We start from the raw sequence: 142,954 nt of genomic DNA, 5'->3' as shown, positions 1-142,954 counted from the left end.
ATGGATCTTGATCAGTTTATCTATGTGGATGGTGCCTGTGCTGTGGGGGCTGTGTGTGTATTTGTTCCTGATGAAGAGGAGTTTAGCGTAGTGGCCCATATTGTGCCTATCTAAATCTCTTCCCATACATTCCAGGGAAACTGCTGTGTGTTCTAAGCCCTGTATATGTTTCATGTAACCAGGATTGTATCCCAGTTCCTGGTGATCCTGCAGAGTATCTTATTACTGGAGCATTAACTCTGGTACCTGATGTTCCACCAGAGCTGAATGGAAAAAGGCGCTTTTCAAACATGTCCCATGGTAACTGGTCTTGACCTCTCCTGGGGTGTCCCTTGGAGGATGTCAGGGTGACCTGCCTGTGGGTCTTTTCTCCGTTGAATTGTGGAGAAAGTATCTGCCATTCTGGACACTTGAGTGGAAACTTGAGGAATGGCGTTGGAGAATTGTCACTTATCTTGTGATGAAGCCTAAACCCACACTGCAAAACGAACAAAGTTTCACTCTCCAGGTGAAGGAGACCTGTACTGCAGCCTGTCCCTGGAATGGTCTCTGAACCTGTTTGGGTCCAGAAGGTGACCAAGGGAATGGCCAAAACAAGATCTTTAAGTATCCTGGAGACAATCATTAATATTGTTGATAGGGCTAGTGTCTAGATTAGGGAACCCCTAACTGAGACAGATGGGATTTATGTGTTTGCACCATGCAGAACAGGGGGCTGTAATTTTAGTTTGCAAAGTATATTGAGTCCTTTTGATTTACCACTGACAGATGGAGTGACCTTGAGCAAAACAAGCAGTCTCCCTACACTGGGAAAGGAGAGCTAGGCAAGAATTTTTTGACAAGGCATTTTTCACTTGAAAATGCCAGTTCACTGAAACTGGAACTCTTCAGGAAAAAGTATCAGTTTTGATGAATTTCTTGTTCGGAATTTTTTTTGGTCAAATGAAGAGTTCTTGTTTGTTTGTTTGTTTGGTGGTGTTTTTTTTTCCCCAACTGACTTTTATTTCCAAATTAATTTTTGTTTCTAATACCTATAACAAACATTTCAGAAGTCAAAACAAACATTTTGACCCTGTCTGATATTTGTTCAAATCTCAAGATGGCAAAATTTGATTTTCTGTTGCAATCCGTAAATTTCCAAAAATCCGTATCAATTATTGCAAGATGGAAAAAATGTTTCCTCCCAATAACGTTCCATGTTGCCGTCTGCAAACGGAGAGAATGCCTCTTCTGTAACCGATCAGCGCTGGAGCCCTGCTCCCTTTGTATTGGGGAGGTGCTTTGGGATCTTCAGCAGAAGGTGGTGGAGAAAGGCCAGCTGCGGTTGCAGCGTCCATCTGGATGCATCTTTCCCCGCTGCCTCCGAGGTGGAGTGCAATTGCTTTTTCCCCCTTTCCCCTCGGATCTCACCAAATTAAAGCAAGAAAAAGACTCCACCAGCAAGACCTGCTTCTGGATTTGCAGTCAGGAGCCATCTCCAATAACCATCAGGCTGTCAGCTTCCCCCCACCTCCCCCTACCTCCCACCTCCCCCATCACTCACCAAAGGAAAAAAAGAGCCGGAGCCACAGCTTGAAATATATCATGCAATAGTGTATCATGAATTTCTTGTGAATCACATTGGTGAAGCAGGTTTATTTATTTCTGAGACTTTAAATCAATACAAAGTAGGTCTCTTAGTTCTGAAGCTGGGATGGAGTGTGAAAAAATGAGCCCATTGTACTCTTAAAACTTTGGGGAAAGGAGATGACAGCTATATAATTCCATTTACCAGGCACTAGGGGCTTTAATGTGAAGGTGACAGGGAGCTCTTTGTGCATTTAGAGCACCATATCTTCTAAATAAAAGATCTGTAGACTTGATAGTGGAGTATAGCTCTGACTTTAATAATCTCCAAGCATTAGACCGAGCCAATATGTTCCCAAGTCAGAAGGGTCCCCCACCGAACGCTCGTAAATTAAAAGTGCAGGAACTGCACACGTTCATAGATTAGAAATGCAAGAAGTGCAGCCCGTCTCCAGGCAGAGCGGAGGTGTCTGCGCTCGCCGTGCCAACGGGCTAAAGGCTTGGAACAGGGCTGCTGGGGGACACGGCTCTCGCTGCCATCCCGCCCTGGCTGGGGTCTCCTCCCTGGCGTTGCTTCTGGTGCACCCTCTGACGGCATGTTCCGTGCGGGGGAAGAGCCGAGGGATAGAAATGAACGCTGTAAGATCTGTTGAGGCTTGACTGCACATAATAGCAGTCAGGTTTTAAGTTCCCTGCATTGTGTTTTCTGATGAGACATTCATTCTGATCATTTCTGCCTGTTTATGAAAAATAGGCTATTTATAGTATGTGCATGTGCCTTTTCTGCTTCAGGTTTCTGGCAGATAATATAAATGGTGGGATGGGAATTGCAATTATTGAAATTATTCGGATAAAAATCTGGCACTTATATTTGATATAAACACACGATATGCTCTGAATAATAACAGCACTTACGTTACATAATGATTCCCATCCAAGCCCTCCGCTGTCATTTTTTCAGATCTTTCATCTTTGATGAAACATAGGAGCCAATCAAGTTTGCAGCCAGACCAGCTTTGCAGTCAATGTCTCCACTAACGACCAGCTCAGGCTCTGAAAAGGAGCAGAGAGAAAGCAGCTGGTCATCACGGGTTTGAGTGCTAGCAGATGATTAATATGCATATGACATGCCTACAAACCTGTTGAGGACGGTCTTTTAAAGGCTGAAAAGGCGGCTAGAATCCGGGCTCTCCTTTGTGCTTCCCGAAAGATCCTCCAAAGTAAAAAGAAATGCGGTTTCCCATTACGGATGGGAGAGTGGCATTTGGAAGACCAAATGGCAAAGTGTGGACAATACTGACCGTTATTTTGTAAGCACGTGGTATCGAAGGTTGCATTATCTGGAAAATAGAAAAATCTGTGCGTTCTTGCAGTCGTGGGCTGAGCTTTAACTCGTGCAGCTCTAGAGCCAGCGTTGCCTTCTGACCGCTTCACTGATGTCCTCGTCCTTTGGTTGAGATGGGGCACAGCGCAAGCGTTTTGTCCTGTGTACCCTGTTCCATGCGCTGCTCTCTGCACACTGGAAGGGTTTGTCTTCAGGAGCAAAGGAAGGGGAGACTGAGTGCCTCATCCGAATACAGCCTGGGTCCCCAATAACTGGGATTTGGTATCAAATATGCATGGAGTGGTGGCAGTCCTGCTTTGTTGGCTATGGTTAATGCCAGTGCTTGGGGGTGCGCAGGGGAAGGCTGCTGGGAGAAGGGAGAGCAGCCCTGTGTGCTAACACCTTCCAGCGGAGGGAGCAGCACTTGCTGCCCTTCGCTCAGACCCATCACACCTGCTGCTGCTGGCTTGGGAAAAGGAAAAGGTGTCCAACATGCAGAGGCACTGGGATAACGTGCAGGAAAGGAGCAGTAACAGAAGTGAGGGATCCTCACTAGAGGCTTCAGAAAAGGCAAGTTTGGGATCTCCGTGTGGGGCCAGTCACCCCCAGCAGCTTCCTTTGACTGGCAGCAGGTCAAACTCTGGGTGGATAGAAACAAGGTTTCTGGGTTTCAGAGCTTTCATGGAGTGGCAAGAATTTAAGTTAAAGCAGATTTTCTGGTGCCAGAAGCTTACTGTCTGGTGCTCTGCTGTTCACAGCTGCTCTTTTTTGTCTGTGTTTGCCATCACATTAAGCACAAGATCAAATATTGCCAGTATTCAGGTGTATATGTATTGTGTATCTCAGCTTTAAAATCCTGGAACCTGGGCCTTCCCACCGCTCGTGCTGGACCTTGCTTGATCTTGGTCTACTGCAGCTGGCTCTGGTAGCTGCCTCTCTGACTGTTCCCTTGAGTGCCAGTAACCTTCCTGCTAGGAAGGGCCTGCTTTGCAAACTTAACCCTTCCGTGCACGGGTTTGTGCCTTCTACAAGCCTTGGGTAATGCTGCTTTCAGTTCTTAACCTCCTGCTCCGCATGGCTCACTGTACCTCCCCGGCGGACCCAAACTCTCAGGGTTTGAAGTTTACCCTTTTGACAGATCCTGATGATGTCAGATACAGGGTTTAATCCTGTGCCGCCTTTTCTCCCGCGACTTTGTTTCTAGCATTGCCGGTCTGACTGATTTGGCAAGATTTCTAAATCCACTCATGCCTCTGATGACCATGTGTCTTACTGAGGAACATCTAAATCCTTTAATTGCAGAAGCACCGGTTTTGCACTTCTCCAGCACATGTATTCTCTTTCACCCTTGGATATTTTCTTGCAGAAACATTTATACAGCAATATGCATTGCACCATTTAAGATTGTTAATTGGAGATTGAATTACTTGTCAGCCCTTAAAAATGTAGTCCTCTGAGGTCAGAGATGAGGTGGTTAGCAGAGCTGAATGGATGAGCTATTGCGTTCATTTTTTTCTCAAGCCCAATGATCATTGTCTGTAAGCTGGCTAGCCCTTCAGTGCCTTTTAACCTCTGGCACCCAATTCAGTCTGCAGCTCTGTGTGTGAAAGAAGCTGGCAGGATCTCTGACGGCTCCTGAGAAGACCGAAGAAGAGCACCCGTGCAGAAGCAGGTTAGGGGACCAGCGCCCAGCCCAGCAGTGTCCCTGGCAGCCAGCATCTTTAACCCTTTGGCTGCAGGGTTTCTGCACGGGGACTGGAGTACCTTGCTCTGCCTTTGGACTGGGCTTAAATCAGGATTTGTGCCCGTATTACATGTCCCTCCTGCTGCCCTGGGCACACGCGTGGACATACATGTCATACAAATGAAGGCAGCCAGCGCTCAGCGCTGCAACTTCTAAATGCAGCTTGGGATGACGCTGCCTTTGCTGACAAACCCTGACAAGTAAATACGGCGCTCGCTCAGTGTTACAGAGGGATTTCATTTGCACAGCCCCTCACAATGCTCTGCCACTTCACTGAAATGTCTGGAGCACTCGGGAAAAGGAGCTGCATATTTATCTTGATCTCCAAAAAGGGATTTAAGGGTGAGAGCAGGCGGTATATTAGACTGTTTTCATTGCCTGTCAGCGGTGGTAAACCCGAGCTGTCTACAGTGTCTCTAGATAAGCAGCAGCAGAGGCCCATTTTGCATGTACATGCGTTTGCATTAGTTCATAGATGGGGAGTTTAAATCCTCTTTATTTTTATTTTCCTCTGTGGAAAGCATTTAGCTAGGCTTAGGCCTGGCATCTGGAGGCCTGTGCTTTTCTTTTCCTTGAACCTAAATCTGTGCCGCTCTCTTTTCTACCAGGCCTTTTCATGGCACTGATTTTGTTAGAGGAAGATGAAGGTGTTCGCGCTCAGAAGAGAGACCCAGGAACATCTCTGTGCACAACCACAATGCTTACACTGACTTCTAAATTTTGGGGCTAGTTGTGTAATTTCTGTGCCTCAGCTTCTTCTGTACATAAACCTCGACTGACGTCTGTCTCACGGGGAGTTTTGCGAGGATCCTCCAGCGCTTGTAACATGCTGAGTGTTGTGAAATGCCAGACCACCAGGCCTTTTCTCCTCCACAGGAAAATAAATTTGAGTTAGCAAATGATAGTATTGTGCCGTACCAGTTAGGCAGTGCTTTCGGTGGGCACATCGAGTGGCTCCCTGACCCCGGCTGTGATTAACTGCTGTTGTGCAGGAAGAAAGCTAATCGGATCGCTGTAGTTTTATAACCAGATCCAAATTTTCTGTTTCCGTACCCCTTTAGCACCTTCTTACTTTCAGCCCATAGGGTCGAAACCTGAGAAATGTGGAGTGCCCCTCTACTATGAGTGAGGTATGTCCCGAGTGTTCGCTGTAGGATGTCGGGATGAGGATGAAGTCAGACCCGAGCATCCCTTCCGTGAGGACCGGGTTGCCCTGGGCTACTCCTCTCCTGGGGTGGCCCTTGAAGCTGCGCTGGTTGTTTGGTGGGGGAGGGCAGGTTGGCTGTGTGTGTTTGAGGGGGGTTTTTTAAGATCTAAATGAAGCAGGTATGTAATGCCCTCTGTCTCTTAGAAAGACTCAACCCATAAAAATAACAAACGGCATGTATTTGCTAGAATGTCAAAGTTATGAGTTTATTTTGTAATGATGTGCTCCTGCCTTCATGAGGTAAACTGGCCGTGGCAGAGGTGTTATTAGTAATATGGACTCAGTGGAGCAGAAAGCCGAGTGACCGAGAGATCAGTGTATCAGTCAGCGAGAGGGCAAATGGAAAGAGACAGCAGGAGAATGAGAAAAGAGCTGCAGTGCCTGGGCTGAGATTAGAGATGGAGCCGTGCAAGAGAATTGGAAGCCCAGCAGTCAGAGTCTTATTCTTTCCAGTCTCTCTAAGGAGCTGGTGGGGCTTTATCTTTGCTATACCTGTCTTTATGCATGGTGTTGGGTTTTCCCCCAGTTAATGGTTTAAATGGGTCCACCCTACCCATTGTCTTAGAGCAATTTTGACCTAGTGAGCTGAGCTTGGGTCAGCACCCAGGAGACTTGGTCACGTATCGGCTCCGTTGCTGCTTGGGGAAGGGCAAGTCGTATAACTGCCCTCTGCCTCAGTTTCCCCACTTGTATCGTTCCCCTTGGGGATCGCTGTTCATAAGATCTTATCCGCATACAGGGCTTGGGAAGGTCTGTTGTGAGCGGTTTGCTCCATCCTGTGGTGTTGAAGTGATGACGCCTTGCTGCAGGGATGGGCTTGTTTGTATCGCCTTAGTCATCACCTCCTTGTCCCATCCCACTCTCTCATGCTTTTCCTGTTTTTCTTTCAAAAGGTGCTTGGACGGGAAGTTTATACCTCCAACAACCAGCTGGGAGGGATCCAGATCATGCACAACAACGGAGTGACGCACGGCACTGTCTGTGATGATTTTGAAGGAGTCTACACTATTCTGCAGTGGCTTTCCTACATGCCAAAGGTAATTCCTGGCCCTGCAGCAGTGCGAGGTGCTGTTACCTATTGGCTTTGTTCCCAGGGCTTTGGAAGGTGGGGGTTCTCTGTATCTGTGGGCTTTTTCTGTGTTTGTATGGTGCCTAACAAAGTGGGTTAGGCTCACAATCAAGGCTGGTAAGCATCATGGTATTGAAGTACACAAAGTAGTTTTTGTCTTAAAAGTGCTGCAGGAACTGGGGTGCCGGGGCAGGCTGGCACTGCCTTGGGTACTTCCACATCGCTCCCCTGGCGTGCTGCCCTCAGTGCTCTGGGCAGCAGGGTTTTATGTAAGCGATGGATTGTCTCTTACTGAACAGACTCTAAAAGTTGCCCTCTGAGGCAGTAATTTGTAGGGGTTGATGTATACGTGTAAGCTGCTCTGCAGCCAGGAAGGCAGCAACGAGAACACGCAGGTCACCTTCCTTCGGGAAAGAGTGCATAGAATGAGTCAGGTGGCCTGGTCACCTTTCAAAAATTAAATTGCAACCCATCACTGATGCTGGCTATGCCTGAAGTTCAAGAGCAAATGAAGTACGACGCATGCCAGATGTTGCCTGGTCTAGTGGAAGGTGTCCCTGCCCGTGGCAGTGGGGTTAGAACTAAATGATCTTTAAGGTCCCTTCCAACCCAAACCATTCTATGATTCTATGGTAAAGAGAGTGCATGGAGCACCATGGAAGTTCCTTCAGGCTCTTGCCAAGGCTCTGGGATCCCGGCAGTGGAAGAGTTGTGCAGTGTGGGAGAAAGAGGACTCCGACCAGGTCCTTTAGGTGCCTGGTGCAAAGCTGTGCAGGAGAATTACTTCCTTCAATATTCTTCTTTTTCCCGTAGAGTGTATACAGCCCTGTTCCTATCCTCAAAGTCAAGGATCCTATAGACAGAACCATAGAGTTTGTTCCCACCAAGACTCCCTATGATCCTCGCTGGATGCTGGCTGGACGCCCAAATCCAAGTACGTAGCTCTTTGGTGGCCAGGGTGTGCAGTAACGCCTCTTGTTTCAAGACTGTTGGTCAAGGCTTTGTGTCTGCAATCAAAATACGTTTCAGAGCTTTATAAAGTAATTAGTTCTAAACAATTTAAATATAATATAAAAATAGCATGTAAATTCTGAGTGCTTGAGGAGACTTATTAGTTACTTTTATAGATTTTCTTTTTTTATGGTTCAGAGGAAAGTCGATATACAAAGGCCTTTTCGCTAAAAGAATCACAGTATTTCTGCAGATCTGGGAGAACAATTATATTGGAAATGCTGCAAACCATTGAACCCCCATGCATGCTTTTGGGGTTGTGCAGCTTGCGTACGTACAAGCTGCAAACTGGGTGACCATTTATGCCTGCTGTTATTAATGAGTTTGGGGGGCTAAAATGAGATTTGTGATAAACTAAGTTTTCTGGTTTTGGATAATATTTTTTCATCATCTCTCAAGTAATTCATCCAGCTGTCTTGAGTGCAGCTAACGCTGGCTTCCAAATCGAGTGACTTCAGATTTTAATTTAGTGGAAGCGTTAAGGAAAGCAGATGATTCCCTGTGATAAGTTAAAGCAGATATCTCCTAGGTGAAAAGTTAAAGCCATTTATTAGAGGAGATATTGCCGTGATATTCTTCAAACTGACGCCCGACACGAGGCCAGAATCTAAACGATCAGCTTTGGGCTCACGATAAAGAGATAATTTTGAAATGGATGGTCACATTTTACAGTGGGGCCACAGAGGCAAGGAATGTAGAACACAGTAATTACAAGTTTGGTCTTGATAAAACACTCTCCATCCTGTTTAAGTCAGCAGAGGTTAGCTTGCTTGGATCTCCACTTTTAATTGGTTTTGGACTTGGGTTTGCAGAAGCAGAGGTGCTTGTTCAGATTAAAGCATTCCTGAGGAGCTGTGTGCCAAGGGGTGAAGCTGGGAGGGCTTTGGGGGGGCTTGGGGGCTTTTTTTGGTGGAGCTTCATGAAGCCCCAGTGGAAAGCAGGTGCCCCTGGAGAGCTGTGATTTCTGTGATTGTCTGGGTGGGTAGGGTCTCTCGACGCCTTGGCTTTGGGATATACAGCTTATAGAGGCTCGAGGACTGCAGAAGGAGCTGTCTGCAAATGGTGCTTGTCGCTCCCCGATCCGGCATCAGCAGTCAGCCCAGATGAACGCTCTTTGGCATGGTCGCTGGAGTAGGGTCCAGGCTAAAAATATTGGAAAACCTTCCTGCCGCAGGCTTCCTGTCTGGAGAATGGAAACAGGGAAACAATACCATGGTGCTGCACGGACTGACATAGTGAGGCTTAACTCGTTCATAGTGTCTTTTGCGCCCATTTAACAAACACCCGTGGAAAGTAGAGAAATGCACCGTAAACTGCCACCCTGGTTCCTGTAGTAGGGGTATCTGTCATCCTGAGAATTTTATTTGAAGGAATGTATGTGGATTGTTAGTGCACAGATCTGCTGTTCCACGTGCAGGTGAAAAGGTGCTGTCAATATATTGGAGTTTGTGATGCAGGAGGAACCCCCCAAGTCTGATCCTGCACTGGCTTTATAAAGGCCAAATACTAGTTCATAGTTAGTGTGACCGAGGTAGTCAAAGCCTCATACTTCAGGGTAGAAGCTGGTTGTCTGCAAGGGTCAGGAAAAGTTTGTTTCTCTTGGAACTGCACAGTCATCTTGGTAACGTGCTCTTCAGGAACAGTTTGATTTGTCTCAAGCATTAGGAAGTCGCTGCGTTCTTTGGGCAGGAGAACAGGTCTGACCGCGTAGGAGTATCCAGGATGGTGACTTTTAAAGCACGTTTTGGTTTAGGAAGAGGTGCATCACCTGGGATCCTCCACAGAGCTAGTAGGTTTTCAGTATCAGAGCACTTCATTTCACTTTTTCTAAAAAAATGTGTGAAACATGCTCAGGGGTGTGCTCTGGTTTTAAAATATCATAGCATTTTACATTTAGTTCCTGAGTTTCTTCAGCATTCTTTCTTTAAAGGAAAGATTAGGCGGAATCAAGAGAAAAATGTGAGATAAGTTTTAAAATGGAAAGAGGCATTTTGGAAAACATCTTTAATGACTTTACTGCCTTTTGACAAATGTTTGTAGTGTCTTGAAAAAAACAGAGTTATTTATTTAAAAGCATGCGAAGTCCCTCTGCTATCCGAACCCCATCGTTTAACAATAAATGATGCTTTTGCTGATAAATGACTGTCTTTATGCAGACTAGCAAATGAAATAAGACATGATGGCTGAAGGCAGACAAATGCTCAGCTGTCTAATGTTCCCTTGTATTATAATCTATTTAAAAATAAATAAGTAAAAAGACAGTGCCAAGTTCTCCAGTTGGCATTTTAAAGCAAGTTTCAGTTGCTCCTTTTTATATTGTCTCTTCTTTCTTTCCTTCCTCCTCCCTCCTCTGATATTTCCATTTTTTTCCCTTCCCTTTAGGTCAAAAAGGACAGTGGCTAAGTGGTTTCTTTGACAATGGCTCATTCCTGGAGATCATGCAGCCCTGGGCGCAGACAGTTGTGGTTGGTAGAGCAAGGTAAATTCTAAGAGGCATTTTAGACATTTGTAGAAATCAAGTTTTCGTTATGCTTTGTGTTTTTCTAGAACCTCCTTTGGAAGTTGATGGCTATAAGTAAAAATAAGTCATTACTTGAATAGGATATTTCTTTACCACGCGAATGAAGTGTGGTCTGATCATTTCCCCTGGTTTGCTTGGAGGTGACAGCTTTAACATCCACAAAAGCCAAAAAGAGAGATATTGTTAAAAATGCTGGCAGACAATATATGTTTCCCTAGGTGCTGGCTGCACAGGGAGGCCTTTTGCAGCTCTCACTGAGTTGAAGGTGCATTACTCAGTTTCTTAGTTTGCAATCTTATTTGACTTGCAAGAAAAGTTCAGCTAAGACTAGAGCAAATTGCAAGAAACCCTGCATAGAGAAGAGCTTAACGTTGAGGTTTGTGTGGAACAACTTGCAGCATTTCCAAACCAGCACCCACCACACCTGATCTTAGTTGGTTTTCGTGATGCAGAGATGTGTAGCTCCACAGACCTGCGGCACTCACCACCTCCCAAGGGGAGTCACTTCCCCTTACCTTGCTGCCATGTGGCACCCGTGCAGGATTCTAAAACGTTCCCTGTTGCCTTCAGATTCAGATCACTGCCTTAAAACATTTGCAGCCCGGGTCATCCTCAGTGTTGCAGGTCCATGAACTCTCAGAGTTTCAGGCAGGAAGCTGAAGCCTGGAGATGGGATCTGGATTTTGGCAGAATGCAAATCACAGCTGGGCTCAAAACCCCCTTTAGTTTCTTTAGTTTTTGCCCCCTCCAAAATGGCATTGTGAGTTTCCTGTTCTGATTGTCTGCGTCCTCTCAGAATAAAGCCATTTTGCAAGAGTACATTTATCTCCCTTGAGTTTCCACTGCAAGTGCGCGAGCTGTCCAAATGCAGTGGGCTTATCCTCTGTCACTCCTCATTCCTCAGACACTGCCAGCGCTCCTCTCCAGACAGAACTTCATACTCTTGCCTCCAGGAGACTCCCAGCTCCTAATTGATGTCAGTGTTTTTGGTTAATTGTCAGCCTTTTCTTTTTTTTTGTTAACGAGTGAGAGCGTAGAAAAACCCTGAAGTGCCTGAACGGGATCCTGGAGGCTTCAGGTGTTGCCTTAATGAGATACGGTCGTGCCTGTGCATGACGGGGGCTCAGAGTGCCTTAGCTCCTAGCAGAAGTTTGCATCAAAGAAAAATCTTTTCTTTACGGATCTTTCACCTCCCGTACAGTCAGTGTCACAGTGCCAACATCCTAGAGCCAACCTACCTGATAATGCTTATGATCTTCTGGAAATCCTGTGGCTGCCCCTGGGGTCTGACTCCATCAGCCTCTAGTTGCACCAAACTGGGGACACAAGGACTGACTGTAGTAGCAGGATATTCCCGGTGATGCTGTATTGATTACTAAAGAATTCAGTGGGAGACAGGGAAAAAGACCGCTGTTCCCAAAGCGCACAGCACAACTGGGAGAGCCAGCTAGGCTCCTAGCCAGTATAGCCGTCAATCACTGCTGTTTCGTATCTCCATTATGTTGATAGCACACCTGGGCCCAGAATATTTGGCACTGGGAGCTCCCATGTCTCTTTTGGACTTTTCAAAGCCACAGCTCTAGAGAGTCCTCCTAACGAGGGACAGAGAGACAGAGGTCATGCTGTGAGGTAGCAAAGCTTATGGCATTCACTAGAGCTCATGTGCAGCATCTCGGAGGATTGTGTCCACTCTGGACAGCTCTAAAACGGCCATCGGGAGCTATATGTTAACGAAATGCTGCGTAATAACTGAAGGAGGCTTCAAGATACGAGGGTGTGCTCAGCAAAGTGTTCCTCTGTTGCTCTTTTCTTAAGACTTCTGAGGGTCTTTAATGGTCTTGGAACTGCCTTTATCCTAGCGCAGGCTGTGATACAGAGGAACACCCGTTTCCTTGGGCACCGTATCAGCCTGTGCCAGAGCCGGAGCCAGGTGGTAGTGCCTGGGCTGCCCCAGCCCAGCTGGAGACTGGTGCTGAGCCGCAGGGACGTTCATCTGCTGGTGCAGCCCAGCTCTGCCGCCTTGGGCTTTCGTGTCTCTGACCACGGCTGGTCCCAGGGGTCTGAGTGCTGCTACCCCTGAAGATCCTTCCCACTCAGAATACTGTCTGATCTTTATACATCGTTGAGGGGAGCCGAAAATAGCTGCTGACTCCACTCCTGATTGTAGCACGTAACCTTGGGATGTCCTGTGACCTTTTGATACACTTTGGTATTTTTATCTGCCATCTGTGACACTCTAAAGTTTTATCTCACAACGTCCTATACTTATTTAAAGGCTTTTAGGTTAAGCAGTACACTGAGGGGCAGGGGAAATCAATGATTTGGCAAAGCTAGAAGGTCTCTGCCCAGGCCCGTGCTCAGCTTCACTTGCAGTTCCTTTCTTCTGGCAAATTCCAAGTTGCTTTGGACTCTCACATACAGGTATATATAATACAAATGAAACTGACTTCTTTCAAAAGCAGTGGCATTTTGAAAAAACAAATATGAATGTATTCTTCTGGGATTGTTACTGTAAGTGCTGCCAAAACTCATCTTTTGTATGTATGTTTGGAATATGTGTGCTGTTGGCTGTAAATTGTCTTTTATTATTCTATGGCAACTTGTCCAGGGACACACTATAAAACAAGATGTAGCATCTTCATGTGCTAGCCTGATAAAATTTATATGAAGTATAATGGAAAACAGAAGTTGTTTTGAGCTGTTTTCAAGTTCAATAAATAACCGTAATACTTGGATAAAGATGTTCTTTATTAGGTCACATGGGCCCTAATATAGAAGTTATAAGTTACCGATTTAAGACGGCTTCTGCAATTACGGGTTTCTAGGCAGACTCTTAATCATAGTGAATGGGAATATTTTCAACCCCCTAGTGCACACAGGCCCTGTCGCTTTTTCTGCATGCAGCCCGTGTCATCCAGCTTGAGGTGGTTGAAGAGAGAGCGTAGGCTCTGCTGGGACTCCCGTCCTGGGAGTAGGCGGTTGTCATCGCGAGCGAGATGCCCTTTGTGTAACGGAGCGGTTCAACGCTGTGGACAGCGGAGCTGAGCATCCTCCTTGGTGCTGGCACTCCCTGCGCATCCCTCTGTCCCTGCACCCTCCCCACCCTCGCGGTCATCCCCAGCAGAGGGTCTGGGGAGGAGACAGACGGGCAAACCTGAACCTTTTACCCGTCATTCACCCTAACCTCTTGGGAGAGGGAGCTTTTGTGAGCAGTGGAAGTTCCAGGTGGCTGAGACATCAGCGTTGCTTAGACATGTGGCCTGTGGATGTATTTCATCAGCTGAGAGTGCTTGTGGAAGCAGGGCTTGGGAGGCCTTGGGCTCTGCGTGTTTATTTTTCATGGTCAGGACCATCAGTATCAAAATCTGTACGGTAGCAGGTGAAGGGTGGTGGAGATGTAGCTGTATCGTTCAAGATTTGGGCTTCGGTTTATTCTGTTTAATTTTTAGTGAGGTATGTGCTAGTTTTTAGGACTAGATTTTGCTTTGAGAACTGTAAATTCTACTCTGAAGGTTAGCCACATGCCTAAACTCTTCAAAAAGGCCAGAATGCTCCTTCCACCGTTCGCTTGCATGATTTGTCTCTCATGAGTATTTTGATGCAAATTGGAAAGATGTCTAGTTGTGTAACAGTAGAAATATGAATTTTGATTTGTCTCGCATGTTACCAGGCTGGGAGGAATACCTGTAGGAGTAGTTGCCGTAGAAACGAGAACGGTGGAGCTCAGCATCCCTGCTGATCCTGCAAACCTGGACTCGGAGGCCAAGGTAGGTTGAACGTGTGCTTGGTTGCTTGTTTGTCCTCTGCAAATGTCTCTGGGGAAAGAGCATTTGTTGTGATGGGGTTTTTCCCCCCACAACGTGGGATGAAAAGTATAGCCATTCCTTGGGGCGGTGCTAATGCATGGCAGCTGCTGGGAGGAGCAAAGGGGCAGTTGTGTTGGCCATTCCTACAGGAGGCATGTTCCCCAGCCGTCCTGCTTCTCTTGTGACTTTGGTGAGATGCGGGGACTAGGACTCGGGAGATCTGGCAAGAAAAAACCATTTCCCTGTTCTCTTGCTGTGACCATAGTGTTTCATGCTCTTTCTGCTCTGACATTTTGCTTTTCTCCTGCCTGATTTCACAGCTCTGGCCCTGCATCATCTCTTCAGGGTTTTCTACTTTGGGTGTCCTTTTTTCTCTCTTCTTCTCCTTCACCTTCTCACCGCAGTCGTAGTATCAGGCTTTCCATACCATCACTATTCTTCTTAGCTAAATCAGGGGGGACATTCCTTTTGACGTTGGTGACAGAAGGATTGTCCCGATTTTTCTGTGGGCAAGCAGATTCTAAACATTTCATGTGCTGTGTTCCTCATTCTTAATTCCACATCACAGCTCTTGTTGCATCCATTTCTATATTTTTATGCTAATTCTTCTGTTAATGTGTTTCACGGCTTAACAGTCGTCTTTATTCCCCCCAGATAATCCAGCAGGCTGGCCAGGTGTGGTTCCCTGACTCTGCCTTTAAGACTGCCCAGGCTATCAATGACTTTAACCGAGAAGGGCTGCCTCTGATGGTCTTTGCGAACTGGAGAGGCTTCTCCGGTGGAATGAAAGGTAACCATCAATTTGGATCCCCTTTCAGTGTTGTCCTGTGGAGTCTCTTATTGCTCAGGGCACCGCTGCGTTCCCCGCTGTGGCATACCCACTGGCACCAGCTCTGCTGGGTTAGCGTCCTGAAGGGGTTCTCCAGGGACAGACCAGCAGCTGGGAGTAAGTGGCAAAGGACAGAAGCAGGTCCTTTGGGTGGCAGCCAGCTGTTAAATTGGCTTAACTGTGGTGACAACTTGGACCCATAAACTTGGTAGCGGATCTGCTTCACGTGTCTTTGATTCAGTCTGCATCCAGCCCTGCTCTTTCATGGCCAGTACGTGATCTCCCTTAGAAATGCTAATAAGGGGATACTTCTCTAGGCCTGCCAGAGTGTTTGGACATGTCAGCCCGCTGAAATCGTGGCGACGCTCTGCCCGGCTCTGCTGAAAGTCAGTCGTGGTCGTTGTGCAGCCAGCTAGAGGACAGGGCCGCTCTGCACTGCAGTAGCTGCGGTGATGGAGGGTTTCATTCCACTCCTCCCCGGGTGTGTCTTGTCTTTAATAGGCATGTAGCAGAAATAATATAGAATATGCAAGAAGCAAATTTTATATCAAGTTCTTATCAAAATAAGCAATGCAGTTGTATTTTTATATGTACCCTCATATACAGTTATAGGAACTGGCTGGATCATCCGCAGTGAGAACGGGTAATTGGGTGTTGACGGTGGTCTAGCTGCTAATAAAATTTACAGCTGCCAACCTGTGCTAATTAAACCCTAATCTCAGGAAACCCCTTCTGCTCAGAAAGCTTTATATCCTTCTGTCTCAACTTAAAAGTGGGGCTGGATAAGCCGATATTATTGCATATCAAAAAGGTATAGGCATATTCCATCAAGTGGAAACATTGTCTTGACCATTTTTCCCGCTGTAACACTGTGGTGTGGAGGGCTGTCTCCCAGGTGACTCTTCTGGTGGCAGTGATGTCCATATAAGCAAACAGTTCTAAAACTGCTCAGTTAATGTACCAGCGGTTACATTTTTGCACCACGCATTGCTACTTGAAATTTTTGTGAAGTACCAAGAATGTGAGATTGATACCATAGAATTTAAATAAGTAAAAGATTACGGCCTCTTACCTGCATGTGGCACTTAACAAAACACAGAAGCAAAGTTATAGATGCACTAATACAGTAACAGTTCCTGCTCTGGAAGGACTGGCAGGGTGACAGTGTCTCGTTAGCAGGGCAGAAAGCAATGCCGTTGAGTTTGCAGATGCAAAGGTGGAAGATGGCAAAAGGTGGCAAAATTCTTTCCTCTGGAAAATACCCCTTACCTTTCAGGATGGTCTCTGCTCCGTGTGCTGCTACTGCACTCCCTTCGTGACTTGCTTTCCCTACCGCCCAGTTTATGGGGAAGTGGTTGATTAATGAATGCTTGGTAACATTAAATTATTTTGCCTTAGTATGTTCTGAGATCTGTTGGCTTTGCCAGAGCCCTTTGCCGGGTGCCTCAGGAGCCGAGTTTAGCTTTGGAGGTGAGAGCAGAAGCCCAAGGTGGAGAGGGTCCCTCGAGGATGCTGATGTTCATACTGCGTGTCCCCAGCCGGTAGCGGGAGGAGGAGAGAGCCGTCGCGGAGGGGGGAAGAGCAGAGCCATTGCGCTTTGCACCCTGGTCCCTGCATTTTCCTGCAATTTTGGTCTCTCCTGACACTCCGGGCGCTCCTTGGGGAGTTGTTTGCAGTTTTGGTTCCAGCGCTGGCTGGGGATTATGCAGGGAGGGAAAATAAACAATTATGCCACCCCTCAGTGCACACAAACACACTGCCAGGAGCCGACTGCACTGTGGGTAAAATGACTCCAAAATTGTGTGTAATGAGTAGGAAAAGATTAGAGACAGCTCTCGCTATGCTGAAAATTGACATTAGTGGGGGGGGGGGGAGAGAGGAAAAAAAAAAAAACCTCTTTACTAGTCGGCCTAGGAGGTCTAATTCAAGCCGTAAAATAAATAAATAAATAACATAAATAAAGGCGTATCACAATGGTATTGGTGGTTTCCCCAATGAGCTCTATCTGGCCGGAAGGCTATTCAGCATAATGCAAAATTAAATTATAAAAACTGGCTTGAATATTTAGATGGAGGAGCCATTTGGAAGTGGTTTATTTAGGCGAACCGGCAGTGACCCACAACGGGGAGACATCAAGCGTGAAATTTACTGGAAATTAGCACCAGGGTCTTGGACTCGGCATGAATAGTTTGATAGCATGCAAATCCCCACGACATTAAACTGCAGCGCTGCTTGTGTACAGGGTCACTCGCAGTTGGTTTTTCATGTTTTACTTATTATTTTTTTCCTGGGACAGGTTATAAATAACAATAAAAAAAACTTCAGCAGAATGAAAAGGCTGTTTTAAATCTCTGATTACCTGGATGTTGAATGACGGTATTGCTTGTATGTAATGGGTTTATGAGGGACATTATGTGTCTGCAGCCGATACACGCCTGGTGTTTACCTCCAGGTCCTATCTGATAATCCAGCCAAGCTGATGAGATCCGTTCCAGCTTTGGAGGTTCAGGGCGCACTGCCCGCCACGATGGCAGTGCAAAAAGCTGTCTGCAGCCTTTCTAGCATGCTTGATGCATCCAACTGCCAATATTTACACATACAGGGTAATGATAACAGCTTCCAGCAGATCTTGTGTCTGTGCGTAGCAGAGGCCGATGCACACTGCAGCTGAGCGGGCAGGGCACGGGCAAGTCCGCTGTGAACACTGCCCTACCGAACAACCCACAGCGCTGCTCTTCTAGAGCACTTCTGCAGCGTTTCTGTCTTGCCCATGGCTTGTTACGCTCAGGTTTAAATTAATACAGGAATTAGATTCAGCCCGGAAATATAATATTTAATTTTTCCAGTCTCGACGTGAGCGAGTCCTTCGCAAGAACAGCTGTGCAAACAGCCTGCTTTTTAAATGCGCGTGGTGTGCTTTGCTGCGTGATGACGGTGGAAGTGGCTGGGTTTTGTTTTAAACATAGTAAGGGTGGCAGTTACAGTAATAACGATTTACAAAGTCTGCACCGAGGCACTGGGGCTGGACGGGCAGCTCAGGCACAGAGCGCTGGACACCAGCGGGACCCGGCATCATTCACCACCTGCAGCAGTTACGTTGGGTGCACTATTTTCCATTGTAAGAGTGGAGAACGGAGCAAAACTGAAAATAAGGGGCAATAGTCACAGTATGGCAAGTGTTTCAGAGTTTCACACTCAAGTACAGCATTAACGTAAATCAGGGAGGCTGTGTGTGTGTTGTATTTGTGTGTGTTTGGGTATGGGGACTACAGGCAGGTGTCTTGAGTTGTCTTTGTAGTATTTTTATGATCTTCATCAACTCCACTTAGATGTTACCTCTTAAAAATATACATTCTTTAAGAGCCCCTGCCTTGCTGAACCGGTAAGTGTATGCAAATTGAACAGTTGAGGTGGCGGGAGGAAAAATCCCTGCAGAAGAGCAGGAGCCCTTCATAGCCTGTGGACACCGCAGTTCCCCTTGGCTCCTCTCTGGAGCTCGGCAGCTTCCGTGGCCTGGAGCTGTGCATGGCACATGAGGAGCCTTTGTGGTGGCAGTTGGGTTGATTGTCTCATCCTTAGTTGAGCAAAACTTGGTCTCCATTAGCGGAAACGGTTACTGCAAGAAAAGGGGAAATCCCCTGCAGCAGAGGAGTTTATGCGAGATCTGAAAGTATTAAGGGGCGTCTGTAGCCCAGAAGTGCCACAGCAGGTTTTGAGGTGCAAGAGAAGCCAGCCGTTGGGGTAAATCCATATATAAAATATTAAACTAAGGCTGCTGGGACGTTCCAGGAAAATGAAGTGCTGTATTGCAGGATCCCAGAAGGCGTAACTGTGTACAGAACCCCATGGCAGTGAAGTTCATGCTTCTGGATAGCTTTGGAAGTGGGATGCTGAAAGCGGTGTAGGCACAGAAATGCCACCCTGGCCTTGCTGATGCCACCTGGTGACCCTGGGAGAGAGCTGGAGCTGAGCCCAGAAAGCAGCAAGTTTCTCTCAGTTTCTCTGCTCCTCCTCCCTCTGCCTTGTTCAAACAAGTAGCGCTTCTTTTTTTTCTACACTTAACCTGAGTAAAATATATACCCTTGGCAGGAGTGAAAAATGTATTGCTAATTACACAATTATTTTATTATGTAGCACTAGTAAAAAATGTCTAGTAACGAATTAATTCAGTTAAAATAATTTGAATCAAGCAATTATTTTCTTAACACTAGAATTAGCTGAAAGTACTTCAAGTGGTTTATTACTAGCACTACATAATAAAATAATTGTGTAATTAGTAATAAATTTGTCACCCCTTTTGAGGTCTTTTTCTTTGCTCAGGACAAAGGAAAAGGTTGGAGTTTTGTTTGGTTCTCAGTCCCCACTGTCTCTGCCAGAATTTATGTTTATTTGCAATTAGAGGAAATAAATTGTTCTTCACTTCATCAGCATTTGACATTTCTTAAATAACATGAAACTCCTTTTCTTGGGTACTTGGACAATGACCTTGCAAATGAAGTGGAGGGATCACATCAATGCCTATGGTATTTTTATATATAGATATATATTTTTTTATATATATACAGACACACACATACACTTTATATACACCTCCCTCTCTCGCATGTTCTATATGTGTTAGTGTGTGCATACGTATGTAAGTGTGTGTGTGCGTATTTCCCAAAGGCTCCTTAACTAATGTCATTAACATTAAACTGGGTTTAAATGCCAAGGGAACCTTGGCTGGACTCTGTTCCCCACAAACGATGGCTGTCTCAAACGATGTAAGGATTTTAGATGAATAAAAGTGTCTCAGTCTTCTAAAACTATTACCGAAGGCCAGTGTGTGTGCGTGGCACATAAATGCAGCCCACTTAGGTGTTTTGCTCAATGCACCGGTATTTTAACGGCCAGAAAAAATTAGGCAAACTGTGAGGCGCCAAGCAAAGAACAAAAATGATGGAGGGGATTGGAAATACCGTCCTGGGAGACATGAGAAATGAATACCTATAGTGTGTCTAAGGGAAAAAAAAACCACTGAAAAACCTACTGCTATTTATAACAAGCCCGAAGGAGTGGAGAGATTCGGTAGGGTGGTACGAGGAGTAGTAATACAAAATTAATGGGGATGGGGAAGGCGGGGAAGTTTGTCTGAATACTGAGGAAAATTTCATCTGTTTGGTTGTGGAAATGCCCCTAAAGAAGTGGTAGATTTATTGTTTGGGATTTCTGAATGAAAGCTTTAAAATGCACTGGGCAAGAAAGATAGGATACAGTCCTGTGTGAACAAAGAGATGGAGTGGGTGATCCTAATAAGTATTTTTCATTTCTTGTGTATTTGATTTGATACTTCTATATATAATTATATGTAACAAAATATATGTGTTTGAGGGTGCCTGTTTCCATTACAAACTATATCCATTATAAACTGTATCATCGCACATAAATTCTTTTGCCTCCCTTTTTTCTCTTTTCTTTAAATCACCTTTGGGGCTGATATTTTCCATGTACTGTCTTTACACAGTGGAGTTGTTCTTAGCAATTTTGAGTAAAATGCCTTAAACAAATTTTAATGCAAGAAGAGAAAAATGCTATTTCACATCTGAACCCTTCTGGCACACTAATTTTTATAAAGATATGCAAAAGGTCTGCTGCTGGTAGGTGCCCCATGCATGTTACCTGAATTGTGATACCGGTCTGTGGTATAAAGTGTGAAATTGGGTGGCTACGCTTGTATTAAGTACAGAAATACCTGACCTGGCTTCCAGAACTGCTGAAGTGCTGGTTTGGCTGGGAAGGAAGGGATGGATTATGCCCAGGACACATAGTGTGGGTCTGGCTGGGGTGAGCTGAGGACCCGGCAGTCCATGCGTTGTGACTAGATGTGGTTACGTGGGAATTAACCAGACCTGATCTCTGGAGCGGAGGTCCAGTGGCTGGGAGATGAAGGGCTGCCGTGGGAACATCTCCTTTCTCAGCCCATCTTGCCCAGGCCCAGACAACGCCAGCCAGAGCTTGTGGTATTTGTCACAGGAGGTGGTTATAAGAGCTGAATAACTATTTTTTCCCCAGTTTGACCCAGCGTGGCAGGGCCGAAGCGTTGACGTGCTGTGACCTCAAGCGCTGTGTCCTTTTTCTGCAGACATGTACGACCAAGTGCTCAAGTTCGGTGCCTACATTGTGGACGGCCTGAGAGAGTATCGTCAGCCCGTGCTCATTTACATCCCACCGCAAGCGGAGCTGAGAGGAGGATCCTGGGCTGTGATTGACCCTACCATTAATCCTCGTCACATGGAGATGTACGCAGACCGGGAAAGCAGGTATGGCAGCTTTCTCCTCCCTCCGCAACCACCTGCTTTGAGGCATAATGACCTGGCTGAGCGAGAAGCTCACAGTTAAAAGCGTGGCAGTTTGTTGCTGTAAGGGGCTGAGCACTTTCCAGTTGTAACCCACGTCCCAGAAGAGTTTGCTGTGGGTGTTCACAGCTCGGAAAGTCTCCTGAGCCAGACCTAGATGGGGTAAATTCTGTAGCCGGTGTGAGACAGCCTCTGAGAAGGTTCATGACTGGCATTCACAAAGCACACTGACATGTTGGTGCTTAGGAGGCTTTTTCCCCATTCTGATATTTCCACACACTGCTTTGTGCTTTGAAACAAGTGCCTGTGTATACAATTTTGCAAATTAAGTAAGTGTAAATAAGTGTCTGCTTTAAAATTCCTGAGTGTTGTACTACCTGTCAGACAGGCACTTGGGTCATTGCACTTTTTTAATTAGATACAACTGGTGTAAGTGAAGTTCTGGTTACTGGTGAATCAGGATATAAAACTACAGGCAAACTCTTGGAAGCAGGTTTCTAAAAATATTTTAAAGCATCTCTGAAATAGAGAGATACTGAATCATTTGGAGGAAGAAGCCAGCCCTAGCTGGGCTATCTGTAGTGGATAGAAGGAAGGTGTATAGAAGGACAGCGTGAATATTGTGCTGTCAGGGCGTCCTCTCAACCCCCACCGTCTTGGCAGGGCAGAATTCCTGGGCAGCTGCTCCAGTAGGAGAAGCTCCCCACTTGCAAGACATCGGGAAGGACCGTGGGTGGTTTGCAGAGCTGGAGTTGGACTCTAGGGGTCTTGAGCTCCAGTAGCCAAGAAAGATGCGCAAAGTGTGTCGTCCTCTCTCTAAGAACCGATACGCGTTTGTACTAACTCTCATCGCTGCTGCTGTTCCGTCACCCTTAGCGCTGACCTTCCTCCTCGTCCTCACTCCTGCCCTCACAGTTAAAGACTGAAGTGATTTTATTTCCGAAGCCCAAGTTTCCAATCACGTGCTGCTCTGTCTTCGACCTGGGAAGTGGGCAGGATCTCTAATGAAAATGGCTGCTTAATTGGTTTGTTTCAGAAGGCTTACCTGCCTTTTGAAAGAGCTTTCAGGTCACAGCTGAAAAGAGACTGCCGAAGAGCATTGCTTGTACCAGGCTGTACTATTGCTGTTGGATAGACCTGTTTCTCTGAAGCCTGGTGTGCATTTGTGGCATTGGATAAATAGTAGCTAAGATTCTTTCTTTCTTGTTCTCTCTTTCTCTTTGTTTCGTCTCGTCCCCCCCTTCTCTTCTCTTCTTTTTTTACATACTTTCTAGATAACATTGAACCATTCCATTTTGTGTTTCCCCTTGTCTGATGACCTGAAAGTGCCTTTCTTTTCTCTTTTCCCCGTCACTGATCAGAGGAGGAATCCTGGAGCCAGAGGGGACGGTAGAAATCAAATTCCGCAGGAAGGATCTGGTGAAGACGATGAGGCGAGTGGACCCGGTCTACATCCGCCTGGCAGAGCGGCTGGGTACGTCTGCGCGGGGCTGGCGAGCAGCGATCTGTCCCGCGGGGGGCTAATGAATGTGTTTAGAGACCTTAAAAAGGGGCGCTCAGGCATCTTATCGAATTCATGATAATTTTTATTTACTGTCATCTAACTTGGGAAGGAAACCAAATGAGACAAGCTGCACGTGTGTACGTGAGGGAGAGATGATACCCATGTGCATTTAACATACCTAGGGGGTGTGTAATGTACTGTCTTTTGGAACTGATTTATTTATTTATTTATTTATTTTTAAATGACTGGGTCTTACAACAGACACTTACTAGAGACGCTTGAGTCTAGTTTCCATCTCAGCAATTACTCAGCCCACTAAAAGCTTGTGGGCCAAACCCTCAGCTGGTGTCATTTGCCGTAACTGAGAATTTGGTCAAAGACATTTTGGGCTGCTGGACGATGACTGTGTGTCTGAGCTAGTTTTGAGTAATAATATCTGTCTGTGCTTTGGATTCAAGAAAATAAAAAATATTCTTCAGCTCCTCAGTGAAACAGGGGGTGATCCGCAGTGCTCCGTGGCTAGCGTGGCACTGCCTGCCTTGGATTATTACTGTGTTTTTCGCTCCAAACGATCCCAGCGCTGGGGGTACACCAAACAACCCAAAATACAGAGTGTTTGGCAAAATGCACTTAATATCAGATATGTACTCTCTCAGAGGAATAGACTCTTTAAACAGTTCTTTACTAGCTCTTACTATAAGAGTATAATCTTACAGAGCCTCTTTTTACCTCCAAAATTGACTACATTTCAGTAGTGGAAGAAGCATGCTATGTGGGTATGGTTTGAATTTATAAAGCCTTTTGGGATCCTTCAGGAGGAAAAGTGTTCTGCAAATGACTGATAAATCGTGGCTATTGCTGCAGTTACATTTTATTATTTGGTTTTTTTTAATTTATGGCGGTGCAACAATTTATATACAAAACAACTGTTCTGATGTGCCTTGGGAAGAGAATAATAATTGTAAAGGGTGCGGGGAGTGTTAAGAATCAGACACTTGCTGCAAACCAGGTTCTTACTGATGCCTTTGGTAGCATCAAAGACATTTTCTCTCCTTTTTTAATGATAGTATTTTGACACTTTCTTTGTTTTCTCTCACTGTGCGGGTTGCTTTCTGGGCAGAGCAGGTTAGCAGGCGTTGGAGTTTTGCAGACCAGCAGAAGGCAGCAGCTTTATCCGAGTTCGGATCTTGCTGGTGTACATTTCTGTGTTGCTGCGTGAGAGAGTGGGTGCGGGGACCCAGGCGGATGGATGTGCTGTTCCGTCTGCCTGTGTCTGCTGGAATTCAAACCCAGTTTTAATGGCTGTAGTTGCAGCAAGGAGATTCTTTTCACAAAACCTCACTTTTGACCTACCTTAGACTTGTCAGTGTCCCTTTAGGAGCAAACGGTTAGCGTGACTACAGCAAATTGTGGAGACCCAGCAGAGGGTCCCAAATGGTGCTCTCCTGAGGTGTTTCACACTTCACGGGGTAAAGGCGGCAGTCGGGGTTTCCAGCTGCACCTCCTGGGGGGGTTTCCACCTCCGCGGCCCATGCAGGAGAGCTGCCCCCCTGTGCGAGTCTCCGGGGGAAGGAGAAATCAGATGGGTGGCTGGAGCAGGCGAAGTGCTGCGCAGTCAGCTCAGGTCCGTGCAGATAAATGGCACTACGGCGGGAGCGCTGTTTCCAAGAGTATTTACCTTTGCTCCAGCCCTGGCTCTGCCGACAAACCAACCAACCTACTGCCTCCGCAAAGAAACGGAGTCCTCTGTGCGGGGCTGCCGGGTGAATCCTTTCCCAGGAGCAGAGTCACTGGCTGCGGACAAAGAGGCTCCTGGAGTGTTTAAATCCTGAAGCGGTGGAGGAAGGTGGGGAGCAGAGAACATGAGCTTAGTCCCCGTTGGGTGGCCCTTCCAGAGGGTCTGTCACCTGAGGTGGGTGCGGGACACCTGCAGAGCACCCTTGAATTACACCGGTGGGACCTGCACCAGCATCCCCGGAAAAAAGTACCGGGAGAAAAGAGGGGATACAGTTTTCTGCCAACAGTCTCAAAAATCCAACCGTGAGCTATGTGAGGAGGCAGCAGCCTGTTCAGGGTTTTTTTCCCCCCTCTTCCTCTACAGGGTAATTACTCCCAGCAAACTCCATACACTTTAATTAAAATGACTGCAACACAAGAGCAAGTCACTTACAACTGTACATACAGAGAGCTCTAAAAGCTTCAGTCACTGATAAGCATCTCACTTAGATGGCTCGTAATTGCTCCCAACATCGGGCGATCATTGCTGTTGTTTTGCCACTAATTCCGTACCATAGCAGGAAAGCCAAGATTGCAGGACACAGTGAATTGCATAATTTTTTTTTTTTTTTTTTTTTTTTTTTTTTCTGGTTTTCTTTCTGGCCAATTTAAAATTTGTCAAAGTCGGTCTTCTTCTGGATCACTGCCCTTTGATATTTCGCGCACTCCATTTGCCACAAACAAGCCGCAGGGCCGCAGTTCATGCTGACTCCAGCAGAAGCAGAGAAAGCTCCATTTATCTTACACTGCCTGCTGAATTCTTACTCATTAGCTGGGGGTTCACTGCCTCTCTTTAACCCCTGAATGGCTGTCATCCCTCCCTGGAGCTGCTGAGAGCGGGGAGAAGGGACCTGCTCGCGCCTGTTGCGGAGGGTGGGAAGCGGGTGGCCGCGCTCCCATCCCAGGCGTCTTCACGCACTGGGGTTGGACTTGCGACTGGGGAGCGGGAGAGCAGCGAAGGCTGGCAGATATTGAATAATTTGACATAAATCTGTTCATTATCAATTCTCCAGTGCTATTGCTGAAATGTTGATTAGCCCCCGTGTTTTATTAAAATGTCACTCAGGGTTTGTGCTATCGCAAACCAGTGAATGGTGCGGAGCAGAGGGCGAGGAAGGGAAGGATGGCCCTTCTCCTGCCCAAGAGCAGATGCCACGCTGAGGAGGTGCGCAAGGAGAGCGGTGGCTGCCTAGAAATGTAGGAGCAATTCATATGGTAAGGCTCAGGCTGGAGTTAAAAATATGGAGATTCAATTTTACTTTATTTATTTATTACAATTAGAGTAGAGCATTTAGGAATGGAATAAAAAGTAACTTTGTCCTGTAGATTCTGAGCGTGTAATGTCTCAGATGCATGGTGTAATGTACGCAAAAATTTGGTGGAATATGAATGAAAGGAATGGCAAAATGGCTCCAGCGAGAGCGAGGTTGGATATTACATTTTCACATTTCTCCTATCAGGTATTTATCTCATAGTAAAAGGGAAGCATCTCTTCATCGCCTGGTATATGTTGTAATAGCGTGAATATCTTCGGCTGATCCTATGAAATAGTTGCCCGTGTGCTGACATGCATCTTTGATTTTATTTGGAATTAGATGCCCATTTTGCATTTGCCTGTATACACTGTACAAGGTGCGGGGCCGGGGGGGGAAGCATACAGCATTTTGGGAAGTGGGAGGCACCCAGGTAGTCTGTGCTGCCGGCTTCTGACTTGCTTCGCACTTTAGTTGGGTAAAGAATGTGCCAAACTTTTAATTCCCAAATAATGAGTGAAGACTCAAGCATTGAACCCACAAACTCCCCTTTAGCACAGCAATTCCTCCTGCAAATAAACGTGCTGGGGGCGGGGGGAGCAGAACGGAACCCGCAGGTCCCTCTCGGCCCCAGCTGTGCCACTGCAGACAGCCTGGCTTCTTGAGTGGCTGAAAACTTCCATCCTGTGACCTGTCTCGTTCCAAGCTTTAGCTTGGAAAGGTGGATTGCAGCTCTAAAGTCTAGTAATTCTTTTTTTCTGGGGGGGGAGGTTGTTTGTTCGGTGTTGTAATTAATCAGCGTGCTGGTTGTTTTCTTGAGCAACAACTAAGAAAAATGCTGCTGTTGCGATTCCATCTCTCATGAAGTCTTGGACAAATGCAGTGAGTGGTTTTAACTTTGTCTTTTTAGGCAATTCTGATTCCCAGTAACTGCTTCTATATGCAAGTGCTGCTGCATTTAAATTGTTGTTAATTCACAATCATGAGTCTAAAAGAGCGAGTACTGCTTTCTGTCAGCTCCCTCATGACAATTGGCATCTTGAATATCCTCCCAGGAGGGCTGTAGATGTTTTCCCCAAAACAGGAATTTTTTGGAATTACATACCTGCCTTGCCCGTTTGCTCTGATGCCAGGGTGAGACCTCAGGAGCAAAGAGTTGGAAAGGACAAGGGTGGAACATCACGCGGTGCAGTTGTACAAGGATATTTCAAGCCCGTGTCATGAGCATGTGTGACCTTCGCTGCTATTTCATATTGCACCTTTATAACATAAATCCTACTGAATATTTAGTGAAGCAATTACAAGCAGTCTCATTTAAAGAAACACGCGACAATCCAAAAACGCCTGTCTCTCCAGGGACGTGAGTGGCTCTGGGTGACCTTCCTTCTCCCCTCTGGAGCGGCTCCTTCCAGCTGGGGTGGGAGACGCGTTGCCTGGGCAGCCCGGACACGGTTGGCATTCTTGCTGTCTTTGCTGAATTTTTATCTGGCAAGAGCTTTGTTAAAGGCAGAGGATGAGAAGGTGAGATTCAAGTAGGAGGATTGTTGTTGCAGGTGTGGAAATTAGGCAGAACATTCATAACCAGGGTTAAAATGGACATTTAATGATGTCATTGGATGCAGAGTAACTGCTGTACTTCTCCAGAGTTCATTTTCTAAGGACCCTTCCAACACATGCTGTGGTGGGATTTAACTGCTCTGCTGAAAAGAGTGGCCACAAGCAGATGCCAAGATAAATTTAACTTAATGCGGGCTTTTTGGTGTTACCTGAGTGGAAAAAAAAAAATCCCCCAATTTGCCTGTAGTAATTGTAACATTAAGATAATCGGTCGTTATTAGTGCTCCTTTGTAGTCTGGTAAGATAGGACTATTTATGTTGTAAAAGTCGTCTTTGAGAATCAGAGCTGTGGGGTCATTTGCCAGGGTCAAACGTGTGGGAGCAACTAAGGTCTGGATGGTGGCACCAGAGGAAGGGTGGCCTGGATGGCCTCTGGTCTCTGTGGTGGTGGGTCATGGGCACGTCCTCGACCTCCCGCTCAGAGGAGGTGGCTTGTTGCTGTGGCCGGGGAACAAAGCAACTGTGTCTTTGTCCCCTAGCAGGAGCCACCACTGTCCCTGCTGTGATGGGCTGGAGCCTGGGCTGAAGCTTTGCCCGACTCTCAGTGTGCGGCGTCTGAGAGTGAGCGTGGAGACCATCGCCGCAAATCAGCAGGGTCAGAGGCCTCGATGCTGGGCTTTGCCCAGGTCTTTGAGTGCATGTTTGAGGAAGAGGCAAGAAAATGGACAAGTAAATGCTTGGCTGTGCTGTGGCTGTGTGCTGAGGGTGAGGGAGAAAATCCCACATTTTAGCAGCTTAGAAACCATAAACCATCAAATTGATTCAGAAGCTGCCTGGCTTTCTGCAATCAGAGGGAACCTACAATAACATTTCTTGAAGTCATTTTGTCTAACCTGTTAAACTGGTCATATTTAAAAAAAGCACTTTGCTACTAAATGTTATGGGAAGACGTGATTCATGGTCCTGCTGAGCCATTTCCGTCTGGCAGGAACTTTATTAAAGGCAGCCCTGCCACCACAGCCGGCAGCAGCCACTGCAGGACACTGCGCTGGGGACGCTCCCTCTGCCATGGGAGGGACGCTCGGGGACGCCGCTTCCTTCACAGGAGACGTTTTGTTTAACAGGGCACAAATCAAAACAGTTTAGATGTTGCTTTCCCTGCCATGATGCTTCCCCTTAACTTTTGGAGAGGAGTATAAATTGATATTCGGTATCAGAGCGCTTTACGGGAGAGGCCTCTGCCTGGATTTATGGCGGCAGCTTTTCCATTTGTCTGTGCAGGGAGGGTGACTGCTCTGAAGCCTTCCTCCATGGTGACGGGCTGTACTGCACGCCCGCACGTCCCTGCTGTAGCGGCGCTTCCCCGCGGGGTGGGCAAAGGGCTTGGTTTGGCAAGCGTAGATCTTGGCATTTACTCTTCTGGGTCCTGCTAGCCCCCACTAATCAATAGAGAAACAAAAAAATAGAGAAGCAGGTCTGGGGGCCTGTTCCGGGCTGTAGCACAGGGAAGAAAGCATTTGTCACCCCAAAAGCCAGGCTGTGGCAGCTGGTGTCACCCCACGGCAGAGATGGACACAGGGCAGGGGGTGGACAATGGGGGACAGAGGCAGGCGCAAGCTCCCAGCTTCCTCCAGGAAGCATTTGGGGACATTTTGGGTGAAATACTTTTTACATGTGGTTTTAAATTAGTTTTTGTAGGTTTTGAGTGGAGGGTTTGAGCAAGGACACATCTCTTGTCTGTTGTTGATGAGGAATTTTTGCAGGGCGAAGGGCGTTTTCCAAGACCCTGATCACTGCTCTTTCGACCTCAGAAGAGACGCTCTAATTTGGTACCCCCGATGTTGTTGCTTCCCCAGGGCGTTTTTTCAAGTCGTTTAAGCTGAGGGCGTCTGATCCCCCAGTTTTGCTGGGGATCAAAAAAAGAATAAGGAAAAGACCATAGAATGGAGACGTCGTGGTACATTTACCACTGCGGGTAGGCTTTGAAGGTGTTGAGAGCCGAATTAAGACATTTACCGGCCTCTTCCGATCATGCCAATGGCTGTGATCATACCGGCACTATATATAGATACAAGCATACTTGGAGACCGCAGAGCAAACTGCAATCCAAGATAAATGTGACATTTTATGGCACTTAGAGTGCTGCCTTAGAAAGTGTCCTGTGCTGCCTGCCAAGTTAGGAAGGTCACACATGTTCTTTCTTCCTTTAAATTGTCGTCTTGTCTTACCTGCATGCCCCACCTGCATGCCAAAACCCTCCACGCTTGGTGTTTGCATTGTAATGTGGCCATTTCCGAGTGCTGCTTCTTTTGTTTCTCTATTGATTAGTAGCCGATCCATACCTAGAGGTCTATAATGTTCCTATGATTTAAACTTTAACAGTTTCATTAACTGTCAAGTACCTTTAGAGCAAAGGAATCCCATATTTTATCTCCTCTCTCCTTACCAGTCTAAGATTTGTGGAAGGAGACTTCTTTTTCCGAGAAATAAATAAATAAAGCCCCAGCTTTCTGAAAAACCCTGAGGCCTCAAGATCTGACTAGGAAAGAAAGAAAACCATTCCAAGATATTTAATTGTACAGGGGGCTTACAGGATTGATCGAGAGCTTAGCTTTTTACAATAGTCCAGTGAATAAGAAATGCTCCTGACAAACGATCGATGATGGGATAATCACTCTTTATCCCCCCTCCTCATTGTTACCTTCTTTCTTCCAGGAGAACAGGGTTCAGAAGTCAAAAATCTTTATAGACGCTGCTTTTAAATTAAGCAGAAAATAGACATTGACATATTTGTTAATCTCACCTAAATCATTACTGGGCCTGGCTGGTTTGACTGTACACGGCGAGTGTGGCAGATCGGCCAGAATACATGAGCGTTACTGCCTTAAGTGCATGCGTTGCCATTTAAAACACAGAGGTGTAGGAGCCTGGGAATTTAACATGGATAAATATAGATAATTTTTTATTCTGAAGGTTATAAGAGTAGCTTCTCTTAATTAAAACCTTCTTACTAGCATTGGAAAGGTTAGGTAACATTTATATTGGTAGGCTCATAAAAACATTCCTTCCCTAGACAGAGCCATGGTATGGCTGGCCCGTGGCTTGGGTGCTCAAGGAAAGAGTAGAAGCATCGTGCAAATGCAGTGATGCTTTTCCTGAGACACCCTCAGCTTCCAGCAGTCCTGTGGTTTAGAGGCTTCTCGAGAGCAGGTTTGTATCGTCATCTTTGTGCTTAGAAGCCCGTGATGGACTTTACTTGCGTGAATTTGATGGCTTTCTGTGAGCCGCTTTGTACTTTAGGGACTTGGGGCCTCCTGTGGCAGTGAGTCTACCATTTGATTGTGCACTGTGTGAGTGTTCCCTCTTGTTGGGGTTTTTGTAGAGCTGCTGCCTGCTAATTTCATCTGGTTTTGTTGGAAGGTACTTGGATTGCTCTGGCTTCCTGCTGTTTCCAGACTGGACCGTGGCCATGGAGCTGCTGAGAACCCCCATGGCTCAGCTGTCCTCCTGCCTCTCCCCAGCCATTGCCTTCCATGTCACCCAGCCTGGCAGTGTGGCAGTTTAACAATAGGTGTTGATGTAATGGTAGATGTTGTGTTTAATCCCATTGACGTTCCTTCACAAATGATAAAGATTAGAACCAAGGAAAGCTTGGTGGTGGTCACACACCACAAAATGCAGTCATGACACTCAGGCTACAAGGAAAGGAGCATTGTCCTCCAGCTGGATCACGGTGCCGGCTTTCATTCCGGGTTCTCCAGTTGACTTCTTGTGCTACTGGGCAGGACACCTCTTTGTTGTAGGTCTCAGCTCCCCTCTGCACACTGAAGAGCAATCGTGCTTGCATGTCTCCCGGGCGCATGGGCGGTTATATTAACATTTGAATGGGAGGTGCCCTAGGACAGTTGAATGTTACAGCCCACCAGGGCTTGGAGCAAGACTCCTCCATGACCCGGCTTCAGATTGCCAGCGACCTCGGCTTTAACAGGGGAGGCGGGATGGGAGGCAGCTGTCTCTGAGGCCCTGAACTTGCAACCAGAGCTTCTGGTGTGGGTGGGAGGTTAAAAAACGGCACAATTCAGCAGAGTATCCAGTACCATATAATTTGGCTCAGATTGCAATCTTTGCTTAAATTGAACTAAGATTGGCTCTAAATACTCTGCCTCTGCATAAGGGCCTCTTGCACGTGTGTCGGTGAGGCCATGTAGGAGAAGCATTGACCTGCTTCTGGACCAACTTTGACCTGGTGTAAATTACTACAGGTTCAGGGGAGGGTTGCGCTTACGATTACGCTCCCTGTGGCCTGTTACAGGGGGAAGAGGGGATTTATATTCTCAGTTTGATGAAGGAGCAGCTCGGGGAAGGAGTTCTGCTGCAGGGAGCGGCAGGACCTGCCACGTGCCTCCGCAGCACCATGTATTTCCCCTTGCCTGGCTTAGTCCGGGTCAGGCAATTCCAAAATTAATCAGAAACTGTTTAATGCGTGTTTTTGTTTTAATCAAAGTCAATTTTATCTGAGCCGAATGCTTTAAAATAAATTAAAAATTATGAACTCCACAGGACATTATCTTCCTGACACAGTTTTATTCTTGTCCATCCGTGATTGGGACTCATGTGTGCCGATCGCTGTTAAACTGAATGTGAGCGGTTTTGGCATCTCTAGCATAACTTGTATGTTTTCCTTAATGAGGCAGTGGCTCTAACAGCTGCTGGCAGGAACCAGCCTGCAGGAGAACTTGAAATTGTCTAGGTGGTTTTACATTGTCCATGTTTCTTGCTAAATGAACTGCGTGTTGGGACATTACTCTTTTTTAGGAGTAAGTCCAGTAAATGTCACTTAATTGATGGCTCAGCTCATTGGCATTTAAATGGAATAGAGTTTCCATGGTGAAAACTCCTTTGAAGATCTTGCCTGAATATTGGTGGCAGGAAATCTGGGCTGGAACACTTAGATTTGAGGCAAGGCTCTGCTTGGCGTTGCTGGGAGCTGGTGGTCTGGTGTTTGCCCTGGCCCAAGTCTGGGTTTCACCTGTATGCAGGAACAGAAGAAACCTCCATTCTCCCTCTGGGCTGTCCAGAGCTGCCTTTCCTCTGAGCACCCATCGCTTTGCCCTGCCAAAGGTCTCTGACGCATGGCTGTGCCTGGTTGCAGGTACCCCCGAGCTGAGCCCCGCCGACCGAAAGGAGCTGGAGACCAAGCTAAAGGAGCGGGAGGAATTCCTGATCCCCATTTACCACCAGGTAGCCATGCAGTTTGCGGACTTGCATGACACACCCGGCCGGATGCAGGAGAAGGGTGCCATAACCGTGAGTATCGGCGAGCTTTCCCTGGGGACATCCTTGTGGGGGGTTTGGCACGTGTGGGAAATGACAGTCTGCAGTCGGGGAGGCTGCTGCTGGAGGCCGCCTGCGGGCCTGCAGATAAACCTCTGTCCCAATGACTCTTGCCACAGGAGCAAACCCTCTCCACCCACCAGCTGTTTTCTGGCCCCAGAACACAAGCACATGGTGTTTTCTAGCACCTTTACCTGATCCATGCCCATTTGAGACCCCATGTTTTCTGGGCTTCACTGGTGGACCCTTAGCCACCACATCAAACCCCCCCAAGTGCACGTTGCAGTGTGCCTGGCAGAAGGGGAAGGCAGGGAAGTGGGAAGGCAGGGAAGCCTGTACCCGTGGGGACCCTCAGCGGTGGGGAGGGCTGCCGTCGCATCAGGGTTGGAACCCTGGCCGATGGGATTCTCCTGGTTCCCTCTCCCCTTGGATGTGAGTGTCTCAGGCTGTGCTGCTCCTCTGCAGAGCTTTTTGCAGGAGGGAGCAGACTTCTGGGTGACAAAGGAGGCTGGATGTAGCTTCTGGTGACTTAATGGTACAACAGGGTGGAAGTCTGCAAAGCTCAGATGTGGGAGTCTTTGTATTTCTCTGGTGCAAGTGGTATAACTAGGTATATAATGGGTGCAAGCTTTTTTTTGCCATTGGGAATAAGGCGTATATATTTCTCCAGGTAGATCTTGTCCCTCACTCATTTCTCCTTCTCCACATATGTCTTGCTCAGGACATTCTAGACTGGAAAACTTCCCGTACCTTCTTCTACTGGAGATTAAGACGTCTTCTTCTAGAAGATGTGGTCAAAAAGAAGATCCATGATGCCAATCCTGAGCTGACTGACGGGCAGATCCAGGCTATGCTGAGACGCTGGTTTGTGGAAGTTGAAGGGACAGTGAAGGTAAATGAAAACACAGTTTGACCAAGGCCATAGTTTTTCCTAGGCTTGAGCTCAGTGAAGTTCTCCCGGGTGGAGTTTGGTCTCTGTTTTTTAATCGGAATGTCCAAAAAACATTTTAGATGATGAAAGAGAACTTCTGAGGAATGTTCCGGGCCATGAGTTGTTTTATGGGAATGCTTTTTATAGCAGGCCAGAAAATCAAAATAGTTTTTTTTCCCAAGCCTGTAGCACCATTGATATGAAAATCTGAGCACCTTACAAAGATGAAGAGCGCGCTCAGCAGAGCGAGGCAGGGCAGGGTGTGGGAGGAAGGCTGCGCAGAGGTGCTGCTGTCTGGCAGAACTGGCAGCAGGAGTCCCAGGAGTCGCAACACATGCTCTATCCACCAGCCCTGAGTATCTCCCTCTCCTCGTTTCTGTGCACAGCGTGCCTAAAATAGCGCCGCGGAGCTGCTCATGTTTACAGAGGCTGTTACGGAGGAGCAGTCCTCGCTGGGCACACCGGTCCCTGCCACCCTTGGGATCCTCTGTGATGTGAAAGCAGGATTTTTATTTTATTTTCAATTATGCTTTCTTACTGAATAATACCCTCAATCCTGCTCTATCCCACTGACAGTGAAAAGGGTGTGGGGATGCAGTGCTTGTATCCAGATGTTTCGTGGGGCACATGTACAGCCAACCTACCTCATCCGCCCATCCTGCTGCTTGTGGCGCAGACCATGGCCACGCTGTTCCCCCCCTTCCCCTGGGCTGCCCTCGCCTGCCTTCCCTCTCCCCGGGCCATGAGCTCAGAGGCGGTGGGGACAGCTCGTGTGTGCCTGGCAGTCCGTCACCGTTGCTGTGTCCCAGCCAGGGCAGCCCCTGCCATTCTCCTGCCAGGCGTCCCCCGGGAGGCACCGGGCTTTAACGCTGCCTGAGGCGGGGGCACGCACCGGCTGTAAAAGCCAACTGCCAGGGCCTGAGGCAGGGGGGGGTCGCTTGGCACCGTCCGCAGCCCTCGTCTGATAGCTGCGGTGAGGATTTCTTTTTTTTAATTGCGCGCCAACTCGGAAGCTGGCAATCTCCGAAGAGCAATCTCTGGAGCTGCTCTCAGGTTGTTTTTGTCACAGTCCTCCAATCTGAGTCTTTTATTTATTTATTTCATTTCATTTCATTTTATTTTATTCTGTTCTATTTTTAAAGTCACAAACACTCAGGGGTTCCAGAGAAGCGGGGCGGGGGGAAGCGTTCTCTGGAGGGCAGCAGGCTTTCCAAGGTAGTGTCTGAGCGTCTTTAAAAGCGGGCATCTCGTTAGCTAATACATTACACCAATCAAGGAGAGTTATCTTAAGCCACAATTAATCTGCTCCCTGGCATATGTTGATAGGAAAGCATCATGCTGTTTCTTAATTAAAAGCAAACGGATTAAAAATGATTAATAAGAGTATTAAATATTCTCCTAAACTAAAAGCTTTGGGATTCTTGGGTAAATCTAGCTTTACGCAGGTCTGCAACCGTAAGGCAGCTTCTTGGGGTGGTTTTTTTTTTCCCTTCCCTGAAATCTTCCTAAGTGCCCTACTTTGTATGCAGGGAGCATTTCTGGCATGTCTAGGGGCAGAAGCGGGGAGCAAAACCTAACGAGTTTGAAATAATAATAAGAAAAAACAATGAAATAAGCAAAATCTTGAGGTTGAAATGACATCGCTGTTTTAAGACAATCACACACCTAATGTTAAAGAAAAAAAAAAAATCCTGGTTTCTTATTCAAGCGTGTCAGGCAGGAGGGGGGCTGCGTCCCCACGGTGCCGGCTGTCGCCCGTGGGTGCAGCAGCACCTTCGGCAGCTTGTGAGAGTCTCGGGAAGAGCGAGACAATTCTTTGGACTTTGAAAACTGGTAATGAAATATATAAATAAAGGAGGAGCGGTGAGGAGGCTGATGATGCGAGTGCCACCTTTGCGCTCCTCTCTGCTGCTGGCAAGGACGGCAGGGGGGAAAACCAGCCTTGGGAAAGCTGGGACGGTGCCAGCGGCTGTGGAGCGCAGGGATTGCTCTGCTGGGAGAGGCTGGAGGAGCCCGGGGCGTGCGATGAGTCCTGGTACGGGAGGGATTCTGCTGGCCTCCCTGCTGCTGCTCCAGGGGCTCTGCAAACACGCTCCCCCCTGCTGAGGCTTCAGTTTTGGGTGCAAACATCCATCACAGGCTTCTGCTGGGCTCTGCGCCCACGCCGGGAGGGTGCCCGCTCTGCCAGCCCCACGGCCACCGATGGCCGTACTGCAGCGAGCTCATTGTCATTCTGACTTTGACTTCTCAGTGATAACAGAGAAGGATAGTGCACCTTTAAATGACGAGCTTTGTGTTTAATTACCCAAATAAAATGACATAAATATGAATGAGTGCTAATGGCGGTACTTGCTTTTCCGGAAACCATTAACAAAACGATTCTTAAATGATTTGTAAAGAAAATGAGAGGAGAAGAGAGGAGCGAGAAGGCTATTAGGCGTCTAACACACTCCTGAATTATTATGTAGTCAACTACCTAGCAAATATCAGGTGAAATGATCTTGCAAAAGAAAAAAAGGGGGTTGTTGCCAAGATTTTTCAGGGATGTGGACACCCCGACCTCCTCTGCTGTGCACACGCCGGCTGAAGGTGCTGTTGGGTTTCTGTCTGGATGAGGGATTCCGTGAATCCCATGGTTGCTGGGGGACACTGACACCGGGTCAGTCTTTCGGTGACAAGGACTTCTGGGTTCCATGACAGTTTAGCACTGGGAGAAGCCCCAGATCAGCTGCATCTCTGCGCGCCCTCCCCTCTGGGCGTCCCCCTCATATTTGGGCATCAGATCACAGAAGGAAACTGGGATTCTCCCTGGGGCCAATGCTGCCGGTCTGGTGGCCGCTGCTGGCAGCACTGTTGCCTCCGTGGTTCCCTTTAGTCCCAGTTACAGAAGGAAATGCAAAAGAAATATATCACCTTTTGACTTTTGCCAATCGTTAGTTGTGTTTATAAAAGCTGTACACCCTGGGAAAACCACGAAGGGCTCCAGCCAAATGTTTTACCCATTGCTGCCAAAAACTGCGAGTTAAATTTCGGGGACGGTGTGCGGGGAGCACCGGGACATCAGATAACAGGTGTGGTTTGTTCGCAGGCGTACTTGTGGGACAGTAATAAGGACCTGGTGGAGTGGCTGGAAAAACAGCTGACGGAAGAAGAAGGTGTTCGCTCCGTTGTGGATGAAAACATCAAATACATCTCGAGGGACTACATCCTCAAACAGATACGCAGGTAAGGCAACGATGCACGCTCTGCCCCTGCCGAACGGGGATTTTGCAAAGTTCGGCCTCTGATTGTGGCCATGCGTGCTTCCTCAGCTGAGGGAAGTGGATCCGTCAGCTCCACAGGCATTTCACGTTCATTGGCCTTTTTCTGTGGCAAGCGCAGAAGGAGCATTTGGAAATGCGGTTTCCTTTGGAAATGCAAATACAGGGGCAAATGTGGAGCTACGGTGAGACAGGGATTTGTACAAAGTCTGCATCTCCTGTTCCTCCCGCGCAGGCTGTGGGGCAGGCGCCTTGACCAAAAGCACAACCCAGCAGCATCTGATCCAGCGGTGTCCAAACCTCCCTGCCCGTGCGCGCCCTTCCCTCGGACAGGAGCCGTGAAGGGCCGGGGCAGAGAAGTTTCACCATTAATGTGTCTTTTCTCTGTTTGAGGCAGATAATGCAAAATTATTTTAGAGGGCCGCATACTGCGTGAAGCAGGGAGAGAAAGCAACTCTCTGGGCTCCTGCTATCAAAGCGGTGTGTTGACCACACTGCGCCAGAATATCCTTACGGATGATTTCCCTTTGTTTTCCTCTAGCCCCAGACTGCCCAGGCAAGCCTGTCTAGTTTCTTCTGTGCTCAATGTCATAAAATGCCCAGTTCCCTTCGATTGCTGTTCAGAACTACACCAAATAACCCCCCAGAATACTAAAACACCGGTGGAGTATCTGTTCCTCCTGCTTGTAAGAGTTACTGTGCGCATTTGCACGGACATTCATGCAGCGGAGCCAGTGAAGCCTCATGAGCTTTGCTGGACTTGAACAGATCTAATTTGGATAATTTTTTATGTCTTGAACTGGAGAATCTCTTACAGCAGCTTTGCCTCTGAGGGAGCCGGGGAGGGCACCGAACCGTGGAGTGAAGCTCCTCTGGTTTCCATGTCCCGTGTCTGACTCCGTGGAGTGTCTCGTCCCGTCATTTCCACCACTTTCTCCATCCGTGCTACAGCAGACGGGGCTCTGCCCCATCAGGGAGGGGGAGATGTGGGTGCTGTCAGCAGCCTTTGAAGGTGCTGCTGGTGGGACCAGGGCACGCTCCAGAGCTCCTGGCCTCCCCATGTCCCCCCTGGGCCCCCATGCTCCAGCCTCTCGGGATTTCAGCCTCTGGGCTGGTTGCCACCAGCAAATTGGGTGGCACGAGGGCCTCCAAGCGAGCGCAGCTCTTGCGCTGCTCACAGTCAGCTCCCGCGGGTGCCTGCCTGTCCGATCCTTCCTACAGACCCCAGATTTCCAGTCCCCCCCACCCCGGGTCTGATGGGGAGCTGTCGGACGTGCTCTGGTGCAAATGCTGGGGCTGTTGTCACTTAACTCTCGCCTCTTTCCAGCCTGGTCCAGGCCAATCCGGAGGTTGCCATGGATTCGATAGTGCACATGACCCAGCATATATCACCCACCCAGCGAGCAGAGATCGTGCGGATCCTCTCCACAATGGACTCGCCTTCTTCAACGTAAGAGCATCGATTTCCCACACTCCCCCTTGCCCGGTACAGTGGAGGAAAAAAAAAAAAAACCAACGAAGCTCAGAATTGCCCTTTGTCTGCTCGACTGCGACCACTGTACCGAGACGGGGAGGCTCAGGGAAACGCTGGAAGAGTGACATTTTTATTTTTTCAAATCAGACTGACCAGAGGAAGTGTGTTCTTTGGCCAGAGACATGAGGAAAATGTATAAACACAAGCGCCTGCGGAATTGAGTTACAGCTGTCTAACTGTACCTTATTTATTTAACAAAGCGTGACTGGACCAATGCATCAGTTCGCTGTTCGGCTGCCACCCGAAAAAGCTACGGCCAGGCAATGAAGGGTGCTCCGGTACCGTGAGGTCTTGGCATAGCAAAGCAGGGGCTCGTTTAAATTCATGCCCCTGCGCCCCTGCCTGCTTCTCTTTTCACACCCCGCCGGGTAGCGGCAGCTTTGTGCTGACAAGTGCCAATGTCACCCCCCACGAGAGCGCTGCTGCAGCCGAGGACGGTTCTGCCTCCCCGGAGCGGGTGGGAGCCCACCGTCCTCCCTCCTGGGGGCGAGCGGAGCCCACCGCCCTCTTGTCTCCATCAGCCAGTCGTGATTTGTATTTCAAACGTCTTGTCTTGTTACTCGGTAGTAGAGAAGCAGCGTTGAAGGCTGTTTGTGGGCAGGCCGTGCCCGGGCAGCCTGCGGGGAAGGCTCCTGGGCCTCCCCGGAATGCGAAGGGCAGGATTTTGGAGGTTAAATCCCCACTCGCTTTGCCTTTGTGCCCAATTCCTTTAGAACAGGTTAGTAAATTCTGTGAAAGGCCCTTCTAGGAGAAGGTGAAAGAGGAGACCAAAATGCAGCTGCTCAGCCGTTTCTGTTCTTCCTTCCCTGCTTATTTTGATGGATAACGGGCAGCCCCACTGGCACACGTACTTCATGGGAGCGGGTGGCTGAAGCAGATAGAACCTGCCAGAGGAAGGGAGGGGAAGGGACAGAGTCAAAAACACAGCTGGGGTTAGGACCACGAAGGGAAATCTCAGCTCTACCACATCTGAGCAAAGTTTTTCTCCATCGCTCACCTCTGCCCCGGCGCAGGCTCGAGCGGAGCCGCCTGTTTGTCTGGCCCTGGGAGAAGGGACCGCTGTTATTCACGTGGGAAGACGGAAATAAAAGTTATTTTTGCTTATCCCCTTCCTTAGCGCCAGCTGGCTTTTTCACTTTTTCTCCTGTTCCGGTGGTGGCTCTCGCAGCCGCTGAGGAGGGATTCTCTGGGGCGGGTGTCTGGCCGGTGAGTGCGGCGCCGGCGCGGAGCTGCAGCAGCAGCGCAGGTCACCATGGGCTCACCCCGGCCCCGGCCCTGGGCTTATTTCTATATTTCTTTATTTTCGTGGGCCTCCTGACCGTGTTAAAAGACCAGACAAGCTGGAACTCTAGAGAGAAGCGTGGTCAGCCCCTAGATACTGTTACAGAACTTGGTCTAAATAGTACTGGAGAGCTTACACCAATGAGTGTCTTAAAAGTATTTCAGATTTCACAGTTCCTCTTTCAGTTTAGCATGAATCAGAAGGGATGTTTTTATGAGAGAATTAATGAATGATGATGCCAGTGCCTCACACCTGTACGGTTTCCTTCTGAAGTGCAACGCAGCCCGTCTGCGCCTGCGGTGCCACAGCTCCTGTAAAATCCCGGTGCAGCCCCGGGGGGGGTCACCGCTCGGCTCCCCGGGGACGAGCGGCGGCCATGCCATCCAAAGGACTAGCTTTTTTTCAATCGTTAAGAACCCTAATTTGATTTAAGAGACTTTTTTTTTTCCCACTAGAGCCCCCTGAACAACCCCCAAAGATGCTTTTACTTATGCCAATGTGGGCTGCAGCAGGACAGACGGAGAATGTCGCAGCCAGGCAGGACCTTGGGGGGATCACAGCGCGGGGACTCGCTGGGCTCCTGCCCTGTCACCGGGATTTCCTACGAGGTAGTGCCACAGGTCGGTCCCTTATCCGGGACATCTGCGGGTGTTCTGGGCAGTGTCCCAGCGCGCACGCTTCCGTTCCTTCTGCCTGGGGTGGGAGCTGTCGCTGCCGAAGTCTCTCCTCTGCCGGGCAAGGGCAGAGCCCTCCGTGTCGGTGTTACGGGCACGGGGCCGGGCTCCACTTCATCTGGGGGAGAAGTAGCTCCAAAAAACCCCAGCCATGAGCTAACACCGGAGCTGGTCTGAACTCAAAGTCCAGCACGAGCCCTGGGGAGGTCCAGACCTGCAGAAGCGCCGTGGCAGCGTCACCGGCCCACGTCCCGGCCGTTCTTCCCAGTGCCGCGGTGCCGGTGCCGGGGCGGTCACCCAGCGGGGCGGGGGTGGCGAGGATACCACCCTCGGTACGTACGGTTCTCGCTGGTGCTGAAGTATTTCACTTACCTCAATTTCTTTTAATAAAAAGAATGAATTACATCGCTGTTGCCAGGAGTGGAAATCTGTCATCCCTTGTCCCGCGTCCCTCGGGGAGCTCGGCTTCTCCCCGAGGCAAGAGCAGGAGTTCCGCGCGGCACCGCTCCGGTGGCTGCCGGGAGGATGGAGCCTTGGCTGGGCTGTGCCCTGGGCTGCTGGGCCTCCTCCCAAAGCCAGCCTCTCGCCAGGCCCTGCTGCTGCTCTCGTTCTGCCCCGGGTCGGGCTCTGCAGGTGTTCGAAATAACCCTCCTGAGCGGGGCAAAGCCCGTCCCGACACTGCGGCTGGCGGAGAAAAGCAGCGCTCACAAACCGGGCACAAGTTTTTTACCTTTCTCCACGCTCCGTCATGGCTGCGTCGCGTCCCCGGCAGCGGGAGGAGCAGCGGGTGCAGAAGGAGCAGCTCCTCGTCCCCCCGCGGGCTCCGGTCTCTGCCCAACGCGCCAAGCGCAGCTCCCAGCCTGCAGCCGCCGTCCCAGCGAGGCACGGGGGGGTTTCTTGTCTCCTGTAACACGACAGTGGCCAAACCAAGCAGAAAGGAAACCCCCAGCCCCAGCGGTTGCCGCTGAGTGTGGTGGGAGACGTTCCACGAAGCCTGTCCCTGGCAGGAGGCCGCAGCGGGGGATGGCGGCAGCGGGAGAAGCTGGAAACGGACCCCCAGGACCTTTGGCCGAGGGCTGTCCCCTGGTGACACGGGGGCTCGGCACAACCCGGTGCCTCCCAGGTGTTCCCCGCATGAGCGGTGAGTGGCAGAGGGACGTGTCAAACGGGAGCACTTCGGCAAAGCCGGTTATTTCGGTTATTTCTCACACATTTCTCAAACCGGAATCCTGAGAGTTAAAAACATAAATCACCTTAACAAACAGAATATAACTGGGGGGGGGGATGAGAGGCCGGACCCTACTGAACTCCAGAAACACATTTAAAACTCTTTAGCCTAAAATATCTACATATTAAAACGCCAAGAAAAGAAGTACCAAAGCTGTAAGCTCTCAAAAGCCCAAGATCAAAGTGCCATCATCTTTTAATGTAAACCTTTTGTTGCATCAACAGTCTTAAGAGGGATGAGAGACATCAAAATAAAAACTGAGACAAACTGTGGCTTTGTAGCTGTTTTTTTGTTTTAGTCTCTTCTCTCAATTTGGGCCATGAAATAGGTCAGCTCCATTACTGATCAGCCTTCCCACAAATATTTAAAACAAATTGAATTGCACACCCAATACCCATCACAATTACGCCAGGCACAATAACTAAATTAGCAATTCAACAAAATAATTGGAAATGCGATTCTCTCTATTCCACAGCCTCCCTCAGGGGTTTGGCCGATCTATGGGGGGAAAACTCTGCTTTACTAATTCTGCAGCTAATTAGAGACACACTTGTAAATGAAGTTGTTTGTCTGAAAGTTGAAATTCTTTGCTATTGTGGGGCTGGGGAGGGCGGGGGGGGATTAACACAACCCCTCTGTCCCCCCATCGCACCCGTCATTCCCCAATACACCGGCTCGTCGCTGTGCAATGGTTTGCAAAGGTGCAGTGCCCAGTTGTGGAGGTACTAATTAGCCGCTGTATCATGAATTAATAAAGAATTAATATTCTGGTTGGGGGGGGGGGGGGATATCTCGCTTTCTGTTAATTGACAGCATTAGGAAAACTTAGCGGAAATCATCCTGGTTATCTCTGCCCTTATTAAACAGCGCTGGGAGCTTCCGACCATCCCACGGCCCTGCAACATCGGCCGCAATCGCTCGGAACCTGCCGGAGCCACCAGAGCTGCTGCGGGGCCACCGGCTCCCGGCGGGGACGGGGACTGGGACGGGCAGGAGCTGCCCCAGTTCACCCAGACCGGGGGGTGCTGGTGTCCGGCCTCCCCCTCCCCGGCCTCTGTGCACCCCGGGGGCTGCAGGGCCGGGGCTGTCCCTGGGGCCCTGCAAGGTGCCACCAGCGCAGGGCGAGTGATGGCAGAGCCACCGGGGCCCCGCGCTGGCCCCGGGCTGGGCGCTGCCGGGAGCCTCCCGGGGGTGACTCCGCTGGTCCCCGGGGATCGCACAGGCTGCACCTTCTCCCGCAGCCAATTCAAATCCAGGCGAGGGAGCGTTTCTGTGCCAGGAATCAAGCGCTGCCCGCGCCAGCGAGGTCAGCGGATGAAACAGGGGCCACGTAAGCTGCCGCTGCCGGGCCGGGCTCTCCCCGAGCATCGCGCTGCCCAGGTGGGGGTGGCAGGGGGAAAAGCCTGCTTACACACTGATAAGTAAATTCAAAAGCATGCTTAGCAGGGCTTTGACTCTTATCTCTTCAAACAATACGAACGAGAAGTTATCACATTTAAAGTGTTTCATATTACCCTTTTAACATCACATCCCGCTCTCCCGCAAAAAAAAAAAAAAAAAAAAAATAGATCAAGAGCCCGGGTGCTACAATTAAAGGACACAGAGGTCGGGTGGGACATGGCGGGGGGGCACAGTGGTAGCAGGTACCACAGGACCCTGAGCGCAGCCCCAAACGCAGGGCGGAGAACACTCCAGCGCAGCAAACCCCAACGTGGGGACACGGATTTTTCTGTGAAACATCCTTAATGCCCGCTCCAACAGCGCAAGCAGCGTGAAGCCATTCCACCGACACAAACTTTGGAAGCAGCTAATTTACTCCCCTTGATGCCTTTCAGAACTGTGGTTATTAAACCATGAGATTTTAATGCTGCTGGAAGGCCGCACGGCTTTGCTGCCGCTCAGACAACACGCGCAGGTACAGCTCCGGGGGTGGGACAGGCGGCTCGGTCTGAGGGTTGTACGACACGGTGCGGTGAAAGGTGCCCCTGTGTTGCGCTGGGTTCTGCCGATTGCCGGGGAGCCGGAATTGCTGGGGTGGGGGACGGAGGGGACAGGACGTGGCAGGGCCGGGCTTTGCCATGGAAGATGGTTACACCCAGAGGCCCGTAAGAGCTGGGGAGCCCCGTAGCTCTGCACTGGAGCAGCCCGCTGACAGGTGTCACACAAACCAAATGAACTGGCTCGCTAATGAACGCAGGATTAACTCATCACAACCTGGGCCAGGTGTCCTACCAACACCGCCCTTCCCTGGAGACATGGACCCTTTGGCCTCCTGACTCCCCCCAGGAGAGCTGGGCATCGCTGCCAGGCTCTTCGCAGGACGGAAGGTCATCAGTAGGCTGCCGAAATAGAAAAGGTGGCAGAGAGGAGCCAACGGTGACATTCAGCTTGTTTCTACCTGGCAAATTTTGACCGGAGCGCTGTGAGCTGGAGGGGACGGGAGAAATCGATGCGCTTCCCCGAGAGCTGCAGCTCCTGCTTCACCGCAAGCGAGCAGACAGATTTATTCATCCATGATAGGCATGTTCTCCACGCAGAGTCAATACTCACCTTGGCACTTATTTTCTAAAGCCAAGAAAAAAAATGCTCCGTTCTTGCACAGGGCAGGGAGCCTGCCCTGAGTGAGGGGGCCGGGGCACTGGCTCCTTGCCCGAGGGAACCATTTCGGTACCCGGTAACTGGCCCCTCACGTCGCACTGCACCAGGATGGCCCCGGGTGTGGGGGGGAATTCAGTCAGAACTCCACCCGTACACAGGTGCCCTTTTTTTCCCTGCTTTTAAACCCAGGGTTCACCCAGCAACCATGGCTGAAGCCACGTCTCTGCAGCGGAGCCGGTTCTGCCTTGGCGTGGTGGAGCCTTTGCTCCGCACAACACTGAAGGTGTTGGGAAGCTGCTACTGGAGGCAAGTGACTTGAGGGGAGACAGATCTGCAATGATGAGGTGCAAAGATGATTAATTAACATCAGCTCCGCAGACAGCTCCAGGGACACAGTGAAGTGCAACAATGCAGCTGCGGAGTCTTCTAAGGTTGGGGGAAAAAAGGCTAAAACCATAGAATCATGGAATGGTTTGGGTTGGAAGGGACCTTAAAGCCCACCCAGTGCCACCCCCTGCCCTGGGCAGGGACACCTCCCACCAGCCCAGGTTGCTCCAAGCCCCGTCCAACCTGGCCTTGAACCCCTCCAGGGATGGGGCAGCCACAGCTGCTCTGGGCAACCTGGGCCAGGGGCTCACCACCCTCACAGCAAAGAGTTTCTTCCTCAGATCTCATCTAAACCTCCCCTTTAAAACCCTTTTTAAGTTTAAAACCCTTCCCCCTCATCCCATGGCTCCCCTCCCTGATCCAGAGTCCTCCCCCAGGTTCCCTGTCTCCCCAGTGCCCTGAGCCCGGTGAAATGGCTGTGCCGAGTCTGAGGGGTCTGGAGGCCCTGGTAGCCCATGGGCTGCCGGGGATGAGCCCCGTCCCGTGCTGCTCCGGCCTCTCCGGCGTTAAAACTCCCCGAACGCTTCGTCAGGTGGCAGCTCGCCCTGCTGGCGCTCGGGCCGTTCTGACTCGGTGCAAAGCGACGCCGAGACGCGGGTTGAACAACACGGTGCTGGTGGGGGTGAGCGAGGCCGTGGCTGCTGGTGCCCTTCCTGCGCTGATCACACTCGGCCAATCAGTTTATAAAGCATTTTAATTAGATTGCGCAGAACACAAAACAAAGACAGTGCGGTTCACGTGGTCCCAAGCACCGGCCACCTCACACACATATATATGCACATATTATTTACGCAAGATAACCTCCATTTCAGATTGATCGCAGCAGGCTAACGAATTCCCCTTACGGGGATTTAATTTCCGGCTCCTGACCTTTGGATATAAAAACCTCACAAAACGCCTCAAGTGAGTCATCTCCTCCGGCCAGTTCTTTACAGTCGCGCCGGCATCTTCCATCAGTGTCAGGGCGACGGTGAAGACAGGACGGCTCAGAGTCATGACCAGCAGAAATAACTGAGCGTACAGGATCAATGCTGGACTCAAAAATTCACCAAACGTTCTAAGGGCAGAGCCAGCCCCAGCCGTTCCCCCGCCTGGAGCTCACGGCCGGGCAGCAAATGTCCCCGTGTGCTCGTTCAGGGACGGGAGCGTGAACCGGGAGCTCCGGCTGCTGCCAAGGGAGAGCACCTTTTCTCTGCTTTAAGGCCCTGTTAATTATGTAAATGACATTTAAATCCTCTTGACTCGGTGAAAAATAAAGTCACACATTCCAGATACGCAGCCAACGACCAGAACAGCACGCTGAAACACCCCCCCCCCCCAAATCCCCCAAATCAAAATCTCTCAGGATTGAATACAAACGTGGGTGACCTGATTGCAGGGGGGGCTGGTGGTCCCTGCTGGTCTGAGCAGCGTGTCCCTTCCCCCCCCAGGGACTGCAAAATCAAGGTCAGGAATTTAAAGAGAATAGTTAAAAATGGATTGTCTTTGGGAGGAAGCAGAGTTCATTTTAAAGCTAGAGGGGAGGGCCTTTAGCCAAGCGCAATGTCTCCCTCCCACTCCTCTTTCTGAGCCCGTGGGATGGAGCCGTAACTGGATCTGATGTTCCTTCAGGGAGGTTTTTAGGCACAAGCTCTGGGTGCTCCCGGCAGCGCTGGGTGACCAGGGCAGAGCGGGGCTGGCAGGAGACGTCGCAGGCAGCGGGACGGACCCCTCGCTCCCGGCCGGGCCGCGCGGTGCGGAGCCGCCTTTGCTGCCGCGGTCAATCCCGGCGCCGAGGCACGACGCTAATTCCGCTCCGGTTCTTCGGGACCCGTGATTTTTCCAAACAGCGAACGATAAAGCTCCGTCCTGGGGAAAAGAGGAAGGAGGAGGGAGGAAAAGTTACTTTTCAAGGTCAAAATGGAAGCAAGAGGCTGCCAGCACAGCCGTCCACTCCTTCAAATGAAAAGGCCTGGTATAATTAAAAACGCGTTCAACAATCTTTATTAGTAAATACAGGCAAAGGGGAGAACTTGCGTAAGACCAATTGCCTGTGGTACAGAAATACGTAAATATTTCAGCGTGGCTGGATACCACATCTCCAGAGAATGAGGGTTTCTATAAGTTTGCCCTTTACAGACAGGCTCTTCAAGTAAGAAAACAAGATCGAATATTTTCATAGGATGTATGAGACGGCAGCGCCATAAGGAGGACTCAATCAGCCGGTCTACGTGGGGCTATAATTTAGTTTTCATACATTTTCTTGGACTTGACGGTACTTGAAAAACAACGAAAATGACCCAGCAACAAGATTCCAATTAACAGCATACGTGCCGCAATGCTGGTAACAGGAGCGAGTTTCCCTTTAAAAAAAAAAAAAAAAAAGAAAAAGTGGGCTGGTGTTATTTAATTTTAAAACCAAAGTAACCTGAGAAGAGTGACGGGGGAAAGGAGAGAGCATTTTTATAAAGCACGCATTTCTGGAAATCAAGGAAAAAGCGTTGGGAGAGGCTTATTTGCTACAGAGGCGTTTTCTAAAGCAAGGGCCGGAGACGACGGCGCACGCGGAGCAGCGCTGGTTACAGGGAGGATGGTGTTTTTTCCTTCGGAGCAGGATTAGAGCCCCAACTATCCCGTCCCGTCCCATCCCATCCCATCCCGTCCCATCCCATCCCATCCCATCCCATCCCATCCCGTCCCATCCCATCCCATCCCATCCCATCCCAAAGGCTCGTCAGGGCCAGCGCCTGGGAAAGCAGCTGCTGCAGAGGCCGGGAAAAGTGTCAGGACAGGCAGAGAGAAGAGGCTTCCGCACCGCTCCAGAATGAGTAAAACACGGCTTCGAAGGACGAGCCTCCGACCTGACAGCGACACGGTGATTTTGGCGGCCGCCTCAATTAAGACCACGACAGGGACCACTCTCGCTCGGGCTGCTCTGATGCCTCGTCCCTTCACAGATCGATAAAAGATGGCAACTGGTTTGAGAAGTAACTGCTCCTTGCAGACACTTCCACCGGAGAAAGTCACCTGTCAGCCGCGGGAAGGAAGGAACTCCCAGGTGCTGAACAGCGATGGCAGAAAAACAGCAGCTTAACCCCGGGAGGACGAGGAACGACGTACCCGTTCCAGCCACGCAGGAGGCTGGACAGACGCGCACGGACGACTGAGACAAGAAACCGTTCTAATTCACAGGGCCACTTCTCTTAAATTAATTTTAATTTAGAAGGTAATTAACCACTCAGCTGCTCTACCCTCAGAAAATGAGTCTGTGGTCTCCTTACCGAACAGAATGGTCGACGCCGTGGTTTGTGTGCCAAGCTCAGCCGAGCCTGGGAAAGCCCAGCTGGAATTTCTGTGTTCGATCAGGAGCGTGCACGCCGGTTTCGGCAAATTTAACACAAACGCAAAATCGAAACACTTCTAGAAAACAGAACTGATGCTTGATAAGCTAAAAACTTTCAAACTTGAAAGGAAAAAAAGGAGAGGAACGCCTTACCCAAACCTACACCATTTTCCGTCTTTCCTGGCTGATAAACTGATAAACGTTAACTCGCTTTTGCTGTTTTAACTGGGAAATGGGATGGCAAGCGGCACTGCTGCCAACGAGGACATTGCAACTTTAAGGCTGCATCAAGTGATCGGAAGGAAAACGCTGAGCGACGCTATTCAGTCCCCGACAACCGCGGCAGCGGGGCTCAGACCCCGCCATTACAGGGCACAAATGTTTCCACTTGTGCTGCCATCTCGGAGACATTCCCGGCAGCGGGTCCTGTCCGCAGCAGGGTCCGCGTGTCGGGAAATGCTGAAACCGGTGTTTTGATGGAAGATCTTTTCACACTCAGGTGGGCAAAGCTGACAAACGCGGGGGGTTTGCTCCCGTCAGGAGCCTGAGCGGCTTTGGGTACTTTCAATGAAACATCACCGATTTCATTCTTTCTCCCCGGTATATGCTTCGTTTTAAATATGGTGGCTTAACTGCACTGAGGAAAACGCTCTAAGGAAGGTAGACGACAATACCAAAGGCACCCACTTTGCTGGTTTCCAGCCCGCAGGTGCAGCACCGGGAGCCGCACGAGGCGACAGCGACGGCCTCCTGCCTGGTCCCGCAGAGGAAAGGTGTCTGCGAAGCAGAACCCCCCCTGCAGCCAGCAGGGTCGTGCTGCTCCTCTTCTCCGGAGTGTTTCCATTTTCCGTCCCACCCTAGGGATGCTGCTCATGCCCCGGCTCAGGGCTCGAAGCCTCTACTCCTGCGGCTGGTTTGTTTTAAAGCACGTGCTGGGCACAGGCGCCAACCAGACCAGTTCCATCCTCAGCTATTAAATAACTCCCAGCTCTCGCGCATGGACTCGCTCCCATCCCTCTGTGCTTTGCTAAGGAACAACGTCGGCTCCGCACGTCTCCAGCGCTCTGCAGGCTCTCCCACAGATTTTGCAGGGTCAATCCAAACACCATTTGAGAGCGTAGTCCTGGCTCCGCAGATGCGGCTGTTACCTGGGAGGATCCACTGCCGACGGCTCCGCTGCTCTCTGCCGACGTTAACTGCCCCGTGCGGGAATGTTCTTTGTCCTGGCTATAAAACCACACTCCGCTCTGGGCAACACAGAAGACTGGGCTGAAGGAATCCCGTTTTGGAGCCTGCCAGGGGCAGCCCCTGTTCACCTGGACATTGCAGACACTCGCAGCGAGCTGCAGGCAGGTCTTCTCCTGCTCCTCTTCCACACCCTGGTGCCAGCCAGCAACAGAAACGGCTTTTATTTCGTCCACAAGCCTCACTCACAGGCAACAGGCTTCAAACCTTCTGGCTGCGCGTGCTGCTTGCCAAACGCACATCAAAGGCATCTGCAAAATTCAAAGGGGGCTTGCTCCCAACCATCACCTCCACCGCACAGAGGGGCTCCCCTCTGCCGTTCCTCTCTGTACGCCCTTCTCCTCTCACGCATTCATTCATATTTTTACAGTCCTCGCTAACAGAAGGAAGCTCAAACGCCACGTGAACATTCTGAGGAACCCCACAGAAACTAGCCAAAGACAGCAAGGGTTTCTGCGTTTTCCCAGTGAGTAGGCAAAAGCCAAAAGTAATGTTTCTTTGCAGCCTGCCTTGGCCTTTCCCACGGGTGAACCAGTCCCCTCAGGTTTTTGTCTTCATTTTTGTTTTTTGATAGTCTTCTGATGGGTACGAGAGTTCAGGGATCAATGCTGAATCTGCTCCAACACTACGGATTTTAAATAAACAGTCATTTTTCAAGCAAGGAGGGCCCGGGGAGACTTCAAGCAAGAATCCCTCTTCGCTGGCAGAGAAACGTTGCCAGCAGTGACAGACTCCGGCACCCGCACCCCAGGTTTCACGGCTGCGAAGAGGGGTTGCTCCCGCAGCCGCACACAGGCCCCCATGGCCCTCATCCTGCCGGGCACGACGCCGGCAACCTCTGCTGAAGGAAAAATTCAGGTGGAGCTGTTTGGATAATAACACAGCACGGGCAGACGCCCTGGCAGAGAGTGCCAGAAGGAGGGAAATCAGGTAACCCCACCACCCCTGAAACAGAACACATATTTTTGCCCTGCTAAAAAAGATAATAACCCAAGCTTTTTTTTTTTTTTTTCCCTCTTCTTATCATCTAGGCTACCTTTCTTCTACAGCATCTCCCCTCAGCAGGATTTAACCATGCAGAGAGTAAAACTCATCAATCCTCCAGGTTTAACCTTGTCTCTGTTTCAATTCACCAGGGTAAGTGTGGATTTTAATACTTTCAGCCCCCTTAAGGCTACGCATAATGAACTTGGATTTTGGTTAAAAAATATAAAATTTCTCTCCTCCACCCACATATATTAAACATCAGACTTGAGCCACTGAGTTGAAACAACCCACCCCGCTGCGAGTCCACTACCTCCAGCCGAAGGAAAGGTGACTTTAGCACAAAGAGGTACCGGTCTGAGCACGGCGCTGAGGAATAACCTGGGCGAGTAATTAACAGTACTTACACCTCAGGTGGAGAGTGTGGAAGAAGCAGGTCGATACAGGGGTCTTCCTTGAATTAAAATTTAACTTACCCTTTATTGCAACCTACAAAAGCAAGTAATGAGCACTAACATTTTTATTTCTTTTAAACTGTCATTTAGGCTGTAGAGGGGATAATTACCTATTTCCACTGTAGTAAGGTTTTATCACCCTTAGTGAGGCATTTTCTAATTTAATATTTTTACTATATTATCATAAAACCTGTTTCTGGAAAAAATGATCATGAACCACACAGCCATTTGCCATAAAACATGTGTGTGTAAGTACCTCGGCTTAATTATTTATGCATTTCTTCTGAGCTGGCTCCGAAGGCAGCGGACGGCACCGGGAGCGCTGTGCCCAGGCACTCACCCCTGCCCAGCTCCACCGGCCGCTCCGCAGGCACCCACAAAGTTTGCCCAACCCTTTCCTTCAACGCGCCAGCAGCCTGAGACAAAAGGTATACGTGAGGGAGGTGTTTTATTCCGCCCTCCGTGCCCCAGCGCGGTTAGAAGAATCCTGGTTTCGGTGCAATTTGCAGCTCGGTGGTGGCTACGCAGGTGCTGTGGGCAGAGCAGGGAAGGGGTGTCCCGGGGAGGGCATTCCCTGCGCAAACCCCATGCCGGCAGCTCGAGTGTCTCCCCGTGCGCAGCTCAACACTTGTGCAGCCTTGGCACGGTGGCGGCACCGCTGCCGGCTGTGGGGAGCCCCCGCCGCGGCGCTGCCACGAGCATGCCGCAGACAAAGGACCCGGAGGCGCACGGGAGAGGTGCCAAGGCCCCCAGCCCCGCTTGAAGCCCCCGCCCCGTGGCAGCGTGGACATGCTGACCGGCTCCCCATCGTACAAACCGGTGACTGCATGTCAACAGCAGTATTTAAAATAAAAAAAAACAACTATAAAAGGCACAGCTACTTCACACAGTGAGGTCCGTGTGCTAACCGACCGTTGGACTTCACCGCCCTCCAAATCCCAGGGATTGCTACTAAACACATTTTATGGGCAAAATCCTTGCAACAGAGAGCAAGGGAACACCCACACGGAGGGCAGGAGTGCCCTGGGTGAATATTAACAGCAAGAGCACATTTGATAAATATACGAATCATCAAAATATACAACATAAAAACTGTTAAAGAGTTCCCCAGGAATCTCCTCTGCCCACCTGCAGTGGCACTATTCCACCAAATACACAAAGGGGCAAAACACATACCTGCCCCCGGGAGGGGAGAACAGCTAACGCTGTACTGTTTCATTTGTTTAATTATAATCATGTTACTCGGGGTTTTTTTTTATATAGTTCTGTAAACTAGTAGAAGAACAATATTAAGGGTGAAAATTCAGTTTCTGGTGGGTTTTGGTGTTTGTTTGGTTGGGTTTTTTTCAGAGTATTATTAATATAGCAATACTGCGTGAGTCACTGCTGTGCTGTTTTTATAAAAATAGCCTCCAACAAATTTCGCTGCCTTTTCCCATGTACCTCTTTTACTTCTTCTCTTCTTCCAGGGGGGAAAAAAAAAAAGATAAAAGATAATTTAGAATATGCCCCAAGCAATACTACCCCATTCCTACTGACAGCCTCCATTGGGAGCAATGAATTTTTAATTCACAAAAACTGGCGAAAGACAGAGCATGAACACCCATGAAGAAAGGGAGGATGAAAAACACACCCCTCCTGATGAAAACAGAAGCTGGCTGCAGAACAGATGGCTGATCATTTGCTTGGAAAACTTTTCTGTCTGTATCCTAAGGAATCTTTTGTGCACCAGCACGAAATTCAGATTACTAGGTGCCCAGCAAGTAGAGCAGGTACCCAGGAAAAGAAAGCACGGTGAAGCCCTTTATTTCTCAATTTCTAGTCAAAGGCATTACCCTACATGTAATGCATATGGGCGTGGGATTTGGCTCTCCAGTCGCACACCTTCCGACATGCGCTCCCCACGCTGGTATTTCCACAGCGACAAACCCAGGCTACGTCGATGACGTGGAGCAAAACGAGCAACGGCAATCATCAAAGCGGAATTAAAACAACCACGGTTTTTAAAGTGAGGGGCCTGAAACGCCGAGCAGAGTGCTGCTGGGTGTCCGGCGTTCAGTGCGCTGCAGTGCGATGTCGTATGTTATGGTGCGGTGTGGAACAGTGTGGTGCAGCGCGGTGTGATGTGGTGCAATACAATGCGGTGTGGTGTGGTACGATGCGGCGTGGTATAATACAGTGTGATGCAGTGCAGTGTGATGTCGTATGTTATGGCGCGGTACGATGTGGTACAGTGCAGTGCGGTGCAGTACAATGCGGTGTGACGCAGTGTGGTGTGGTGCGGTGCAGTGCGATGCCGTACGTTATGGTGCGGTGTGATATGGTACAGCGTGGTGTGGTGCGGTGCAGCAGAATGCGGTGTGGTGTGATGGGGTGCGATGCAGTGTGGTATGATGCAGTATGGTGCGGTGTGGTGTGATGCGGTACAGTGCGATGCAGTGCAGTATGATGCGGTATGGTACGGTGTGATGCGATGTGGTGCGATGCAGTGCGGTGTGATGCGGTATGGTATGGCGTGATGCGGTACGGTACGGTGTGATGCGGTACAGTGCAGTGTGATGCAGTACAGTGCGGTATGGTACAGTTTGATGCGGTGTGGTGCTGTGTGGTGCGGTGCGGTACGGGCAGCGTGGCCGGGAAGGCAGCCCCACGAGATGGCACTCTCTCACTCGCTTCCCCGCCACGGCCCAAAACCGGAGCGCGTAACTCTGGCTATAAATTACAGAGCCAGACGGCTCTCATCACCGTGCCCGGCGCTTGAAGGAGATTCAGAAAGGTCTGCCGCAATTCCCTCTCGCTCAGGCAGGTCAGGATTGGGTCCTTCAAGTCTGTGCAAATGCTTTTAGCCCCACGGCTTTAAATTATGAAAGGTGACATATGACCTCTGGTTTGTCTCATGAGACCAGGCACAAGATTTATAAATATTTCAGAAAGCTGGTTCTTGCCCTAAACAAAGGGACTCTGCACATTTTGTGAGGCTGGAGCTGAGGGTGGGGTGGCGAGCGGGAGGGCAGCAGGGAGACAGAAGAGCTGCTGCTCAAGGTACTGTCCTCCGAACTAACCGGACTCGGGGTTCAGACCTGCCACCTCTGTCACCAATTCTGAACATTTCCCCCTTACACCAGCACACAGCCATCTGCCTACTCACCAGCCTTGAGCTCAGGAAGCATTAATGAGATGACACCTCCCTCATCTTGATTTTGGTCCATTTTTATATGAGCTTTTACAGCACAAAGCATAAGAGCCACGGACAAGAGGCTGGAGAAGTAGCAAAACACAGGGAGGTTCAGAAACCTCCAGCTTGCTCCGCTGGCGTGCTTTCCAGCAGCTTTAATTTCCCCATGAAATTCATAAAATGTTGCCTCCTCGGTCTCTGTTTTTCGATGGGTATTTGAGCAGAGCAGCCACTGTAATGCTGCACGTGAAGTGCCCTGCGCAGACGTGCTCATGGGCGCACGGAGGGGACCATTCTTTGTGTACCTTAACATCCCATATTCCTAGGATGATTTCCCTCTTTCACAGCTTGCCTGTTTTATAACAGATTTGATGCAGGAGAAGACAAATTGTCTCACAAAGGAAGGACGACAAATCATCTTGCAGCTCTTAACAGGTTATTTTTTTTCCCTTTAAAAAGGAAATTTCCATAACAGAGGCGTCTGTCTTCTTACTAGGGATGTCAAACATCAAATGTTGGGACACGATGATTTCAGCCCATTGGCACTAACCGGGGTCACGTACACCACTTCACTACTGCCAGCTTCAAAATATACAAAACCTCCTTGTTCAAATACCAACCCTTCTAACAGCTATGGTTAACAGCGATATGGGATGCTTAACTGCATCTACATGAGCTGACTTCTAAGGCCAAGTCAAAGGTTAGGGGGATAAAAGCCACCAAACAAAACGATACACAAAGGGCAGAATGATACCGAAGCCACGGTGCCGCGGGCCCAAGTCAAGCCAAGCAGGTTTAGTTTCACGGGACAACACGTGCTTTTTTCCTGGTTCCCAGTACAGCTCAGGTCTCCCTGCCGCTGAGCATCAGGGTACACATCACCTCCCCAGGAGAGTCCCCACATCTCCCCCGAGGGACCCGAGAGGGTCCCTGCCAGACCAGGGGCTCTTCCAGAAGGCACAGAGCCCAGGTGGGCAGGTTGTGCTCCCACCCGCGGCCTCATGCCAGAAACACCCACCTTCTCTAAAATGTCAGCGCACTGCACACTCAGAAACTGTCCCCCACGTTAGCGCTGCTCTCTTTGTTTCCCAAAACAAAGCCAATGCAAAGCAGGACAACCTTTCTTGCAGGCTGCCTCTATACAAACTTAGAATAGTTCTTCTCACCCGAGGTTTGTGCTGCGCAGCACTGAAGCCGCAGGTTCAGATGTTCCAGAAAGAAGGGCTTTGCCGCCTTTCAGGGACTTGTGTCGTGATGAACGTACCGGATTGACAATCGCAGAGCCCAAATTCCTCCATTAATCTAGTCTCATGGTGTTTTAATACCCAAAGTACAAAGTGAGCTAAGTTAAAGGCTGGTATCTCACCAACTTTTTTTTTTTTTTTTTTTTAATATTAAACTCTTGTCATATAAGTAAATTAATCTTTTAATACCAGGATTTCCTACTACGTACCCCCTCTGCCTGCAGCAAGACACACTGTGACAAAGCAACTGCAATAAGTCCAGGAGTGAGAACGCTGATTGGGAAAATACACAACATCCTGGCGGAATCCAAGGGAGATGCTCTAATCCAAACCTCGCTGGCAGCTGGATAATCTGTGTCTTAATTCAGCTTCCCAGCAGGCACTGGTCTGCTCCTGCAAGAACAAGAGTGGGCTGGATGCCCTACCAACCATGACCTGAGGCCAACGGGACTGTGGGGTCACGGGCATAATTTCTTGCACTTGGCTGTGGGATTTCAGGGAGTGACTCCTGCCCTGAGCTCAGTTCTGCTGCCTTCCAAATCTGCACTTCCAAAGTCAAACACAAAACATACCACCAGGCATGGAGAGACCGTATATATATGCATATATGTAGATACAGACATCTATACTACAGCACGGTGTGCTGGAACTTGACCATATGCTAAAAAAAAAAAAATATAGAGAGAAAACGCACCATCAGCAGCCCTACAACGCATGAGCGGCACACGGGAGCTGGAAGAAGGGAGCCACAACACAGGTACGCTGCCCCGGCTTGAACCCCCAGCTGCCTGGGGTTCCTACAAACCAGGGACATGACAGTGAGGTAACTTCCACCACAGGCAACCAGGTCACCTGGCTAAACAGCATCTGCGGGTGATGTATGATCCATACGGCCCGAAGGCGGGGACCAGCTCACTAACTGGTGACAATCACAACATTGAGAGGTCTGAGAACAGCCAGGGAAATTTCCCCAGCTCATGGAAAAGATTCTGTGCCTCACATTGTGGGTGGAACTGCATGGTTTGACACAGCCCCATTATGGCCATCTTCTTTCCTCTAATTTGGCTCGTAGCAGATGCAAAGTCCTCCTCCGTAATGAAGAACCATTTGCTGAGGTAAAAAGCAACCTATCTAAAAGCCAATACATTCTCCTCCACTTTCACCCGGTTATAAATCCCCGTTTTGAATTTCAGCTTGCACTTGAGAACACGTCTCTTTTGTCCTGCCTGACTTTACTGCGGAAAAGCCTCCTTTTGCCTCCCATTTCTGCACTGGGTGCCATCTTTAATGATGATGTATGGGTGTCCTTTTCCTCAGCCGTGCTGTGGGGAGGGGGTCAAACATGTGACACCGCCAGCATGTGTATCAACAGCAAATTATAAACCGTGTCAATCCAAGTTAATGCAAAGCTGTAATCCTCTTTAACAAGAGATCAAATCAGTGCCATGAGTTATGTTCATTCTGTAATCTGATAAGAAATAGAGTGAGCCTCTAATAAAAGAGTAATGAGAGCCCTTAATGATGCTGTTAAAAGGTAGCGCCAGTTAAAATATTGCTGTTGTTCCAGCTGATTAGATCACTGTTGCATATTTGCACAATCTTGTTTTACCTGTCAGAATATCCTGAGTCGTCTTGGGAGATAAAGGTGTTTGGACCAAACATCTGTGTCCTTAAAGAACGTCTCTCCTGCAAGTTACCGTCCTCCAGAGGTGAAATAATGATGTTCATCAAACTTAGCAGTAATTTGATATTATACCTTTTTCTAAAGTGTCTGTGTTTAGTCTCTGTTCCACACACACATGCACAGTGCAGAGATCTGAAGATCTATATATCAAAGCTGACAGAGAGATATAACAAAACCAAAATCCCCACGCAGCTCTTCCCAGGAACACAGACTTTACTTGACCTTGCCACAACTGGGCTGTTTATAGGATCCACTCCTGCAGATACGGCATCTCTGCACGTACTGAAAATATGCTCATTCGTCCCCGGCCCCGCCGGCCTTCAGTGGGCACTTCTAGCCTCAGTTTGCCCTTAAAGAAATACACTGACCTGGCACAGGAGCCTTCTGCGAGTGCACAGATGTCTGAGCTCCTAAAAACATGTGGCTGTTCAGAGCTAGGCCAGCTGAAGGTGACTGCACAGAAGATGTGGGTGCAACTACAGCTCTAGCCCAGACCTGCTGTGTCACCTCTGGCAAGTCACCGAGGCTCCCGACTCATGGATTTCTGGACCCAAATGACTGTGGAGATACGGGATCTCATTTCTCCATGCCCACTTTCCCGAAATGTAAAACAGAAAAGACAACTGGCATCTCCCCAGCTCTGCTGTACATGGTGGTACCGAAGGAGGATTAAAATAAAGATTACACTACGCGAGATACTGGAGCAATGGGACCAGTGAAGTACAGTGGGTCAAGAAGATGCGAAAAGAATATTTCAAGAGAAGTCCAAGAAGTGGCACCCACATGATGCCACCCTCAAACGCAGGTGAATGACAACCCTGAATGACAACCAGAGAGAGATCAACCCCGTTCTAATCCCAGGTAATTCCTGCCTGAGACAGCTACGCTCTCCTCTGGACAACCACCACAGTGCAGTTACATTCAAACTTTTGCCTTCAGGTTCCTCGTCTTAGGGCAGGTCCATTTACATAGCAATGACCTTGGACCTGTTAGAAAAACCTTGGCCCAAGAGTCCTATAAATGTATTTAAGTCCATAAACATATACCCCAAGATAACCATAAAAATCACTTTCCAGTGCATGTTTTAAAATACTACCAAAGAGGGGTTAAAATAGAGGAGGGCTTGAGGCCACCAGTGTCCCACACATTACAACATAATATATGTGAGCACAAGGTTAAACAGCCATGCCCATGCGTAGGGTGCATGAAAAACTGGCAAGTGGAAGATTAATTGCCTGCACGAATGCTATTATTCCAACCAGCAGCAAGAATAAGAAAGAAAGTGGCAGTGATGTTGACAAAGGCAGTTATTACACTTGTACGTTTCTTTTCTCAAATTCAGGCTGTAAAACAATTCTGGAGTGACTGTTCATCCCCTTCTCCACGCAGCGCTTGGGCTGTTTCTCCTCATATGCATTTGCTCTTTGTTTCCCCAGCCAGTGGAAGCAGCAAGTGATAAACTTGATGTGCCAGATCCCCAGAAGTCCTGGGCATCCCACAGCCATGACACCACCACACAGGGACCTTCAGGTGAGTGCTAGACCTATTTTAAGGTCTCTCTGCACAGCCAGAGTAGTGTAAAATGGCTTAAATGTACAAGAGAATCAGACCCCAAATGTATTCCGAGGCTGCATTAGCTATTTAAATATACAGAAAACAGCAAGCTATTACAGTGCTATGCAGACTCACGCCTTCAAAAGCACTTAGAGCAAGTAAAGCAAGGAAACAGTCACAATACCCCTCTGCTTTTGCCCCAGTTACGAAGTGCTTGTGCAGTTCATCACAGGGAGTGAGGCCTTGGCACAGCCAAGGAGAACCAGAACTACGCTGCCGCTCGCGCCCCCTGGATTCTACGCCATACCCCCAGGCTTCTGCCCGTCCACATCTGCACATACACATTTCCTTACTGGCCTTTTCCAGGGACCTACCTGCCACTGTAGCCACTGGTAGAACTTGAAGGGAACGTTTTGCCAGCTCTGTTTCTACAACCCTTTTTTATACACAGCTCACTGACGCCTTAAAATTTCTCACACTACAATGCAGAGCACCTCATTGTTCAGATGTGTATTTATTTTGGGGTCATGCCTTTTAAGTGCCCGACCAGGAAAAAAAAATGGCTCAGAGCACGATCACATCACTGTGAAGTGTATACTTGCATTTTCCATCTAGTAATTCACACTTGCAAACAATAAAATTACCTTCTTCTGTCACAAAGGAGAGCTGTTATCATTACTGCTTCCCTCTCATGCGTACAGGCCTGGTCTTTTCTTTTTAATTCACCTGCAGTTTAAAGCAGATGCTGAATTCTTCTTGCCTTGTCCAGTACGTCTGTGTGCTGCTACAGAGGTATTATGGCCCATGGCAAGCGCAGGGGCTTTCTAAACAGGGATGTGAAGTGACCCCTAGAGAGTGGCTATGATTTTGAAAGAAATGACTGGTAGCAGCAGGTACCTTCATTTTGGGAGAGATGAACCAAAACACCTCTAGAGGTCTAACTGCAGACACTGGCCCACGCCCGTATTTTGAATATGTTTTACCTCTGGATGCAAACACAAATGGTGTAAACTAGGGAGGAAAGGAAGGAAGCTAAGCTAAGTAACGGCCAGGTTTTCAGTGTGCAAAGCAAGAATGCCCACCCAAATGTGGAAGGGCTGCTGCAAAGAGGAAGTAAGAATCTGTTCTTAAAGCCCACATTGAACAGGACAAGAAATAACGGGCCGAAATTACAGCAGAGGGAAATTTAAGCTCAACATTAGGACTAAACAATGGCAAAGCACATCCCGTGGGGAAGAAGCTGCAGAGAAACTGCTTAAGGAAGACTGTAATGCCTGGAATAGGCGAATGTAAGGCATATTCTTTGTGTTACAGGTTACCAGCAGGTATTTTGGCAAACAATGAAGAAAGCTTAGACTTCTATTTGTGTAGCTGTCTCTGAAACAAAAGCTTTGCTATGTATGTTAAAAAATTAAATACTACTACTAGTATTACTAAACCACTGTCTTTTACAGGCACTTCTCAGCAGCAGACTTCTGTTGCACAGAAGGGGAATTGGAGTCACAGAAACACAGAGCGACCTCTTCAAGGTCATCCCCGAAGCCACCAGCAGAATGAGGAAAAGAACCTGCCCAGGTTCCGGCATTGCCCCATCCATGCCCAGGGTTTGCTGGGAAGCCTGATCTTGGCAGACTGGGATACAGCTGCCCACATGATGCGACCCTCAGGCACACTTGCTGGTGTGCGAACGCATCAACCGACGGTCTCGCTCTAGGCAGCTACACCACCATCCGGAGATAAGCCACTAAAACGCCATTAACAGAAAGTATGGCGGGCCTCCAAAGTGACTAATAAACTTAATGTAAGAAATAAGTTCCCGCAGTCAGACAATAAGCAGCAGCAGCTGCTGCCATGCTGCTGCCACCAAAGAATGAGTAAAACATGCAAGCGATGTAATAACCCGCTCAATGCGGAGAAAAGCCCCAGGAGACATTTTCAGTAAACCAAATGTCAAACACTCTGTCCCTACCACAATGATAACTGTGTCGACACAGCATAACGTAGATAGCATCCTATTAGCTCTAACAGCTTCGGAGGGTCAGCCAGGCCCCATGCAGTTTGTGGTGGACTCGAGGTGCCTCCCGAGAAGAGCGGGGAATAAGGGTTATGAAGATGGCAGCCAAATGACGTGTAGCTGAGGCCCAAGAAGGCTGTTGTGCAGAACGACTCCACTGTCCCAGCTGTTTCGATGCACTTCACGTTTGCATTGACTTGCTGGAGGATTTTGGCTTACAGAATGCATTTTCTATGCAACTTTTGGAACACGAGTGCGGTGGACTGCAAAGGAGGAGGCAATGTCACCTCTGGGGACAGCAAACAGTGTAACTCCCAGGTTATTAGGATCAGTCTCACTGGGTTTTTTCTCACCTCTCTCCCCCTTACACAAGCTGAGCTCGCTTTCCTTCTGGGGCCAGAGCAGGAGTCCGTATGCCTGCCTAATGTGGAGGACGGTGCAATATGTATTATATGCAAAAAATTACAGACACCCTAACCTAATTTGAAATTCTCAAAGCATAAGTAGTAACCAGTCAACTGGACATAATACTAAGAGAAATGCTAGAGTCATGTGGATTAATGAAAATGGTTATAAACTGTTTTTTCCCAAACACACACATGCCCCCTGCTAATTACCCTCAAACACAAAGATGTGGGGAACGAGCAGCACATCCCAGAACCATTTCTACAGGATGGTACATGTGTGTCTATCCTGCCCCGTATTTGATTTGGGGCTATCCAAAACAGCAAAGACACCAATTCCACCCAGGTAAGGAGGTCCTTGGCAGCTGGGAAGCACAGACAGCTGCTAGCTTGGGCCCTGCATATCAGAAACAAAAGTGTATATGATTTACTTGCCAAATAAACAAAAGTGTGTACGGCTAATCTCACAGTGCCCAAGCCACTTGTGTCCCTCTCTTCCCATGATCCAGGTAAGGCGGTGGCAGAACTGACCACCTGATATGGCTGGAGGAATACTGTTCACCATACACATCTAACACATTTATTTTTGTGGTGAAGAGGATCTACACAATATTCAGAAATCAGGGCAGTTTTCTCACTTGAAAAGAAGAAAAAAAGAGTAAAGAAACTATGAGAAAAATGCATGATGGAACAGCACAGGTTTTATTGCGGATACAAAATGCCTCAGTGGCAGCTTACTGGAGAGCTCTCATCCAGAAGTCTGTGCAATATCCCAAAAGGCAGCAGTCCTAAGAACAGCAGGTATTTGGTTTCCATTTCGCAAACAGACAAATGACATCTCTCTCTCACAAAGCACAAACATGTTCCACAACCCAGGGGAAAGATGTTTCTCAAGCCTTCTACATCCATTCACTAGGAAAATTATTCCACCTCCTTCCCACAAAAAGCTCAGCATTTTGAGATTTAGTTTAAAAATGTTAATACTTAAGAAATATGGGTGTATATGTAGAAAAACTATCTAGCAGCTACACACAAAAACTTCATTTATATTTTCTTTACTAATTAGCATATTAAAGCATTATAGGCTTCCAATAAAATACTTCATTCTTTAAACAGACATAAACAGAAGCAACATTTAGGTCTTGAGTGAATCTTGACCGAACTACTCCAGTTATTAACTGATCTAAGTAAATGCACACCAAACAGAATTTAAACCAGTTGCTGTTTCTGTTAAAAGACAAGTTCTTTTTAAGTTTTGATTATACCTGAAGACACCAGATCAGTTAGTTGTCTATTTGCAAAATAATTCCATAACACTAAAAGATTTCAAAATCAGAATTTAAAGCAGGAACCAAAATGTAGGTACCGAAATTTATGAAAATTTATGAAAATTTGTATCACAGTAATTACAGCGTGAAAGCTCAGCCAGACTGCCTGGACAGATGCGACCAAGACACCCAGGCTATGATGCCAGTGACAAATGGTTAACTGATAAGAAGAAACGGAGGGGGCGACAGACTGAAGAACAGGTCAATATCATGCTGTCATGAAGCCATTTGAGAAATGTAATTAATCTATTACTCACCTGGCATCATCATTCATTGTACAGTGGTCAATAGGTGCCATGAAGCTCACCAGCTTGCTATGGACATGATACCTGAACAGTGCAGGAAATAAGCAGGCAGCACATTAGTAACTATTAATGAAAAGGAAATGTTGCTGCTTGAATAGAAACATACCAGTCACTGAAATGTAAAGCACTGGGTTTCCTGGTTGCTGATATCTAATGATGGCAATTCCCCCTCCCTTCCCTCCTCCTCCTTTCTTATAACATGGACAGAAGAATAATCAGATGATACAATGAACTGAATAGCAAGCAAATCTTTTTTTATCAGAGCTAGAAAGAGAACATACAGCATCCATTAATTGCATGCAAGTAACTAATCAGCCTCCCAGACAGACAACCCTGAAAAGTCAGAGAGAAACAAGAACTTGTTTTCAGCCTTCTGTTCAGCTGGTGTCTTAATCACGTTCTGGAATTTGTGCCCAAAGAGCCCACTGCAGGCAGCAGAAGCGTCAGAGCATCAGATCTTCTCAAGCATCCATCTGCTATCCCTTTTTTCTTGCTCTGTGGTATTTAGAGCCCTAAAGGATATCAAAATCCTACTCTGCTAGCCATACTCGTAGTTGGAAAGTCCTATCCTGAATAACTCCATATAAATGGAGCATGTAAAAACAAGCAAAGAAGGAGACAGGAAAAAGACCCGTGCAAAGAGGAGATGAAGCATGTCCAAGGTGATACAGTGCTGCATCTGTCTCAGCTTCGGATCCATCAAAATATTTCTGCAAGCTGTACTGCACCTCCAGCTACGGCATCCCCTTCCCGCTTTCCACACCGGGCTAGGAACTTGCAGTAGCTTTTCATGACCTACATTCAAGGACCTGACATATAAAATTTAACAGAGTACTGAAAAACACTGAATGAAAAGGTGGCTTTAAACCCTAGCATCTAAGTGCAGGGGATTCCAAACCAATGGCTTTTGGTGTACACTACCATGCTGCCTACCCAAGTCTGAAATGTTTTATCCATGCCGCTGCTATTTTTAGAGCTTGACAAATAGCAGGCAAAAGGATTCACAAGCATTTGCCCAGCATCACCTTTCCACTCTGTCACCTCTACACTCCCTTTTGTTTGCTTATGCAGGAACATTCCCTTGAGGGGATTTTTAGCTCACAAGACTATTTCAGAATGGCTTTTCAGGCACAGCACACACTCACCCTTACACAAGGGCTTCTCTGCACAATCAAGTCTTTGTCACTCGTAATGGAAGCAACTGCCCTAGTCTAAGGCTGTAATGATGGAGTCAGGGAGCAGAACAGCTGTGCAGGGCTGGTACTGCAGCAAACATCAGGTCAATACACCGGACTATGAAATAGTTCGTTTATGAGACATTAACAACTCATGGATTCATACAGAGCAAAGCTTATACAGGGACAGTCTGTGTAGTGGCAAGGGGACTTAGGACTTCCGATAAATTCTCTGACAAGAGTTGTTTGTCCAGAACTAATTATTGTCACATTTTTAAAATGAGGACTTCAAAAATCCCAGTCTAGCAGATATAAAATATTTAATTCATTGACGGACATCCCATGTTGCAGTAGCGCGGCACCAGAAATGACTGACGTGAAAAAGAGGTGTGCACACATCGTTCCTCCATACCTCCCTCAAGAAAAGGCATGTCCTAGCGAGGGACAGCAGAGTTCTAGGCACCAGGGTTCTCAAGCGCGACTGTGGAGTTTTTGGAGGAGCTCACTTCCCCTCTTAGTGCCCCAGTTTCCCCGGCTATGAAGGGGACAGGTACTCACGTCAAGTGGAAGATCGACTGCTTTTGAAAGCACTTGAAGATCCTCAGACCCTACAATAAACTAGCACATTTCATCCAATGATGCCATAATATCAAAGGTTTGCTAAAGGATTTCTAAAAAGGAAGAATTATGGAGACAGATAAAACTTAGTATTTTATACTTTGCTCTCCAGGATCTCAAAGTCCTTCACAAAAACAAATCTAAGCACAGCTGCCCCAATTTTACAGAAGGAAAAAGAACAGAGGATGAGTGATCGGCTTGGGGTGACACTGAGTCTCTCAGTGGAAGAACCAACTATTTAAAACACCCATTTGGGCTCTACTGGACTATTCTGAAAAGATGCTGGAGCTTAACTGCATGTTAATCCTAAACACAGGCAATGACACTTTTTTCTTTTATTGATGTTTTCCTTGCAGGGTCAGTGCAACTTTTATTTAAAGAAGAAAAAAAAAGGCACCTAAGATCTAAGAGGCAATTGACTTGGCGAGATAGCTGATCTCTCAGGAATGCTGAAGCGCACAGATTGCACACAATGAGAGACTTCCCCATTATTCCTGGAGGTTTACGAGTCTGACTCAGTTGTGTGATGTTGTCAGTAGTTTTGACTGAATCATGAATATATCCAATTATGTGTGATGCTGACAGAAAAGAATATTGATAGTCAATAATTATAGGCTTTTCAGGCCAACAAAGTAGCTCTTCCCTCTTTTAATAAATTATCTTATGACATCTATCTTAAAAATTGCTATGCCAGGCCTGACCCAGACTGACTCCACTGACTTTCTATCAGATGCCACCTAAACTCACGATTTATAGTTTACTCACAAAAGGATGGTTAATGTTGCGGATTTTTCAGGAAGCGGTGCGGCTTTTCAGCATGCCTCCCTGCCACAAACACCTCCTCCACTACAAATCATGCAGTCATGCTAAACTCAGGGAGACTAATAGATCTGCTCTGCAAAGGGGAAAAAAAAACCCTATCCTCTCCAGTCTGCTTCCCTTTCCACCCTACTGCGTGGAAGATTCTTGCACTGGAAACAAAACAGGAGAGATCAACCCGAATTAGCGACCCAGGGGTCAGGATGTGAAATGCTCTGAAGCTAAAGAAAGCTGCAGCGGGACTTAGAAAAATAAAGAGAGATTAGACACCAAATTCCAATTGACAGTCAGTAGGAAATAGACATCTACCTCACTGAGGCATTTCTGCACATCTTCCCCTAGAGCCGCTATCCACATTTTAGTCAGCTAAATATATATTGCACGAGGGGTGTGTATTGGCTTTCACTGGAAATTACAGCCCCAAATCGCTTAGGGACATCTGAACACCTCTCTCCAGTGTTTTCTGAGACCAATGAACTCTCTTGCCAAGGCTGATTTGGGCAATGCTCACAGGCTGCATCCAACCAAGTCCTTATTCTAGGCTCAAAGAACATTAAGATTCCCCAGTGGATGCCCCAAAGCAAGACATCTTGCCCTAAAAGGGATGAATAAGCCTACCAATGCACCCCAGAGCCAACCCAGCCCAGCCAGACTTTATTTGGCAAAATCAGAACTTCTGTTTGCTTGCAGAAGCTGTCACCCACCGGATTCTCCTTCCTTTACTGGCTTTTCTGTCCACTTTCTTCTTTATTTTGCTTCGTAACTTCTGGATGGCCAGCCATTGCCTGAGGAATGCAAAACGACCATTATGCAACTTTTAGGGTCACTGGGAAAATGAGCATTAGGTACCTGGGGTCTGAGGCCCTTCCCAGCCCTTCTACCCATTGCATTTACACAAGTGAAGGAGATCAGAACCTCAGGAAAGCAAGTATGAAACTTCATGTGCTTGTGGTACTGCTTCACTCCACGGACATGGCATTTAAACAGTAAGTGTTTCTCCCAACTCCAGGCATGATGGGACACGCAGACCAGAGCTGCTGATCCCAATGAGGCAATCGCTATTCAGTGAGAACATTCTACATGCAAGGAAACCCATGGAGACCACAAGCTTGGCTCCATTTTTCATTCTTTCTTGATTACTGAATATTTTCAAGAATATTTTAGAATTAAAAATAAAATCTTTACAAAATATAAATGCTAAAATCTGTAAAAAATGTCTTTACAGGTACTGCTTTTTTGTTTCCGCTTTGATTACTAGGACTTCTGTTTTGCATATAGAAAGCCCATAACGGAATAGATGGTCTGCCACATCCTAAATTGATTCTTCAAGTGAGATAGGTTATGCTAACTTCATGAACAGAATTACCATGATGCAGTAGATGCTCTGAATTTATTTCCTCCCTCAGTTTTGCAAAGTATATTGAAAATTATAAGCAAGTATTCCTCCCCACCCTCTCTGACATAAACCTGGCAAATCTAGAAAGAAGTCCTATATAATGCTCCAACTATTATTGCACAAAACTACAAAAGACAGAAAAGCAATAAACACTTTCAGAAAGCACTGTCTGATCCCTGCCTGCGTTTAGAAGGGAGAGCTAAACTCCTCAAACAGAACTTCATCAAGTCAAAGAAGTTTTCAGCAGGGGAAAACTTCCACTAGTTATAAATATTTTTTTTACGAAAACGAGAGTCATCTTACCTGATTTATACAATGAAAACTCGACATCAGGGGAAAAAATCTAGCAAAATCCAATTACTGCAATCTTAATATAATCTTAATTACTGTAATCTATTTTATTGTAAAGTCAGATAAATGTACAATGTAATCACCACTTAAATGTAATTTTGTCTATATCATGTTAAATTATAGTGAATAGCTTTCCATAATATTCCAGACATACACAAAATAAATTTGACACATTGCACTAAAATTTGGGTAATATTTTACAAGTATAAAAGTTATTTCACCATCACAAAATTTCCTAATGCGTTTTCTCCCCCTCCCATACACATACCCCCACAGCACTTTTTCAGTGGAGAGCCCTACTCCGGCATTTTCAGTCGTCTTCTGCTTTTATACTTCTCTAAATTATAGCCCACGGCTATTTAAATATACACTGTTCATTAAGTGGTATTTGGAAGATTCTTTATTTTCTAACCATAGAATTACACAGAGAAATAAGAGCTTCCCTGCATGGAATTATATTTTATTTCTTCATGCAGGAAACATTCCTTGATATTGTTTTAATTGTATAGTATCTTTTCTTACAGCAGGGAGAGAGCGTACACAGGAATTGCTTTAACTGATCTCACAACAGACGGTTTGCTCCTCTAATACAGTGACAAATCAGAGCTCATCATGAGAAAAGGCCAAATTTCAGCTGCGGACAGTCACTTTGTATAGTTCTCCCTTGCTAGGGTCAGTTAAGACATCCCTCTACGGATTCCCTTTGTGCTGCATGAACCACTGAGAGACAGAAACATCAAGTCTGGAACAAGCCTTTTACAACTGGAAAGTATCTTCAGGGGATCACAGACAAACCAGGGCACAGCTCGAAGGCTGGCAAACTCGCAGTCAGCCAGTGTGATCCAGAACTAAGGAGTATGTTACACAGGATAGCTTTCTGGACTAACGTCATACCGTTTTAGTAATTTGTTACACAATTTCTTAAACCCAGATGCTTCCTCCAGTGTCACTGAAAATTTTGCCCTCTACAATGAGCTGGACTGGAAGCCCACAGGTAGTTTTGCACTCCTGGACTGGAATGCAGTGCTGGAGTGAAGCTAGTGATGTTACAGACAACTTCCTACTTACCTGCCCATTGCTACCTGGTCATTGGGGTCCAACGAAGTGGTTTTACGTTCTATAAGTTCTCGAAGGAGCTAGAAGAAAGACAACAATCCCATTTAAAAGAACAGTAAAGACATGTTAATGCAAACAGGTTCGCAGGTTTCTCAGAAGACTTAAGAAATTAGCTGCAATTTCCCAAGGGAAACTGTATGCCTCATTTGTGGAAGCTCCCTTGAAAACGCCACGCCAAGAACCAAAGCTTTTTAACATTTCCTCTGCACGAAAGAGTTTTCCAAGGGAAAACTTCTGAGGCCCCACACTTCAAGTGGGGAGGGCAGGGGGGAACTGGGACACTTCACCAAAGAGAAGTCAAGCGTTGCTGGGCACTAACGCTTGCTCTGAGGAACAGCGCAGCAAAATAATTTTTATAGCTAGGGCAGGAATGCTCAAGCAAGCTTTTCTATTTCTTTTCATGTCCTGAGGGTTGGGTTTTGTCCTTTTTGCCTCCTGCAGCCAAAGAATATTGTGAACAGCCTTTTTTGGATACTTGACCAGTGCTATATGTTTATCACCACTGACTCACTGTAAATTGTACGTGCTATGCCTTGGGTATTAGCCAACATATTAACACAAAGAACAGAAATAAACCCTCCAAAACTGAGGGGCACGGGCTGCTTTCTAGATGCTGACATTTCACTGACTAGTGAAGTAACTGCCTCTGCTCAGAAAGGACCCCAAACAGGGCCACCTGGAATCCAGGGAGTCCAGGCCATTCCACAAAGACGCTAGAGAAGAAGGGATGAAAGACGCTCTTCCTCCACCCTATACCTTTGCTGAAGCAGAAGAGCTGGACTGCAATGGTCAGTCAAGGTACAGTAAGAGTCAAGGAAAGCAGGGCTTGGGGAGCAGCCACGGTCCCAGCTATCACCTTCACCTGGTCCATGACAGCACGCACATCCCCCCCCAGCAGCTGAAGCGAGACGATGGCATTTCTGAGCACAGCTCAGCTCCTGACTACCACTGTGCTCAGCATAGCCTGCCCTCGGATGGCTGCCTGGCACCAACGCTGCCCCACTGAAAGCTGTCCTAGCATGGCGCTACGGGAGAAACACGCTGACCCCCATAGTTTCTGATCACTTCAGTACACTAGTGAGGGGAGGGAGAGAAAAGGTGTGCACCCCACAAAAGAAAAATGGCATAAAGGTAGATGGGTATTGTTTTATGACCCTTTTTATTTTCAAATAAGAGACACTCAAGCAACAGAGATAATTTATACCTGTCCACGTCTTTCCTCTCCTTCAAGGCATACATCATATTGCAAATAAGAGTGTGATTCAAGCATAATTAAAAACCTGCCATGACTTTTTTTCTATTTGCTTATTTTTGGAGATTATTACTGCAGCAATTACATTTAAAAATTCCAAGAAACAAGGCCACCTGTTTATTATCACTAGGAAACAGCAAGCTACTTCACTGCCCCGTTTATCTGATTGATTCCAAACATCTTTCTGGCACACAATCTATCAGTTTATCTCTCCCACTTCATCACAGTCACTTCTGGCAGCTAAATACAAGATCCAAATCCAGTGTTACACAGACATACGACACAGTAAACCTATGTAACACCGCCACTCTGTAAACAGCTGCCCTTAAGGCTAAGCAGAAATGGGATCTTGGTTTCTAGTCAATATTCTGTCAAAAGCAAGGTGGGAGGGAGGGTTTTAACAGCAGCGAGAAATGGTGCAGCAAGGTTTTAGTGGTTTCTTCCTGTACCGGCAATAAGGTGTGTTTACTGTCTCCTCTTATCTTGCCTCCTTGGCACAATGCACAGAAAAGCCTGCGGAGTAGTAAAGGCAGAGGCTAAGGCACCAGAAGCCAGTAATGCAGAGACGTCCTACGCTCTTAGAGAACTAAGCAACGAGACATCTTCAGCACGACTTGCTCTTCCTGGTGGCCCACCAAATCCACAGACTGGTAGACTAAGGAGTGCCACCAAGATCTTACAACGATGTCCACAAGATGCATTTTGGAGGCAGGTTCCTAACGCTGTACTGGGAAGTGGGCAGCATTTGTGGACAGGACCCCTCTCCTTTTGGCAAGGCAGCATTTCCCATGACGGCTGTGAAGGGCAAGGAGTAGTTCAACTCCTTGTCGCTTAGCAGGGATCCCATTATTTGCCGGCGGGCACGTCTTCTCCTCTGTGTGCAGAGGATCCTCTCACCAGAAGTAGCCAGGAAAAGCTCTGGGCAGCAGTAGGAGACCAAACCCTGCACACAGTCATCTCCTCTGCACTAACCAGGCCACCAGCCCCTCAGCCATTAGTTGAGGCAGAGGCCAGCTGTGTTGACCTTGGGGCCGACAGTGAAATGTTCTTTCAATGCAGTGTCAACTGCACGACTGGGGACACTCCTGGGGAGAGGAGAGGGAGACAAAGACAGGGGAGAAGTAAAAAAAAGAGCAGGGACAAGAAGGAAATTAGGAAATAGAAATAAAAGCTGCGAAGCATCTTATTACATCTAAATAGTGTACGTCTTAAAGCTAAAGTTATAAATCATGCTAACAATGGTTACTAAAATAAAAGTGGATGTAGCCAGAGGCTACCACTGAAAAAGTCAGTCTAGACCTGCCTCGCTGCCTTTGGTCTTTAAGGATTTGATTAGTTTTTCCGCTTTCTAGTTCAGAGTCTTGCATTCAGCCCATGCTCCAGAGCCAGCCAGGGCTCAGGATACAGAATGAATGATAAATTCATTTACTGAATAAAGCAACACTGTTTTCACAGCACAAGACTTAAAACACTTCTGAAGCTGTAATATTTCATTAAGCTTGGCGATTCTGGTTAAAATTTATTAGTCAAAACAGAAAACTCTCATCAGACCCCATATATTCCATTAAGAGTGATATATGGTGTCTCCCAATGTCTAATAATTAACTAGGAAGTGTAAGTAAATCACTATCAGCATTAAGCCCTGATGTGTGAAGACAGAGTTTGAGTCAGGCAATTTCAGCATCAAAAGGCTTTGATTTGAAACATATCCTTTTTTTTGCTTTTCCTCCTTCACCTCTTCACATATTCCCTGAACTTCAAAAAACTCTGCTCGGTCTCCCACATAAGCAATCACAACTGCCAACCTGCAACAAAGTGAAACTATGTCCAGCAGCTCAACCACCAGCTCCAAGCTGCTCCGACCAAAAGCTGGAAGGAGGAGGACAAACTATGTGCAAAGCGGACAACAGGCAACAGCAAGCAGAAGAAAGTTGCTAACATCAGTTTTGTCTTTGGAAGGAGGCGGCGTTGCTTTCCACGAGTGTTCCTGCGCGCGTGTGTTTCTGAACTCAACAAAGCTTCACGATTAAAATCAACCCGTCAGACTCCCTACCCAGAACCAGGGACTACCCACCACACCAGTAAAAAGAAGCACGCAGAGGCCGCGCCGTTTGCCAAGGCCCAAAAGCCGTGATCGCAAAGGGCCAAGAGCAGACGGGAACTGACTCTCCCTCCTGCGTCCTGAGCACACCAGAGAGCTTAAAATCTGCAACCGCTAACAAAGGGCAAGGCAGTGTTCCCGCAGATGTGTCCGAAGGCAAGAGCTTCAAAAGCAGAGTGTATTCACCTACCTCTGCTGACACCAAAGCCATTGTTAAAACTTACACTGGAGCCAATGATGTGTGCTTTCTAAAGAATTCACCTTAAAAGGACTCCGTCTCCATGCCAGTTAAAGAGATGCACACAAAGTACATTGTACAAAATTAGAGGGATTTAGAAATGCCATCAGGGTGTTGTTCAAGGGTAATAGAGATTCATTTCTCATTTTAGAGGTCAATTTTCATTTTAGAGGTTAGGTCTCATTTTCATGCACTATCTATCAGTGTTTCTAATACTACAGTTGCTGACCTTTCTGATTTGCAGACCCCTAAGAATTTCCAGTTGAGACAAAGAGCTAAGTATAGCTGCAATAAGCCTCGTGACAAAAGCCTTGCTTCTCTTAGCCCTCACAGACCCATTCAAATTAATACCTCGCAAAAGTTGATCTGTAGTATATCACAGGAAACGGCTTTGGTTTACAAAGCTTAGAAATATAATCAGAACAAAAGAAACACTTTTTCTCTCTGATGTTATTAAAATCTTCAGAGAAGCCAGTAAAGGCATGGGTCACCTGCTACAGTGCATCAAAGCCACCTACTCTGCCCTGTGAGCGGCACCGCTGCCTTTGAATTCACGAGTCAGGTACGCGAAGAGGTGAGCCCAGTCTCAGCCCGGCTGCTGTAGGAGGAAGTCACGACAGTCCCTCTGGGCTCCCTGCGCCAATAATAATATCAAACAAGGGGCCAACAATGTTCATTTTAAAACAACTGTGCAGAACAATGGAAAAGCAGCACCTTGTACTGCTTCTGCCGTCTTAGTCATTTGCTGAAAGCAACAGAAACAGAGAGAAATTCACCGATCCATCGATTCTGAAACAATTATAAAAATGAGAGAAACCCAGAATTCAGGTTTACCAGCAGGTGCTTGGCTGTACTGGAACACTCTGTCATTCCTTGGCTAAAAAAATACTCAGTTTATTAGTGAGGAACTCTAAAATATTTGCAAATTGCTCATGTGGACTTTTCTGAAAGGAGGTTGTAGAGAAGTGGAGGTCGGTCTCTTCTGCCAAGGAAGAGGCGATGGGACAAGAGGAAACGGCCTCAAGTTGCGCCAGGGGAGGTTTAGATTGGATATTAGGAAAAATTTCTACACTGAAAGTGTTATTAAGCATTGGAACAGGCTGGCCAGGGAAGCGGCTGAGGCACCATCCCTGGAGGTATTTAAAAGACGGGTAGACGTAGTGCTTAGAGATATGGTTTGGTGATGGTTTTTGTCAGTGTCGGGCTGATGGTTGGACTTGATGATCTGAAAGGTCCCTTCCAACTGAGGCAATTCTATGATTCTATGTGTATTTGTTACTAGAGATGGCAAACAAACAATTATTGTGGTGTGAAGGTCTCCTAACGGCACTCTGCTATCTTTTAACACAGAATCCTTTCAAAAGCTCAGGCAAATCCCCTTCATCCTGCCTCACAGAGCCCAACATGACATGTCACATTGAAAAAACGTGTTACTGTTAAGTTATCTTTTAACAGTTTACAAAGCAGTTCTTTTTTAACAAAATCACTGTAGGAAACAAAGAAGAGAAGGTAAGTAAAACTCATCAAGTCCAAGTAAAGAAGTAAGACGACAAACATCAACTGCTTTTCCTCTTTCCTGGTGAAAATGCAAAGTCACTGCATTACTGAACAGAAGCTGACAAAGCTGCATTTTATCAACGTAGTTTCAATACTTTCTAATTTAGTTTTTTTCTCCTTTAGTCTTTGGAGAGACATGGTAAATCACAGGAATTTCTCCTCCTTTTTCATATTTACGCACCATGCAATTACCTAAACCAGCATAAATTCTGACAAGGTTGCCTCCAGCCCAGGACTCATTCAACGTACATTTTACACTGCATTTTGCCCAGGTGTAGAAACAAGCTCTTTCTTTTCCTCCTTCAAGCTCCCACACAGTAGTAGTGAAATGCCATTTGGATTTCTAGCAATACCAGAGAAAATTCAGACTGCAGCTCAAATATTATTTTTAAATCCCCTTGAAACACTTTTAAAAAATTTAATTTTCTGCAATCTATTTCTAATATAAAAACCTGAACTGGAAGATGAAATCACTGGACAGTCGCTTTTTAAAAAACATTTTATTAAAATTCAGGTTTTTATAAAATAGGCATTGACTTACGTATTTTCTAATAACCCATTAAGAGAAGTTTCAAATCAAGCCTTAAAACGTGTTATTAACCATCTACCCAGCCATTTGAAAGATACATGCCTGTGATAAGAGTATTGTATTGCCATTAACCTGTGGGATGGTTCGAGACATCTCTTATTCACACAAAACTCTAAATGCATCTAATTAAAGCCACAAGATCAGCTGTCCATATTAATCACTCACCAGTTTAATTAAGGTAAACCAGCTTGTCAGAAAGCCAGTCTTCTCTCTATTCTTCACCATTATCGACTTTTAATAGTTCACTGGATTAGCAATTACTTGTTTATGGCATTATCAAATACCTGGGATAGGAAACCACAGTATGTGCCCAAGAACTGCTTTAGGCCAACTTTTTTTGGGACACGAGGAGAAATCTACCCTATCACATAAAGTTTTCTAAAAAGCCAAACAATGTGATTTAGACACAGGTACAACCCAGAAGAGAAACAAATTGAGCTACAAGTACCCCAACAAGAGATTCAGACTTGGAAGTTCATTTTGTGGTTACTCGGATTAGCGCAGGCAGGCTGAACACTAAGCGAGGGAAAAAGAAGTGAGGGAGATCTCTCGCTCGCTTGTAAAAAACACATCTTTCACACAGCGTGGGCAAAGAGTGGGCAGGAACATCCACTGCCACTCCACAAGGGACAACAATAAAGAAAATTAAAAGTCCTAGAATTAAACTATGTTTTCTCCAGGATCAACTCCTTTCCTAAGTAATTAGGGTAATAGATAAGAAAAGGAGCAAGGCTTCTCTCACTACTGAAGCATGCTCACCTTGGGAGGAAATCCCAGAGAGGACCTGTTGATTTAGAGCTGCGGGATGTCGGTCTCTCCACCCTATGGGCGGTCCTGCCCGGCAAACCACTGCCATCCCCGTTTCAATACTGCAGCGCTTCGCCGAATGGTCCCCAGCCACTTTGGCTCTACCCAGCTTCTGAGGTTGTGGTGATCAGAAAAACTGATGATTGCGGGTTGTTGTAAAAAGTGGTGACACACAACACAACCCAAATCAGGGGGAGGAGGGAGCAGGAGAGCAGAGGAAAAAAGGGATTATGTATATTCCTAATTCTCCTTAGGCATACCTGCTGCCATCAATGATGAACATTTGTTCTGGGAAGAGCTGCTACCAGTGGAACGCTTAGCATATGAACACTAACCTAATTCCTGTTGGAAATAAACCAATTTCCACTCTTCTCCTTTACTAGAGGAGTATTTCAACCTAATAATAAAATCTCCACTGTAGCATGTCAGACCAGCAGCTCTCTGGTAGCAGGCTGGAATTTTAAGTCTTAATGCTCCAATATCAGCTGTAATGAATTCTACATAAATACGACTTCTAAAAATAAAAAGCCTTTTTCTTCCCTTAAAACCATGTATGAAGGAGAGTTTAAAAGAAAAAGAAATGGGGTCTAGGCTCTCACTGCTGTCAGTAATGAGGATCTTTCTGAAACAGTTTAACTATTCACACCCAGCGCAACCCAAATAAAAATATTTCACTTGCGTTATTCAGCTCAGCTTTACATTACCATTCAACATGGGCCACTACAATAAAAATTATAACCGCTTATAAAACATGTGAAGAATATGAGAAAAGGCAAAGTGGGATGAACAGACTGAACAGAGTTAAATCCTGAATCACCGTAAAATTCCACCAGTGCCACATGGCGAATTCCACTGAATATCAAGACCTGGACAAGAAAATTGTTTTTCCACAGGAAAAACAGATTAATTACAGAGTTTTGTATTATAATCTATAACAAAAGAGCATAGCTACTTATTCTGCTATCATTAACTTGTGCACATTCATCAGATCTCGTTCATTTTTACTTGCTTAATTTCACACTGAAATATACAGGAAGTTGGTTTCCAACATCCTTCTTTATCTGAATTTTTCCCTTTAATAAATCATAAACAGTAATAAAAAGAAACTAATCATTATAAACTGTTATTTAGAAAAATTAAAGTGATACTAAAAAAACCTCTGGATCTAAATTTAAATACAAAGGAAAAAGCGCCCATTGAAAGGTACACATGCACTTTGCAATAAGTATTATACACGGAGGTCAGGATTTCTGAGCAACCTTAGCTCCACCAACCAGAGGTGTTGCTGCTGACTATTCCTGAAGACCACTTCCCTTTCTACATTTTATTTATATATGTACATCCACACACGCCACCGCACACGCACACAAAAGCGCTGCACAGTTATGACCCATCTGAAAGAAACCCCATTCACTGTGTTGTCAGCGCTCTATTGTAATGCACTCTACCCTCTCTGAATGCAATGTTCAGCTTCGGCTTACCACCCTGACAAATAAAGGAAAGCACTTTATGAAACCAATTTAATTGGGAGGTGACAGAAAACATACAGCCATTTTCTTTAGCCTTATCACTGAATTGGCTTCAGCTCCAATCTCTGCCAAATCCCACTCAAGAGAAGACATTAACCAGGTCAGCGGACGAGGTGCTGCGCGGTGGCTGGCAAGGGGCTGGCGTCCCCACAATTACTTGCACACAATGAAGCAGTAATCTTTACAGATCATCTCTCCCAAGAAGCATATTGGGGACGGGAGGAGAGGAGAAGGGTGGAAAGGAGGGAGGGAGGGAGGAAGGATGAAAAAAAACCCCACAAGCAAGAAAGGAAAATGAATGTGTAGCTGCCTCGCGGCTCAGCAGATGTCTGTGCGTGATGTACGAGGCTGGGATAAGCTGTCGTAGCCTGCTGCCAAAGAGTGGTAAGTGATTAAAGCCTCCACCAGGCTAAGCACCATATTTAGAGTCTATGGGGTTTCGAAAGTTGCACCCATTCCTTGCTGTGCTGCCAGATGTTGTTGGCTGGTCCTGCTCCTGTTCACTGTGCGCGGGAGGCAGCAGTTGGTTCAGCAAGGAATGCAATCTGGAACGTTTCCGGAGGTGCCGTACATTAAACCGGTGTCACCCATCCTTCACCCCTACCGAATGCTGAAACAACTCCAATTTGCTGCCACTTCCCTCTTGGGAAATGGCCAAGATACAGTTGTGCCTGGCAGACCCATTTGTTTTACTCAGGTGATTCTCTTCCCTCAATGACCTCTATTAGTTTAAGTTTTAATTTAGATTAACCCCAGCACCCCAATTAACCAGTGAGGGGAAAAGCTAAGCTGTGACTAGTCATATTTCTGAAATCACGATTTATCGAAGTTAAAGTTATTAGAAGCAAAGACGGGCCATTCATCTATTGCTATTTTTCTTTTAAAAATTTAAAATTTCATGGCCAATAAGCACTTCCTCTGCACGAGTCCACAGACTGTCAATAGCAGCTATTTTTCCTCGACCACTTCACTATTTTGTTATAGTGACTTAATTTGTTCTGAGGGTTCATTTGGCCCCTAAAGCTGGGCCTCTGGTCCACTTGGACCCCAAATTCCACCTCAGTATTACCTCACCGCGTTACAGATTTGGCCTCTTTAACCAGTGCACTCTCCGATTTCCATTTCAGAGCCTCTGCAGATCAGCCTGGCATCTTCACCTGCCCAAGAGATGCTGCTCAAGTCCCAGAAATACTAGCAGAGATGCTCTTACAATAAATACACAGCCTGGAGAGGAGTTAGCTCGGAGGCAGGATGCCTTCAGTACATCCTTCATTACACTAAATATTCAAATTGTCCTAATTCCGCACTAGGTGAGGTCTATGGCAAAACTTTTCTTGGGTATCTACAGCAGTAGGGTTGGAAGTGTGTTGAAAAACAAAAGGCGGTATTAAAACTCTCAGTATTTCCTATCTGTAAACACAGATAAGAATTACCAATTTAATACATCTTTATATTCATCTTTAGTCCTGTCTCTGTACATGAAACCCCAAATTTTGAAAGTATTGAAATGTTTCTGGTTAAATCAGTTAACAGAGCACAGTCACGCGGCAACAGCTCTCTTCCACTGTCCTAACACTTTACTAGCCATTCTAATAACTACTCAGATCAGAAATGTCTGCTTTTCTAATGAGATAATGATATTTGTTTAGTCCCAAAGTCAAAGCTCTCTGTGGATCATCAGAGCAAAACTAGTTTTTCGTGCATCAGGTACAGACCTAACAGTGAATCTTACTCCTCAATATATGGCAATTTCAGTATTTCATAAAGCTGGCACCGTCATTTATTAAATAAATCACAAACACAAGGCTTCCCTAAGCTGCAGCCTCCATGCACTGGGTGCGGATTCCTTATTTCTAAGAATTTTGCAAATAAAAAGAATAACTGGCCTAAACCCAAGCTGGCACAACTCCCAAGAAAAGTGCTAGAGAAGCCCTGCAGCTTTCTCATCCAGTACGTAGGTGAGATGACTTAGGTTGACATGAGAGTAACTCAGGTGCTTTTGAGGATCTACTAGAATTGTTTTTCATCATGGGACTCTACCCACAGAGAACAGTCACCTTCAGAGAATTCAGTAATCTTTCTCTTGTGTAGCAACATTCACCAGCGAGAACAACAGGCACAGACTTTATCCTGCAGCCCTGACTCACTCAAGAACAGCAGTGCCAGTAATGGCAGTAAAGTGACATCCACAACTCAAGTCTGAGCTCACGTAGCCCTTTACTGAAAGTTGAGAGCAAAGTTCTCTGAGGTATCTACAGAGATTTCGGATGTTAAAACAGATAACTGAGTTTCACTGGTCAGAGAAATTCAGAGCACAGAACCAACCATGTTAGCTCTCTAAGTATTAAAAACCAACTGGAGCCATAATTCCATCACCGATTTACCATCACCTACCTGGTGATAAAAGTCATCATCATCAAATATCTCCTCATCTATGTCCTTCAGGTGCCTGTTGGAATCTGACTGAGGGAGGACCTCCTAGAAGCACAAAGGTAATACTGAAAGCTCATACGTACGTATTTCTGTCCCTAACTCTGATGACATCACATGCAGTGGCTTGTACACACACTTGAAGATATGAAGGAATGGAGAAAAGCTCCCAACATAACAAGCTTTTAAGGACTTGGAATACATTTAAAGGCAAGGCAGAAACGCTGCCAATGCCAAAATAGATTTATGATACCTTTACTGGGAAATAAATAGGACTGTGCAAAGTCTTTCTGGCAAAATACTACAGATATTTTTAATGTAATGGCAAAAATATATCTTGCAAGTGCAGTAATTCTACATGATCTCTCAGAATTGAGTATTTATTCATTCTTAAATACTAAATTAATAACAGACTTACTACTAACATATTCTGTAGGTTATATGCAGTATGATGTTAGAAGTGACTTTCTGGGTTAAAGATTCTAAACTCAAGAGTAAAAACAAAGTTTTGTAGCCACTACCTCAAAAAAGCAGATTTAGTGAGCATCAGGAGGGGCAAATCACAGACCAAACACTGTTTTCCCCTGTCAAGAACTGACACAGGAGAGAATGCAAACACCATAAAACTGGAATTGAAACATTTACATCTTAGCCATTACACTACAGGAATCAACACTCAGATATCTCCTTCATAAATCTCTCACAAACAAGAATGTTACCTGCTAAAGGCTCAAGCTAATTGTTCTGCTGAGGGTTTTGCTGCTTCTACAGGATGAGTTATATAAACAAAATACTCTTACCGAATTTTCAGGCAAAGATTCAGGGACCGGATGAGATTCCTGTTCCTTCTTTCCCAGCACTGTATACACTGATCGCTTGGTCTGCGTCCGCCGTAGTAATCTCTCTTTGTCCATCATAATATGATCAATCTGAGTCAAGATTGAACGCTCAAAGGCACCGAAACCCTGCAACAACATTAACTAGTGTCAGATAATGCAGAAAGCTTTTCCTCAAGGCAGCAATGTTGCTCTATCTTTCCATGTCAGTGGATAAGCAGACAGCATTCCAAGAGGAGGGGGTTTGGGTTTCATTGCAGGGATTTTCGCTAGGATTTTTTATTTATTTCTCCCTCTCCCTCCCTTCCCAACCTGAGGCAACCTGATGCCTAGCTTAATAAAATGCCTTTGCTGTTCTGGTTCAGATGAACTTCTCGATGATTAATACTAACTCATAGATGTTAGGAGACCCTGGATCTTCGGGTGAAATGAATACGCATTGTATTAAAGTGTACATTTTGTGGAGGAGGAAGCCACGGAAGCCCCTAGTTGTGTTATAAAACACGGGCAGCTTGTTGATCAGCAATGGTGGCATCTTCATAGAGCTTTCTTGCTGCTGGAGACTGGCTTTGATGAGATGTCTGGGTGGGAGAACACCAATACTACCCAAGAGTTCTTCCCAAAACTTGGGAAACCACTTGCCTTTGAAATCTTTTTCCTGCCCATCTGCTCCAAACAAAAGAGAACAACTTTATGCCTTTGAAATATGAGGGCTGAGCTTCTTTCCAAACTAATTTTAAGGTTGGGGAAAAGTGTGTACCTGTGTATTTAATTCTTACTGCTGTAACTCTTGGCTTAACTTGGAACATCCATGATATGAAACTGTCAAATCAACTTGTTCCACAAATCTCTGCTAAATAATAAGCATGTCAGCACACAAAGACTTGCCTTTCCCATTTTGCCAGATGCCAGCTTTGTCTTCTCGTGCCACTTCTGCAAGACGTTGTTCCGATATGTCCTAAAGTCAGCATACCGCTTGGCTACGAATTCTGGGTAGTCCTCCATCTTTAGCTTTCGTTTGGGGAGGCTCCTTCTCTTCTGCTGAGCCTTATCCACTTGCTCTTCATCACTACTGCTAGGGATTTCATCATCACTAGAACAAAAATGCGCAGACTAAACACCTTACACCTCTGTAAGTGTGAATACTTAATTGCTCCGCTACCACCCCTGCTTTTTCCACGCCATGGTGATATTTATGGCAAAAGACCCTTTGTGTAGCCCCTCCTCTGTTATCAGAAAGATTACAAAACAGACTTCCCAGTCTGGCAGAAAGAATTCAAATGGTCATTTATCCAGAGCATCTGTCACCCAGACACGGCAGCAACTGAGAGAACAGCAGAGAGTGAGTATGCTCAGGAAAGCCACGCACTGTCCTTTTGCTGCAGAGTTGGAGACCAAACGATTCAGAAAGGTCTTATTTTGTATTTACCTCTCAGTTCGTGATTGTTTTCCATCTACCAGATGCCTTGTGCCTGGGTATTGATAAAGCAGCTCATCCTGAAGTTCCACTAATACTTTCAGCAATGCCTCCAGGGCTTTACAACCTGCAGAACAAGAGACACAAGTGACAATTTCCCCCTGATCTTTACTTCTGGTGAAGACACAGCTTTGCGGTGCTTAGTTTCTCATCTTGAATCTGAATTCCTGCCACAGCTACTGCATGTTCCATTAACTGTTTTTCTCTAATCAGTTAGAGATGTGGGTTTATCTTCAAACTGATTTATAGCTGTTAATGTCAAACACCACCACGCTGTGAAAGAAAGCTTCTCTCCTCAAAAGGGAGGAAAGGAGGCAGGACTGCCTTCTAAACATCTGCCTGGCTGCACATCGGGGGTATTCTGATCTAATGTTTCACCAACAAATATTCAGACTGCAGAGCCTAAAGGATTAATATATTGAAGAAGCAAGTACTGTGTGCACAAGTGTCTGATGACACACACACATGACAACCACCCTTTTTGCTGACTAACTCACTTCTCTCCTGCGTTAAGTTCCGCAGCAGAGGCCAGCGCCAATTGAATAATATGAAGAAATACAAGGGAAAATGTATATATGTACATCCCATCTAAACTTGACCTCTGACTTTTCTTTCTTGGACATAATATGCATGTTATAGGGAGCAGAAGGAGGGAGGGTAAGAAGAAAAACTGAACTCCTGCACAGCTGTGACTACTGCTGGTTTCTATGCCGCTGTGCACACCACGCAGGAGGTGTAAGAAATTAGATTGTAAGTAAAATTAAATGTAGCAAGATCTGATCTATGGGGGAAACTTAAACAATGACCTGGCAAGTTTAGTGAGAGGATTCTGATCGGAAAAGCAGAACTGCAGGCCCAGAGATCCTCAGAATGAGAGAAAGTGAAGAAAAGATTGGAGTAGAGAGGTGTACAAGATGATCAATACATGGCATGAAGGTTAGTTTTAGGGGGATGAGTAGTTGCTTTCCAGGGTATTTGCAGACACAAATCCTGAATATAGATCCGATGCTGTGTATCCAAAGGCTTCATAGCTGACAATTTTCCTGCAGAGGCAGAGAAAATGACCTCTGATCTTATGTTCTCCAAGGACACACAGTTGCAGCTGGCCATGGGAAGGGTTAACAGCACACTGTTGCAGCATCTGTTCTTTAAAAATAGTTCTTTTGTGGCAACCAACAAGCCTCCCTGCGGAACGCTCTGATATAAAACAAGTGTTTGTCTAGGCCTACACAAACTCTCCCTTTGTACATTGCTACACATCAATCACAGGGTCAGCTCTTACAGGTAAAACAGTACGCTTCTATCAAAAAACCTAAACTGAACTGTATACAGATTAATTTGTATTGCCTTCTACTTTTATAAAGAGGCACCACAGAAAGGGGGAAAAACGCACCCTTTGGGGGAACGTAGCACACCAGGATCTGTTTTCTTGCAGGATATGTTCATGCAGTCTTGGCTTCCCTCCTCACGCACTCACAACAAGCATCCTTGCGGGCAGCAGTAACCCTGGCTGACGGAGCACGTGGGTTTGTCCAGAGGGCAGGAGGAGCACTGCAGTGGTGGGAAGTTCTGCAGAGCTTCCCCTGGTACCTCCTCTGCCAGTTCCTCCACTGATGTAAAGTTAGTGGGGTTGTTTTGCTTAAGTCCCAAAACTGTTTCTTTCTTTGAGTTACCACAACAGAATGGAGAGAACTTTTCATTGCTTGCTTTTTGGCCTTTTTTCTTTTTTTAAATGGAGGACACAGAGATCATGGGTAGAGAGAACAGCAAACCTTCATCAGACAGACAGACACAGTGCAAGCAGAAATCAGCCCAGACATTCAGAGGTCTCAATCTCCCGCCCGTTACCACTGTGATATTGCTCAGTTGTCACCATCTTCAGATAAATTAGGGCCTGACCTCAGTAACAGGAATGTCAAGGAAAAGATGCTTTAAGATTTTTGTTGCAGATCAGCTGTTGGACTTATCCTCCCCCAGCCCACCGTTCATTATAGAAACGTTCTGGCTTCTATATAAACCTATTAACAGATTAGGTTTGCTGTACTTGTAAAACAGTCATGTGTTAGCATCAAAACAATTCGAAGAGACAAACAGACAAAAGCCCTTAAAAATGCATTTGTTGTATGTGTCTGCAGCTAAAGCACCAATTGCAAAAGAAAAGTGCCCCCACCCTAGCCTGAGTGCACAGCTTACAACAGCAAAATCTTTCCCACTGCCTGCAACACAGCCAGATGTCCCCAGAGCTTCCAAAACTGTTTATTTTCTACCCACTGCCTATCCTCCAGCAGCCGTGCTAATGCACCCCAGGCGGCTTTGATCCTGTCAATTACAACTGGAGTAGCACTCCAGCTCTTCTGGGGTATATCAGGGCCACGGCAAGCAGGAAAGGAATAAAGACAAGCTCAAGCTCCCCCAGGCTATGAGATATGGACCCCAACAGAAGTGGGGATGGGGAGCAATTTTATTTGGAGTGAAGGGGATGGAGAGGGCAGGGAAGACAACGACCGTGCATCTAACCAGGTGGGAGGGCTAATTATTTCAGACAGTGGCTTCATCATGAGCCTCTTACAGCAGGGTAATTTCCGTGCTTTCAGTTCTTGTGTATTTAATAGCATTATTGGATGGCATTCTCATTGTTACTGTTGGGTGCTTAAGTGTGCTGTAAACTCAACTTCAGAAGCCAAGAGTCACCCTCCCCTGCCCTCTTCTCATCCAGCCCTGCCCTATCCATTTCACAGTTAATTCCAGAAGGGACTGTTTTCTTCACAGTCTCCTCTTCATCTTCCCTCTAATGCCTTTACACTGTCTGCTTTGGTGAAAAGACAGAATCCATTTGTGAATGAAGGCAGCATAAAACAAAACTGTTTCATAGGTGCAAACTATGTCATTTTGAAGGAAAGCTGGATGCTGACCCTCCTGCTCTCCTACCCCCCCCAGCACGTTTTTTTTTAATGCTGCTCCTTGTCGAAAACAGACAATTAAACAAAAATACTCACAAACATGGAGCTTTTAAGCACACCAGTACCGTAAGGCAACCAGCTAGCAGCTTTCACATGTGATAACCATCAGGTTTGTAGGTCCTGCTCTGTTCACTGACCAAAGCCAGCAATACCTCTAAGAGAACAGGCAATGCCAGCACTGACCACGTAGCAGGGGCCTCCCACTGCCATGAGCTGCGTTATGTCCTAGGCAGTCCCTAATAATTTTCAGTTTCTAAAGCTTTCGGGACCATCAACGCTATGGTTTTCACAAGCACCACAAACTGTCCAAGGCTGAAACAATGCTGTTAAAGATCTATGACTCCCTTCCCACCGCATATTCACCAACAGGATGATCCTGATGCCAACAGCTTATTCCCAGAGCTACTACACCAACCCTGCCATCAGTATCTCTCCTGGGTGTTGCTCTATTGTGTTCAGCCAACCGGAGATACTTGAACATCCCCCAGCTGCCCCTGGCCAGTGACTGCAGGCACAGCACTGCGAAAGCAGCTGTATTTTGCAGTATGTAAAACCCTCCCGACCTGACTTTGCAGGCACAGCCTTTCACCCCAGTTAACCCCAGTCTGTGCCTCTCCCGCCCCTCCTCTCCCACTCTCTGCTGGCAGCTTTGCTGCATCTCTCTTATGATCTGCATTGCAATGTGCTGGGGTAAATACTCTGTCTTATAGCGACATCAGTGTCACAACCGACACCTTTAACACTAGTCCATATGCCATCAGTGAGAAAAATCTCAAAACTATCTCCTTTTCCAGGAGTTACTTCTGCATGTCCAACCTGTGTTATTTGAGGACAAGTGGCTCAGCCCTGCCTTAAAAACAAAAGAAGCTGGATCCCTTTATGGCATTTCAGTACGAGCAGCTGAAATCCCCAAAACAACAACTCATACTCTGTGTGTAGGAGAGGCCAACTAACCCCAGGACAAGCCGCAACCCCTCTTCCATTAAACCTTTTCAAAGCTGCCCTTTGGGGAAGGAAAAAAGATGCTGAGTGGGATCCATCTGCAGCTGCTCCAAGAAACAGCAAACGTGGTTGGAATATAACTTCCAGCTTAAAAGGGACTCAGAGTGTCTGTGGTGAGACGCTAACTTGTAAGAGTCACTTTTAAGAGTCCATGGGAGCCCCTTCATTTTGTGTACAGGAGTGAAAAAGTTGTTCCAGATCCAGCAGACAGCATATCAATCCACCAAGAAAGCTGGGAGCCAGGATCAGTAAATCAAAGTGTGCCTTTCTGTTAATACTCTCTCATACGTTCTCATTTTATACATCCCTTCACCCAGTCAGAAAGTAGCCCTGGAGTATTTAGCTCCATTCAGGGATAGCACTGCCATGTATCAAAGTGTCAGGAGACCCACCAGAGATGAAATCTGTCCTACTGCTCTCAAACCACAAAAATCAATTTTGTCAATGCCAGTGGTTATGGACAAACTGGCTGTGCTGCTGGCGTCCCCCCTCTGCGTATGGTGGCTCCTGGCTGCAGGGCACCGACCCCACAATGTGGTCCCCCCACCAGAGGAGAAGGACTCAGCAGAGGGCAGCTCTGCCTCCCCTGCTGCTGGGACCCGAGCACTACCATGCTGGGGTCTTGCAGGCATGATGGCTTCTGTGCTCGCCCATCGTTCCAAGTTCAGCATTTCCAGAGCAAGGCAGCTTCCCGCACAGAAAAATATCTGTGCTCTTTTTCATGACCTCTAAAAATGGGGTCTCATTTCATCTTCCCAAGCAGCTGCGGAGAGCGGCAGCTGGTGTGGAGCAGCAGGGAGCGGCCTCACGCAGAGACACTTTAAGGCGATGGAAAAAAGCTAGTGCCTCAAGGCCAGGCTTTCAACGGTATTCACAGAGAGCCAACCAGTGGGATTCCCAAAACCACTCCGCCAGGCAAGCTCCTCCCCATCCTGCCCTGGTGCATCCCTCCAGCAGGTTCAGTATCCTTAAAATTGGGACAAAACTCCCAGGATTTTCACTCCATCACTCATGGCACCTTGCAGGGCGTGATGGGACACTGCCCTACAGTTCGATGCCTCCCTGTCACTGCATGTGCACCGTATGCAAACACAAACAGGAGCATCGCGACCGTGATGTACCTGCACAAAACACCACAGGCACAAGGAACAGCTGAAATTCAGAGCCCCCGTCAAAGCTGGAAATGAACTACTTTTTCCCCTCAATTAAATATGAGGATCTGGCATCACACGAATATTGTTGGTATGCAAGCTTTTAATTTTCCGTGTACCTCCACAGGCTGTTATGAAGTGCTCACACAGAAAAGCTGGAACAAAGGTGGTGTGCGGAGCAAAAGCTGAGCTGCCAAATATTGGGAGAGTTCTCCCTGCCACCGTGGAGAGTCACCGTGTCACTACAGCACGGAGCCAGCGCAGTGCCCAGCGCACTGGCCCCATTATGCAAATAAAAAGGAGGCGAGGAATCAAACCTCTTTTACTTTAATAGCTGCACATAATGAAAAGTGTCTTTATCAGGTACATGCATTTATCCCAACATTCAGATGAAGAGGGGAAATTTTCACTCCTTTCAAACGACTGTGGGACAGGAGTTAAACTACAGGTCAAAATGGCACTCAATCCGCTGGCCTGAGAACAATACTTCTCATTCAAATCCACAAGCCAGCCACTTGCACTAGTCATCCCCAGCAATTAATCCCCCAAGAAACACGTTTGATTAAATCTTTTCAAGCAAATCCTTTGCTTTGCTTTTGTTAGTTCACTTCTTGTCAACATCTATTAAAATATGCCTTTAATTCTCCCACAATCTTAAAAAACACCGATTCCACTGTCTTCAACTTTAATCAACTGTATGGCCGGCATTTTTCATTTCATAATAATGTGCTGTTTGGAATTCAAGAGGCAGGCTCAACATCAATCATTCGGCAAGAATTTTTCCACTGCAATAAATATGCAAATGAGGAAAGCCAGTCAGTCGTATTTCAGGCCCGACTTGCTAGTGTTTTAAAAAAGACACAAATTTATTAATTGCCGTTGGCCAGCGGAATCCTATTACTTTGGGCATTGATTACAAAGCTGTGTGAGTGATTATTGTGCAACTCGCAGGCTATCCAGGCATGAGGAAAAATTATTAAAGCAAGGCAGAGATTATCAACTCAGAATAACAATAAGCTTTAACATTTTAGGCCTCTAACTTCTTCAACAAAGAATTACGCCAGAGCTCCAGTGTATCATAATTCTGAAGTCTGTCAGTATTACTTTTGGAGCTTGCTCTATATTCCCAACAGCAAAGCAACGTTACCAGTCAGGAAAAGGCGGGGGGAATTCCTCCAGGTATCGCATCGTAAACATGGGGCTTTGGACAACAGCTTTTCTGTAATTCCCGCTGCGTCACTAACTCTAGGAGGAACAATATGGGGCAGACAGGACTTTTGCTGTCTTCAGAGCTACACCCCTGTATGTCCTGGTGCCCCAAACCCAAGGTGGCACAGAAATAAAAGGCTACTGACAAGCATAAGACAGAAGCTACAAGAGCCAGCCCAGACTAAATTCCAGGCTTGCTGCAAGCCCTTTAGCAGCAGAGAGTGATCGGATTTTTTTTTTAGAGGTGGTGTAGTTACGTGTAGGTTTCTCACAGAGTTCAGCTGAATCCTAGCACAAAGCACTTGTAAATCTGTCCAGGTTATTTCAGGAAATGATGGAAGTAACATTCCCTTCACGCTTCCCAAAACACTGAGTTTGTGGAATTCTAGCAAATGATGGTAGGAAAAAGGCTGACTTTTCTGCTGATTGCAAGAAAAAGGTCTGCTCCATACCCAAGGCCCAATTCGCTGGTTCCATTGGAATGCAAATGATGCAACAGCCTTTGCAGAGGGGAAAATTGTATTCCTTCAGCACAAAGGAGCCAATGCTGCAAACCCCTTTCACACAAGCAGTTCAACTGACTCCCAAAGAGTTACGGAACTCAATTTAGCCCTTTCACTCTAATATTACTGCATTTGACAGTAAGGACAACAGGATCAGACACAGATGAGTTTGCTAAAAGTAAAGAAGATAACTAGATGCAACAACAGAATAAAAGGCTTGGTATTCAAGGATTTTATTAGTGGGGACTGGGGGAGGGGGAAAGCTGAGAAGGGAGAGAAAGAGAAACACTTCCGTGAAGTTCATGCTCTACTGGTTCGCCTCAACCATCATCTTTTGATATCAGCCCAAACCTGGGAGGGGATGGGGCTTGTAAAAATGAGATTTATAAAAACTGATGGTTTACATTACTGTAAATGTAAAGAAGCTGATAGCATGCATTCCCATCTCTGCCAGGCAGGAATCCCCAAGTACACATGCAAGAATGCAAAAGGAAGAAGAAATGTGAAATTTCATAGTTATCTAGATATTAAGGACAGAAGGGAACATTAGCCCATGTAGACTGACCTCCGCATATAATACCAGGCCATTAATTACATTTATCATGACAAGCACTGAGTTTCCATCTCAAGGTAACCAATTGCCAATTAATCCCAGTTAGCTGACATTTGCACATGCTCGTCTGGATGCTTTGCAAGCCTTTGTTTCCCTGCATCTTGTTTGTGGAGTATACAGGACTAACATGCACAAGTATTTAGCTAAACTCAATTTAATTAGCTATTAATTAACTTGGGAAACTCAAGTGTAGGCAAACCTATTTGATGTGCTTAAAGTGTGGCGTAATCCCAAGGTCTGGAGCTTGGATGTGTCAGGTCAACAACTATGGACTCTCCCAGCATTTCTTGCACTAGAATTTAAGACAGCTTTAAAATAAACCTCCGACGCCAATAGTGTCCAACACATATGGCTATGGAGATAACCTATAAAATGGGAGCATTTCAATTTTACCACATCTATACAAGAGAGGCAGACAAAAATTCTGCTCAGAAAGACTAAATACCAAAAGCTAAAAGCCTTGGCACTCAGTGAGGAAGGGCAAAACCTTTTTTTTTTTTTCCTGAAAAAAGCCCCAAACTACATGTTAAATAAACATTCTGCACTTCTCCCACTACATCCTACACAGGATTTTTGAACAATTCATGGGCAGCAATGACAGAGAACAAAATATTTTCCTGGTAGCTCACAGAGCCCAAATTCTGCACATGCACAAAACCTCACACCGCCATCACCCAACTAAACACGCAGACAAACAACAACTGAGCTCCAAAACTGAGACCTGTGTCTTTGTCTAAATCTTCTCACTTTGTATCTTTTCTCTCTCACTCGCTGGCACGTACACAGAATGGCCACTCATGAGCCTGGGAGCTTCTCATCCTTACTGACCCTCATTCTTACCGAAAGCTCTCCAAGGCAGAGGATCATTACAACAAAATTTGCAAAAAAGGGTCCGATTCATTCATTTATTTTAGTCGACAGAAAAGTCTTCATTAATGTCAACAGGCTTTGGCTCAGTCCCAAAAAGAGTTGAATAGATTCTTCACTAGATCAGAGAGGAAAGGTGAAATTTGGGGACACCTGCATCCACATCCACTTAAATCAAATTCAACCCTGCACGAATTGACAAGCACGATGTTTTTTGTATTCATAAAGTGTCTACACTAATACAATTCAATTAAAATGAACTACCAGTTTTAAGTGGGCTAGATCTGATCGCAATAATTTACACTCAGGCTTGAAACCCAGTTCTGCTGTCACACATTTGTGCAGGCTCCCAGTAAAATCTTCAAAGCAAGAATATATTTAAGTCCATGATCTTGCCTAGCACCAATTAATCCTGTAACTGCTCTATGCCTCTGGAAACTGTGTAATCTGCCTGCGCCTCAGTTCCTCCCCCACTCCCCGGTGACACCTACCCTGCTCTGTATTAATGTATTATCATCTCCAGATGTATGTATGGATACATTTGAGTTTTAAAAGTGATCCACGAGTAAAGATGATAACAAAATTATGACTGGAATTATTGGCAGCTGATTCCCACAGGCTTCTCTGAAAAATTCCAAGCCTGTGTCAATAAAGCACGTTGCATCTGACAGCTTTTCTCTAACCAGATGTGTAAAATGACAGCCAGGTGCAGGCGAGGAGCAAGGCAGAGGGTGAGCCCATCAGAGGGTGCATGCTGCACAACCGGAGAGGAGGACACCTTCCCCAACACATCCTCTCTTACAGGAAGTGGTAAAGGTTCTCCGGTACCTACAGCAGACTCAGTCTTATCCAAAATTAGTCAATGCTTAATCAGCTTCTCTGACAGGACTTACCTGGATGTTGCATAGAATGTAATTTTTTTTTTTTTTTTTTTTTTTTTTTAAAAGATCAGGAATCAGAGTAACAGAACACAGAAAAAAATCCTCTAATAAAAGACACTGAGAACACACAAAAACCCATGCACTAACCAGATACTAAAAAGAATCTTTCCCTCTGTCCTGAGTCCCTTTTCAGCAAAATATTACAGAACTAACCCAGAAGAAAATGAAGATAGTCAGCATGAAGCATTCATACAGAAATGTTTAATATGCAAGAATGTAAAACCAGAAAACACATGGCATCTTTGGAGGTCTCCTGCTGGCAATGAACGTAAGTGGGATTCTTAATCACATCCTTAAGAGGCCTTGTCCACAGATGTGCTGTTTAGTCACAAACCACACTTATTTGTCACGGGAGCAGTTAACCAACCTGCTGTACCAAGAGCCCAACTCAGGCAGTTATTATAAAGGTCCTCACAGCTCCAAGCAGAAGCACAGTCCTTTACCAGCACACTCGCTACAAATGCACCTACTTCCACTCCAGAAACAGACACTTCTGGATTAGTCGAAGTGTTTGGACTGGACTGCACATTTTAGGAACATATGTCAACATCTCCTTCATTTCCCAGAAGGCACCAAACACCCAAACTTGTGCAGTCCCAGGCAAGTCCTGCAAAGTTCTATAAGTGCTCCTACTGGCTAATGAAAGATTATGAATAGTGAGTTGCTTCTTGCAAACTTTACCTGTAGTTCACACTTGTTTCTCTCATTTCATTTTTACACATCTTTCTTTTGAATAAAGTTTCTTCACAGCACCCCATTTAAAACACATATTGAAGGACATAAAAGGTGCACATGCTCTAGTATTCTGCAGTCCCAACCCAATACGGAGACGGAAAGGCAGGACTGTGAACCACTGTTTGGGCAACAATTGCCATTTCCTATTTCAAGGTGTAATTACAGCCCTAGCGTGGCCACAAAGAAACACACTCTCCGTAGTGCCATACAGGCTGCAAGGAGCACCGCTGCTGCATACAAAAAAGGACCGGTCTCCACCATTACACTTATTCCCAGGAGGCAAAATGCACTATTCTACTGTCCTCAGGCCCCTGTGCAGTGTGCTCGTGGAGTGAACAAGGTCACCCAGCTGTGCTAACTGCAGCACTCTTTAACACCCAGTCTCCAGTATAAGCTCATCTCTTTGTGTGAATGAGCCCAACACAACAATTCTTCTGGAGGGATTTCAAAGGAGATACTACAGAAATGCCATATGATGGGGGAAACAAGGTTTCTTCTAGACAGTACATCCTCCTGAGTACAAAGAATACAGGAATTGCATCCTGTCCATGGATGGAATGCCACTAGCTCATAGCCACAGAGAATGTCCATAGTTGAATCATCTAGAGTAACATCACAGTAATCAAGAAAATAAGATATAGTTGGCTAGAGAGAATACAAATTAAAGTTCAAACATCACCATGAGCAGAGATTTCAGCAGAACTTAAAAAGCTGTACAAAATTTTCTATCTATTAGCAGCAGACAAGGCGCTGTGCTGAAAAGTTGAGGCTGCTGCCAGGCAGAGCTCACCGCTGCTGCTCCATTAATGCATTAATAACCCAGGCAGGTTTGGGGATAATGGCCTTGCAAGCACATGGAGCATTTCATTTGTTTTTTTTATCTGATTCACTTTATTGAGGTTTATTTTCTTATTGATCACAAACCTTTGTATAACTTCTCCACAGCTCTACAAAACATAAGTTACAGTTAATATTTGTTGTCCCCACTTTTGTTCCCTCAGTGAGCAAATCCATTCTTACAGACCCTGCACGTCTACCTTTTACCAAAACCAGTATTTTCTCCATTTCTCCAAAACAACTTATCTTGGGCTTATGCTGAAGAATAGAAATGTGGGATTCCAGTATTTTCTCTTAATCCACTGACAGATGGAGTCAAAGCGAAAAAAAACCCAAACCATAAAAATTCAGCTGGTAGTTATACTTCAGGAACCTATTGAACTCCTGGAAAGTGAAATCATATACATACGAAAACACACAACTACTCATCTGTTTAAAGTCTTGCTATTTCCATCAGCATCTTGCCTTCTGCAAGAGCCTCACCTGTGTTTCTATGTTTTTAATTCTTCATCTTGCCAACTAAAAACTCGAAATAACATATTATACCATTTAAAAATGAAAATTCCCAGTTCTTGTGTGAAGTATAAAGTATCACTGCTTAACTACTAGCCACTGAAACATTCCAAGCTCAGTATTTTTAACAAGAATTGTAAAGAGAAAATAATTAAAATAGCACAAACAGAACTACATGGCCGTATTGGGAAGCCCAGCTGCCCAGGGCACACACAACAAGAGCTTCTACCCTCTGTTGATGAGAGATATCATTTCTTAAAGCTCTCGTTGCCCTCCTGACCCCCAATTAGCTGTGGGGTTTTTTGTCACTGAATCAAGATTTAACATAACAAGCCCCAAACCCAAGACCTGTTTAATTCCTGACACTGGATATGGCTTCACTAATGTTGCTCCCACCTCTTCTTTGGCTCTTTCTTGCCCTTGAGGTAATTTTTTGTGACATTTTCATGAGATCCACTTCTAACCTTCCTCCCCCTTGAAAACGTACATCGAAATATGAATGGCAGGCATGCAATCTGTGCAGAGACACAGCACAGAAACTTGCACCTTGCACTCTTTTTCTATGTAAATAATGCAAGGATCCTGCGGGAACATGCCAGGGATTGGAATTTTTAATTAATGGGTCTCTTTAATGTGCAAATCAGGAGCAGATTGCAAATTCTGACTTGCATTGATTATGAAAAACATTAATTGAACGTGCAAGACCCCAAACAGAGGCAACATCTCAAGCCCTGGACTAGACTGGAAGATACGGTGCAAGAGAATACAAATGTATCTTGGCGAAACAGACCACTCCAGGCAGCAGCACCTCACACGTGTGCAGTGCATTGAACATTTGCGCTGCATTCAGAGCGCAGCCGCTGTGATTTCAGCATTAAAAACCACTCAGACTTTCTCCATGTATGCAAAACAGGAATAAACATGAGCTCTCCATGACCACAGTTTGGTCTCCAATTTGTATGTAAAAAGGGTGACAGAAAAAAAAAATCTGGAATATAATTAAAGATTTTCTTTTAAAAAAAAGGGAAAGAAAAAGTAAGACAGTGCAAACAAAGCAATGCTGTCTCTTTAAACTGAAATTCATCCTATATAAATTATGGCCATAAACTTTTCCTGCAGTGCAGCCTAATTAATTCTTGTTCTATACACAAAGGGAAATGCTGGGTGACAAATGGGTGTGAAGCCTGAAAGCTGCCAGGTCTGCAAAACATTTTCTACTTCAATTTATAAGCAATTTTGTAGTAAATCATCCACCAGAACCTGAGATCTCAGGAATCCAAGATTGTCCAAGGCACGCTGTATCATTTAAATAAAAAAAAAAATCATAAAAGATTACAAAAATAATAAATTAAACAGTTGAGGTTTTGTAACCTCCAACCTCAAAATTTGGAAAACAAGCACGACCTTACCATTTTCACTCAGATTTGGCTTTAAAACTGCAAATGTATAGAACATTGCTGTCTACTCTTTAACACAATTATACTCAGTCCCTTAGGGAATTCCTCTACCACCACAAGCTGCGCAGAGGGCTGGCACAAGTGGGAGATACCAAAGAGGCAGATATAGGAAGGCCTGTTTTCCATTGCAAAAAATTCACCCTTCCCGTGAGCACAGCGCAGAAATGTCACACGCAATGGAAGGACTTGGGATAAACTACAGAAAGCATTCTAGCGCAGCTTTCAAAGGGATGCGAGGGACTCGCCCAGCACCTCAGAGCGAGCTGGGTGCCGAGAGCTCGGTGCTCTCCTGCCCTTAGCAGGGTACACCCAGAGTCTGGATTTTTGGCACCAGCTTCTCTGTGCAACTTGAACACCGAATCATTTCCTTCTATTCAGTGAAGATGACGAAAACATGCCAAATTTATTCTGTGTATTTAGAAAGAAGTGCTTAGGCTTCCCCAAAAAGAGAGTATCATCCAGTCCGAAACAGTGCCAATGTCATGATTATTGTTCAAAAGTGAAGCACATAACGTACAATGGAACCACCTCAACACTCAGTATTTACAAAGTGAATATCCCACTCATCTTTAAACTTTCTCATGCACAATTCTCCTAATTTTTCTCCTCTGTGGAATGGGATCCTACCCATAAGCTGGTAATACAACTGGGATGAGAAACAGAAACGTGTACCCAGCCCAGCACTATTTACAATAAAGTAAAAAAGCTTATTTTTATAGAAGCTACTGAACCACTTGGGAATAAAAATTAGGACTTTTATTGGAAGATGATTTATAGTAAGTGAGGGGTTTTCCCCCCTCATAAATCAAGGTGCATCAATTAATGGAAGAACTTTAAATATATTATGACATATATTTTCAGAAAGGATTTAGTTTCACCTCCTGAACTGACAGGTCACAGCCCTGCTACCCAGGCAGAAGCTGTAACACAGCTCACACTGCCCGCAGGGTAAAGCTCTAGCTGTTGATGAGACATGAATCCCTTTCCCAGGGCCCAAAACAGCAAAGTGCGAGAGAAATGGGTCTTTGCCACGTAACACCAACTACATCCCTAGTCTTTCCTAAGATCTTCATGTATAAATTTACTCCTTTTTTCATGCTTCGCACCTTGCAACTTCTGGGAAGAGCATCTTTGCAGGGCAGCGAAAGATAGCTGCACTGGACAACAGTGCAGCTCATCAAAAATTACTTTTTATTGTAACCTACTTTACTGTTATATTTTAAAAAAATAGAAATTAAAAAAGGAATGTAAATTTGGTCCCTTAGAGAACAGTGGAAAACACTAAACAAGCATAATAGTACCAGAACGTTCCTAAACTCATTACTTCCACCTGCCAGTCTGAGCACTTCCTCTGCTAACTTCACCCAGGTCACTCCTGCTTTATTTTCTTGCTCTCTTCACAGATGAAATACAGAACACGAACCCAGGCTATCAGGAACATCAGCATACACTACTCCATCTTGCCTGCCCAGATTATGAAAAGAAGGTGGGGAGGGAATCACTGAGCAGTTATTAACAGTGGATTTTCCTTTAGCGTTATGGACAACAGAAAGATTAACCTCTCTGCTGTACTGTGTACGGTATTATACTCCATGTTCCTGGATATATTTTGCTTATGGGAAATATCAAAATGTCAACCATTGTTTCTGTTAAAGGTCTTTAATGATATTGCATTTTAGACCTGTAATGAAACATGGTGCTTGGTGCAGTTTGTAATGCATCTCATTAAATACATTAATAACATGCATTTCACTGAAAGGTCAGCTTAGTATTGTTGGGAGTTCGCCTTTTTTTCCTTAATCACTTCATTTAAAGCAGCAGCGCTAACTTTAAAATATAAAGTACCTCACCTGCTGTAACTCTAGATAAGTTGATTAGCTACAGCGTTCAGACCAGGTATAAGCCGTAAGACGATAGTCAGAACTTGGTGTAGTGGCAAGATTCAGGGTCAGGTTTGATGATGGAGAAAGTTTCTAATCCAGTTTTAAGATGACTTGTGCTAGCCCAGGCCAAAATTTCTCAATGCGCAGGTGTCACTACAGCACGTACAAACTGGCACACGGTGTGGCTGAATGGATACAGCCACAGCAAAACAGGCCGTTCAGGTGGCGCCTCTGATGTTTAGCATGAAAGGCTGCAGACACCACTACAGTGTTTTGTACAGACTGGTTCACGTAAGGGGGCTTCTTGGGATCCTCCACTTGGCGCTCACCTGTGGAGCTGAAACACTCTGGAAAGCCAGCAGTATCTCAAGACTGGGAAAGAAGAAACAGAAGTGAAAGGGATAACGAACCCGGCAAGCTTCGAAATGCTACTGGGCTTATCTTTATTATTCAAACTCACTGGAAGAATATCCTATGAAGTTCATTAACTTCTGACTAGCGGGATTAGTGGGCACAAAAGAACAATCTGTATATAAACATTGTCATCTGTATGATTTTTAACAGAAAACAAGAAAATTGCAGTAGTTTATATGTATTCTTAAGGATACCATACCAGACATTTTATATTCCTGTGCATTTACCTTAAGGCCAGTAAAAAAGGTGTTACATTCTAAAAATTAAATATATCCACAACACATTGAAGTTGAGTACTTTGCACTTATCACCTGGAGCACGCACATTATATTTGCCGTATTGGAGAATCTACCACAAATCTCATCAGATCAATATCATTAATAGCGATCCTAAGAAATAAACAGATGAAGAAGCTCCAAGCTGAAAAGATATTTGCTGTTGATTTAACGGCACAGGCCCTCCCCTTTGTGCTGCATTACTCCTGGTTAAGGTAAATCTTTGCCTTCACTGACCCACCACAAAATTGGTACCACAAAGTGTCTCTGGCCAAAGAAGCATCCCAACGCTGCACCAAACAGCAATAAACAAACCAATTATTCCTAAAAGCCAGCATGAAACTTAAGTTTGATAAGCAAACTTCAGTCCCCACAAGAACTAGAAATAGCAGGAGGACCTGAGCTGAGGCTGACCAACATCAGAGAAGTGATGACAGGCCATCAGCAGAGATCAACTAGGTATATACAGACATGGGTGATAGGAGACATTTTCTTTGTCTGGGGTAGGAAACACTTTTTGGTTTCTGTTTGCATGGTACCCAATTAATGATTAAGGCAATACAAACCAGCAGCTAATACTACAGACTCACGTAACTCAAAGCCCTCACTGTCCCATTAACACTTCCCTGCACAGGCAAAACATATTGGCTACAACAAAGTCTACCCAAAGTAGAAAGATTAAAGAATTCTTACAGTTCTCGACAGCATTGTCAAATTCTTGTCCACCTTCCTTTCTGAAGATTGGGTAAGTATCTGGCTGCGGAAGCCTGTTGACCGTTAGGAGCGCCTTCTGCATCTTGATTCTCCCTTCCAACAGTTGATCCCACAGTGCTTCATAACAAAGAGAAAATAAAACAATTATTCAACAAGCCAAAGCACTTGCTCCTTGTAAAGGAGCTGTTGATTGAACGACGCAGGCCCTCTCCTTTGGGCTACATTACTCCTGGTTAGAGCAAATCTTTGCATTCACTGACCCAGCACAAAACTGGTACCACAAGGTGTCTCTGGACAGAGCAGCATCCCATGCTCTGATCCTGACTGTAATTCCGTGATTCATAAAAAAAATCATCCCTTTGCTTTACTGTTTAAAAGGACATGGCTGCAAATGGAGGTTCATAGTTTAATAGCACAGATAGAAAAAAAATGCATTCAGTATTACATCTTGAAAAGAAACAGAAGCAGTATCAGCATCACTGCACAGCACTACCAGTGTAGGAAGTCCCCATCCACACCAATACTACAAGTATATTCAGTAGTGGTTCAATTAAGCCAGTGGATAAATACACTTCATAATGTGAGATTTTGTACCAGCAGTGACACCAGTTTGCATAGCAGATTTGGCAGACCATTTACAAATGACTAGGGCTGCTGTAGCACGCACGTGCTGTATGCTAACAGCATATTAACATGCTGAAGTGCTTCTTAACATGGCCAGTTTCTATAGTGTCAGCAAGGTGAAAGTCTTGTCGCAATAAAAAGCAAACATGCACAAACCTAGCTGGTTCTTCACTGCTTTTCCTTTTTCTACTTCTTCAGTCTCTTGTCCTTTTGAGAATGTCATCATCCCCCCATCATCTTCGCTGTCTTTGGCTTCCTTTATATTATCGTGGTTTTCACTCCCATATTCCTCCTCATCACTTCCTTCCTCCTCATCACTTCCTTCCTCCATGCTGGCATCACCTTCGTCTTCCCCCTCAGTGCTTCCAACATCCTCCATCCCCTCCGTAAATTTCTTGAAGTCTGTGATATTCTGGAAACTGAACTTCGGTGCCTTGGCCTTGACAGATGGATCTGTCTCTTCATCGTCTTCCAAGTCATCCTCCTGGTCACTGCCAGCACTGCTGAGCTTCTCCTTTGTTTTACTGCCTAAGCTGCCATTCTCTTCTGAATCTTCACTGCCACTGTACCATTCATCTAATGCTTCTTCCGCTAATAATTAAAAGAGAAAAAAGTTATCAGCAAAATGTGCCACTTTGCAGTATGCATCATCGACAGCTACAGGTTTGGGCTATTTAAGCTCCAAACTCCATTTTATCTGTGTATGATGTTACTCTCTGTTTTGGCTAAATAACGGAAACACAAGGACGTATCCACAAAAAGATATCAGATCATATTTTCTGCAACAAAGATTAGTAGATCCATGGCTTAGCTTTCTAATGAAACAATGACATGATAAGCAAACAAGGTGGTCAGAATTTGCTATATGCAATTTTTAAATGAGAATCTGAATATACTTGCAATCCCCAAGATACACTGGCTTAAAAATGGGAGCTGTTTCTTTTCGCCCACACAATGTTCAGTCAGTGCACTGAGCCTCACCTTAACACTTAGTCACACCCTTTCCTCAGTCTGTAGGAGTGACCTCCGCTTTGGGACTTCCCCTTCCCTCAGGCCAAAAAACATGGCCTGAATTTCAGAATGGCACTTCAAGACATCCAACCTAATTGTACCTGTTTATTGCCCTGTAACAGGGACTCAAAATTTGTCATCTCAGTTCAGATGGCACTAGCTCAGTTAACATGCTAACATCAAATTTTGATTAGTCTAGCAAAAAGGGGAAAGAAATGAGATTTCTTACCAGATCCTTCTTCAGACAGAGCATCTCCCCAGAGTTCTTCTTGCAAAGCTTTGCGAGATGTAGCTTTTCCACTGTACCTTTTATCAGCTTCCAAGAGAGAGGCTGAAGCTTTTTTTCGTATATCACCAACAGGGAAAATGTCATCTGCAGTTTCATCCTCAAATTTGTCAATCACTTTAGCAACCGTAGCTGTGAAAGAAAAAAGGGGGGAGGGATGTCTAAACTGAACTGAACTTCAAACTAGAAAAACTAGCTGCAGGAAGGAGCCAGGGAAAACTCCTCATACTCTACAAACAAAAAATATACTGCAAAGGCGAGCTGGATGGCAACACAGCCTCACGTAAGAGTCTGACTTTTAGGCTTTGAGAGGGAGCAAGGTTCTTCCCTGCCTGGTGAAGAAAAGCCAGTACGCTAGTTTTCTGCAAAGGGGGAAAGGTTGCTGGGGAATCAAAGGCAGAGAAAAAGCCTCAAAGCTGGGTTTTGTGTAGATCAACACCAGTCCTGCCTAAAAATTACTGAGCAAAGTCATACTTAAGACCTAGCAGAAGAGATAAAACATATATAAAAATAACAAGGTTATTTTTCAGAAAACATCCTGTAACATGTCTGTGGCCAGAGGTGTTCTCCCACCTGCCAGGTTAACCTCTGCAGAAGGAAAGGAGATGTCACGTGAACTGACCAACTCCAACCCCCCTCTCAGTACTCTGGGGACTTCTCCATACACGGGTTTGGTACCACAAGGCTCACCTGCAATACGGAGACGAATGTTTATTAACATACGCCAAAAATCCTGCTGAGTTTCTTTTTTGAATGAACATTGCCTACATTCACACTTTCTTCCCTGCCTCTTCTTTCTTTTCGAGAACCCGCACAAAGCACTACAAACTAAGCCTATCCAAGCACTTCCACTGATTCATGAGGGTCTCACAAGAAGTGTATTCCTCTGGGCGGAGGACTCAGGAAAGCTGCAATGCCTTCACTCACTTCACACTTACAGATTAAATGAGGAAAACTGCAATTCAGATGCACTTTGGCCTCTTGCCATATATATGAGCCACATAAATAGGTCAACACTTGAGAATGGCTAAACAGAGAAAATAATTTCACTGTGGTTATTACCCTCTTTCACACCCATCTTCTCCAGGACACGGGAACAGAGCAGTCCAGCAAAGAGAACACATCACACCATACTCCCTCCTTATTTTCATTCATGCGCAAGACACCCTGTACGCAAAATTACAGGGTTAGCTTTGTTCAACCAATTGAGTGATCCAACTGGCTGAACATCGCTAAGTGCTCTTTTAATGTGTGTTTGGAAATGTTAATGCCTCACATATAGTGTTTACTTGAGGCAGGGGAGAAGCAAAAAAATCTCCTGCTCATAATCAAAGCAACAAGATCTGGTCTAAATATAGTCCCTGCAACTACAAGAGGATGACAAGATGCTCGGCACCAAAGAACGACTGGGCAAGAGGGGCAGATGCAGAAGGACCTGTGGCACTTGGCAGATCTCCTGGTGTTCTCAGTCTTGGCACCACTAAAGTACCAAGTCGGAAACTAAATCACGACTATTAGAATGGGAAAACACCTTTGCTGACTACATTAGTTTCCTCAATGTTGCAACATCCTAAGATGTTGCTTACAAGACACTGTTGCTCTCACAGACACTTGTATAGAAGAACCAGGCTAGCTGGGACAACATTTACCATGACTGGAGCCTAGTACCTCCTAAAGCCAACCGCTGTCAGTGTGTGATGGTCAACTCACACGGGTCCTGCCTCATGGCTTGGTCGGTTCTATCGGTCTGTGGGAAGACTCTGCTCTGGAAAGAGTAAGTCAAGGAAATGGCAGGCACCAGCCTGGAAACACAGAAGATGACACAGCCACCTACATGCCACAGGGAAAGGGACTAACATCTCAAAATTCATAACTAAGGCAATAAGAGCTTGATTAAAAAGATAAGTTGATTATTGGCCACTGGAAAGCATCAAACAAGACACGTGCAGCATGCTGCGGCCTGCTCTGAGCACCTGGTGTGATGGAGAGGGGAGTCACCACCGACCGAGTCTGCCGAGCCTCCTCCCTGCTCCTAGGGCTGCACTTCACGGGCAGATGGTGCCGTCCTGCACCAACACTACCCTTTTATGGCCCTTTTCCTGGAGATTTCCAGATGGATCCACTCCCCAGCCTGGCTCCTGGCACAGCACGGCCTGCAGTGGGGCCTGCACCAGGGCAGCTCTGAGGTAACTTGGATCCCTGAGGTAGCCCCGACCCCTCGGCCAGCTCTGAGGTAAGCCCGATCGCTGAGGTAACTTTCATCTCTGAGGTAGCCCAGGCTCCTCGGGCAGCGCTGAAGTAAGCCCAATCCCTGAGGTAACTCCGATCCCTGAGGTAGCCCCGGCCCCTCACGCAGCCCCAGGCGCGGTGTGTCAGGTTGCGTTGGGCCGAGGGCCGCTCGCTGTGGGGCCGCCCGCGGCTGCGGGCACAGCGAGGAGAGCCGACCTCCGCCCGCGGCTGAGGGACATGGAGGCGTCCAGCGAGACCGAGAGGGCGCCGTCCCCACTCCCGTGCCGGCCCCCCCACCCCCGCGGTGGCGCCACGTGCGGCCGGTCCGGCGGCGCCCGGCCCGCTGCGGCCCGCCACCGCCGGCCGCGGGTATTAAACCCTCCTCCCAGCCCTCCCTCACCTTCCTCCGCGTCGTCCTCGGGGTCGCGCAAGCTGGGCCGGGGGTTGAGCAGCTCCTCCAGCTGCCGCGCTAAGGGCGCCGCCATCTTCCCCGCGAGGGAGGGAGGGAAGGAGGGAGAGGCGGGGCCGCGGGGGCGGAGCTACGACGGGCGTGGCCTGCGGGCGGGGGCGTGGCCTGTGGGAGTGGCCGGCGGCCCGGGCCGGAGCAGCGCGGGGATGGGCCGTGCAGGGTCCTACCGCCCGCCGACTGGGAGCGCGGGGCACAGCGGGGCGCACCGGCACCGGCACCAGCACAGGCACCGGGCCGCAGCCGGGGAGAGCGGCTGCTGCGGGGCGGGGGGACCGGCCCAGGGTGTCCCGGGGCTTCGGAGTGTCCACCCTTTGTCTGGCGGGCGTCTGAGCTGAGGTGCGCGGCGCACACAGACAGGAATAATGGTGATAAATGGAAATATCCATGCAGATACACCCGGGGGGGTGGCTGTCGCAGTGCCTCCATCGTTAAGGGGGGAATAACGGTAATTATATGCATGGGGGTCGTGAGAACTGGCGTTTGCCCAGTGCTCTGAAGCTGGAGTAACAGCCAAATAAAAGCAAAGTCCTGTGATAGGATGCAAAAATGCTACAGCTGTTTTTTTAAGTCAACACCGTACCTGGTTTTCGTGCCACTAACTGTGCAGAAATGAATGAATTCTTTTCTTGTCCCATACATTTTGTGGCCCCTGTTGAAGCCAGGGTCCCTCCTCAGCAGCGAAAGCGGAAAGGTGGGTTCTGTGGTTGGTCCCAGTCGTTGGGCACAGATGGGTCCTGACACCCCATTTACACCAGGTGGGTCCTTACACCAGCGTTACACTGACCTCAGTGGGTCTGTACCAGCACCAAAGCTCCTGCGGCGCTTTAGCCAAGCTCCAGCCTAGAGGCAGCAGCAGAGGGATGTGGAGGGACCTGCTGAGAGCACTAACGAGGACAGGACCTCTGGGGTTTGCCCCCTGATGGCTCTTCCTGGCCACTCTGTGGGGTGAGGGGGCCCCAAAACACAAGGTTAGACCTGGAGTTGGGAAGCGGCAATAGAGGCTGGTGCGTATTTTGTTACCCAAATCGGCATTTTGGGACCCAAATCAGCATCTCGACTCTGAGCTGCAGGTGTAGGTCTGAGCTCCAGACCCCCACCAGGAGCATCTTCAGGGGGTCAGCCCGGACCCCAGGATTTGGCCTTTCCACAGCCAGCGTTGAGACTCTGCCGGTGCCAGCACCGGGCTGTCAACTGGGGCTGGGTACCAGCTCCAGCCCCGGCTCGGGGACGAATCGCTTGGGCTGCTTGCTCGTCCCCGTCTTGTCAGCACGAGACCCTTCCCCACTCCTTATCTGGTTTTAAATGCTATAAAAATGAATGCGGAGACACTTTCCAACGCGAGTGCAGGCAGGCGCGGGCCAGGCAGCAGCGGTGTTCAGTGCAGGCAGTTCTCCTACAGAGGGCAGAGGAATATCATTAATTACCAGCCCCGCCAGCAGCCCCGGCCGCCCGCTGCCACCCACCACCTTGGGATGGGGGCTTGGGGTCCCAAAGGGACCAAGGGAGGAGACGACTGGAAAAAAACCCAAACATCTCACCCCCTTCTCACATGCCCCACGACTCGCACTATAAAACTACGTGATTTTGTGCACTGTGAAGACCATAAACAGTTCGATTTATATAAGAACTAATGTTTACTAAAAATGCATGTTTTCATTGCAAGCAAACCCCTTGGATTTTATACTGAGTATTTCAATCCTATTTCAACTTTATTTTGTAGTTTGTGTTTATTTTATCATGGCATGATTGACAGCTATAATGCTCTGCATTACATATTATGGTTTGTCATTGCTCCAGCAATGTGAAATTAAGCACTGCTATCTTTTTTTTATTATTTCACTAAGACATGGTTTTATAAAACAGGAGATGTATACAGTGTGTCTTGTCTGGCTTTGCTTCTAGGTTTTTTCTTTGAGTTTGTTTCCAGAGTGAAAGACGCCATTATAAACAAAGGGAGGAGCCTGGAGAGATAAATCTATAGAAAATTAAGTAGCAGAAACAAGTGCTTACCTGAACAGTTACATAGCACTCGCTAACCACTCACCTAACGGAAGAATTAGTGACAAGAACCCCCTGCATAACTGCATTTTCAAATCTTAAAGAGTGAAAAAGGGATGTTCCCTACCCTAACCTGATGTATAATAAGCAGCGCTGTTAATAAAGGGAGAGAGGCGTTTAGTGATGGTTAAATAAAACATACCCAATATAATTCATAAAAAATACAGTGAGTTGCATTAGTCCTTTTGAATCAAAAATGGGCTTCTTGAAGTCGCCGGCTTTTTTGCCACTCACGCCGGTGAGATGAGGATTTCACCCACTGAGCGTAATGGGGCATCGTTCGGTACAAATCCCCTCCCCAGCAACGCGTTACAATTCACGTACGTACAACTGAAAGCTCGAGGGGTTCTGTCAGGGCTCACAGACACGCTTCTCTCCTGTCCCGCATCCATCGCTTACATCGGTGCAACAGGAACGTGAAGGGGAGAAGCCCACGGGGCTCAGGCGCCCCCATGGCACCCGCCCTCCCGCGGGCACGGGGAGAAGGGGGGAACCCCCCACGCGGGGACCTGCTCCGGTTACCCCAGCTCCGGTGACCCGCGGGAGCTGATAATGCAAAATTTTGGATGAGGAGATTTCAGTCAATATAAACTCCCACCAAACAGACGCGGCAGCGTATGACAGTCACGGGTTGTTAAAATATTTCCCCAACAGAGACTCCTTCCTGGCTGTTTATTCCCTCTCTTTTGCCTTTCACTTAGGAAGGTAATTAAATCAGACTCTCAGGCTGGGTTTTAATTTCTGGTTCACATGCCCTCAAACCATGCTGCCGTGGTTTGGACTCGTAATCATGTGGGGGAATATTTGTACAAAAATTATATCAATACATTTTCATTTAAGACGATCATGAAAGCCTTTTTACGCATCACGCTATGCTCTGTAAAACCCTCTGCCTGTTTATAAACTACAGGCAGAAGCCATCAAACTAACTGACATCATTTCTTTGGCGTTTTTCCTCTTAATTTTACTTTTTATTTACATGCTCATTTGCTAGAATGGAAATAACACCCTAAACACAGAACAGAAAACAAGTGAATTTTGAATAGTCTGTGCCGCAAGAAAACACTTTGAATTTCTCACACTCAGCTTCTTTTGCGCCTGGGTATTTGTGGAGCTTGTCATCTTTTAGGAAATTGTCAGATTAGATGGGAGCTTTGGCAGGGAAAGACTGTATCATCCTTGTGTGTCTGGATAATTACAGGTTATTAATACAAATCCATTTTTTTTCAGAGCGGTTCTTTACTTAAATATATAAATAAAGAAACGTGCTGGAAATGTGAAGCCATTGAGACGCCACCACCGAGGAGCTCAGCGTGTCCTTCTGCGGCCACCAGCGCTTGGCACCGGGTCCCACCTTGCGGATGGGAGCGCTGGGAGCCAGGGGGATTCCCAGAGGGAGCCACGGGAGCCACACACGCCACCCTCGCCTGAATTTAATTGAATTGCATTAGCAACGGCAGAATTTGACCCATATACAGAGGGCTGAGTGCCGGCCAAAAATAGTGACGAGTCGGAGCTGAGCTTATCTTTCCAACGCTTTGGCTAGCAAATGTAATTTTCCAAACCAAACCATTTTAATTTCAGTCGTACGATTTCATTTAAAGATTTTTCTCTTTAAATCAGCCACGCAATTTGTCAGTGAAAAAGAGAAAAAAGAAGAGGAAAAAAGTATGGGGAGAAGCGTGGAAAAAGCACACGTAAAACCTGTGCACTGAAACAAATTATCTAACAGGAAACTTAGATTATGTATGCGCCTTATAAATATTTATTACTATTTTTCTTCCGTGTTTTTATTTACTTGAGTATTTCCGATATTCCTAACCCACCACTCATTCAAAAAAACACAACTGTTTTAAAGATTTAATCAACCCTTAATGGTTCGTACATCTAAAAATATAATGAATACAGTGCGTCTGAATAGATGCACAGCCTAAAGATGCTTCCAGCAGATAAGGATTTTAAAGGACACCCGGAGACAATTTAAAAACTAGAAGAAAACCTTTTTTTAGGCAGAGCAAAAAAAAAAAGCAACCTATTTTCCATCCACAAAAAAAAAACCCTCCCCGTGCAAACGGCGTGTGTGCACGCTCCTGTGCGGAGACGCCGGCACGGGGACGTTCCCGAGAGGCCAGGCATGACCATGCAGGGCAGCGTTTGCCAGGAGCTTCACCCCCAACGATCCACCCCCCGCACCTCGGCACGCGTCCGGCTCCAGCGCCGCAGAAGCCGTGGGGGGGTGGGTGTTTCCCGTCTCACGGTGACAATCTGCGCTGGACACCGATTCTCACCCCGCACCGAGACCTTTCAATGCCACCGCACCAGACCTGTCCTGCGAACTTGGGCTTCCTCGATCAGCAGTGCCAAGTGTTTCATCCCAAACCACGTGAGACGCCGTCAGCCTCTTTAAAGGTTCAGACTCTGCCTGTATTAAAACCAATCAGGGAAAAAAAAAAATAATCTAAATCTCACGGCTGCCAAAAACCGCTCTCTAAACAGCCCACCAAATGCCAGCAAAGCGGAGCTATTCCTGAATTTGAAGGCAGCCTGTAACAGAAGACCGACGAGAGGCCAGTTGTGCCCCTCTTGTGTCCCCGAGGAGGGTGACGCCGAGGCCAGGGGGATTCTCCGAGAACCGGCCCGTGATGCGCACAACACACACAACGGCGCGCACCGCCGTCAGCGAGCCCACGCGCCGCCGGTGAGCACGCCGTGGGGAGATCGCCCGCCTGAAGAGCACCCCCACCACGCCAGTCACCGTCACCCCACGGACAGAGACTGAGTCGTTTGAAGGCCAGCTAACTGCAAGGCCACAGGAACTCTTCGATTTCTGCATCGCAATTCCTCATTTAACCAAGGAAAAACTCTCCGCACAACAACAAACTCCGCTTTCTACGCGCGACCCCGTGGTCCATAGCTAAAAGCACCACAAATACTATTGCAAAAGAAACAGAACATAGAAATCCCAGAAGGATTTACGATGAAAAAATATTTTTAATGGTCCCATTAATTTCATTTATAACATCGTGGGTATTTTGCTGGCACGTGGGACGCTGAGCACCCCAGTGCCATGGCAGACACGAATAAAAAACCTTCCAGAACCTGCTCCAGCATCACAATTCCTTGTTCCCAGCTCAACAGCTTTGGCAGCACTTGAGGATATGTATCAATTGCTTAATCTTAATACATGGGAATTTATCTACTAGGGGTAGTAACAGAAAGGGAGACTGAAATTGCTTATATTTAATATTGTAAGAACATGCAAAGCTTAAACATGACGCTCTTGTTCAGGGAAAAAATCCAGACTGTGGCAAAAGGAATCGTTCCTGAGGGGCCGCTGCAATATCTGACACTTCCCAGGATGGCAAAAGCACGTAAATCACCACAGATATTTTTAAATTATATTTATTTATAGATTTGTGTCGTGTACCCATCGCTCAGCAGCTGGGTGCACATACACATACTAAAATACCATACATCATTTGTCTGCAAATCGTAATTTAAATACATTCTTACTCCTGGGATACGGATCTTTGCGCATCGTTCCCCAAGCGCAGGCCTGAGTCGAGAGACGCCAGCAGCGACTGAGGACCAAGGGCAGAGGGAGCATCGCACAGTGACAGTGCGCTGGGACACGCTGCGCCCTCACCTTGGGCCAAAAGCAGAGCTCTCTGGGTGCTGGAAACTCACAGCATTTTAAAGACACTTTGATTAAGCCTTCGAAACACCTCCTGCGTATAGATGAACTCAATAGGAGTAATACTTACAGTATCTGCCTGGCACCGTTTCCTAGTACGCGGTCGGTGGACTCACAAGTCTTCGGTCGGGTGCGTTGGGACACGGAGCCCCCCTCGTCCATGCCAGGGGGTGCACCGCTCACCCCACCCCACGCCGTCCAAAACCGGGTGAGCGGCCGCGGGGTTTAACGTCACCGGGCTGCACCTTCTGCTGGGACATAGCAACAAGGTGAAGGTCACCGAAACCACCAGCCGTCAAGGAGGGAAAGATCAAAAGAGAGTAATTACTTCTAAACACGCTTTCGAAATGAGATCGCGCAGAAGTAGAGTTGTGTGTTTCACCGCCACGTTTCTGCAGTTCAAAAAAAAAAACAACGGACATGTAAAATCCATGCAAGTGGCACATATTCCCCAGGCCCTTCTCCTGCAGCCCTCGGCTCACCCCAGCCACGCCGCCGGAGTCAATGGAAACGCTCTTGTAAACAAGGGCTTACAAGAACCCAACGCAACAATGGTTTCAAAAGGCGTTTTGACTGTGCAATTGTTGCTGGATTAGGGTCTTCAGAAACACCCAGCTTCCCCCTGAAGAGCACAGAATTCAAATCTGCAAAGTGCTGGGGCCTCCGGAGCGGATCCCGGGAAGCACCGAAGGACACGCTCAGCCTTTAGCGTGGGACCGGCTCCCGGGCTCCCCCCGAAGACGGGCATGACCCCATGGAAAGGACGGGAGCTTCGGGAAAAATACAGCCTCTCCTCCCTGCTTTTCATAAACCAGGTGCCTAAACTGAACCGAATCACAGCGCTGCCTAAATTAACACAGAATAAACTGTACAAGTACCTCATTAAAAAAAAAAAAAAAAAAAAAAAAAGAAGGAAAAAAGGGAAAGAAAAAAAAAAGAAAAACCACGTGGCAGACATGTTGTCTACAAAATAAGCCTATCCGGTGAAATTCTCATTTAAAATAATTGATTCAACAATAAAACAGCAGCATACACCAGAAGCGCGAACAGCATTATTTATCAACAGCACTCGCCCAGATAAGTAAAAGTTTGTAATAAATAGATCACTCATTACTTCGCTTCTATAGATGCAAAACAGAGCAACAAAACACAGCAGCGATACAAAAGACAAATAAATGAGTTAGACACGGAGCCCATGAGTTTAAGAAGTCTCCCCTGTATTTAATAAAGCATGAATTTCTTTTAGAAACACTAACAGATCCCTTGCAGATAGCTTTTAGTTTTTATCTTTATATTATTATATAAGACATTTTGTGTTTAAAGTGAACTATTGCTTCATCTAGGTGGCCCCTCGCTGGGCGTAGAAACTAGGTCGTGAACAAAATAAAAACATCACCATTGAAAATTACAAATCGTACAACTTTAAAGCATTTTGCTGTTATTTTTTTTCCCCCCCTTCATTCCAAAGAAACAAATAATTGAATCGCTGGGAACGCAAAAGTCTAGTGTTTTAGCGTAAATTTCTGTGTCTACGTAAAATAAAAAAGAAGCCAGCCAGAGTCACCATGAGTTGAGAGACGAGGGAAAATATGCAATTATAGTTCATCCCTTTCTATTAGCTCAGCAGGTGGAAAACATTTAAACCAGTGACTTTTCAGAACCAAACCTAATTCTTTGCTCCTAACACAGGTCAAAGTCCTCTCGGAATCAGGGAGGCTTTTGCTTTTGAAGAACTGAATATTTGGGATTCTGCAATCAGTTAGAATTAAAACATTAAATCTGGCATTTCACAAGGTCCCAGGATTTTTTGTTGTGTTTCATTTCTCTCCAAGAAAATCAGAGCGTATCTAGTGCAAAGCAAAATCTTCTCCCCCGCTGCCCTTCAGAGAACTCCATATACACCAAACGCTATTAAACAATTGACTTTGTATCAGCTCTAAAAAAGGATTAAAATGACTTTCATGACATTGAGGTGACGCCGTGTTCAAAACCAGCCAATTAGAAAAAAAAAAAAAGAAAAAGAAAAATTACCTTCAGAGAATTAATTTAACTAAAACCGGATCAATTAAAAACCGTATCTTTGCAAGTTTTTTACATTTACAATACAGCTTTGTTTACGCATAAAATAAGCATTTGGAGTACGTTTTCGCGTAGAGCGAGAATAGGTTAATATATTTAACGATCTGATGAGTTTCCAAGTTGGAAACTGAACGGAGAGCGTGGCATATCATTTCTCCTGCAAGAACCGAGGCTGCGGATGGAAAGAAAGGCTGGGGCTGCCCCCGCCTGCTTTCGGCATCGGCGCCAGGGCTTCCACTGCTACCAACGCCAAAGAGCCGCACAGGATTATCAGCTGAGTGGCTCGTTCTTTCCCTGGGCTATTTTTACTCGAGCGAATCCATTTAAAATTGCTTAAAACATCGAATGAAACACAAGTTATCTAAACATCAGATTTTCTAATTTTATTAAAAACGCACAAATTTTATCCAACATGTTTTCTTTCATACAGTGAATGGTCTAATATGCACTGGAGGTCACACAAGCTTAGGTTTATTAGAACAATAAAAGACATATGAGAAATTTAATATATAAAGAAAAAAGTAGCAGCTGTTGACTGCATATTTGACCATAAAATTTAAATATTTTGGACTTTTATTTTAAAGACACAAAAATAAAACCTGTGTGGGTCTATATAAGTCATATTAACAATTCCATGAATGTTCAACAGGACTAAAAATTAGCAAAGATGTTTGTTTGTTGTTTTTTTTTTGTTTTTTTTTTTTGTTTTTTTGTTTTTTTAACCTTGTAACACTTTTTAAACACCTTCTCGGGTTGCTGGTGCAAAGCACCTTACAGTATTTGTGCTATATATTTACTTTATTTGGCAACTGTCTGGGTTTTGTGGGTTTTTTTTTTTTTCTTTGCCTTCTGTAAACAACACCTTTTACAAACTAGCACAGTGAACCACAAGCCCTGCAATCTGTTATAACATCTACAGAAAAGAAAATGAACTATTTTGGTTGGTTGCTCAAAATATTTTGCTTTTGAACAAGAGGTTCTAAAACAGGATTTATTAGTAAAACATTGAACTCCTGAATTTAACATTAGACGTAAACAGTTGACTGTTTTTAGTTCAATAGAGTCTTTTTGTTTAGCTTTTCTCTCTCTGTGAAGGTAGAATACTTTTTGTTTGTTTGTTTGTTTGTTTTCAAGTCATTTTTCGTTAGAGGTCTGGGTGGTGACCTTTGCTATGATGAGGAGGTTTTGTACGTGTAGCTTTGTGAAGGTAGAAGAGTTGGTGCTGAGGGCTTAACATTTAGTATTTGCTATTTTGAAAAAAAAAAAAAACAAAACAAAAAGAAAGGAAAAAGAAAGTTGTCCCACCTGATAGTCAGCAGGCTGAAATGGCTGATGCTAAAAAGAGTTTCTTGTTGTTGAACTTTCTGAGAGACAAAAATTAACAAACAAATTCATAATGCCAGAACCATCCTTAACCGGGAACGCTAGAGTTCTTGAAGCTTTTTTTCCCCCTTTTCTTTGACCTTTCCTTCATTCAATTAAATTTTGTTTTTGTTTTTTTTTAACAAGAAGTTTCTAAGGATTGTGGCTCTTAGGATGACATCCAACAGGGTAATCAAACTTAACGCCATCCTACGGTATGGCAGCACGTTACTGTACAGCTTCACCAGTTTCTTTGTCAATGGTACAAAAAAGTCCCCTTGCTTGTTTGATACAACCATAACATGAAGATTGTCCTGGTCTAGAGCAAAGCTTGCCTTGGAGCGATTTGGATTCAGTTCGTTCCCAAGGTATTATTGTCTTAGGGCAGGAGAGATGTTATATTTATTCATTTCTGTACACCATAACAATAAGCAGACTAGATGATCATCACTTACTTAGACCCAGTTTGTTTTAAAGCTACCACACAGCCGCTTCATTCATTTCTGGTGGATGTGACAAGTGATTGCCATAGTTAGCACCACCGTTGACGGATATCGAAGAAAATGGAGGACTGGGGCCAAAAACTTCCGCGGACATGGAGTGCAAGGACCCGGGAAGGTTGGGTTCGGGGCTGGGCGAATCTCCAGGGGGATGCGACATGATGTCAGTGAAGCGCTGAGCCTCACTGGAGGGGTGATGTCCGGGCAGGGGGTGATCCATGGCCCCCAAGGGAGTGCCTGACGGCCCCGAGGAGGGCACGAAAGGGAGATCCACGGGTGTCTGAGCTTGAGATGAAGGAGGTCCTTGCGGGAAGAAATCGTAATTGCTTCCAGGGCCGTAATACTCGCTCTGATAATCTGCTGGACAAGGAGAGACAGAGGGAAGGTAACGCACAGGCGAAGCAACCAAGCGGAAAAGACACAAGAGAGCGCATTTGAACGGTGGTGCCTCAAAATGTCACCCAAAGCTCACTGAACCCAAGAAGGAAACATGCTAACTGGCTCAGATGGCCGCAGCACAGTGAGATGGCCCCGGTGTGGCCTGTGGCCTGCACCGGGGCCATCTCGCTGTGCCGCGGCCATCTGAGCCGGCCAAGCACGAAGAAGAGGGACCACGGTCGGAGCACGTTACCCACCTCCGTAGAAGGAGAAGGGCCCATTGGGGATGAGCTCCCCGGGCTCCAGCCGGTCCACCAGCGGCCGCATCCTGCGTGGGCTGCGGAAGAAGGCATGTCGGCGGGCGCCCAGCGCGCTCAGCTGCTTCATCCGTCGTTCCTTGGAGCGCCGGTTCTGGAACCAGACCTGGATGGGTGATGGGAGAAGGTGACGGTCACGGGAGATGCGGTCCTGGGTGCCCCCATTGCGGGTGTCCCCCCACCTCCCCCAGGGATCATTTCACCGCCCCACCACCTCCGAGGTCTCTTTTGTTCTGGGGAGGGGCCCGATCCGTTTGAAACGGGGCCGAGCCCACGCATGACGGCTGCCCCGCTGGCTGCAGGTCAAGAATGATTGAGTTAATTCTTATTACCCTGACAAGATTACTCCTAATTACCCTCACACTGAGACTCTCCAATCTAACCTCGTCTTTAATGGTCCTTTAACCCCCCATTACCCCCAGCGCTGCGGGTTTATAAACCTTTTAATAATTCCAGCGCATTGTCATTCTTATTTATCCATTAACCCCTCACATTTATGGTTATTAATTTCGATACCATTTACGGCTTTTTAGGACTTTCTAAAACCACCCCGCAGCTCTGCCCGTTGCCGACCGGCCGGGGCGGTCCGGGGCGGGGGGACGTGGAGGGGGGGCTGCCGGGCTGCTAAGATAATAACGATTTAAAAGGCCGGCGATGCTTTCCCCGGCCCTGCGGTACGGGGGGAGCCGGGCGCCGGTCCCTCCATGCCGCCGCATCCCCCGCAGCGTGCGGGGCGGGCGGCGGGGCCGTGCCCGGTGCCCGGAGCGGGGGGGACAGACCCGGGGGGGGGCGGTGGTACCTGGATGACCCGCATGTTGAGGCCGGTCTCCTGCGCCAGCTGCTCCCTGATGTGCCGGGTGGGTTTGGGGGTGGCCGCGAAGGCGGCTTTCAGAGTCTCTAGCTGTTTGGCTTTGATGGTGGTGCGGGGGCCCCGCCGCTTGGCCCCCAGGTTCTGGTCGTCGTTTTCGTTGCTGCCCGTCTCCTTGTCGGACACGTTGGCGCTTTCCGAGTCCTTGGCGTCGTCCTGGGAGGGGTCTTGGGAGTCGGGGGACAGGCTGGGGTCACTGCCGGTGGTGGCTGGGTGAGAGCAAAGCGGGGCACGCTGAGCCGGGGGGAGAAATACCGATCGCCGTACGAGCCGGCGAGAGGAGAAGGAGAAGGGAGAAGGAGAAGGGAGAGGAGGAGGAGAAGGGAGAGAAGAAGAAGGGAGAGGAGAAGAGATAGTAGAAGGAGAAGGGGAGAGAAGAAGGGATAGAAGGGAGAGGAGAGGGAGAAGGGAGAGGAGAGGGAGAAGGAATAGAAGGGAGAGGAGAAGGAGAAAAGAGGGGAGAGGGGAGACGAGAAGGAAAACGGAGAGGAAAAGTGAGAGAAGAGGGAGAAGGGAGAGGAGAAGAAGGAGAAAAGAGAGGAGAACGGAGAGAACGGGGAGGAGAAGGAGAAAAGAGGGGAGAAGTGAGAGAAGGAGAATGAAGAATAGAGAAGAAGGGAGGAGAGCAGAAGGGAGAGGACCGGCTCTCACCCCGCGGAGAAGCCGGGGCTGAGCGCATCGCCGCCCCGCATCGCTCCTCACCTGAATGCAGGCTGTTTTCTTTGGCAGTATTGCTGTTATTTAGGTAATCTTCTTTGCAGACAAACTTGTTTTCGTCTATGATGTAGAGCTCCTCGCCGGTGGAGAGTTGCTTGTTACACATCATACACGTAAAACAGTTCAAGTGGAACACTTTGCTCCGCGCCCTGCGGACCAGGTCGCTGGGGGAGATGCCCTGGGCACAGCCCGCGCACTTGGTCCCGAAACACCTGCGGGGAGAGGCCGGGCCGGTGGTCAGCAGCGCCCGCGGGACCGGCCGAGAGCGGCCCGTAGCCCGGCCCGCCGGGCGAGCGCACCCGCCGCGCCCCGCGCCCCTCACCGCGGCCTCCGCTCGCCCCGCTCGGCCGCGCAAAACAAAACGAAATCAAACACAGCATCCCCACAGAGCGCTGCCGCGCGAATGCCTGAAATTATATCTTAAAAAAAAAAAATAAAAAATTAAAAAGACACGATTTTGGCAGAGGATGAAGTGCTGAGGGATTAATTAAACGCCGGGGCTGCGTTGTCCGGGGTTTCCCCTCTGCGCCCCGACACATTGATTAACGAGACTCTAATAAACATTAAGCAGAAATTCTGAAATGCTATTAATCCGTGACGGCCGCGCATCGGCCGGAGGAGCTGCCGGGACCGGCTCGGCCGGCGATGGGGAGCCGCGGGGCGGTCCCGCACCGGGGCCCGCAGCCCCCGGCGCTCCGCTTCGGCCGGGCCCGCACGGCGGAGCTCCCGGTAGCCGAGTCCGGGTCAGTGCCGGCCCCGGTGCCCGGGGAGGAGCGGCAGCAGAGCGGCGGGGCTCCCGGTAGCGCTCCGCCGCGCCGGGCGACGCGGGGAGCCCGTGTGCGGGAAGGGCTCCGCGGCTACCCCGGCCCCGGGCCCGTCTTTGCCGTTACTGCCCGTGTGCGGTGCGGGGCCCGGCCGGGCAGGGGCACGGGCGGCCCGCTCCGAGCCCGGCATTTATTCCGCTGCCCGCCGGGATGCGGGAGGGAAGCGGCGGCGAGCGGGTGTCGGTACCCGCTCCCCTCTCCATCAGACGGAGGTGGTGAGGGGATCGTTGCCCTCTGGTTTGATGGGAGGCGCCGGGCCCGCCGAGCCGCGCACCGCCGCCGCACCGGGCCTTCCCCGCCGGGGCAGCACCGCGGCTCCGGGCACGCTGGGAATGACGCCGGGCTGCGGCCCCGCGGAGCGCTGCGCTCACGGCCGCGGAAAGTCCCGCCGGGAAGCCCCGGCAAGTGCCGCTGCAGCGGCCCCGGGACGGTCCCCGCCCGCACCGCCCCCGCTCCCGCTCCGCCGGTCGATAGTTTCGAGGCAACTTTGGGAAACCGGAGCGCGGCCGGTGCCCGCGGAGAGCGGCCGGGCCTCGCCCTGCGCACCCCGACGGGGCGCCCGGGGGTCCCTTCCCCGGGCCCGACCCCCGCCCGCTCCTCCCGGGAGAGCACCTGGAAAAATAACCACGGTTGCGGGGGGGGGGGTTGCGTGTGCATCGGGAGGGAAGAAGCGATTGTGGGTCACACCGAACAACGGGGGAAAACAAAAAAATAAAGGGAGATGAAAAACGGATGCAAAGGAGCTACGGCCCCGGGCGGGGTGGGGGGTCCGGTACTTACCGAAAGAAGTCGTTTTTGCAGTAAAGCTTGCCTTCTCGCGAAAAGCATTTCTCTGTCAAATTGCATTTACATTCACAGCACTGAACACACTTCACATGCCAAGCCCTGTCCAGTACATTCAACAAAAACCGGTCCAAGATTGGCCTTTTGCAGCCTGCACAGTGAACCATTGTCTTTGGTTATTTCTGAGAGTGGGGGGTATTGGTTTCCCAGATGTCAAGCAAGAAAAAAAATAATTTAAAAATAAAACCAAAATTTTGTTTTGTTTTGTTTTGTTTTTTTAAAGACGACAACACCGGCGTAGGTTTGCTTTTTTGTTTGTTTGTTTTAAAAGCCTTCGAGAAGTGAAGGAGGAGAAAAAGAAAGGGAGGAAGAAAAATCTTCGTTGGAGTGTCCTAGGAGGGATACACAGGAGAAACCACCCACTGCCCGAGGAGACCAGCGCTTCGCCACAACCGCAGAATCCCGGCCGCTACCAACCACGACAGCGACAATAATAATAATAATAATAATAATAGTAACAATAAAACAACAACGACTATAAAGATCGGCGCTCATAAAAATTAAAAAAAAAAAAATTTAAAAAAGAAAAACCAAAAAAAAAACGACCACCAAAACCAAACGCCAAAAAGCGAGCGTGATGAGTTTTTCTCAGGTCTGAGGTAGAGCAGTCAGGAGTCAAAGTGCTTTTCCCAAAGAGAAATAAAAAAATAATAATAATAATAATAATAAATAACAAAACGAGACATGGAGCCCCCCGCAGCGGTCAGACGGGCTCGGGCTGCTGCCGCGGCGACATGGCCCTACGCGCCGCGGAGCGGGCCGCGTCCTTACGCGGGTGGGGGGGTGCTGGGGGGGGCCGGGGAGGAAGGGGGCGGGGGGGGGGAGGTCTCCGCAGCTCCTCGCTCCGTCCTCTCTCGCTCCTTCTCTCCCTCGACGTCTGGTCGGTACCGTCGCGCCCGGCTCCTACCTACCCCCGCGCAGCGCCCTGCGCGCTGCCCGCCGCGTCCCCGCCGCGCCGCCGCGGCATCGCTCGGTGCTGCCGGCTTTTTGTTCCGCCTCCCCGCCGCGGTGCCGGGCGCGGAGGGAGGGGAGGGGAAGGGAAGGGAGGGAGGAAGGGAGGGCGGGCAGGCGACGGGGGCCCGCGCCGTCCCGGCAGCCCAGGCCGCTCTGCATGTTCCCGGCAGCCCCGCCGCCCCGGCCTTATGCACCGCGCGCACACGTCACCGCCCGCCCCGGCCAATCGCCGCCCGCCGACACCCCCCCAAAACCCGCCCCCTCCCTCCCACCCCCCTCCGGACCCCCCCGTCCCCCCCCCGTTCCCGCCGCGCCGCCGCCGGACGGGGCGTCCGCGCCCCCTTTATAGAGCCGCCGGGGCGCCCACGGCCGCTCCGCCCGCACCGCCCCGCACGCACCGCACCGCGGAGGGACGGGCGGCCCCGCCGCCGCTCGGGCCCGGCCCAAGGCGCGCCCTGCTCGGAGGGGTAGGTGTGTTGCGGGGAGGGGGGGGGACGGGGGAACCGGGGCCGTTCGATGGGGTCTGGCACCCCCGCAGGGTTACGCATCCGTTATAGGCACCCGCCGGCCGGCTCCCGCCGCCCACCGGCGGGGCGGCTGGATGGGCAGCGGCGTCAAACGAGTTCCCGGTTTAGCCTGGTTGTTCCCCTCCATCAGAACCGGCGCGGCCCGGGGGCGGGGGGCGCAGAGCCGCCCGCGGGGCGCGGAGCCGGCGCTCGCCTTTCCCGGGAGAGAAGGCGCGGAAGGGCCGGGGCCGCGGCGCTTCGACGGGCGGGGAGGGGGCGGCGGGCCCGCTGCCGCCCGTTGGCCGCGGGTAGAGGGAAGGCGCCGGTAACGTCGCGGTGATTCCGTTGCCGGCGCTCGCAGCCCCCGATCGGCACCGTCCGCCGCTGATGTACTTTTTTTTTTTTTTTAATTATTATTATTTTTTTTTTTGGCAAATAAAAATGCATTTGCTTTTACCTTCCAGGGGTCGGTCGGTGGCCGGGGCGGTTCGGAGGGATGTGATTTCTCTTTCCTTCGCGCTTTGCTGCCCGGCGGGAGCTGCCGCTCCGGGGAGGTGTCACCGCCCGGGCCCCTCCCGGCCCCTCCGTCGCGGAGCCCCCGCTCTCACCTTCCCCGCGGGCTGATTGATCCGCCGCGGCGGGGAATTAGGAGGGAAAACGGTGGATTAATTGCCCTGAGCGTGCCCAAGGGTTGCACAGACGGCTGCGAGCCGGGGCCGGGCGCGGGGGCTGGCGGAAGGGCCTCCCCGGAGCCCGCAGCATCCCCCACGCCCCGACCCGCCGTCCGCGCTCTCTTTACCGTCTGTTTTCCTCGTCCTTGGGGCGGGGGGGAATAAAAAAAGTCGTGGAGGGAGAAATCGGAAAATAAAAAAAGGAAAACGAAGGCAGGAAAACCTTCTCCGGTGCCGCTGCGGCTCCGCGCCCTGCCCGCCGCTCCGGCCCGGGGGCGGACAGGGCCGGCGGAGGATGCGGAGCCATTCCCGGGGCTGTCCCGGGCCGAGGCACCGCCTCGGTGCTCCTGCGGGTGTTTAAAAGCCCCGGGGCTGCGTCCGCGATTTGTGTACCCCCCACCCTCCTCCCCCGCCAGGCCTCCCCGTGCCCCCTCGCCGGGCCGGAGCCGGCCATCACCGCCCCGTCGGGGCCGCGCACCGGGGCGCGCAGGGCGCTCCGCGTCCCTGCCCAGCTGTTGGTTTGCTTTGCCGCCGCTTGCGGGGATCAATAGAGCCCCGGCCGCCCCCCGCCCGCCCGGTCCCCCGCATATGGGCCGCTTCTCATGCGGAGCGGAGGGGCCGAGGGGCGCGGGCGGCCCCGCTCCGCCGCCCGGGAAGGCGACAGCTGTAGCGGCCGTCAGGGGACCGCTTCCCTTTGACTGCGGGCCCCCGGTGACATGTGTTGGTGGGGATGAATGAGGGGAAGGAGATGAGCATCTTAATGTCCATCAAGCACCAGTTTTTCACAGCGATTTTTTTTTCTTCTCCTTTCCCAGGCGTTAGCGAAAGCATCTGGTTGTCCCCTGCCCCCTCCCGCCCCGCCGGCTCCGCGCAGGGCCCGGGGACGCCGAGGCGGCCACAGAGCGCTGTGCTCCCCCTACCCGCCCCGGGGTCTGCGGGGAGGGGGGGGAGCTGAGCCCCCCGGCCCGGGGTGCCCGCAGCCCCGCTGATTTGCCGGCGGGGCTCCCTGCCCGCCCGCCGCGCACAGGCAAATCCCCCGAAACCCCACTCCGGAGAGGCCGCAGCGCAGACCGAGGGGGGCTGCTCCCTCCGGGCAGGGGGGACCGCGGGGTGCCCTAGATCCGCCTCGCCCCCCCCCCTTCCCCGGGGGCCCCGACTCAGCGCAGGCGTTTAAAAGGCGAAAACGCCAGCGCTGTTTCCAGCAGGCTCCGAAAAGAAAACATTCGCCAACCCCGGCCCCGACGGGCCCCCTCTGCCCCGGGGGACAGGCGCGTCCCGGCGTGGGGCACCCACGGAGCCTGAGGGCAGGGGGGGAAATTCCCGCCCCCCGGGCAGGGGGATGGACGGCACGGCAGCACCCGTCCTGCTGCCTCCGCCTCCGAGGGCAATGCGTCTGCGTTGGGGTTGTTTTTTTGGTTTTTTTTTTTTTTTTTCATTATATTTTGTAATTCTCCCTGGCCCGTTCCCGGCCGGGACCAAGCCCACAGCCCCGGCGGCGGGCGGGAGAGCGGGGGCGGCGGGACCGAGTCCACCCGCACCCCGGGGGCGTTCCAGAACCGAGCAACCCCGCCCGGCCCCGATGCTGAAAAAGAGGGAAATTAAGAGAGTAAGAAAAAAATATTCTCAAATTTATTTTAAATGTCATACAGAAGGAAAAAAAAAAAAGTCCCTTTCAGGCGAGTCTGAATTTGCATTTTATTGGTGCCGTTCCCGTCTTTTTAGTTAAACATCACCCTGTTTTATCATCAGCCTTTCTACACCGCTGCGCTCGGTAATGGGATTTCTCTCTGCTTTACGGGGCACCAGTACTGTACCAACACCGGAGCGGGGACCGCGGCCGGTGCGCTGCATCCCCCCCTTCCCATCCCCTCCATCCCCCCGCAGCGAAGCCGAAAAAACCCCCAAACTTCCCTCCCACCCGGGCACAGACGCACCGTGTCCGTCCCCCGGCATCTTTCCTCGATTTGGAAAAAAAAAAAATAATAATTTTAGTTTTCCTTCCTTCCTTCGCAACGACCGCGCCCGGCATCGCTGATGCTGGCGAGCTTTGAGGGACCGGCAGAGCCACCTGAAAGGATCCCCGACGGGGGGAGGCATCGCCGAACCCCCCTTCTGACCCCTCCGCATCCCCCCGGTAGCGATGACCGGGACGGCGGGGACCGCTCCTACCCGTCGCGGGTCGGAGCGGTCCCCGCCGTCCCGGTCATCGCTACCGGGGGGGACACGCACATCCCAAAACTTTCCCCTGCAGAAAGAGCGCCTCCGCCTGATTAAATATATATGCGGTTAATGCACTAAACAAATATTGAAGTTAAGATGTAATTAAGCCTGTAGAACATCCCCGCGCAATAAACCCATTGCTGGACGGGATCCATCGCTGCGCGCCGCGCCAGGTTTGTTTTAAAGGAGCTTGGAGAGACAAAAAAAATATTAAAAAATAATAATAAAAAATCTTTAAATTATGTATTAGAGGCTCCCAGTTTATGCTGCCACACTCGGGTCGATGCTGAGGGTAAACACGCCCGGGCGGTCCCGCACCGTCCCCGCTCGCTTTTCCCTTTTCTTATTTATTTTTCAGCCACCCCCCCCTCCCCCTTGATTAGCCCTCCCGGGTTTCTTTCCACGTCGCTAAATGTTGTCGCTTACACTCAAAGCTCATGCATTGTTTATGGGAAATATAGTTAATAAATAATTACAAATCCGAGGTGCGCGTCTCTGCCTTTGACTGAGAGCTGCCGGCGGAGACGGGAAAGCGCCCGGGAAGGGGCCGGCGGCGGCCGGGGCGGGGGGGTGGTGGTAACCGAGCCCTCCCGGGAGCGGGTCCCAGTGGGGCACCCCGGAGCGGGGGGCAATCGGGCCGGGCCCGGGGCGAGCGGGGCAGGACAAGGGCGAGCCCGGGTGTGTGAGAGCTGACCGGGTTTCTTCACGTTGTTAAAGAGGGAAAGGGCAGATAAAAGACGAATAAAAGAGAAAAGAAAGAAAAGTAAAGAGGTGGCGGGGGCGGCGGGGGTGGGGGAGACTATAAAAAAGAGGGTGAAACAAACCCCAGGAGGATGCACCGATCCCGGCTCATCCATCTTCATTGTCTCCGTGTGTGCAAAAGCAACTCCAGTATAAGGAAAAGCCACTATCAAAGCCATGGCTTTATTTTATATCCTATAGATCAGGAGGGAGGCAAAGCTTTATTTTCGCCCAGAGACAGATATTTTATTTCTCTCTTACGGTTTTATGTGTGAGAGATGTCAAAAAGGTAAAATAGATTGCTAATGCATAGGCAAAACGAAGCTGTTTTGGCATGCTCTGTGTCATGAGGTCTCCCAGGGAGAGCAGGCTGGGGATTTAGGGCTGATGGGAGACTCTGGGGGATTTCTGCTAAAACATCTCTCTCCATAAATCCAGCCGCATGGTCAGCTCGAGAGGGAGAAAGAGTTTTAAAGGGGAAGAGTTGGAGCGCGGCGGGAAGGGGCGGCGGAGCGGGAACCCCCGGCCCGCCCGGACCCGGCTCTCCGGGGGGTGTGGGGGGGCCGGCCCGGCTCCGGGTGCGTGTGCGTGCCCGTGTGTGTGTGTGTGTGACACCGGCGCTTTCGATGGTTTGTCCCCGCGGAGCAGCGGCGCTGGGGACCCGCCGAGCCACCCCCGGCGGCACAAAGCGCTCCCGCCTCGTCCCGCCCTGCCGAAACGCCGCTGCACACCCCTGTCCCCCCCCGCGCCCCGGCTCCAGCGCACGCCTCACCTGATTTTAGGATTTTTCACCCTTAAAGCCCAGCCCCCGGTGGTCGGCGGAAGCCCCGCGGGTCGCCGGGAGCGGCAGCCCCCGGCCGCAGCCCGCCGCCGGCGCCGCAGCCCCGCGGAAGCCCCTCCAGCCGCTTCGCGGGGACCTTTTGCAAAGTTAAAATATCTCTCCCCAAGCTGCAACAATTTTCATACTTTTTGACCTCGGGGATTTACTTAGCACGTTAAGTTCAAGGCTCAGAAGCCCAAGGCTATTACTCATTTAGGCACTCCCACCACCAACACTTTTCACCACATATTTTATCATTTGACTTCCTGGCTTAAATTCATGTTATGGCAAATAATGGATGGTAATACTTTCCCCCCTTCCCCATGTTAATTGTCTTGTCTGACAACCTCCGCATTTGAAATGATTTAAAGCAAACAACGGTGCAGCGAGACCAGGAGACAAACCAGCACAAAACATCTGCAGGAGCCCTGCAGCTCCCGCTCTTCCCCTGCAAGTTAGTGGCTGGAGCTGGGGGCCGGATCCAGAGCAGAGTGAGGGACCCCCCGAAAGCATCGCTCAGCTCTTGCTGTGGTCACTGCGGTGCTCCCCGTGCCCTTCGTGCCCATGCCACCGCGCTCGGCCCTGCCCCGGGCCCCTCCGGCTTTGCTGCCTGAAATATTGCTCTTCTTGAGGTGGCTGAAATGGGGAAACAAAACAGAGTGCTATTTGCAAATTAAAAAAAGCAAGGTGTAGTTGATTAGCAAATTAATTATTTCAGTACCCCCAGGATTATATTGTTTTTCTAAGTTCTGTGGGCCTGTGTAATTTACTAATTTCACAGTCACTGAACTTCCCTGGGAGTGAGAGTCAATCTCACCCACCCATCTCACACGTACATGCGATTTTGTGCAGAGGCAGAGGGTCTGTCGGCAGTGTCGCAGGGAACAGGGCGTCCAGACCTTTCCCCCTGCTCCTGCTGCTGACCTGCTGTCTGACTCTGGGCAAATTCTTTGTTTTTCTTGTTTCTGAGGGTGGACAGCACCTTCCTACCCAACAAAACCATACCTTCCTGCTTAGAAAGTAGTAACTGCACGGACTTCCCTGTGCTGAACACTGGCTTCCCATATGGGTACAGAAAAAGGGCTGCTGTGGTGTTTGTCCTTTGCAAGCTGCTGGAGAAGAGGGCTCCCAATAGAAGAGGTTTTTTTTGTCATCAGCAGAATGTCAGCTTTTGGTGTCTGACATCACCGTCTTGCAGAGCATTCAAGAAAAATAATTGAAAACAAAACAAATAGGCCTATCCCAACAAAATATAGGGATAATACGCCTGCACTGGCGGGAAACCAGCACTTCCCTCTGCCTACCTGCTGCAGATGCAGGAGCAGATCTCGGTTCAGGGTGATAAAACAGCATCACCTGGACCAGGTACCACAGCACCACAAACTTCCCTCGCTGCTGGTGAAAATGAATCCAGAGCTCCTGGCTGTATTTATATCGGTTTGCTTAGTCCCGACCTCTAATTAATCTTCTTCTATATATAGATTCTGTAATTTGATACCACGTTACTATATAATATCCTATGTCACACCCTGTTTATATAGGCTTCTATTTTAAGGCTTCTGACAGGTCAGGAGGCTCTGGGCAGCGTGCCCTTCTTTCTCCCCGCTTTATTATATGCCCACAAATTAGGGCAAGCGGTATTATGCAGTTTGAGCCCGACAAAGTTCCCAGCTGCCGTGTATCTGCAGCTCAGCACAACATTTTGCCTGCCTGGACCCAGTGGGAAGAGCCAGGTAAGAGGCAGACGCTGGGTGGGAGCCCGTGGCTCAAAGTGCTCGCGCGCCCCTGCGCTGCGAGCGTGGTGGCAATTAAAGAGGTGACTGGCACGCTCCAGACAGGGCTCGTTAGCACCGCGCAGCGCTGCGCTGCTCATGGCACCCCAGCTACTCATTGAGCATCTCATTTCTATAGGGTCACCACTGCACTGGCATGAAACTGGAGCATTGCAGTAAGGAGATGTGCCCAAGTGTGTTATTTTATAAAAATTTTAAACCCCTGATACCTTCCCTTTCTTTGTACAGTGTGATGTTCTAGGTTTGGCCATACGCATACACAGCTTATTTCAACACCATAGCAGGGATACGGCACGCACAGCCACAATCCTATTCCTCTGAAATGCATCAATACACCATTTTCAAGATGAAAAAACGAGATCATCTTGTTCTAGAATGTGAAATTTCACTAGTTCCAGCTAATTTTTCCAGGAGAGGCCAGGGACCCTCAGTCCCCATGAGGGTCCTGCCTGATGATGCCTCTCTGTCCCCTGCTGCACTCCAGGACAAGTGCCCCATGGCAGGGCAGAGACACATGCCAGCATGACCAAGGACCAATTCTCCATGCTCAGAAGCTCACTTTAAAGAACACGTATTGCTCTAAAAAAAAATCATTCCTCAATGTCATTGTTACTCGTATTCCAGCTGGGATCTGCCTCACCAGAACCTCTGTGTTGGCGAGGCAGGGTGGGAGGGCACGGGGTGGGGAGCAGCTCCTCGGGGTCACCCAGAGATGGGCACAACCCGAATCTCCCAACTCCCATGGAGATACACTGCACCCTTCAGACTCCGTCACCCCTCGGCTCCCTTCCTTATCATGTTGCCTGGTGGATTGGGGGAAAACCCTGCTCCAGACCCCGTCTGCGTTGCCCTCCCCAGGGCTGCTGCAGAGGGCTGGATGAGGCTCCGGCGTTGGGCAGCACTGGAGGGGCCGTTTCGCTCCACAGGGCATCGCCTGCTGTGGAAACGCAGCCTCATGACGGTATCCTCATTCCAAAGCGGAAAAAATGTCGTGAGAAAGGCTGCTCACCCCTGGCTTTGTTATGCCACAGCCTGAACCGGTTGTTCTCCTGTTCGGTACTTCCAACGCACGGTTATTTGTTGAACTCCTGGCAGCAGGCTGTTAACATCCCACCTCACAGCTTCTCACCTTGGCTGCTCCCAGAAACACGCACGCAGGGCGCGACAGAACCAGAATGGCTGATCAGCCTGCTGGGGAGCCACTGCCCCGCTCCTCTCCTTACCCATGGCCTGTCATAGCCCGTTACCGGGCTTGTCACTCACGAGTTACCGGGCTCCGAGAGCTCCCTATCAGCCAGTCCCTGGGTGCTCTTCTCACGTCTCTGTATCCGCAGGTGGAGGTGGCTCCGGAGAGCAGAGACCGATGCATCCAGCCCCGACCCAGCGCAGCCGCGAAGGCGCGGGAACTTGTTTGGCTAACGAACGAGTAAACCTTGTTTCAAACGGAGAGTCCCTTATTTATCTATATTCATACATATTTATCCTTCGGGAGCAACCCCAAACCCCAGTGAACAGTTTTACAAAATATGTTTCTCCTCCCTGTGCAATGACGCTGTTTTCACCGGTAACAACCATCTGAAGGAGCTGTGCAGCGCGGCGATGTCACGTGCGTAGGAAAACGGGAATTTCCCAAGATGTTTGGACCCAGAAACTCTGAGTCTGCAGAATTCCCTACTGATGTGGTTTTTTTTCAGTTGTTGAAATAAAATCTTCATTGCTGTAATTAGTTAATATTTGTAAAGCCTGTAAGATTCCAGAATAAACGGCTGAAAGAAATTCGCATGGCTATTAGATAAATATGTTAATAATAATGAAGATGGCTGGTGAGAAGACATCACTCCTAATGATGTACGATTTATTTCCTTAAGGGTGTGCTAATAAACAAAACTCATTTTTAAAATCTGGCCCATTTATTCCACATATGTTCTCAGATCAAATAAATTACTCTAACCGCAGCGTGGCCTTCCTCTTCTCCTTTCTTGGAAATTTCTCCTCAACGCTTGCCATGTTGGGCTGCCGGTGACAAGGACAAACATTCCTTCCCACCCCGCCCCCTAGATATGAAAACCTGTTGCCCTTGGTCCTGTCCTGACAGCTCGAGGGGCCTCCCAAAACATCACTTAACCTCTGCAAAGGAGCTTGGCTGTTTGTCCTCATCCCAACCTGAGCTTTGCAGGGAGTCCCTGGGCAGATCCCTGAGTCCTGGATCAATGGCATAGTCTTGAACCAACCTAAACCCACACCAAATTTCATGTCCATAGGCTGATATTGTGAAACCAGAGAACCTGCCCCAAAGCTCATGAAGGAAAGCGTCTCCTCCCACTTCTTGGGGCCAGCCGGCAGCGTCTGCAGCATCTCCATCCCCGTGGTGCCTGTGCGCAAGGTGAGATGCAGCGGGAGAGCGGAGCCGACCCAGCTCTGCGGGGCCTGCCACACACTGAGCATAATCTCTGCTCACTGCCGCTCCCTCTGATGTCTTCACCCCAAATCAATAAGGTGTTAATTCGAAACAAATCTTTCCTGCATACCTGCAGGAGATGACGTCCCCTGCACAAGGCAGCACGCAGGAAGGTTCCCTTCCCACCCCAGTCCACAGGCAAACGCACGGGGCAGAGTCCTCTGGTGCTGCAGGACGGCTCCAGCATCCGAGGAATGGTTTAGGGATCTGTGTGCTCTGGAAAGAAGATTTCCTCCCATAGCTTTTAAAATCCCAGATTAATATTCTACAGGGCTGGCGCTTCACACAGGAGGGAAATGCCATTTCCAAATACTGACATGTTTTCATTCCCCTATTTGAATTCAAGTACTTTCATACGTCAGATACTGACTTGTTTAGCTTTAAAAATCATAGACTCATAGAATCATAGGATGGTTTGGGTTGGAAGGGACCTTAAGGATCATCTCGTACCACTCCCTGCCCTGGGCAGGGACACCTCCCACCAGCCCAGGTTGCTCCAAGCCCCGTCCAACCTGGCCTTGAACCCCTCCAGGGATGGGGCAGCCACAGCTGCTCTGGGCAACCTGGGCCAGGGGCTCACCACCCTCACAGCCAAGAGTTTCTTCCTGAGATCTCATCTAAATCTCCTCTCTTTCAGTTTAAAACCTTTACCCCGACCACGGAAAAGCTTTTCCATACCTCCAGCACAGGCACCACCACCACGAGCGGCTGTGCCAGCGGGCAGGGTGGCAATGCTTAAAACAAGTCACCGGACACGGACACATTTCAAATTGAGAGAGAAAGAGGAGGGAAAATGTTTGAAAACAGCAGTTTGAGAATAAGCATAGACCACCCTTCTCCTTGGGGTAAATCCCCCCTGTTGAGGTCCAGCTCATGCCAGGGAAGGGTGCAAGGCTGGGCCAGGCAGGTCCTCATGGGTCCGTCACCTCCCGGGGCTGCAGAGGTTGTGAAAATTGCTGCCCGTTGCCCCATTCACCTTGAAAATACACATTTTTCTTCTGACTGCCACAGTCAGAAAATCCATCTTTGCAGGTTGTACCCAGCTGCCCGCCGGAACCATCCGGGCTGTGGGGTCGGACAGATCCAGCACGCGGGGGCTGCAGAACTAATTATTCAGCCCCAGTGACACTACAGCCATCGGCGGCGACAACACACAACACGATATAAAACTGCAGGTAAACACGCAAACAGGAGGAGAAGGAAACGCGCGGGTCCAGCGAGGAGAAGGGCGAGAAACACCTCTTGCAGGGAAAGCCAAGGATGGATTTGAGGCTTCTTCACATGGTGGAGGGCAAAATGCCACCGTGTGACGGGCACGACTGTCACAGCCCCGATCTGCCAGCGCGGCGCACACAGCACCCGGGCGATGAAACGCTTCTTTTCTATAAAGACATTCCAAGACAAAGAATAAAAATAATCTACAATAGGAAGCCATTTGAAAACCTTTTACTACACTTATTTGTTGCCGCTTTTTTTTTTTGTGTGTGTCTAAAAAAAATCAACTAGACTCCCGAGTTTTATATGGAAACAAAAAAATATAGTTAAAACATCTCCGAAATGGCCATACAACCAAAATATATGCATTAGGTGTTAAACCTCCTATCAGAGAGCTCAGCTGGATTTCTTTTTTTTTTTTTTTAAATCTGCAAAATATAATTAAATTGGTGTTGCTAAAAAAAAAAAAAAAAAGAAAAAAAAGCTAGCCCAGTCCAAACCCTTATAAGGATATTTCAGACATGCTGAGGTTCCTTTTCCATAAATGTTAAGCAGACATCTGTAAACATAATTGGAATTTACTGCACACGTGAATAACTGCATATAAATTAGCCTGTATCATTGGGGTTTAAGAAAGGGCTGCAGGTCCCCCCCCTTGTCGATAAGACGGCGGCGTTTCCAGCGCACATCCCAGCTCAATTCCAAATGTCAATTTCCTACGTTTTAATTTTTTTTTTTTTTGCATAGCTGTTGCCTTGTTACATTTATCTTAAAGCCTCTATAGATGAGACATTCTGCTGAATTTTGTACATTCCCAGGTTTGTTTGCCAGGCTGACGGCTATTCTTTTGGAAAATGCGGAGTGGTATTGTCAGGGATTGCTTAATATTAATGATGGAGACCTGGGCATCTGAGGGAGCTGAACGAGCACAACTTCATCTCAGCATTCCTCATTTTTTTTCCGTATTTTTTCCCCCCTTCCTTTCCTTTTCTCTGCCTTCTCCTTTGTTATGGGCAGGACGGCAGGAGGCACGGAGCCCTCTGGCCCTAAACCCCCGGGGACGTGAGGCCAGACCCTGCTCCTCATCAAGTCAATAGGAAAAAGCCCAACTTCTGTGGCTCAGAAACCAGCTTTTAAGCACCCACTTAACTTTATGCCCGGGGGTTGAGAAATCACAGTCAAGCCACAGCAAAGTCTATGCACCACGATGGGGGCTGAGGCTCTCAGCGGAGGAAGGAGCTTCCTCCTCCTCCTCTCTTTCTCCATCCTCCTGTCCTCATCTAGGTGGAATGAAAAGTCGGCAATTCTCTACCCAGAGCACCGGGGAGGGCACGTTCGTTGAGTCCAGCATGAAAAGAGGTGTCCAGATACACATAATTCAGCTAAAACGCGGATTACTTCAGATTTGCATTGAGTCAGGCAGGAGCAGGATTTACACAGAGCCACATCACGTAAAAGCACGATTTTACGCAGATTTAGTGAAAACAAAGGGTTGCGCCCACTTTCAGAGACACGCTGACACCCAGCTTATAGCAGCTCAGCCTTAGCCGGTGACTTTACAGGAGCAAATTCAACCAACCCCACCAGTTTTAAGCAAATATGAGCCCAAAACCAATGGTGCTGAGGTGCCGAAGCACGTCTGGGGCACGGACCCAGATGCTCCCAGGCTGGGGAAGGACCATGCGGCTCAGAGAAGAGTGACAAACCCAGGAGGGGAAATTCCTCTCACGCTGGGATAAACCCCTGTATGAGGCTGCAACGTTGATCCCAAATCTGTTGAAATTCAGGGAAAACTTAACATGGGGGGGTCTCTGCATCAGGTGCTCCAGGTTGGTGGAGCCAAACAGATGTCACACACCATGGCCACTGAAGGTAAACAGAATCATAGAATGGTTTGGGTTAGAAGGGACCTTTAAAGCCCATCTAGTCCAAGCCCCTGCCATGAGCGGGGACATCTTCAACTAGACCAGGTCGCTCAGAGCCTTACCCAGCCTGGCCTGGAATGTTTCCAGGGATGGGGCATCTCCCACCTCTCTGGGCAACCTGGGCCAGGGTCTCACCACCCTCAGCGTAAAACATTTCTTCCTTATATCTAGTCTAAATCTTCCCTTTTTCAGTTTAAAGCCATTCGTCCTCATCCTATCACAACAAGCCCTGCTAAAAAGTTTGTCCCCGTCTTTCCTGTAGCCTCCTTTAAGTACTGAAAGGCTGCAATAAGGTCTCCCTGGAGCCTTCTCTTCTCCAGGCTGAACCCCCCCAGCTCCCTCAGCCTGTCCTCACAGCAGAGGGGCTCCAGCCCTCCCAGCATCTCCGGGGCCACCTCTGGCCCCGCTCCAACAGCTCCGTGTCCTTCTGCTGTTGGTGCCCCAGAGCTGGAGGCAGCCCTGCAGGGGGGTCTCACAGAGCAGAGGGGCAGAATCCCCCTCCTCATGCTGCTGGCCACGCTGCTGGGGATGCAGCCCAGGACGTGGTTGGCTTTCTGGGCTGTGAGCACACATTGGCGGCTCATGTCCAGCTTTTCACCCAGCAGTACCCGCACATCCTTCTCAGCGGGGCTGCTCTCCATCCCTTCATCCCCAGCCTGTGCTGTTACTGGGGGTTGCCATGATCCAGGTGCAGGACCCCGCACTTGACCTTGTTGAACCTCATGAGGTTCACACAGGGCCACCTCTGCAGCCTGTCCAGGTCCCTCTGGGTGGCATCCTGTCCCTCAGGTGTGTCAACTGCACCACTCAGCTTGGTGTTGCCAACATCAGTATTAGGCTCCGACACCTGATGAGATTCTGCTCACCCAGGTGGGCATAGGATGACCCCCATGTTCTGTGGAAAGGGACGGTCCTGTGTGTGCAGCCCCCACCCCAGCATCCCCCAGCCCCTGCTGGCACGATCGCAGGCGTTCCCGACAATCCCTTCTTCACGATAACGACATTATCAAGTGTGCCAACGAAGTAAACGGGTGATTTATTTCATTGTCACTCTTCAAAGGCGCATTTGTTTACCATCCATCTCTCGCCCCCCGCTCGCCATAAGCTCTGTTTGTCCGGAGGGGGCCGCGGGACAGGAATCATGGGGCTGTGAACCATCCCCAGGGCAGCGTCCCCCGCGCCCGTCACTGTTCTCACCTTGACTCCAAGCTGACGGAGTTGGCGGGCACCGCCGGCGTGGGGATCCCTGCGGTTTTCCAAGGGATGCTCTCAGCAACGTGTGAGCAGGGAGGGCTGACCTGAATTTAACCTTTCTCCGAGCCCCACGTTTGATGGGGAGGGGAGGTGAGAGATACGGCAGCTTGGCCAGAGCCAGCAACAAACTGCCAGCGTTTCTTGGGATGAAGGAGATGACACGGGGGGGGGCAGGGGGAAGCGCTGCAAACCCATTGCGACAGGAGCCGCCAGGCAGAGCTGGCCTGGTGGGGCTTCGTGCCACAGCATCGCTTCTTAATAATGGAAGTGCAGTACCTCGCTTCTCTTTAGGGAAAAAGAGAAGGAAGGAGTAAGCAAAAAGAAGCAAATATGAAACAAAAAGTTTTTTTCCTTGTTTTTTTTTTCTAAAAAGAAAAAAAGATGGATTTTTGGTCTAAACTCCCCATCTGATCTGGCCCTACAATCTCACAAGTCATGAATTTTAATCGTGCCAGAACCAGCTCAGCACGGGAACGGCACCTCCAGCGAGGTTCAGGCACAACCTCAGCCGGGGGAAACCATCGCCGTCTGCAACCCCGGCACGTGGAGCTGTAGCCCCCGAGGATGCTGCCCAGATAATTGCGTTCTCGAGGTGCCGGCGGCGCTCCACCGTCTCCTCCTCTAATTAAGTGCCAAAGTGGATGGAAGTGGCGGGGAGGACGAGGGGGTTTGCACGGTGGTCGGGAGGTGCGGGAGGGACAGGCATGGGGGGCCCTGCCCCATGGCTCCCTGCCTGCACCTGGCCCCAGCCCCGGCCTGGCCACCGCTCGCCGTCACCCCTGAGCCTCCCCGGTCACCCTGGTGTGGCACAATGGCCATTTTATAATTCAAAATTATCGACTAAGCATTTTTTCCAGGCCAGTCCAATTACTTTCAAACACACCTATTTGATTTTAGTGTCAAAGAGATTTTCTTTTTCTCTCAAGTTGTTTTTACGGACCTCGCCCCCCCCCAGCTCCCGAAACCTGGAGCACCAGACAGAATAATAAGCAGACTCGCTATTTAGTCACAGAATGACCTGAAATTTCTCTGAGGAAACATATTTTTCACTGAAAAATACTGGAAAAATCTGTATGAAAGTTTCTCCTTGACATTTTCTTGGTTTAGAGGAAACAGGAGAGCAATTTTTCCCCATCGCTTTCATAGTTTGTTATTTTTTCTTCCCTCTCTCTCTACTCATCCCCAAGAGTTTCCTCCAGGATGGCCGGTCACACCGTAAGAAAGAAGGGAGTGGGATGAACAAGGCATTGGGAACGACCGAGAAACAAGGACACACCTCAACAAGGAGAAATAACCAAAGTTCTTTTGTTTCTGATGCTTTCCAAGTAAATATAAATATTTTTTAATTCTACAAGCCCCATGCAGTAGGCTGGCGCCCAGGCCATGCCAACAGCCCCAGGGCAGCCGCAGGAGGTACGGAGCCAAGGGGCAAGCGGTGAAACCCCAGTTACTGCCACGCACCCTCCGCAGCTGCTTTGATTTATCTGGAGGTGGCGGCACTTTGCTGAGTGGCACAGGACAGTGGTGGGGGGGGGTTTGAAAATCTCTGGCTTCCCTGTATAGTCTTTTTTTGCGTTCCTTCGCTGCAGTTAGTCTGGATTGGGTGCCCGCTTCCACTCCCTGTGTTTACGGCAGGAATCTGCTATAAAGACTGGGTTCTCGTGCTTATGTTTTGGTCTTTCAAGGCCCGTTTTTACAATGGCACGGCACAAGTGAAGGCATCATATTATAAGCAACGTAATAGGAATGGCTTACATTTAATGCGACAACTTTGAGCCGAGCTCTGGGCTCTCAGCCCATGGGAACAAGCACCCAGCTCCCATGGGGATGCCACCCTCCACCGAGACACCCAGCTCCCGCGGGGATGCCGGTCCCCACTGAGACACCCACCTCCCATGGGGATGCCGGTCCCCACTGAGACACCCAGCTCCTGCGGGGATGCTGGTGCCCACCGAGACACATGCCAGAAACCAAAACCCGAGCCTGCCAGTTGCTTTTGTCCGTGTTTTTCACGCCCTCCTGCCAACCAAGCATTGTGCCAAGGGGTCTGTCGCATTTAAATACATGGCATTATCTATTACAATGCTTCAATATTTATTACAGAGATTTCGCTTTAACTGCTTTGTAAATCATAGCAGAAATAATGGCCTTCCAACTGAGAGTCATATGCCATAATCAACCAACAGAAAGTCAAGATTGTAATTTAAAGTATATATTAAGAAGTCCTTATGTGAACATTTTGTTTAAATTAAGAGATGGGACGTGATTCAAACAGTAAGGCCTCACCAAAGATAATTTTCCCCAGCAAATCACTCAAGGGTTTAGAGGAGGCTCGGGGGGTGCGAAGGAGCAATCGTGACCTCCCAGGACTATAAATATTTTTTTGTTGTTGTCAGACTACTTGCACAGCAGGCTCTGCCCAGCCAGCGCGGTCTGTCTCCAAGCGGCACCTCGGAGGTTTCAGCGGTGAAGCCAGCTCAGTGCGGCAGAGCTGGACACCGATCGGCGTCCTTGGGCCACGGCCAACCTCCCCCGGGTAAAGCCGCGCGGGCTCGCTGGCAGTCCCCAGCCCCGTCTGTCACATCCCTTCCTGGCCCCAGCGCCCCGACACGCGCCGTCTGCTCTGCCTCCAGCGCTGGGCGGCCCCGCTCCCACTGCCCGCCATTCCAAACCCATCCCTGTCCTGCCACAACGGGCTGTTCTGCTGCTAAGCTCACGGTGAGGTATCCAGCTCCCCACTACCACCTCCCCAAATTGCACCATGCAGACATGTCCCAGCCCTGGAGAGCTGCAGCCCCCCCTGCCCGGGTACCTGCGGTCCCCTGCCCGCCCCTCGCACCCACAGGGGACCTCTGGGATACAACTGCCATGATTAGGTGCAACCCTACAGAGAAGCAAGCAGAACTCCAGGTACAGCATCCTTGGAATGGGGACACCCTAAGGACCTCATGGGTAGGACTTCTCTGAGAGCTTTCTCCTGGCAAGGGCCAGAGGTTTGCAGCCCCGTCCCACGCAGAGATCACCGGGCGTTTGTGAGCTCGGTTCTCATAACAGATCACCGTATTCCAGTATTTATGAAGCCTCCTTTCAATAATTATCACGCTGTTACATTGGTGAGTTTCTTGACAAGTTATTAAATCATAATTTCTAATTTAAATGCCAGCTTTTGGCGTGCATGCCTGCTCAGGATAAGCTCATTTTCATTTTTATTAAACATCACCTATTAAACACAAGGAGAATTTTCTTAGGAATAACAGAAAACACCACAGGTGCCTTATTTCCCAGCTCATGTTGTAAGGGTTTCAAATAATTCCCCAAACACCAACCGCAACAAGGGAATCGGTGCGTGGTTAGGTGAGGGCCAAGGTCTGCAAAGACCCTTCTCCAGAAGAGCGGGGGCTGCCTGCCACCTTCCCTTGGGTTTTTCTCCTCGCCAGCCCTGGGGGGGGACAAACCCCCCAGCTGCAGGCTTTGCATCCTGCCACAAAGCACCTCCAAAACTGAAGAGCACTCACACGAAACCAAAGGAAAAGCTCAGGACGTCGGCGCTAGACATCAAAGCACCCAACTTCCAGAGATATTTCAGAGGCTCGCGACACGGCAGTCATACTTCGGCGCCACCCAATACTTGGCTTTTCAAGCAGATGGTCAATTAATTATGCTCGTTTGGCGCCTATAGTGCCTGGCCCCGGGCTCAGCGTCCGAACCGTATAGCCCTGCGTTGCAGGAGCGGTTGCAGCGGTGCTGCCGGCTCCGTCCCACCCAGGGTTATCCTCCCCACCCCGACAAATTTACGGCGCGAGGGGTTGTGTGTCCATGGAGCCCAGGACTGAGCCCATGGGTATATGGCACAAACCATGCAAAAATGGGAACACACAGCTGTTTTTATCTGAAAACGGGAAGTAAATGGAAAAGAACAACTCCAGTGCAAGAGACGTGGGGTGAGAGGACGTTCAAAACCATCCCTGGGGACGAAGGGTTGTGCACTTGGCTGAGCCCCTCTCTCTCGGCTGGATTTTGTGCTAAAATCCTGACTGACTTTGGGGCTGATGGGAAAAGGAATTACCCATTTCCCCCAAATGATTTCCATCTCCAGACTCTACGTTCTCTGTGATCAGACTGATTAGTTAAATAAATCATCCTTACCTGAAGATAATCCATTTACGCTTTTTAATTAAACACAATTATGACAATTTGTTCTGCTGCCTGACAGATTGCATGCACAATCGAAGCCGAGGGCAAGAAACTTTTGCAGATGTATTTACCTCCAGGCCAAACAAAGGAGCAGAAAAGTACCAAAAACGCACCTTTGATGATGGTGCTGAAGGTTGGCCGGGAAAAAAAAAATAAAAAGGGGAGACTGGGGAATTAGTTGAGATGATCGGTGTCCTCTGGAACAGCCGTGGGCCTCTCCTGTGCCATGCCTGCAGCAGAGTACTGGGCTGGGTCCTCTCCGCACTCCTGATGGGCGCAGAAGGAACTCGATTTTGGGGCTGCGTATCCCCCTCGCCAAGTGCAAAGCCAGGACTAGGTGCAAATATGAACACAGGCCGTTTCCTTAAAACGGCGCGGTGTCCTTTCCGCAGCCCAACAAGACGAGAAAACACGTCCCATTTACTCTGCCAAGGGCTTTTATTCAGATCAACTTTCCTTCAACTTGCTCTCACGGAGTGAGAGACAAAATAAGACATAATGAGCCAGCTTAAATAGATGTTAGAGACCTTCCCATTATTTAAAAGCCCTCTGCAGTCCCCTCCCCTCCCCTTGCCACCGCCTGCTCAAGTTCAACTGCAAGCGAGTACAGCAGACTATGTGCTGTTTGTTTTGGGTTCAATGGCATCTCATTTACACGTGTTAATTGCAACTAATTGGCACTAATTGGATGAACAGGAAACCCTCTGGGAGCACTCATACCTTTAATTTGTAGTAAATATCATTAATTAACATATGCTAATTAGAGCCAATTAACATTGATTAAGGGTTGCCAGCTACTTGGAAAGTACAACTATCCATGTTGTATTAAGTCAGCACAAAATATGATGCATGCTTTAAGTATAAAAGAAGAGGCAAGCCAACATACGGCAGTGCCTGGGCGGCGTGCGCCTGTGCTGGCTGGCGGGACACGCGCTGCATGCGGGGCTTTCCCACCGCTCCCACCGCAGCCTCAGCACCGCGCCGTCTCCCGCCATGCCACAACACAGCCAGGGGAAGAGCGTGCTGCCCACCACCTACCCTACCTCGCACCCACAGGTGTGCCAGGAGAGAAACTGCATCTCCAAAAGGAGCTGTTGCTACCCGAAGCTTGCAAAACCCAACATTCGGGGCTCCGGGGAAGCTCAGTGCAAGCAGGTCCGTTACAGGGGATCTCTGGCCTTCAGGACAAAAGTTAAGCCAGCACTTTTTCTGCCTACGTCCATCGGGTACCAACATGTTTCTCGTGGGATTCAAGCACAACACGTCCCACCATACTGGCTTGGATGGAGCCTGGGCCTGGCTGGACTTTGCCGGCTGGATGAAGGAAAAGGGTCTGGTCCCATCCAGCACTGACCACTGGTGGGTGCCGTGCCACGTCTCTGTGGGACTGCAAGGAGAACCAAGGCGGTGCTGGCCCTATAGAAAACCACCTCCTCACTGCAGAGAGAGCCCCAAGCAGACTCCCAAGGGATGCTTCTGCCTGCCTGGGCTTGGCAAAACTCCGCACGTACAGAGAGTTCAGCCCAAATATTTGTCTAGCCGCTGAGCTGGATCCCTGCTTTGCACGGTCCAAGGGGCAGGCAGGTGTGAAGATAGCCTCCAGCCGCGGTACCTTACACCAGGACTTCTGCTGAGCACAGCTATTTGATCCGGCAAATATGGGTCACCACATTCCCAGGGGCTGCAAAGGGCCCGGGGCTGCTCTGCACGGAGCTTCTCTCTGCCAAACGTATTTACCCAACAAAACCTGGAAGGTGTAAAATGACACAGCAAAGCTCCCCCAGGGTAAAATCCCACTGCTGTCCCATGTCAGCTGCATTTTTGGGTACGGATACACGGCAGCCTGCAGCCAGGGATGAAGCTCTGCCTGTCTCCGAACGAGCCAGCTCAGACACTAGGAATACCGACGGCGGCAGCACCGCGCGGGCAAACGTACCCCATCCCATGGCACCCACCGAGCCCCAGCGCCAGCCGAGGGTGTTGGAGCCAGCACATGTCCAAATCCTCCCAAAAATCCCCTGGGACATCAATGCTGGCACGGCCGGACCTTCAGGAAATGCTGGTGCATGGGGCGAGTGTGGAGCCCTTCCCACACAGGCCACTCACTGCTAATTAACAAGCAAATAATAAGACAGTGTACCTGATAATCGCATTTTCCTAAAGGGTAAGTCCTTTTTTGATCCTGCCTTTGCCACCCACCAGTGGGCTGCAATGCCAGTACCCGAGCCCACGTATCCCAGAGAAGGTGGAAATACCGGATTCAGAGGTGTGCTCCTAAAATTAGCGGAGATTGGCAACCTGGGGGGTGTCCAGACACGGCCCAGTCGGTCACAGGAGGCTGAAGTTCAAATACCCTCTTGCTTCCCTAAAGCTTTTGCACTAAAATTATTACCATCCTGTTTACCTTGCTGTTTACCTTTTTATTATCTGATAAAATGACTCCTTATCAGTTTGCGTAGAAGGACAGAGAAGAAAAGCGCTTAATCTTAACACCTGGGAGGAGACATGATTTGGACTGACACCGGGTCTGTTTCCCAATTTACATGTTTCTAAAAGGATTAGCTTTTTACTTTGAGAAAACAGAGGCCGGGGTTGAGACATGGCAGGGAGAAGATGCACTGCAAATGCCTTGAATTTTGTTGTTTGGCCGCAAAATGTGCTTTGTTGGCAGAGGGGGAAGCACAAGGTGCCGGCAGAAGAGGGTGCGCGGTGGCGTGTCCGTGTGCTCTCCTTTCGCAGCTCCTACAAATGTTGATTGCACAGGATGGGAGCACACAATTAGGTCTGCCTCTAATTGCAAAGCGACCCTATAATTTGAGGACTGTAATTAAAACATAGTGTTGGAGGCCTCTTTCCAGCGGGCGTTTTCGCTATTTACGTGGCAGACTGCGTACAGGATGCAAAAAGGGATGGGGAGAGATGCTGCAGCCCAAATCCCGCTGCTGCAGTCCCGGACCCAAAGCCCCGAGGGAGTCCAAGGCCCGGCACGGAGCCGCGGGGACAATGTTATCGCTCAAAGACCCCTCCATCCCCAAAGGCTACCGCAGAACAACGCCGCTGAAGAGATAGCAGGGTTTTACGGCTGTATTTTTTTGAAGCCTTCAGACAAACACAGAGACTCAAGCACCGATGACGCCGCCGTCCCCCTCACCCCTTCTGGGAGAACCCCCCCGCTCCACCCAGCGCTGAAACTCCTCCTTCGCTGGGCATCGTTTTCGGAACTATTAAAAACCCTCTCCTCAGCCCGGGCACAGAGCGGGGCCGACACGGAGCCTCGGGGAAAAACCAGGATGGCGTGTCTAAAAATGGGGCTGTAAAATTTCAGACAACTGCAATCAGGGGGGACGTCTGAGAACCTGAAAAATGTTTTTTTCATGAGTTTAATAAAAACGTCCGTTGGAGAGGAGCATCACTGACACCTTTAAAGCTGTATCAGAAAGCTGATAAGCTAAAAACTCCAACAACATACACACGTATATATCTGTAGATATGGACACGTAACCTGCCCCTCCGTGAGGGTATGCTCAATAATCCAATAGGGTCTGTTCCACCTCTAATTACAGCGATCCCGCGACCCAAGATTCCTAACCAGGGCTTTAAATCTGAGTTTACAGTATTTAGGAAGCGTTGTCAATAATGTTTACAGTGAATTAATTACTGAAGTGATTTTAATTTATTTTCATTAATTATAATCGTATTAACCAATTAATTAAATCCAAATACAGGATGAGACATTGTTTGGTGGTTACACCCTGGTAAGCAAACAAGAGGCGTAATCATACTTCCAGTAAAGCAAACCAGCAATTAGGGAGGACCCGGGACACCGGGGCTGCTCCGGCTGGATCCTTCCAGGGGCTGGATGTTCTTGGGGTGCTGTCTTCCCGCGAATCCCCACCACTGCGTCCCACTCCGCCGCCTCTCCAGGCACCGCGTGGCCGGGTAAACCCACCTGGCACCCACTCAGCTGCAGAAACAGGGTTTTTTTTTTCCCCTTGGGATTCCCTCAAACATGAAAAGCTTCATTCAAATGCCTCCTCGATGGCTCCCTGACGCCGGCCCATCACTGCTCCTCACCCGTGCCTTGCGCTGGCCGTGGCGGGAGGCCATGAGATTTGTACCAACGTGATAGGACAAATTCAGGATTATTGGACACGACAGGGAGTGCAGATTCCTCGGTGAAAAGGAACAAGTTGAATGAATGACTTAAGCGCTTGCAAATTCAAGATCTCTTTTTGTTTTATGACCGCCTTAGCATCCAGCCACACATGGATACAACCCCCTCCAACAAACATTATGCACAGGATTTATTACAGATGTATACTATTTACTAGGGTTTATAGTGATATATAGTCTCTCTTCATCATTTGAGCAGTAAAGTATATTGTTCTGACCCTTCCACTCCCTCCATTTGCCTAAGACTCCAGCCACTTGATATTTTTCCAGTTCTGACATTTCAAACATGCAATGCCATATGTATTGCCACTTTCAGGTAATTATCACGTAAAATTAGGCTAGTCTTGTACATGAAACTAGCAATTAGCCAAGGATTGAAGGTCAAAGAGATCTCATTTATAGAGTCTCTAACAAAATGTTAAGTGTAAATGTGTGTCAGATGGTCCAGGATGCCGGATTATATGGGGTCATGACAACGGGTCTGAAGTGTCATCAAGCACGATGTAACCAGTCTGTTGGGCACAGCAGTACAATCTGGGACTTATCTCTTTCAGCCTTATCAGAACCTGGGCTAAATCTAGGACACGGCCTTAGAGGAGTTTCTGCAAAACCAGGAAAATGAATCGCAGCCCATTGTTTCCCTTGCTAGGACTCTCAAGCGAGATCTCCTTTATTACAGCGCGCTGTGCGTGACAAGCCCGGTCCTCGTCCTCCCAAGGAGCAGGAGCAGGAACCGGAGCACGACCCTGTTGGTCCCATTTGGATGAGGTTTTACCCCAGCTGTGGGTAAGGAAGGGCAGTGATGGCTGCTGTGTCATCAGGGGGTGAGCGGGATCTGCAGGCTCCTGCCCCGGGGCTGTGCCCCGATCCCCTTCAGCCTCTGCCTGTCCCCTGGCAGGGGCAGTGCTGGGTCCCGTGGGGATGCCGAGGGGTTGCAGACCCCTCACCAGCTCCAAAGGGGCTCTGCCAGGAACGTATCAGCTACCAGCACCAACCCATCGTCTTTTAATGTCATCAGAGGGGGGTTATCCAACTGGCCCAAAGGCATTTAGGACCTTAATCAGGTGCTAATTTGTTTAGCCCTTGTGAGGATACCAGGGTCTCATCCTGCTGGCATTGGGAAGGCACAGCGGAGCTCCCAGGGACACGGCATTGTTGGGCCAGACCGCCCCTGCCCGAGCAGAGCACAGAAGGGCTCCCGCCATCTCCAGGAGGCGACACCAGGCTTTCTGCTCCTTCCCCAGAGCACGGGCAAGTCATAGAATCATAGAATTTTCTAGGTTGGAATGGATCTTTCAGATCATCGAGTCCAACCATCAACCCAACACTGACGAAAACCACCGCTAACCCATGGCCCTCAGCACCACGTCTGCCCGTCTTTTAAGTCCATTCTGTGGAGAGAAGTCAGGGACGCTTTCATATGCATGCACGCTCTATCAATTTTCTTTAGGTGTTTGTGGCTGAAATCCCTCACAAACCTGATCCCTCTCTTTTCCCTCCCCCAGTATAAGACTATCCCATGCTCTAAGAGCACTTTGGCGAAGAGAGATGGAGCAGAAGAGCCAAGCCGGTGGCAGAGGCCTGTGCCAGGACTATTGCTGAGCGAGACCTTCTCCTGCTCCCAACAAGGAAGGCGACTGCACCCACATCAGCTGTTAAAAAAGCCTCCTTGCATAATTTTGTTTATTCTCACCTGTATAAATATTTATCCTTTCCTACTGCCACTCCGAAAAGGAGAGAAATAATTAAAAAAAAGTCTTTTCTCCAACAACCCAGCACGCTTTCCAGTGGGATATATCCTCTGTCAGCCCTGCCAACTACTCTAGGTCCTGGCCACGCGTCACCCCCTCCCCAGTATCGAGCCCCCGTCCCCGTTACCAGCAGCTGTTTCCCCCCACGCATCCCCCCGCACGCCGTGGGGGTTGTGGCAGACACCGTTCACGCCTGGCCCCACCGAAGCGGAGGGTGCACAGCATTTTCCTCTCAAGTTTTCCCCCCCCGTCTCTTTCCTATCCCTCCGTTTCCCCCCACTCTCTGAATGCCATCGCCTCCCTTGCTTCTCCTCCCGCTCCGGTTTGCAGCCGGCATCCCTCCCGGCTCTGTGCCCTGACTAGCAATGATGCTCCCAGCCCTGCTCTGTATTCCAGCTGGAGCCAGAGGTGGGGACACGCAGCCCGCGCCGCTCGCCAGCCCTTCGCCTCCCGCACAGGGCCGCAAAACGCCGCCAGGAGGGAGACGAACGACTTTCCCGTTTTATCTGAACATGGCGACGGTGCTTTTCTAATTGCAAATGAAGGGACCCGCGGGCACGCTGCACAGCCCGGTCCGGGGGCTCTCCCCGTCCTTCTGCCCCTTTCCAGCAGCAGTGGCGAAGGGAGGAGGGATGCTCCTTGTGCCAACGCGCCGGAGCTGACGGGGTTAGTGCAGATTCGCCCTTTGGTTTGCCATCCAAAGCCGTGCCGGCGATGGCCTCGAACTTCCCCGGCTCTTCCCTCCGCCCCCCGGCTCGTAACCTCCCTTTTCCTCCCCGCAGCCCAGGTCGTAGCGGCACTTAGCTAAATTATATAACTGCAAACAAAGTGTGACAGCTTTATTTGTAATTATACTGCATTTAAAGGAACAAGATGAGCTTAATGAGTTAATAAAGTGGCTGCCTGTCAAAGCAGGGGCTGCTTTGCATAGGCGCCCGGCGGGTCCCTGCTCGGGCTCATGCATATGGAGGGGTGCAGGAGGTGCCGCTGGCCATGGCAACGGGCAGGTAGCAGCCCGCGGCCAGCTGCCCCCGTCCCAGAAGACTTGTATGAAGTGAAGACTTGTGAGAAGCGAGCATTTTGTCTCCGCACACTTGACAAAACAAAGACAACTCACTCCTCTGGTTTCATGCCACATTTTTTATTCATAAACAAGCTGTTGGCTGTAAAGACATGATAAAACTCGAGCTCAGAGGAGGCTGGCGAACATTTGAATGCAAATCCTCAGCTGCTACAAATCCGTCCTATTATTCAGCCGATTTTTTTTTTTTTCCCCCCCATTTTTGTCTTATGCTAAGCTAGGCAGGATCCCAACCAGAGATATGTGATAAACTCCGGTCAATGCAAAGAAAGGCACCGGCATAAAAATTCAAAGGCTTGCCTGGGAGAGGGGAGGCAGGCAGGCTCCGCAGGGCGAGGGAGCATGAACAAAGGCCACTGTGCTGCCAGGGGGCTCTTTGGCGGCAGCCGAAGGTTTAGCTCTACATGCACAATATTGCCTGTTGTGATCATTTTTCACCTTTTTTTTTTTTTTGCCCCAGCATTAGGTAGCTTTCTCCCAGAGGGTGCGCGTGGGGAAAAGTTGGCGTGCAGGAGAGGAGGGCTGCCCGGCGGCCGCGCGGAGGGGGCCCGGCCGGAGGCCAGCACAGCAGTGACCCCCCAGGAAAACCGGGAGCTTCATAGCTCCCAGCCTCAAGCAACGGGAATATCTCGTGGGGGAATAAAACCCAGCTAAAAGACACACTACAGATTGCTTTTCTGAAATAGGAAAGGAGCAGTAGTTTAGTATTTTCCGTTTCCGTCGCCAAACCTTTCAGTGATGCACGGGTGTTATTTGCACACGCAAACCGCGCAAGGGATGAGTCTCTTTGGCTGGTACCGCTGCCGGCCGTGGCTGCGCGTCTGGGCTGAGAAAATCCATTCCCAGAGCAGGGACAGAGTCTATAACCAGAGCCTATAACTTAAACCCAGATGTGCCAGCACCCCAAACCCCCAAATCGCTGCCACTTTCAGTCCAGATGTTCCACAGAGCCCAACTCTGGAGCTTAACGCTGCTGTCAGGCTGGACCTGACCTGGCTCCTGGGTTGCTCCTTCCCCTTGTAGACAACTCTGCAGGTCTTTTAACCTCTGGAGCCCCCCCGTTTTCTCAGCAAGCAGGGGGTGATAGCACTCCTCTCTGCCGACCCCGCTGGGGTGAGAAAGGCTTGTGACCTTTTGCTGAAACACCCCTCGCCAGCAACGCACCCACGCTTTGCCCTCGGCCATAATAGAGGGAATTTCCTCGGGGAGAAGCAAAAAAAGTGGAGAGGAGATACAGTTCAGAGAGATGAGTTTTGCATGACAATTGGGAAATAAAGAAAATAAAAGTTAGTAGGAATTCATTTGCATGAGAACGCAAATGGAGAAGGAAAAAAAAAAAGATTATTTCTTGCAGCCTCTATCTAATAAATTATTTTGAGAAGAAAATGCACCAGAGGTCGAGAGAGCGAGCAGGAGGGCTGGGGGTCACTCGGGGCTGTGGTTTGCTGCTCTGGGTCCCGACTGATAGAGATATTTGCATTTCTGGGGTAATTCTGCAGGAGGAAATCTGCTATCACAGTGTTACAAGACACCACGGACCCTCTGCAGAAGCCAAACAAGAAATCATTAAGCCCAATCCCGTTGCCTCCCTGCAAAACAAATATGACGGACACCATATGCCTAGCTGTGCTTCCAGAAACAGCGAGCACCAACTAATTTCATGTTTAGTGGCACCTAAAGCCGGGCCCGCAGTCGGGGAGTCCCGACACAGGATGTATTTGCAGTTCGTTCAGCTGGCAACGTGGTAAGAGGTAGATGCTGAATGGTACCTGAAATTACAGCCAGGCAAAGTACTCACAGGAAACAAGTGACCCAACAAAAATAGCCTTTCATTCTCCAAGACAAATTACAAGGCACAAACTTTGATTTTTTTTATGAATGCACTCATTATTCTTAAGCATTCAAGCAGGTTTCGGTGAGCGTATGTCACCCTATGGGCCGGCTGCTAATTGAACCCCCTGAAATGGCCATTACTCACGGCAGGGCCGGGACCTGGGGAAGGTGCGGTCCCCCCTCGCCAGGGCATGGGCTGCCTGCGGGCAGGGAAAACCCTTCCTGCACCCGCAGCGATGCGTGGGTGCCCTCCAAGCACCTACGGGTGGGGGTCTACACAAACAAGCCCTGTCTGTG

General features: G+C 48.4%; 3 protein-coding genes across 4 annotated transcripts in view; 1 reads left to right on the top strand and 2 right to left on the bottom strand.

Moving 5' to 3' along the window:
* ACACA (acetyl-CoA carboxylase alpha) overlaps positions 1-39,665 on the top strand; it is a 132,338-nt gene extending 92,673 nt beyond the window's left edge. The window contains 11 exon segments of the mRNA XM_074596010.1: positions 6,735-6,878; positions 7,724-7,844; positions 10,304-10,400; positions 14,113-14,209; positions 14,903-15,038; positions 21,199-21,376; positions 22,774-22,886; positions 32,655-32,809; positions 33,558-33,728; positions 36,856-36,992; positions 38,355-39,665. Of these exon segments, the coding sequence (XP_074452111.1) occupies positions 6,735-6,878; positions 7,724-7,844; positions 10,304-10,400; positions 14,113-14,209; positions 14,903-15,038; positions 21,199-21,376; positions 22,774-22,886; positions 32,655-32,809; positions 33,558-33,728; positions 36,856-36,992; positions 38,355-38,481 (1,476 nt within the window). The 3' untranslated portion in view covers positions 38,482-39,665.
* Positions 39,666-45,406: 5,741 nt separating this feature from the next.
* On the bottom strand, positions 45,407-101,457 carry AATF (apoptosis antagonizing transcription factor). Of its 2 annotated transcripts, none has more exons than XM_074595502.1 (12): positions 101,360-101,457; positions 98,674-98,862; positions 97,590-98,024; positions 96,789-96,926; positions 80,688-80,802; positions 80,147-80,351; positions 79,223-79,387; positions 78,387-78,470; positions 67,872-67,939; positions 65,761-65,841; positions 62,397-62,468; positions 45,407-46,578 (listed from the first exon to the last, which is right to left on the bottom strand). In XM_074595502.1, exons 1-12 carry the CDS (start codon positions 101,442-101,444, stop codon positions 46,515-46,517), a joined length of 1,701 nt encoding a protein of 566 aa, XP_074451603.1. In that variant the 5' UTR covers positions 101,445-101,457; the 3' UTR covers positions 45,407-46,514. The 2 variants fall into 2 exon arrangements, with proteins under 2 accessions (XP_074451603.1, XP_074451605.1); XM_074595504.1 differs by lacking the exon at positions 45,407-46,578 and adding an exon at positions 61,492-61,599.
* An 8,255-nt stretch (positions 101,458-109,712) lies between these two features.
* LHX1 (LIM homeobox 1) lies at positions 109,713-115,877 on the bottom strand. The gene is made up of 5 exons (XM_074595840.1): positions 115,006-115,877; positions 113,387-113,613; positions 112,616-112,893; positions 111,757-111,922; positions 109,713-111,478 (listed from the first exon to the last, which is right to left on the bottom strand). The coding sequence occupies exons 1-5, from the start codon at positions 115,173-115,175 to the stop codon at positions 111,099-111,101; spliced, it is 1,221 nt and encodes a 406-aa protein (XP_074451941.1). The 5' UTR covers positions 115,176-115,877; the 3' UTR covers positions 109,713-111,098.
* Positions 115,878-142,954: the final 27,077 nt, after the last annotated feature.

The sequence above is a fragment of the Larus michahellis genome, chromosome 7 (genome assembly GCF_964199755.1).
Source record: "Larus michahellis chromosome 7, bLarMic1.1, whole genome shotgun sequence".
NCBI lineage: Eukaryota > Metazoa > Chordata > Aves > Charadriiformes > Laridae > Larus > Larus michahellis.
The sequence above is the reverse complement of the archived record's forward strand: the minus strand, read 5'-3'. Positions and strand labels throughout refer to the sequence as shown.

Coding starts and splice junctions, on each gene's coding strand:
- AATF (XM_074595502.1), bottom strand. CDS start 101,444: ATGGCGGCGCCCTTAGCGCGGCAGCTGGAGGAGCTGCTCAACCCCCGG. Junction 98,863..101,359: donor CGAGGACGACGCGGAGGAAG/GTGAGGGAGGGC, acceptor TTTCTTTCACAG/CTACGGTTGCTAAAGTGATT. Junction 78,471..79,222: donor AATCTTTGCCTGAAAATTCG/GTAAGAGTATTT, acceptor TTGTGCTTCTAG/GAGGTCCTCCCTCAGTCAGA.
- LHX1 (XM_074595840.1), bottom strand. CDS start 115,175: ATGGTTCACTGTGCAGGCTGCAAAAGGCCAATCTTGGACCGGTTTTTG. Junction 112,894..113,386: donor AGAAAACAGCCTGCATTCAG/GTGAGGAGCGAT, acceptor GCTCTCACCCAG/CCACCACCGGCAGTGACCCC. Junction 111,479..111,756: donor GCCCTTCTCCTTCTACGGAG/GTGGGTAACGTG, acceptor CTTGTCCAGCAG/ATTATCAGAGCGAGTATTAC.